Here is a 113,583-nt window from a genome sequence, read left to right as displayed (position 1 = left end):
AATATGACTGCATAAGTATCAATGGAAGCGATTGCTTTTCAATTTTAATAGCCTCCTGTGGTTAATGCAGCAGCTGTGTTCTATGGAGAATGGTGTCCGGTTACATGCAAGCAGGTTTCCTATACCCCCCCCCCCCCCCCACCCCACTTCTCAAATCAATGACAGCTTTATTTAAGCCTGCAAATTTCCCAAGCAACTTAAGCAGTTCTCCAGTTCCAGATCAAAATTCAAAATCATGCCACAACCAATTCGACCCGTGTAATGAAAATAGTGGTCCCTAATTCACCACTCACATTATATCCAATTTGTGTTATAACAGAACTACCTATAACTGCTAAAGAATGTGGGTGGGACAGTGGAGAGAAGGAAGTCTCATCTGCTATACCAATGCTCAAATTAAAATGACTAAAATTACACAACCAGTCCAATCTACAAATATTGTAACCTTGGATTGTAACAGAGTATTGGTAGGAGTGAGGGGAAGTAGAGAGAAAGCATTAGCCAACAAGACAAATAACTTGCTGTTAACTGACAAGCAAATTCAACTCCCAAGGGGCAAGAAGATGGAGGTTTTGTTGCCCATTGCTGTTAAATTGCCGCAGTACGGCCATTACAACAATTATTCTGCAGCACTGTCCGCCCAGAAAAAATTAGAAACAAGCCCAAAGTGCAAGTTGTTTTACAATAAAGCATCACACCCTTCATTTACTCAGGCATTACAACTCCACCCTTCTACAGTCCCACCCTTCCACCACATAACGTTATGTACCTTCTTAAAGGGGTCAATTATTTTCAGCACTCAGTCTCAAGGAAACAAGCTAGCTCAAGGTGACCAATTTGCATTGCCCTCCAGCCGAGAAAATCTATTTTTTTAATTTCCCCTTCAGACACCCCCACCGTCTGCACACTGGGGGTGCAGTGATTTCTACAAAAGTTATCTGCTGCTAAGTCAATTGCTACTTCCATTTGAAACTGCTGAACAAAAAAAATCTCAATTATATTAATGGATGGGGAGATGAGACACTGCAGATGCTGGAATCTTTAGTAAAAGACCAACTGCTGGGGAACTCAGTGGGTCAGGCAGTATTTGTGGAGGGAAATTGACACAGTTTCAAGTTGGAGCCCTTCGACAGTTCATGCTCTCTGATCTGCTGAATTCCTCCAGTCTGTTTTTTCACTTCCTGGTCAAAGGAAAGGCAGGTAGGCAGAGCTAGCTGCCTCACAGATTAGCCATTACATTATTGCATGGTGGAACAGGCTCAACGCAAAAAATGACCAACTCCTTCAATCATGACCTTTAGTTGCCAACCAATTTTCTGTACAGACATGAGGTCCATTAGCCTACTCAAATCTCCCTTTCATTTTTCAACTTGGAAGCCCCCTTCCTCCAATTGGCTAATGATATTACCACACAGCACAAACTATTCACCCTATTATCACTGATCTTTGAAATTTATCCATTAGTTATGAGTTATCCCTCTGCTGCTAATCCCTTACATTTCCATTTCAAGTACATAAAAAATGCAACCCCAACTCAAAAGCTTTAACTTCACTCTCACCCCAAACAAGATTTTTTTTTTAAATTTGTACCAAATTAGGAAGATCATTTAGCATCACATGTCTGTTCCATTTAATAAGATAGTGGGTAATAATTTCCCTTAGTACAACCAGCTAGCACCCACTCTTCCGCAACCCCCTAAGCCCCCATCCTTCGCAAGCAAAAATTCAATCAGCCACCGAGCCTGCACTTTGAGCATAGTTCATTGTCCACTAGCTGAATGAAAATCTCCCCCGTTCTGAATGGCAGAGACTGCAATCTGGTTCCAACCAAAAATGTGCCGTTAGTAGGATCCCAGCCACCATCTTGTCAAGTCACTGAATTTTGTACATTTCACCTCATTCTACTACACTAAAGTGACAGGTCATGTCTCAGCACATCTTCATAGAGCCAGACGTTCGTCTGGCAAACCTTTACTACACTCCCCCTATTGCAATTTATTTTCATGCTTGGGTGGGAAGACCAGACCTGTTCACAATATTACAGGCCTATACAAAAGCAGCAAGATACCTTAACACACTTGTGATGAAAGAAGTAGGCAAGCAATCTAACTATTAATTTATTGAAATATATATATTTTTAATTTCCCTGTAATTATGGCCTGAGAAAGGAATCTCAGCCAGTCCAGATTTGGGTGCGAACCATTTAATCAGCACACCACTGGCCAAAGCAACATTAGATTCTACTTAAACAACTGCATGAAATCGATTACGAGTTTTTACTCAACAGCCATATTATCCCAGCTACTGCATATTCCCAATGGAAGCTGCAGAACAAAAAAAAATGCTACGTCTTGAAGGGTCCTTAACCAAAATATTCTACCCATATCCCTCCACAGATGCTGCCCGTCACGCTCGGTTTCTCCAGCTTTTTATTTTCTGCTCAAGACCTGCAGAAGGTCTCCAGGAAAAAAATGACATTCTTTAATGCCACCTACTCTGATCTGTCCAGCCACAGAACCCTGCAGTGAACATCGGTCTGCGTCATGCAGCCCCTGTTGGCAGAAGTCCAGCACTCGAAGATGCTAATTGAACTGGATCCACCTACTGTGGTCATACAAGGCGCAAAAAGCGCGCCCAAAATGTATTCACGGGAAGAATTGAGATCTTATTGAGATTACACGGCCGGGAGGTGGTCCGCAGGGCGCTCGCTGTCTGTTGCCCGGCTCCACTCTCGGCTCCCACTGTCTACCCACACAATAGTCTCAACAAGAACCTCGCCCCAGCAGCAACCCCGCCCAATCTCCAGACCACCCGCTTCATCACCCACCCACGGCTGAAATATCTACACGCAGTGGAACATATTTCTCTACAAGATAAACCCCCTTAGAGCGATGCACCGTAAAGATGGCAGCAAGCCCTCTGCGATTGATTGTACTGCGAGCTGCGACAATGGCATCGTACCCGCCACGGGTCTATGCCCGTTCACATTTAAAGGGTCCATTCCTCACACTGCTGGCACCATGTAAGCTATTAAACCACACCATCGGACATGAGGAGGGGACTGGGACGAATAAAAAGTTGCATTGAAAGACCAGGATTCCTGTAGTCTATATCCATACGGCCCCTAATTATTCGGACACCTTGGCCACGACACCGCCCTCTTAGACACCGAGCTCGTCAATCAACACGCCCTTCGCCGCGCCCGATCCGCCACCGTGAAAGGAGAGTATCCGTCTCCCATCAGGATGCTGAAGGGGACTCGGTGTCCACCCACCCACCCCCTACATACAAGAGGACGATACCGAGCCATTCACCCGCTGTTGCGGTTGAAGGGGAGGGGGGGGGGGGGAGGGAGGGGGACTCGGTGCAGATCCTGCCGGTGCCCGGTTGCAGGGCGGGGTTGGATTACTCCCGGCCCTGGGGAAGGGAGACTCCGGACACCTGCCCCACAAATGCCTGACTGGAGGACCCAGGCGGCCAAATGGGACGGGCGGGGTCGGCCGCCTGATGTGTTTGCGAGCAAGGAGAGAACCCCTTGCACCGGGGACGGCCCCCGGGTCCCTCACAGCCTATCCTCCCCACTCGGGGCCCCGGGGGAACAGCAGCCGCCTCCCGGGGGGGGGGGAAGGGCCGTCCACTCACCGACTTCATGGCCGCCGCCATGTCATCATAGCGCTCGGCCTGCTCGGCCAACCGGGCTCGCTGCACCAGCTGATCTCGGTTTGCCATGTCAGAGGCGGTGTGCGCTAGGTGCGAGGCTCCGGGCGCTGCGGACTCGCTGCCCGCCACCACCTGCCTGGCTGCCCGCCTTCCTTCCTTCCTCCGTCTATCCGTCTATCCGTCTGTTCGCCCGCTCCCGCACTCGGCCCCGCCCCCGCCGCCGCGCGCTCTCATACCCCCGGCGCCCACCCACAAAGCCCCGCGCTGCCGCAGTCGGGCATGCGCACTGCGGCCCGCGGCCCAACCCGCCCGCTCTATATAACGGTGACGTCACCTGCTAATTTTAGAACAACTGCGGATTTTTTTCCGAGGGCGGGATCTCGCGCGCCGGAGTACGTCGACGGGCGCGCGCTCCCGCGGGTAAAGGGGCGGGAAGGTGTTTGGTTGCCATGGCAGCGCTGCGAGGCATGAGCGCCGGACGTCACCGTGGGAGGTGGAACTCAGCCGGTCAGGCAACATGTTCAAAAGGGAACTGCAGATGCTGGAATATCGAAGGTACACAAAATTGCCTGGCAGGCAACATGTCTGAAGAGAGACCCTCCTTCAGACTTTTAGAGTCAGGGGACGGGGAGAAACAGAGATATGTGGAAGGGTAAGGTGTGAAAACGATAGATCAAAGCAGGCACAAAAAAGCTGGAGTAACTCAGCGGGACAGGCAACATGAACATCTCTGGAGAGAAGGAATGGGTGACGTTTTCGGGTCGAGACCCTTCTTCAGACAGTCAGGGAAGAGGTAGACACAGAGATATGGAAGTGCGAGGTGTGAAAACGAGACATAGTAAGGGGACGAGGTTCAAGGAAAATTCAGGAAGCAAAGAGTAGGAGTGAACGGGTCCTTTTCAGAATGGCAGGCCGTGGCGAGTGGAGTGCCGCAAGGCTCGGTGTTGGGGCCGCAACTGTTACCATATATATTAATGACTTGGAAGAGGGAATTAAGAGCAATACTAGCAAGTTTGCGGATGACACAAAGCTGGGTGGCAATATGAAATGTGAAGAGGATGTTAGGAGGTTGCAGGGTGACCTGGACAGGTTGAGTGAGTGGGCAGAAGCGTGGCAGATGCAGTATCATATCGATAAATGTGAGGTTATCTACTTTGGTGGCAAAAACACGGGGGCAGGTTATTAGAAGGATGAGGGGGTTCTTATAGAAACATATAAAATTATAAAAGGACTGGACAAGCTAAATGCAGGAAAAATGTTCCCAATGTTGGGCGAGTCCAGAACCAGGGGCCACGGTCTTAGAATAAAGGGGAGGCCATTTAAGACTGAGGTGAGAAAAACTTTTTCACCCATAGAGTTGTGAATTTGTGGAATTCCCTGCCACAGAGGGCAGTGGAGGCCAAATCACTGGATGGATTCAAGAGAGAGTTACATAGAGCTCTAGGGGCTAGTGGAATCAAGGGATATGGGGAGAAGGCAGGCACTGGTTATTGATTGGGGACGATCAGCCATGATCACAATGAATGGCAGTGCTGACTCAAAGGACCGAATGGCCTCCTCCTGCACCTATTTTCTCTTATTCTATGTAGAATAGATCATTATTAGCTTGGGGAACGTGACACGAAGCAGAGATAAAATGTAATCAGGAGGTAGTCAGACTGGTCAGAGAACTGGAAAGGGGGAGGGGTGGGGAGAGAGGGGGAAAGCAAGGGCTACTTGATGTTAGAAAAGTCAACATTCATACCGCTGAGTTGTAAGCTGCCCAAGCGAAATATGAGGTGCTGTTCCTCCAATTTGCGTCGGAGAACTAGGGTGGGAGAGGGAGGGTAACTCACTGGGTGGGGGGCACCCGTTAATGCGATGAGTAAGTTGGCGGGCGGTGAGTGCGCAGGCGTGTTACTGTCGGCCGGGCGATGGGCCGCAGAAAGGACGATGCTGATTGGTGTAACCCGACCCAGCGGTTGGAATGGTGCGGCTGAGGGAGCACGATGGTGATTGGTGCAGAATGGCATGGCTGTGAGAGAGCCATGATGATTGGTTGGAATCAAAGAAGGCAGGAATGGGGTACTGATTGTGGATGATAGGCCATGATCACAGTGAATAACAGTGCTGGCTCGAAGGGCTGAATGGCCTACTCCTGTACCTATTGTCCATTGAATGGGTGACGTTTCGGGTTGAGACCCTTCTTCAGACTGAGTGTCACAGGAGAGGGAAACGAGATCACAGGGTCAAGAGTGTTTTATTGTCATATGTCCCAGATAGAACAATGACATTCTTACTTGCAGCAGCACAACAGAATATGTAAACATTGCACACTGTAAACAAATAATAAACAAGAGAAAAAAAAAGTTCAGTGTCTGTATATACACAGAGCAGCGAGAGAGGATGTTGCAGAACTTTCATTGGAGAGAGCAGAACATCTTCATAGACATACCTTGAGGGGATTTCGCAGTGGAGCAGACAAAATGTGTAGGAATGAACTGCAGATGCTGGTTTAAACCAAAGATAGACACAAAAAGCTGTAGTGGCTCAGGTCAGGCAGCACAGACAGACCCTTGGGCCCAATTTGCCCATGCTGACCAAGGTGCCCCATCCTCACTAATCCCACCTGCCTGATTTCTCATATGTGTTACAGTCGGAAATGCTTCAGTGGTCGGACACGAGTGATGGCAGTCCTGTCACCCGATGGTGGTCTGGCTGTGGGGGCTTTGTCGCCCTAGTCTGGGTGCAGAGGCCAATCCCCTGGTTACCCTGCACTGAGTGAGGAGCTGCTGGCAGCGGAGGGCCTTGTGTATATGTGCAGGATCCCGTAGCACTGACTGCCAGCAGGGTTACTGACCTGACCACCCCTTGGAGTGCACAGCGAGCTCCATTCCCACCAGGACTGCCAACAATCGCCCATTGTAAAGACTGGACGGTGGCAATTTGTCCTGTAAATGTGATGTCTTCACGAAAATATAGCTTTGAAAAATATGCCATCAGCTATACTAGTCTCCAATGAACTCAGTTCCAACTTGCTCCAATATCTAGGATTTAAGCTACACGGATGTTAGATCTTCCACACATGTGGAAGGCATGTGGTCTACCACATAATTTGCAAAACAACAATATGTAACATTCTACGTACAGCTTACAAAAAATAAGCATGATGACCAGGGGGATCCAATTTGGAAAGCAGCATTAGAGCTTCTTTGCAAATACACAGGTGATCTAATTGGGTTAATTTTCCAAATGTTGATCTTTGTTTATTATACCCTACTGTCATGGTGGCTGGCTGTAAAGCGATCATTCCATGAGCTTCATATCACTTTACCAATGTGTGGGATAAGGTTAAAATTGTCCATAATTAATTCACATAACCAAGCAGATCGATTTACGATGAGTGAGCTGCCAGAGGAGGTAGATGAGGCTGGTACTATCGCATAGTTAAGAAACATTTGGACAGGTACATGGATAGGACAGGTTTAGATGGATATGGGCCAAATGCAGGCAGGTGAATCTAGTGGAGGTGGGACATGTTGGCTGGTGCGGGAAAGTTGGGCCGAAGGGCCTGTTTCCACAATGTACGACTCTATGACTATAACCTGGCCTATCTGTGCAAGAGTCTGTGGATCCCACCATGGACCTATCAGCCCCGAAGCCCATAGAATCAGGGCAGAAACAAACCATCGTCAATCTCAAGAGACATCCCAGGAATAAAAAACGTCAGCTTGAGATAGAGAGGAAACCTGCTCATGTCATGGAAATGTATGAATCAATGCCAATGTGATGCACACAATAATTAGAGGTTTCCAGATGATCTTCCTTTGAACATATCTAAATTAAATATGATGCATCAACAGGATATTCAACCGCTTCATTGACAGTTTCATGTCTCCAGTGGGCACTGATGTCTTCATTAGTAGCAATCAAGGCCACACGAGACACTATGGTGCAATGAGAGATATTGATTAATTTATTTGGAAAAAAATAAAAAGCAATATTGTCTGTGCAGAAGCAAAAGCTGCCAGTGAATGGGATGGAGGGGCTGAAGATTAATACACAATGCTGTACGGAGTTTGGAGCAATTTGTCATTTACAGCTTGCAGTGTTTACACTGCGTGGATGCAGCTGTCTGCTGGATGGTGGTGATATTGCTTCATGCACGGAGTGTGCAGGACTATCATGGGAATATGGAGCACCTTCTGCTGCTTGGAATCATAGGTAACACAAATGTAGTGGTTGGAGGTCAGTCATCTCATCCACAGGACATCCCTGCAGGAGTTCCTCGAGATGGTGTCCTCGGCACCACCACCTTCAGCTGCATCATCAATGACCTCCCTTCGATGGTAAGGTCAGGACTAGGGAAGTCCAATTGCACAATGATCAGCACTATTCACAACTTCTCCGATAATGAAACAGTCCACATCCAAATGCAGCAAGGCCCGGACAATATCCAAGCCTGGGATGATAGGTGGCAAATGTCATTCACACCACCCATATATATCAGGTGATGATAGCATGCCTCAAGAGAAAATCCAGCTCCTGGCATTCAATACCATTTCCATCACTGAATCCCACACTATCAATATCCTGGAGGTTACCATTGCCCAGAAACTGAACTGGTGTAGCCATATCTACAATGTGGCCACAAGAGCGAATCCGAGGCTAGGGATCCTGAGCGAGTAACTCACCTCCTAGCTCCCCAAAGACTATCTACAAGGCTCAAGATAGGAATGTGGTGTAATCTCTTCACTGGTCTGGATGAATGGGTAGAGCTTCAACTACAGTCATGAAGGTCGACACCATACAGGGCAGTAGCCTACTTGACAGATACCCCATCCACATTCACTCACTCCACTGCTGACGCACAATGGTGCAGCTGTAGGGCTGCTGCCTTACAGCGCCAGAGATCCGGGTTCGAGCCTGACTACGGGTGCTGTCTGTACGGAGTTTGTACGTTCTCCCGGTGACCGCGTGGGTTTTCCCCGGGTGCTCCGGCTTCCTCCCACACGCCAAAGACGTACAGGTTTGTAAATTAATTGGCCTCGGTAAAGATTGTAAATTATCCTTGGTGTATAGGATAGTGCTAGTGTACGGGGATCGCTGGTCGGTGCAAACTCGGTGGGCCACAGGACCTATTTCCCCACTGTATAGATAAACTAAACTAAACTAAAAGTACCTTCCAAATGCATGACCTCGACCAGCCAGAAGGACAAGGCGGGAAAAGGAGGGGGTTAGCACCATATTGCCCTCGAAGCTACACACCATCCTGACTGAAATATATCGCTGTTCTTTCACAGTTGCTGGATCAAAGTCCTGGAAGTCCCGCTACAAAGGCCCTTTGAGTGAACCCATATCTCAAGGATTACAGTGGTTCACAAAGACAGCTCACCACCACCTTCTCAAGGGCAATTGAATGCTGACTCAGTCTGCAAAGCTTACATCCCTTGAATGAAAAAAAAAGTCTCATCTGTCTCATTGGCATCATCCTTCACCTCAGGCCCAACACAGAAGCAGAGTGCAAGCAAATCATCCTCAATCCTGAGGATCTACCTAAATGGAGAAGATAGTGGAGCCAGAAATTAAAAAAAACAAATATTTGTATTACTCTGCACAAAGAGCAGGAACATAACGCAGATTGGAAGCAAAGCCACAATGGAACAGATAACTACATAATGTACAGAGTGATTCTACACAGGTTTTATAACATGGTGCAGTCTACATTGTTGGGTGTCATGGTTACAGCCCAGCCAATGCAAGTGTTGGTTTCTCAGGCTCCATACTCTCTGTGAGCTAAACCCGCCACTACAGAAAGAATAGTGTGGTACAATTTGTGATTACAGGATAACAGCAGACCACCGATTTGAGCTGCAGACACTGATGCAGTAGGAAATGCAGCGGCCAATATCCGTACCACCAGGTCCAACAAACAGGATCCAGAAAACAGCAACCAGCGAGTGCTCAGTCTGACCACCAAACATGAGATGCCCACAGCCACGAAAGCGCCCAGCTTCATGAGTGGTCAATAGGGTACATCTAGCCTGCAGATGGTGGACACGTAGACCCCACACACAGACTAGAACATAGAGCAGTACAGCACAGGAATGGGCACGTTGGCCCACTATGCTTGACTGAAGAAGGCCGATTTCTTCACATTGTCTTGATCGCATTATCTCCCAGTCCTACCGCCTTTGCGGATTGCGTCCTGTCCTCCCCGATCCCTCTCTTCCACCACAATTTATTTACCCCACTGTTCTCTGGCTGGAGATTGATGCAGTTAATAGAATTTCCCATTTACAATTATTATAGTTTTCTCTGCAGTGTCATTTCACTGTGGGGCCCTGAATTAAGAATCCTCGCATTATTAAAAATGAGTGAAATCATTCCCTTTTATTTATTTTTCTTCACTCTTTGCTGAGCCTCAAGTTGACTCATCTTCAGACAGCGGTCCCTGCCAGCCTTTGCTGCACTTTGATGAATTATTTAAAATGCAGATTGATTTGTTGGTCCTTATCTGGATCCTGGGCAATCAATTTGTCCATTGGTGCGGTGCAGTCAATGCCTGCAATTGATGTTCAAGAGCTGTGACTGCACTGGTAGCCACACACGAGCAGTCACCTTTCCTGCAGAAGACTTCATACATGCAGCACAGAAACAGGACCGTTCGGTCTTGACCACCAAACTCCCATTCTATTTTATTCTCCACATATTTCCATCAACTCCCCCCACATTCTACTCCTCACCCGCACACTGGCATCATTTTGCACTGGCTGATTAACCTATTGAACCACACATCTTTAGGATGAGGATGGAAGCTGGAGCACCCAGAGGATATCCATGTGGATAGCGCCAAAGGTCAGTTGACCCTGCTCAGCACAGGCACCACCACCTGAGCAGGTCTCACCACCTCGCTCACCTTCATCTCCCAACCCTGCCCAAGCATGATCCCGTCCCCCGAGTGCCCCAGACTACCCTGAGCCTTGCGTGATACTCTTTCCTCACCCGAGCAATCCATGGTCAACCTCTGCTCTTCCACTCTCTGCCACTGTAGAGTGAGTAGCAGTCAGCATTCCCACCCAACCCCCTGCAAATGGTGTAAGACCCTTCCCATTCAACGGCCATAAGGAGTGAATATGACAATGTGCGCTATGTTGGCATGTAGACATAGAACATAGGTCAGAGTGCAGGAACTGATGCATCAGCCCTTGGTCAGCATGGATGAGTTGGACCCTGCTGTAGAACTCTATGCTCTAGACAATGAAACCGTCTGACTAAGGAAATGCATCTAGAAGGCCCAGTGCACAATCTCTGAATTAGAGACAAGAACTGAGTTGGGTGCTCCGAATGGAAACATGACTGGGGGCAGGAGAAACTAAAAACTTCTCACCAATTGCAAAGGACTGGGTAGATTCCACATGGGAATGCACGCGACATGTGGAAGGAACGGGGCAAATCAATCTAAGTTTTCCAGGTGAAGTTTGAGAACATTTCAAAACCACACTGAGGCCTTCAATAACTTTATTAACATCGGCTCAGATTAAGGTTTGGAAAACACTTATAAATACAAAATGTTAATTCAGAACATTTAAAAAATATATTTTCTGCCATCAATAACAAGCCATCATGAGGTAGGTGGGTGGACCCCTGAGGCTAGTACCTACAGTTCTGTAGCGTGTCCATCTACGGTGAATGGGATACAGCCACGTTCTGCCTCAGCTACCTCCCACCACCCACTCATTCTGCAACGAGAGAATTAAACTCCAAACGCACAAATAGGTTCACTCTTCTCTACACTCGTTCTGTGCCAAAGACACACTCCAAATACTGGTCAATGAAAATGGATCTTAAAAGTTGAGAGTTGATGTATATTAAGCAACAATGAGAAAACATACTTAAAACATCAGTTAACTTGTGTGACAACGTGTAAAACTAACCATCAGAACCCACTAAGTTCTGTCCTCTGAAACTAACTTCAGAATTAATGTGCCATTATAAATCCAAGTTCTCTGTTGCTGTACATGAGTGGTATTGTATGATACACAAAGCACCCAGATCATAGAAGGACATGGATGGATGAAGTGAATGGGCAGATCTGTGGCAGCTGTGTTTCCACACAGATTTGTATTGGTTCATTCATTTTGGAAATTCAGGAAATTATTCCAAAGGTTGAAAAGCTAAGATTCTTGGAAGTCCAAAGAGATATGGGGGTCTAAGTAGACAATACATTCATGTAGAAAAGACACAAAGTGTTGGAGAAGGGTCCTGATCTAAAACATCACCAATCCATGTTCTCCAGGGATGCTGCCTGGCCCAATGAGTTACTCCAGCACTTTGTGTCTTTTTTTTTGTAAACCAGCATCTGCAGTTGCTTGTTTCTACAGAATATTAAATTAAGTAGCCACATACAAATAAAGGATAGAAATCAAACAGGACCAGAATAACAAAGACGTTTTGTTGCAATCACACTAAACCCGTGAAGTCACTACTGGATTATCATGCAAGGTTCTGGGCATCATACCTGAAGCAAGGTTTACTGGGCTGGGAGCACAACTGTACAAACCCACCAAATACAAGGGGAGATTACTTGGATTGTGCCTGTATTCTCACTAATACAGAAGACAAATGGTATTTGGCAGAGGATTTTAACATTTTGGTGGGCTAGTTGAAGAGGTTTCAATTGCTGAGGTAGACTGGGGCATGGAATTTGAAATCGGAGCAACCTATCTAGTCAAGAAATTGATATGAGGATAAGTTGTCATCTTTCAATATGTGTCTGTACTGAACGAGTGAAATGTGAAACAGGAAAACAAAGCAATCAATCCTTGGCCAGAGTTGAGGCCCACAGCGTGCTCTGCACGAGGGCCCCATAATGAGGGTGAATGTGGGGATCGGCACGCAAGGCAGCAAGAATGCTACAGGGTGTGAATAGATATCTGTGCATCGGCTTGCCTCATAGATGGGCTCACTGTGGAGGGGCTGCTTCAGCTTCAATAGTGCCAGGGTGCACTGAAAAGGATTAACGGTGTTAGGAAGATCTGTACGCGAGCCCCAGGTGTTTATGGGTAAACCAAATGAAAAGGTAAGAGTGTTTTTTCCCCAAGGATTTAGGTGTTATGTTTGAAATGGCCCTGCCTAAAAAGGAATGGTAAAAAAAAAGTTGCAAGTTCATGGAGAAAAAGGGAGAGGAAAATGACACTGCCTTTAAAGGAATCCACTTGAGGGACAATGTGACATATAACCTCCCTCTAGACAATACTGTCCCAACTGGAGCTGGTGTGTTGGGTAACTCCACTGGCACTCAAGCCCAGTGACCAGTTTGTTGAGGCGTTGAGAATGTTTTTTTGAACGGCGACTGTAGGTAATTATTCTCACAATCAATCAAATCAAATCCTGCTGCGTTTAAATGGAAACCTTCTGCATTTACCGTCATAAGTTCTGGCTCCTCCGTTCTTTAAATGGACTCTGCTTTCCATGTAAATCGAAGATCGTTTGATCTACGACCAATCAGTTAGAGTGAACGCAGACTGATGCCCTCCTCTCCACTCGCTTGCTGACTGTGTTCTCAATGGACACAGCAGATCCCTCAAACTCACGGCTGGCTGGTCACACAGGTGGAGCAGATCCTGAAGTGTGTTGCCTCACACAGATAAAGCTCTCCTGACTCCCAAGGGAACTGAGATAAAGGACATTGCTTGCTGTGTTCTTATGACTCCCATGTTCTCTGGCAGTCTGTGGAAGCAGTGCCGTCTGGTGTTGAAAGGCTGCCGATGGGTATCTGGGAGAGCTGGATCAGGGCCTGTGCTGCTATGTCCAGTTTCGTGTCGTGCTGAACCTGGAAGACACAGAACAGGAACATCATTCTGCATGTCACTGACCCACATCAGTCCCTGTGTGGGTCCATTCCAGCTATGCAGAGCAACAGTGGGTATCAGCAGGGATCACAAACCAGCCCACCCTCAATGTCATAGAGTCGTACAGCATGGAAACAGGCCCTTCAGCCCATTGAGTTTGTGCCAACCATTAAGCTTGCATTTATTCCACTGCTTCATTGATTCCATATGATTCTGCCCTCATTCCAATCAGCTCTCCCGAGATTGTACCATTCAACTAGTGGCCAAATGACCTGTGAACTCACATGTCTTTGGGATATTGGAGAAAACTGGCATGTCTGGGGGAATCCCACAGGATCAAAGGGAGAACGAGCAAACACCGCTCGGTAAGTCTGCTTCTGTGATCTGGTCAACTTGGAAATATTGGCTGGGACAACAAACAAACTCCACCACTCTTCCAAGCACTCCCAGGTGACCCTAGTGTAGGAAGGAACTACAGATGCTGGTTTAAACCGAAGATAGACACAAAATGCTGGCATAACTCAGCGGGACAGGCAGCATTTCTGGAAAGAAGGAATGGGTGACATTTTGAGTCGAGATCCTTCTTGGGTCTGAAAGGTCACCCATTCCTTCCCGAAACGTCACCCATTCCTTCTCTCCAGAGGTGCTGCCTGTCCCACTGAGTTACTCCAGCATTTTGTGTCTATCCCAGGTAACCCTTCAGTCTCCTGAGAGCAGAGGGGCCTTTGGTTTATGTTCTGATGTTAAAGACACCTACTTCGACAGGCCCTGAGTGCTGACCAGAGAGGGCGTACCATTTGTTCTCAAGTCTTTGGAGCCGGATGTGAACAAACAGTTTCCTGATTCCGGGAGCAGCAGTTCGACCAATTCAACCACAACTCAGTACATTAATTAACAGTGGGGGACTCTCACATTAGGAGAGATAAATTAAACCAAAAATGCTTAGCTGGGGCTGAGGGATTTGGTACGGGTAATGGAACTGATAGGACAGGGGCAGAGGTTTCTTGGCATTATGTTTGTGGGAGTAGGGTGTAGAGAGCTGGAGGTGCCTCATGGGGTCAAAGAGAATGCAGGGAAAGAAGAGAGGAGTTCATACAAATGTAGAAGGGTACTTTGGGGGAGATCTTGGGGTGAGGCAAAGGGAGAGAGGACAGAGGCAGCTGGACGAACAGGTGAGGAGGGAGGAGGTAGATCTCATGATTTAAGGCAGTGTAAGGTCAAGAAACTAGGTTGGAGATTTTTTGGAATAATGGGGAGTTTTATTAATGGGGTGCAGGATCTAATAGGGTTTATAATGGGAAGAGCTTGCCTCTGTGTCCAGCTCGTGACGTGAAAAATACAGCGTCTGAAGTAGGCAACATCATGGGGTGGGGGGGGAGAGTTGAGCTTATCCACGGACCTGGCTGTGTTGGGGATGGCACCACACTTCCGTCTCAACCTTTACGTACGTCAGCCTGCGAACACATCAGAAAAACAAGACAAATAGTTACTGCTCCCTGAAATTTCACCCACTCTCTATAAAACGAGAGTAAGATGACAGTGTGCTGAACTGGCTCAGTACTTTAAACACCAGAAGTCTTGATGGAAGCAGACAAGAGAGAGTTTATGAAGAGCGTGATGGAATAAAAATGCTGAAGAGGGTGCATGATTGAATGAATGAATGATTGAATGAATGAATGAATGAATGAATGAATGAATGAATGAATGAATGAATGAATGAATGAATGAATGAATGACTGAATGAATGGCGTCAGCCAGCCTCACTGGGACAGAGCTCAGCAACGCCACCTGATGTGTCCCTTTTGTTAGATGAATATACAGGGTGAATAGGAAGGAGATGAGCTGTACAATGTGAAGAAACTTCTGCCAATTCCAGGAAGAAGGCCGACTCCTTAACGAGTGTCATTTAAACACAAAACAATTCAATCAGCACCTGAGCAGCAGAGAGATATATCTGTGTTGGCTGATATGTGTGTTGGTTGCCTTGTTCCTGGACTGCTCCCACCTGAGAGGTTAAGACCACATTGATTCACAGCTTCCAAGCCACAGTGTCTTTCCAAGCCACCAGCACAGATCCCTGCCCCGTCTCCAAAGACCTTCTTCAAGACCGAAGATTAGGTTCAGTACCACCCTGTTGTGGGAAACAAGCAAGAAAGTGATCTCACTGAATGGCAGAGCAGACTCAAGGGGCCAAGTTTCAGTGATGGATATGGTGAGTGAAGAGCGACCTAGTGACTTCATCTCTACTTCTCCACTTGTATTAAAAAATATATCTTTTGAGAATGAAATATATTAATTAAAATCAGATTTTTCACTTCAATAAAGTAACCCACAGAAAAACAAATTCAAAGATGCTCCATGCCTTCCTCTGTCCTCAACCCCATCTTACCTCCTGCAATCTTTCTTCACACCATCAACGTTGCTTTGTGGACTGCATTCTCCAAAGGTTGCTTGTGATGGCTGGTTTAAACCTGCGTAAAGTGTTACATAGGGGCAATCAGTCATCCAATGACCAGAGTTAACTACCACATCCATGGTATACACAGTAGAAAAATAAACCATTGCACAGCCCAGTAGAATAAACCCTCTGGCCCTTGTGTTTTGTTCATCGCTCATCAAATACCAGCCAGTAAAAGCTGTTTCTGCATTATTTGGTGAAAGTTGCACTGAACCATTGACAGGTTTCTATTCTCACCCTGCATTCATGTAACAGGTCTCAGCTCAGCTCAGCTCATATTTTTTTTTAGTTTAGAGATACAGCACGGAAACAGGCCCTTCGGCCCACCGACCAGCAATCCCCGCACATTAACACTATCTTACACTCACCAGGGACAATTTTTACATTTACCAAGTCAATTAACCTACAAACCTGTACGTCTTTGGAATGTGGGAGGAAACCGAAGATCTCGGAGAAAACCCACGCAGGTCACGGGGAGAAGGTACAGACTCCGTACAGACAGCACCCGCAATCGGGATCGAACCCGGGTCTCCGGCGCTGCATTCGCTGTAAGGCAGCAACTCCACTGCTACACCACCGTGACTGCCCGTGGAAAACTATTTGAGGTGCCATAATTAGCCTCGGGACCTCTGAACTCATTCATCATTGGGAGTGAGGTCACCAGCCTGAATCTGATGGCTTTTGCATTGAGAGTCCATCAGGGTGAGAGGAGGAAGGTTTAGCTCCGACGCTCTCCACAGTCTGAGCTTACTACAACATCATCCCTGGTGGGGAACTAAAGGCGAGCTCAGCTCTGAGGAGTCTAAGCAGTGACGGGCGCAGGGACATCACTTTCACTGCAAAGGCTTGGCTTTGCATCACACGTCGATTTCTGTATCCTGAGGGTAGGAGGTCAAATTCTAGGCATCACAATCTGTTCACCAGAGGTTCATAGTTACAGGTATTGGATCCATTATTTATGCTAACAAATGGATGTGAGTGTAAGCAGCATGGTTCGTAGGTTTACAGATGACACAAAAATTGGTGGTGTAGTGGATAGGGAAGAAGGTTATCTTACATTAGAAAGGGATCTCGATCATCTGGGCCAATTGGCCGAGGAATGGTAGAAGGAATTTAATTCAGATAAACGTGAGATGTTGTGTTTTGGCAAGACAAAGCAGACAGGACTCGCACAGTAAATGGCAGGGGCCTGGGGAGTGTTGTAGGACAGAGAGACCTGGGTGTGTAGGTACATAATCCCATGAAAGTAGTGACGCAGGTAGACAAGGAGGTGAGGAAGCTGTATATGGATGCTTGCCTTTGTTGGTCAGTGCATTGAGTACAGGGGTTGGGACAAATTGCAGATGTACAAGATGTAGGTCAGGCCACATTTGAAGTACCATGTACAGTTCTGGTTGCCCTACTAATGGAAGTATGTCATGAAATTGGAAAGGGTGTAGAAACACATTACGAGGATGTTTCCGGATATGGAGTTATAAGGAGAGGTTGGCTAGGCTGGGTCTTTTTTCCCTGGAGCATAGGAGGCTGAGGGGTGTCTTTATAAAGGTTTATAAAGTCATGAAGGGCACAGATAAGATGAATAGCCACAGTCTTTTCCTATGGCAGGGGAGTCTAAAACTAGTGGGAAAAACATGATCTGTGAGGCTCAGTACCTGAACAGGCAGGGTACCATGGATAGGAAAGGTTTAGAGGGATATGGCCAGGCGCGGGCAGGTAAGACTAGTGTAGATGGGGCATCGTGATAGGCCTGGGCAAGTGGGCCGAAGGGCCTGTTTCCATGTGATCTGACTGTATTGGAAGGACATTATTGCCATAGAGGGAGTGCAGAGAAGGTTCACCAGACTGATTCCTGGGATGTCAGGACTGTCTTATGAAGAAAGACTGGATAGACTTGGTTTATACTCTCTAGAATTTAGGAGATTGAGAGGGGATCTTATAGAAACTTACAAAATTCTTAAGGGGTTGGACAGGCTAGATGCAGGAAGATTGCTCCCGATGTTGGGGAAGTCCAGGACAAGGGGTCACAGCTTAAGGATAAGGGGGAAATCTTTTAAAACCGAGATGAGAAGAACTTTTTTCACACAGAGAGTGGTGAATCTCTGGAACTCCCTGCCACAGAGGGTAGTCGAGGCCAGTTCATTGGCTATATTTAAGAGGGAGTTAGATGTGGCCCTTGTGGCTAAGGGGATCAGAGGGTATGGAGAGAAGGCAGGTACGGGATACTGAGTTGGATGATCAGCCATGATCATATTGAATGGCGGTGCAGGCTCGAAGGGCCGAATGGCCTACTCCTGCACCTAATTTCTATGTTTCTATGTTTCTATGTATGACCAATGAACGAGACTAATCGATTCGGATCTTCCATCAATACCAAAGGGCTGTTCCAGTCATCGTGTTCTATGTGGACATGGAAATTACTTTGAAAGATAAAACGGGAACACAAAGATTCTCACACTCTACCTCCTCTGTAGCTCCCGGCTCCATCTCCATCTACACAGAGCGGCATTCCCTCAGTCCCTGCCTCACTCTCTTCAGGACCACCAAACCCTCCAGGTGCAAGGAATCTTCCATCGAGTAAAGGAGCTGATGGACCAAACACGCAGAACAATTGTCACCCTCACACAAGTATATCAGGAATCAACATCTATGACGGTTGAGGATGCTCAGGATAGGGGTGGGAGTACAATTAATAAAGATATTTCAAACAATGTGGATGAGGTGCAATGGTGCCAGAGATCACTAGTTACTACCAGAGGGTTCCAACCATTCTGCTCCATCAGTGTCACAGAGGGCAGACACACTGCTGATAGTGATAGTCAAGGCTCCTGCTCCTGGTCATTTAGTAGAGGGCAGTCTTGAGGGGCTGAAAGGGCCCTCTCCTGCCTTTGTTTTAGTTGGTTCTTGCCGCAGATACTTGGCTTCAGCAATGAACTGGAGCTTGGTACAAGGGTCAGTCAGTCTCATTCTCCGTTGCTGATCTATCTACTCCCTGACCATGTTGATCTGCCTGGACCCCACTTGCCTTTACACTCCCGACGGTCTCCTCCTCTAGGGCTGCATGTTTCTGTATTGGCCAAATGTCCACTGATTTGCTCCTTCATCCCCTCTGTCACTGAGTTGCTCAAATATTTAACCTCTCGACAGTTGACCTTTCCACCCAGCCACATGCATCTTAAGACCGGGGAAGGGCGACTGACCTGAAACGGACTGTTCTCCCACCGCAGATGTAGCTTCAGCTGCCGAGTACTTCCAGCACATTTTGTTCTTGTGTTTTTTATTGTCCCGATCCCTCAATCTAGCTCATGCAGTGCATGCACTTTTATCTGCACTTTGTAGCTGTAACATTAGATTCTACACTGAGGGGCGTGGAAGCTCAGTCACTGACGATGTGGAAGGAAGGGATGGATTGATGTTTATATATTAAGGGGATGGATGGACATGGGGTTAGTGCAAGGAAGTGGCGCAGCGATAAAAGATCAACCACGATTCCCTTGAATGGCAGAGAAGATGCTTCTCGTCCTGATGTTTCGAAAACATTTCAATTGTACCATCCATGATGGTGCTGCTACCATTGAATTAGGTTCTGCAGAGAGAAGAGACAAGTGGGTGCAAGGTTGGAGAGTGTGGAGCGGAGATTCACATGTTGAAGCCCTACTGCGCTCTACTGACTGAGATGACAATAGGCCAGCATCGACTGGGATGATTCACCTTCGCATCAAACAATACCTTTACCAAAGAGTCCATGAGACCAACATCTATCCTGTCCTTACCTTGATAATGGCTGGGACTACTGGGCAAGAGCCATGGCCAGCTGGAATCCCCCTTAGTGCTCCCGTCCAGCAGTATCTGGTTGGCATTGCCAATATCCGGGCACATCATGTGCAGATAGCTGCCATTAACCATTTCCTCCCTCAGGAGTTCTCTGACGTCCGACTGCCGCATGTTAGTGAGGAAGAGGTTACTGAACGGGTGGAAGGGGCTGGCATCATGTGGTGACAACTGGCCCCTGCTGCACAGACTCCAGCTTCCTTGACGGAGGAGATCTTGGTTCGGGTAGAACTGCTCGAGGGCTGCTGCGCTCTCAAACTGCCCGCTGGACCAGAGAGCTGTCTCGAAGAGTCTGTGGGGAAAGGCCGGCTGGGAGGTGACCATCAACGGCGAGGCCTGTGCAAGTTTCACGGCCAGCGACATGCAGGGGCAGAGGGGCACGTGCGGCTGGGCGAGGCTGTGGGATGCTTCCGCCGACTGGCACCAGTAACCCGAGGCTGCGTTCAGCAAGGTGGCAGGGTCGGTCTCAGGCAGGAAGAGCTGGTGGGAGGGTGGTCCTGAGGTACAACACCTGGTCATCAAACAAGACACTCGCATCAGTCACAGAAACACACAGAATATTCCCCCCCACACCCTTCCCTCCTCTCCCCCTCCAGTCTCCCACTTCACCTGAAAGCTTCACACAAAGGAGAAAAATCCAAAAACCTCTCCCCCAAGAGGCTGCGAGAAAGAGGTAGCAATTTCGGAAATGTTGAAGCTAAGACAGACACATTTTGCCGGCTCTGGTACTACGGATCACAGACTGATTACAGAAAATTCAGTTCAAGTTCCCACCATCTCTCAATCTCTCTCTCACGCTCCGTGTGCCCAGTCCCAGTCATATATTCACAGAGAGATATAGTGTGGAAAGAGGCCCTTTGGCCCATCGAATCCATGATGACCATTTACACAAATCCTACATTTTCATTTTCCCCCCATTCCCCCCGGACTCTACCACTCATCTACACTCCAGGGCTGGGGCCAATATACAGCGGGCAAGTAACCAACAACCTGCATGTTTTTGGAATGAAACCGGAGCTTCCAGAAAACATGCCGGAGAACAGGATTGAACCTGGGCCTCCAGCGCAGAGAGGCAGTGGCTCTACCAACTGTGCCACTGAGAAAGGATAGCAGGCAGCAACTGGGATAGAGTCAGACCTGTTGGAGGGAGGTATCAGTGGGGAACTGGTCAAAGTTGGGTTTTCTGCCCAACCTTTAGCAAAAAAAAAAAAACCAAGAAGACTTCTCAAACAGCCAATATCTTAACTTGAGATATTATCTAACTGGCCATTGAATACACATCTCATCCTAATCACTCCCTTCAACTGAAATGAAGATCTGGCTTGGCATTTAGCAGTAAGGTGATTCAACATGGTCTGTTCAAAGGGAAGGTGGGTCCAAAGAGGGTGACCCTCACCCAACTGGAAGGAAATAGTTGCCTCCACCACCCGCTGCTATGGATAGACACAGTTTCTCCGTCTTCCCCTCTCAATCGCTGACATTAAGCTATTCACAAAGGCCTGGGTCGCTTACTGTGGGATGTACAGTCCTGGTCTTGTGGCAGCTGTGTAGTCCATCACGCTAGTTTGTGGTTCACTTTTAATCCATTCAAAATGCTCGGCAGTATAGTTATCTGGGGAAAGAACAGAGCCTTATACATAACAGTTTACAGAAATACTCTGGTTTTATTGAACACACAGGAAAGGTTTAGAGAGATATGGGCCAAACGCGGGCAGGTGGGACCAGTGTAGATGGGGCATCTTGGTTGGCATCTATAAGATTGGCCAATGGGTCTGTTTCTGTGCTATATGATGCTAAGACACAGTTTTTGCAAGCCACCAGTCTTTACAGTGCCAAAGCAGAACAGTCCACAGCTTCCCACACAACCCAGATCTATTCCTAAATGAGCCAACAGGGCAGTGAGCGGCAGCCTAGTGCGGATAGGAATCATCCACTTCAGCTGTGCTCAGTGCCAGGTTTACATAGTTGGCACAGCCCACAGACATGGGCACAATTCAGGCTGACACTTCTGCGTGATTGAAGCCTGCCAGCATCCAGGGGCACAATCCCACACACATGCCCACTAATTCCCCTTTGATTCCTTTGGCATTTCAGTGCGCTGAGTTTACAGTGGCCAGCGAACCTACCAGGAACCCGGATCACATGGGAGAAGCCACAGTGAGAACGTGCAAACTTAACACACAAGACAGGAACCTGAGGTCAGGGTCCAACCTGGGTCTGTGGAGCTGTGAGGCAGCAGCACTACCTGCTGTACAACTCTGCTGCCCGAGATTCATGTCTCAGCCATTATCACTGCATGACAGATGATTTAACTGGCTGTGTTCTTGTGGGAGAGTGCCAAGGATAATCTGGCTTTTTTCCCAGTAACTACACTTCAACAAAAAAGTTGAGCGAGCTTGTGCAGGGAGCTTGTGCCTGGGTCCCAGCCACCCTGTCTATGGGGTACCCCATAGACAGGGTGGCTGGGACCCAGGTCCTGCCAGTCTGAAAAAGCACAGCTCAGAGAGTTACACATTACAGACCATGGTGCTTCCAAGTTTGACACCGGATGGGATTGTGTTCCCTCGTTCATCTTGGTTAGAGACTGCCGGCCAGATGGGGCAAAAGTTCAATCATCGCCAGTGACCCCTGGCGATTTCTGGCCCACGGCCACTCACGGTGAATAAGCAGCTGCCACGAAGGCAATGAGATCTTGATTCCTGGGACCAGGACCACACTAAAGTCCTGCACAAATAGCAAAAAGAATAGGGTTTCTTATAAACTGTCCAGCACGGGTGAGGCAGCTGGTAGAGCCACTGCCTCATTGTGCCAGAGACTAGGGTTCAATCACGACCTCAGATGTTGTGTGTGTAGTTTGTATATTCTCCCTGTGACAGCATGGTGCACATCCCAAACGAGGCATGGGTGGGTAGGTTAATTGGCTGCTGTAAAGTGTGTAGGTTGACTCCGGGGGAGTTGATGAGAATGTGAGTAGAATAACAAAAATGTGATTAGTTTAAGATGACTGTAAATGGGTTGTTGATTCTCAGCACGGACTCGGTGGGCCAAATTGTATGTTTCCGTGCTGTATCTCTCTCTGACTCTACCCAGCCTATCTGTGGCAGAGTCTGTGGGACCCTCATCAGTCACTTGGGGTGGGAGATTGCAACCTTCACGTGGTCCGCCCTGTTTCGATGAATGCAATCAACTTGGCGTGCACAATCAAGTAAGATCAAATAGAACAAGTTGTCCTACAACTTTAGGCTGTGCACGCCATACGCAAGAAGAAGATCAGTCACTTCAGAAGCCACAGAACTGGAGTGGAAACAAGTCATTAAGGGAGTGCCCAAACAGATAAGGAGGTGAAATGGACTTGCATACAGCATATACTAATTCAAACCTGCAGGAGCTCCGCGCCCATGCTCCCTTTAAACTCGCTGAAGCATTGAGCAGTTTGCGAATAACACCAAGGTGGATAATTCAATGAGCAGGGGGATAACAGGTAGCTGAATGGGCAGGCAAGGTAGCCAGGAACTGCACAATAATGTGAGGAACGTGGTTTTCCTGGAAGCGAGATTGGAGGGATGAGATTGGATGGAGCTGTTAAAACAATCAAAATGCAGGAAAAAAAGTCTCGAGATAGTGAGAAGTGACGGATTTAAGGTAATTGGCCAAAGAACCAGTGGTGACTCGAGGAATAATTTTTAATTCAGTGTGTGGTTAGATTCAAAGCTGTAGATATGAATTCAAGGTTCAAACTTGTTTTGAAAGCCTCGTTGAATGCGGAGAGAGGTATAGCAACCAATTAGCAATTACAAACACTGCAAAAGAGTTTCAGTAGAGACATCTGCTCCAATAACATGGAGTCCTGGTGACACTACATCTGGTACACTATGTTTTAGTCCGATCTCCCTTTGTAGGGAAATATATAGACCATAAAACCCCTCAATATCCAATAGCGTTGGGACTGGTGAATGGAAGTCTTGAAGAAAGCTCCCACCCTGAAAAGCCATCTGTTTATTTCCCTCCACAGATGCTGCCTGACCCATTGAGCTTCCCCAGCACTTTGGGGTTTTTCTGCTCCAGATTCCAGCCTTTTGCGCCACCAGATTTTCTGGAGTATAGAATATTACTCCTCAATACACCACTTTGTGAGTTTATTTTTTAAATGCAGGTGAAAGGAAGTGTCGGAACAGGAAGTCAAAGGGAGCATGGGTGCAGGATTCCGGTGAGGTTAAAGCAAGCGTGGGAATGGGAACTGGAGAGGTTAAAGGCAATGTGAGAATGGGAACTGGAGAGTTTAAAGACAGTGCAGGAAAAGGGCTCCTGGTGAGGATAAAGTGAATGTGGGGATGTGAACTGGGTGAGGTTAAAGGGAGCAGGGAAAATTGCACAAAGGTGACCCAGTCCATCACACAGACTAGACTTCCCACCATTGATTCCATCTACATTTTACACTGCCTCAGAAGAGCAGCCAACATAATCAAAGACTTGTCCCACCCCAGTCATTCCTTCTTCCTGCTCCTGTCTGACAGAAGATACAGAAGCTTGAAAGCGTGCACCACCAAACTCAGGAATAAGTTTCTTCTCCTCTGTTATCGGACTTCTGAATGGTCCTTCCATGAACTAGGATACTGTACGATTGTGGACGTTGGACTTTGTCTATGGAACTGATGCACTTAAACGATGAGAACTGGCCCCATAGCCGAAGCATCCACGTCGCGGGGCTGGAAACTGGAAGTATCCTGAGCTAATTCTGCTACCACCATCATCTACTGTGACAGGCGATGGCTCCCACTGATTGTCGCCGGAAGCTTGCGTCCTTTTCAGGACGAGCGATGACAGCGAGGCCAACATTTGTAACAAGATGGACACGAAAAGAAGATGAAGAAGATGAGAACTATATTCTGCACTCTGTTTCTTCCCCATTACTCTATTTGCTGTACTTAAGTTTGACAATTGTTTTTAGGTATAGTACATCTCATATGCTTGGATAATGTGCAAAGCAAAGCTTTACACTGTATCTCGGTAATGTGACAATACACCTAAATCTAGGTTGGGAATTGAGAAGGAACATGTGGACACAAGGAACTGCAGATGCTGTTTTATTTTTTAATACAAAGTCAGTGGGTCAGGCAGCATCTCCGGGATACATGAAGAAGGTGATGATTCAAGTCAGGGCCGTACATCTGAAGAATAGTCCCAAACTGAAATGTCAGCTCTCCATGTCTTCCAGAGATGCTGCCTAACCCATTGAGTTACTCCAGCATTCTGTGTTTTGTTTAGGAGGGATTGCTGGAATGGAGAATTCAGAGCAGACAAGGAATGTGGGGAATGGGATTCCACCAGAGTGAGAAGGTGTGGAATGGGAAACCTACCAAGGGAGAGGGAATTTTGGGAATGGCTCATCCACCAGGAGAAAGGCAGGTTGTGAATGGGGAATCCTACAGGGACAAGGGAAGGTCGGGAATGGGGAATCATCCAGGAACAAGGGAAGGTTGCGAATGGGGAATCCACCAGGGGAGAGGTCCTGATTGGAAATGCGGCATCGATGGAAGGGGATGGGTTAGAACTGGTGCACACAGTCCTAGCAGTGGCAAATCAAATGAAAACCAGGCAATGAACCAGGAGACAGAACATGGGGATCAGTGGGAAATAAACCGAGAAAAAGCCGGAAGTGGGGAATGAACCGGGAGAGAGAACATATTCATAGCGAATGTTAGAGTTGCGGAGTTACCTGAGACAGGCGGCCTGCCGCTGCCCCCGACAGTGATCTGCGGACTTCTCATTGAATGTTGGGGAGATCCCGGGCTCTGATTTAACTCTCCAACACTTTCTTGCTGGCTGGCGGCTTTCTTGAGTTTTCTCCTGTAATTTGCAAACCAGTTGCAGATCTGTTGCTTATTCAGACGGGTCTCCTCCATCAGCTTCTCCTGTAGAGAGATACGGGCCGGTCAGGGTTTCACTAAGTCTTAGGGTGGGACCTGTATGTCGCTGCCAACGTTCTGGCTCAGGGAGCGGGAACACACGACAGATTCATTCCACTCATTCTCCATACACCCAAACACCACTCGACACCAGGAGCCACTCGCCTAGAGGACAACAAGAGCAGACTCAAACAAAAAAACGCGAGAAAATAGGAAAATAGGACACAATGAACTGCAGACGCTGAAATCTTGAGCAAAGTGCAAAGTGCTGGAGTGACTCGGTGGGTCAGGAAGCATTTCTGAAGGGCATGGATGGTGACATTTTGTGTTGGGACCCTTTTTCAGACTGATTGTGGTGAGTGGAGGAAGCTGACAAAGAGGTGGGGATACGGGCCAGGGTGGGGAGGAGGTTGATTGGCAAATGGCTGAAGAAAGGCTAGAGATGAAAAGACAACACAAAGAAATACGTAAAAAATGGAGTGAAATGTAAAGTCAGAGGCAGGAATATAGGTGGAAGGGGACAGGGGAGGGGGGGGGACGAGATTGATGGGATGATGATAGAAATTAGTGTGCACCTTGAATGGAGGACATAGGAGAGATGGGATTCACCCCTGCTTCTCCCTGGTTCCACCCACGTTAACAATTAGAATAAAATCTGCTTTTGTAAGAGCCTGCAATGTGCAGACTGGTTGCCATGGTTATTATACCTCACTGATTCCTCATTAGAATGAATTCATAGGCTGCAGTGTCCTGACGTGGTCACACAGATCATAAGATCATGTGATAGAAGCAGAATTAGGCCATTCGGCCCATCAAGTTTACTACCCCATTCAATTATGGCTGATCTATCCCTCCCTCCTAACCCCATTCTCCTGCCTTCTCCCCATAACCTCTGACACCCGTACTAATCAGGGCTCTCCTTACCCGCTCTGCCATACTAGGGCTTGCACTGTTTCCTCTGGCCCAGGCTTGTAGCTGTTCTCTGGCCTCCCGAGGCAGGGTCCTGGTCTTGAATTCCTCCACACGCAGAGAGCGGGGCAGCGGGTTCCTGGAAGGTACATGAAGCACCGTTGTTAGACCTATTGGGCACCCAAAGAGGTCCTTCATCATGTACCTCACCTTCACTCTCGCAGTGATATTATGGAGGTATATAAATCACGAAGGGGACAGATAAGGTGGATGGTTGCAATCTTTTTTCCATGCTAGGGGAGTCTAAAACTAGAGGGCTTAGATTTAAGGTGAGATGAGGAAGGTTTGAACTAGACCCAAGGGGCAACTTTTTCCACACAGAGGATGGTGAGTAACTGGAACAAGCTGCCAGACAAAGTGGTTGAGGAAGGTGCAAGGCAGTCTCGAGATGTGGGTCAGGGTCTTACCAGACAGGTTAGCAGAGGGGCAATTAAATCAGGAACAGGGACTTGTTGTATGGGGAGTGGGCTCGGGAAATAGGTGGGAACTGGTATATTGCTATTGCAGGTAGAGGAACCTTTCATTGAGAAGGCAGAGAGAGGAAATCAGGAATTGTAGTGAGGGAGTCAGGGGTGAGGTCATGAGCTGCCTGATAATTGTGGGGAATTTGGAGGGGGGGGGGGGGTTAATGCAGAGGGTCGGGACCTCACTGACATCTTGAAGTAAATTACATAAAGTAACATTGAACCGTGACCCAGGGAATCCTGGTTATCCGGCATTGTCTCTCTCTCGGTGACCTTCTTTGGGACGGTGTGGTCCACCTTCGACCACAATGCTCCAGTCCTTCCACGTGCTGACACGGGGAGAGTCTGCGTGGGACCAGACTGGCAGAGCACGGCTCAATCTGCCACATGGTGTGAAATGCTGTTGTTGCCCCACTCGTGACGAATTTTGCTACGTAACATTGGGGAACATGAATGCTGCCGGTGAATTTCCAGCCATGTGTGCCTGTGGCCACCGATTGAAGCAACATCTGCTGGTGCGTCACAGCTGTGCTGTGAAGGGACATCTAGGCACATCTGCTTCAATACGCTGCTTAGTTTTTAGTTTTGGAGATTATGTGCGGAAAAAGGCCCTTCAGCCCATCGAGTCCGTGCCGACCAGCGATCCAAGTACACTAACACTATCCTACACACTTGGGACAATTTACAATTTTTCTAAGCCAATTAACCTAAAAACCTTTATGGATTTGGAGTGTGGGAAGAAACTGGTGCACCCGGAGAAAACCCATGTGGTCGCAGGGAGAACGTACAAACTCTGTACAGACAGCACTCATGGTTAGGTTCGAACCCAGGTCTCTGGCAATGTAAGGCAGCAACTCTACCGCTGCACCACTGTGCTGCCTGTGGTGAAACTTAGTAGCTCGAACAGCATCAGTAGGGAAAGTGGGAGGAGGGAATGGTCAACAAACTCACTCGAGCTATGTCGAGCATTCCTTTCCACCCTCAGATGCTGCTCGACCCACTGTGTTCCTCCAGCAGATCGTTGCTCCAGGTTCCAGCAAGTGCAGTCTCTTGTCTCGGCAGATCTGCCTGCCTGTTATTGTGCTCTGGGTGCGGCCAGGCAGGTTAAAATCTCCTTGCGTACCTCTTTCTGCAGCGGAAACGCTGCACTGCAGTCAACTTGCTCTTTCCAAGCTGTTTTTTCAGTTTCATGTATTGGACTTCATACCACAGAGGTCTGACCACATCCTTCTCTTTAATCCTGCAGGTCTAATGTGAAAAATGCATGATGTAACACACAAGATTTCTTCCATACCCCCTCACCACAGTCGCACAATGTTCTGGGAGTTATTTACAGTGTAACACCTGTATTCTGCCTCATTGCAGCGATCTCTCAATTCAATTCCTTATAGTAACTTCGGTTTTTGAAGAAGTAACCAAGAAAGTCAATGAGGGCAATGCAGGAGACGTGGTCCATGTGGATTCCAGGCTTTTGATGAGATTCCTCATGGTACTTTACACTGGAAGGTTAGATCAGATAGAATCCAGGGAGAGTTACTGCATTGGATACATAAATGGCTTGATTGTAAGAAGCAGAAGTTGATGGTAGAAGGTTGTTTTTCAGACTGGAGGCCTGTGACTAGTGATGTGCCACATGAATCAGTCCTGGGCCCATTGTTATTTCTCATCTATATCAATGATATGGATGTGAATGTGCAAGATGTGGTTAGTAAATTTGCAGATTATACTAAATTAGGTGGTATCATAGACAGTGACGAGGGCTGTCTAGAATTGCAGAGGGGTCTTGATCTGCTGAGGATGTGGGTTCAAGAATGGCGAATAGAATTTAATTCAGGTAAGGTGTAGCATTTGGGAAGTCAAACCAGGGTAGGACTCTCACAATGAAAGATGTGTTGTGGAACCGAGGGAATTAGGAGTGCAGATATTTAATTCCCTGAAAGTGGAGTCACAGGTGGACAGGCGAGGAAGGCTTTTGGCACACTAGCCTTCATCAGTAAGGACAATGAGTACAGTAGACACAAAAAGCTGGAGTAACTCAGCGGGACAGGCAGCATCTCTGGAGAGAATGGTTGACGTTTAGGGTCAAGACCTTTCTTCAGACCCGAAACGTCACCCATTCCTTCTCTCCAGAGATGCTGCCTGTCCAGATGTTTGTCTATCTTCAGTTTAAACCAGCATCTGCGGTTTCTTCTCACACAATGAGTGTAGAAGTTGGGATGTTATATTACAAGACCTTTGGGAAGCCACATTTTTAATATTGTGTCCAGTTTAGGTCACCCTGCTATAAGAAAGATATAATTAAGCTGGAAAGTGCAGAATGCTTCTGGCTGCGGCGGGGACTTTAAATCTTCGACCGCCGGCCTGCGGCCTACACCAACCTAAAGCCGCGGTCTCCGGTGAGGAAGAGCCGATCCTGGACTGACTCTGGACTCTGGTCCCGAACACGGGGGGAAATGGAGGAGGACTGACCAAATTTTGTGCCTTCCACCACAGTGATGAATGCTGTGGTGGATGTTTGTGTTAAATTTTTATTGTGTATTGTGTGTTCTTTATCATTGTACCGCTGCTGACAAATTCATTTCACTTGCACTTTATGTGCAATGTGACGAATAAAACTGACTGTACACAAAAAAGCTGGTGAAACTCAGCGGGTGCAGCAGCATCTATGGAGCGAAGGAAATAAAACTGACTGACTGATTGACTGACTGAAAAGATTTACCAGGATCTTTCCAGGACTCGATGGATGGTGTTAAAAAGAGAAGTTGAGAAAGCTTGGACTTTATTCCTTGGAGCATCAGAGGTGGAGGTGTGATCGTATAGAGGTGTTCAATATCAGGAAGGGCATAGATACGAAGAATGCACTGTCTTTTTCCCAGGACTGGAAAATGAAGAACTAAAAGGCATAGCTTTAATGTGAGAGGATAAAGTATATTAGGGACTTTTTCACATAGAGCGTCTAATGTATGTGGAACAAGCTGCCTGAGGAAATGGTTGATGTAGATACGACATTTCAAAGGTATTTAGATAGGAAAGGTTTTGAGAGATGCTGGTCAAACGTGAGCAAATAGGGATGGTGTAGATGGGCATCTTGGCTGGGATGACGGGCCTGTTTCCATGCTGCATGACTTTGACCATAACTGATGGACCCAACTATTGTCTCCGAGTTTCCTGGTGGCGGCGCGACTCGTTGCAGCGGCTCCTACAGCCTGTCTGTCTTTTTTTATTTTTTGTCTAGTTAAATGTAGTGTTTGGTGTTTTTTAAATACTGGTTTTTAAATGTGTATATGTGGGGGGCGGGGGGGGGAGGGGGAAACCGTTTAAAATCTCTTCCCTGTCCGGGAGACCCGACCTTTTCCCTGTCGGGTCTCCGTTGTCGTTGGGGCCTAGCACCGTGGAGCGGCCTCCAACCTGAACGACCCGGGGGCTCGGGAGACTGCGCTGCGGACTACTCACCATCGTGGGGCTGGCCGGCCTCGGTGCGTGGGGAGCGGTGGTGACTCGCTGCTGCGACTCGACTCCTGGGGCTCGGAGGCTCCAGCAACGCAGCCGCAGGTCCGGTGGAATGGGACATCGGGAGCTCGCGGGTCCGGGGGGAGAGACCGCTTCCCGGAGCTCCCGCAACGCGACTTCTCCAGCCCGTGTCGCGGGGTTGGAACGACCCGGAGCGGGGTCGTACATCACCCGGCACGGCTTCATGGCCGTGGGACATTACAGCGCCCGCCGGGGGCTCCAACTTTGTGACTTTTAGACCGGGAGCGGGGCCATAAATCGACCGGCACGGCCTAAAATGGCCGTGGGACTTATCATCGCCCGCCTGGGGCTTGGACATCGGGAGAGCAGGGGAGAGAAAAGACTTTTGCCTTCCATCACAGTGGGTTCACTGTGATGGATGTTTGTGTGAACTTAATTGTGTGTATGTCTGTAGGACATTGTTTTTGTTTGTATGGCTGTGGAAACAAAATTTCGTTTGAGTCTCACTGGGGCTCAAATTACAATAAATGTGTATATTATTATGAGTGCAGAGTCTAGCGGCAACTCCTAGAACAAGAATACACAATGGCAAAATAGTTAAAGTGAATATATCTGGGACTATGCAGGTGAGACTGCACAGGATACAGGGCACCAGGACATAGGCCTCTGGTGAAGTTGGCGGATAATTGGAAGGTATGTGTAGAGGTTGCACCTTCTCATGAAAGATGCCACACAGCTGTGCAGCAAGTGATTTGCCCGTCGATACTTTCTACACAAGATGTGAATGAGGGTATACTCCTGCAATTAGCCTCAGTGCCAGAGGAATTAGTCCTACCTCACACACTTCACCACAGTCAACCATCTCCATGGCACACGGCTGCAGTCTTTGAGGAAGGTCAAAACTGGGCTACAATGATTACCCTGCAGCCAGGGGACTACTGATCCCAGCAGAGACATAGAAATTACACTGGAAAACCAAAACAAAATGCACAGGCTGAGAGCTTGAAATGAAAACAGAAAGCAGATGAGGTAGTGTCTGTGGAGAGGAAAACATCAAGCACATGGAGTTGCCAGAGGTCAGTGGGAGGGGAGGGGGGGGGGGCAGTGTCTGGTGGTCAGTGCGAGGGGATGGTCCAGTGTTCAGTGGGAAACTGGGGTCTGGTGGTCAGTGGAAGAGGTGGGGGCATAGTGGTCAATAGGATGGGCACAGTGATCAGCAAGAGAGGAGTGGACAGAGGTCAGTTGAAGGGGAGGGTCAATGATATGACGGGCAGTGGGATGGGGGGCAGTGGGATGGGATGGGATGGGGGGCAGTGGGATGGGGGGCAGTGGGATGGGGGCAGTGGGATGGGATGGAGGGCAGTGGGGAGGGGCAGTCACGGGCTGGTTTACCTCCAGCAGGGCAGAGGCTCTGTCGTACTCCTGCCTCCTCAGCAGCTCCCAGACCTCCGCTCGCAGTTGCTCAGCCGTGTCTGGAGCTCCTCGCCGACTCTGACTCCCCTCCATCCTCTCGGCCTCTCTTCACACTTCAATCGGCTCCTGGAACCAGGGAACAAGAGACAGTGAAGCTCGGCCCACCTCCTCACTGGGCCAACTGACAGCCCAGTGTGTGAAACCAGGAGGGGGGGGCGAGGGAGGGGAGGAGATGGGAGGGTGAGGAGGAGGTGATGATGAGGAAGTGGTGAGGGGGATGGGGTGAAGGGTGAGGAAGGAGCAGCATGAGGGAGGGAGGGGAGATGGAGGGGAAGAGGAGGGGGAGAGGGAGTGAGGAACGGGGAAGGGAGAGTAGGAGCAAAGAGGGACAGAAAGGTGGAGGGGAGGGAGAAATGGAGTGACTGAGGACTGGGTGTGAGGGAATGTGTGAGGTTGTGAGGGAGATGAGGAGTGAGGGAGGATGGGAGCGTAACGGTTCAAATGAGTGACGGATTTTAGAATGTGAGGGGGAAAAGAATGGAAAGATTGAGGGAGGGAGGTTGTGAGGGAATGAATGTGTGAGGGAGAGTGGAGGGAATGTGTGAGGGGAGAGGAGAGAGTGGTTGGTGTTGGGGGAAGGGAAGAGGGGAGGGTGTGAGGAAGGGAAGGATGGAAAGGGTTGGTACGAGGATGTGAGGCAACAAGGAACGTGGGAGGGTGTTGCTGGCGATGGAGAGTGGAGGGAAGGTGTGAGGGGATCGTGTGGGCGTAAAGGAGGGAATGGTGGAGGGTCTGAGGGGAAGGGCTGGGTGTGAGAAGAGGGGGAGGATGGAGGGAGGGAGGGATCAGCCCTCCCTGCCCGGCCGCCGGCCTCGTGGATGGTTTCTCAACTCCGCTAGCGGGCGTAAGGCGGACTCACCGGGGGCTGCCGGGGTGACCGCGGCGGACTGGCCAGAGCGCCAACCCCTGGGGATCATCCACGGTCCGTCAGCGCGTTGACAACCCCTCACCTCCCCCCTCCCTCCTCCAAGGAGAATTGTAAACAGCGGGACTGAACAACTTTAGATCTATCCGACCTGCGGAGCGGGTGAAAAGGTGAAGCGGGACATTTAGATGCAAGGTCTATGTGTGTGTGTGTATAAATGGTGACCGCTCAAAAGGTCACTTCAGTTTCCGTGGCCCGCGGTCAGTATCAGGAAGAATCAGTCACTCTCTCCCTCCTCGCAGATGTGAATCACAGTTGGCCGCGACCTGACTTGCTTCTCCCCCCCCACGCTTGCTGCCCGACCCGCTGAGTGTTTCCCGGCATTTTCTATCCTTCTTTCATGTGCCGTGCTGGGTTTTTTCGTGTATGGGGAAACTGGGGGGCTTTGCTTTGCGTGCTATCCAGGCAAATGTTACCAGTCACTCAGTGCACAAGAGAAAATAAACAGTGTGCAGAATATGGCTGCGCCGACACAGCTACAGAGGAAATGCGGGTCGAAATAAGATGCAACGAGGTCGAGATCGGGTAATTTATACTTTCCAGCACATGTATCTGCATTTTTGAATTTCGTCCACACTCGAAGTGTGGAAACAAATTAATTCTGCCTAGACTGGCTCTCTAGAGTATGGATACCGCAAGTTTGAAACAGAGTAACACTCCCTGCGCATGATTTATTTGTAGCCACAGGTATAACAGGGATTAGATTTAGATAGAGGTGGGGTGAGAACATCTCTTCCATTACAATTCTCTGGTACCCTGCAGGGATGTGTTCTCAGTACCGCACTATACTCCATACACACACGAATGTACGGCCAATTTCGACTGATTCCCCATACGTTTGTTTGCAGACGACATCACTGTGGTTGGCCGAAGCAGGAACAACGATAAAATGGAGTACTGGAAGGCGATAGAGAACTTAGTATCATGGTGTCAAGACAGTAACCACTCCCTCAGTCTGAAGAAGGGTCTCGACCCGAAACGTCACCTATTCCTTCGCTCCATATATGCTGCCTCACCCGCTGAGTTTCTCCAGCATTTTTGTCTACCTTCGATTTTCCAGCATCTGTGTAGTTCCTTCTTAAACAAAATAAAACAAGGACTTTTTTCTCTTTTTATTTTTTAATGCAAATTATGTAGAGCTGAGAAAGAGTCAATGGTGCAGGTTTCCATTTACAACAAGGGTTCCCAACCTGGGGTATCTTTACCCCCAGGGGGTAAATTTCGCCTACCCAGGGGGTAAATTTGTTGATTCCGGATTTGTACATATTTTCCCTCATTGACTGACTGTGTTTGGTATACCGGTATCTGTTCATCATTAGTTGTTCATAAATAAGTGAAATAACATTGTTATGTGCTATTAAAGTTGCCAGGGATAAATGGGATGAAAAAGGTTGGGAACCCCTGATTTACAAGATGGGATGTTGGGGAAAATGGGCATTTTCATGGTGCCCGTATCAGTCACCAACTGTTCCACAGCTGCATAACAACTGAGGCATACAAATCACTTGTTGGCTGTGGGAATAATTAATGGAGAGGATTTAAAGGCCTTGCACAAGTACACTGGCCTAACAAATATATAGCGTCCATATATTTAGTGAAGCCAATGACTACTCTGAGATAATGCGTTTTGTACAAGTCGAAAATAGCAAGTTTTTCCCCTCACAGTTCATCATCAGTTCTGGGTCCATACCTCCAACACAAGCTGGTGGAAAACCAGCTGATCCATATTTGCCCAACTCAGCTGCTCCATTCATTTTCTATAAATTGTGTGAAATAATAAATGCCCTGAAGAAAGTTACATTTGAGTTCAGTTTTGGGACTCATTGAACAGAAAAGATTGGGATGTCTTCAGTGCACCCAGTCTCTCAATGGATTTCCAGTGGATCTCAACCACTGCCCCCTCAGACCAGCTGAAGATGCAGGCCCCTGGGTAGGGGGTAGGTATCTGAGAGAGGGAGAGCAGGAAAGAAAATTATGGAAGCCAAAGTGATGAAAAAGAAACAGGAGATAGTGGGGATTGTGCCTTGGGTGGGCGCAAATGTTCTCAATGGCAGCTGGTCGAGTCTTTCCATTCCTTTCCCCTCATCAACAGAGGGAAATATCTCAATACACAATAAACTCAGGTAAATAATCAATAGTAGTATGATGGACTTTGTAATACAGCACAGTGAAAGGCAAAGACAAGTGTGGAGACCATGTTAATTAGGCTTGCAATGTGCTGAAACCATAGAAACTAATCATTAGTTGTTGGGAAAGGAGATGCATGTTGCATGATGCATTTACCACGAGGTGTGAGGGCCAATGAAGCCAATATCCCTTTCTGTTTCTGAACTCCCCTCCAAACCCTCATTATATTGAATTCCAGGAACCTTCTCCTTCTCGGCTTAATCGGTTTCATTAGGTATTCCATGACAGGCTGTTGGACGAGATATAGATCTGCATTTAATGTCAGTATGATCAGACATATCACAACGGTCAACAAGACAGCGGAGGTGATACAGTCAAGAACTCTCAGCTGAGCTGCATGAGGTGTCGTGAGCAGAGTGATGGGGACGGGTGTCTTTGCAACTCAACCAAAGTATACAAAGGGCTTTCCATGTGTTTCCAATGGGAAACAATTATATGTGTGTATTAATGAGCACTGACTATCCTTCCAGTGGGAAAAAGAATGATGTATATACCAGTGGGCATTGACCAGTTTTCCAATGGGAACCATTTGGACTTACGCACCAATGGACATTGATTGCCCTGCCAATGGACATTGATCATCCTTCCGGTGGGCACGATTATCCTTCTGATGGGCAAAGAATGGTGCATGTACCAAGGGCAGCAATGACCATCCATCAGGCGTAGGATAGATATGTGTATCATGACTAGTGTGAGCCATGACTAGGGCAGATACGTGTCCCATGGACATGGCTTTGCCCGTCTCAGGGTGCGCTGGAATGCATTTTGTCCAGACAGCTTTCCCAGAAGTTGAGCAGCCGGTTGTCCTTATTGGAGCAAAAGTCGTTAAGGTCTTTGAGCAGACGATCGGCAAATTTCTCATCGCCGGTGGCACTGGATCGCCACGTTTTGGTCAGCATGGTGTTGTAAGCCCAGTTGTAGCCGATCCTCTCCTCGCCAAAGAGACTCTGGGTGCTGGAGCTGGTGGAGTTTCTCCTCCGCCTCTGCTGCCCACTCACGAACTTGCGCTTGGAATACGGCAGCTGGAGAAAGACGGTACCTGGAGCGAACAAAAAAACTATCAGGTCACCCTCAATGCAAGGACACACCGAGTAACTCACAACATATCTGGGGTTTTAACATTATCATTTTCACCAAAATAATGACACGCTCTTGGTCGTTTATCAATCCTTTCCCCAGTTGCAGAGTGCTGGTGGGAGAGTAGGAGATCACTGACAAGATACCAACAGACTCCTAGTGGGATAGTTGGGAATATTTGAGGAGATACCAGCAGACTCTTGGTGGGAGAGTTGGGAATTTCCATGGACAGACCAGCAGACTCCTGGTGGGACAGCTGGAAATCTCTGAAGCCAAATCAGTCAAAGCCCACTGCTCGCTCATAATGGGGTCAGAAATGTTACTCAAAGACCCTCGCTATTGGGGAATACAGAGCTGAAAACAAAGAACAGGGAACCTAGAGGACAATAAAGGAATTGATTTTTAAAATATAAAGACACTGCCAATTTCTAGGAATTCCAACTAAAGAATGGTGAGCACTAACCCAGCTCACAGAGGGGACTCTGCTCAGGGTGACTGGCCATGCCTGCCCACCCGCTGCCCGGGCACCACGGGTCTGTGACCATCGCTCTGAGCTCTGATGGATATGACTCCCCAGGGTCCCCCGAGCAGCGCTTACCTGTGACGTGAATGTACTGCGGCTTGTTCTCGGCAGGGAAGTTAAAGGCTGAGGCAGAGTACTTGTCTTGAACAAAACCAAACCTGTAGCAGCGAGAAGGAAGATGGATGAGAGTGAGCTTGTGTCCAGTCCGATCTGTCCATTAACAGATCATCACAGTGGTGGTGATGCCACATGTCCATACCATTACCCAGTGTTTTGATACAGAAATGGGTGTGCATGTCACAAGGTAATACAGCATGGAAACAAACCCTTTGGCTCCATTCACCCAGGCCAACCAAGATGCCCATCTAAGCTAATCCCATTTGCTCATATATGATACATATCTCTCTGAACCACTCCAATCCATGTACCTGTCCGCATGTCTATTAAAAGCTGTTATAGTACCCGCACTAACTACTTTCTCTGGAAGCTTGTTCCATATACCCACCACTCTGTGTGTGAAAAAGTTGCCTCAGATTCCTATTAAATCTTCCCCCTCTCATCTTAAACCCCTGGGAAGGAGTAGAGACATACCTGGCAAGAATGGCCTCCTGGAAAAGCTGCATCCGATCGCAGTACGTCTCAGGCTCAAAACCTGGGAGAACAACACAACAGAGAAATTAACCAGGGAATAGGATGAAGGGTGACAGGGATTGTTCTCATCCTGGGTAAAACAGCATCAGTCTAAAAACCTCACTGAACCCCACAGGACTGATCCCCCCCAATTTCACACCCCCAATTCTCCCCATCCCCAATCTGCTCTGTCCACCCCTTAACCTTGTTAGTTGCCCTGTTAATCTCTCTGTTCGGATTATAATCTGTTCATCCCCATTTATGCTAGAGTTATAGTCGTGTAGTACAGAAATAGGCCCTTCAGACATTAGCAGGCATTCATGGATATGGAGAGGATGTTTCCACTAGTGAGAGAGTCGAGGACTAGAGGTCATAGCCTCAGAATGAAAGGATGTTATTTTAGGAAGGAGATGAGGAGAAATTTATTTAGTCAGAATCTGTAATTCTTTGCCACAGAGGCTGTGGAGGCCAAGTCAATGGATATTTTTAAGGCAGAGATAGATAGATTCTTGATTAGTACATGTCTTAGAGTTATGGGGAGAAGGCAAGAGAATGGGGTTAGGAGGGAGAGATAGATCACCCATGATTGAATGGCGGTGTAGACTTGATGGGCTGAATGGCCTAATTCTACTCCTATTCCTTATGACCTTATTAACATTTAACTTGATTGACCAGGCAGTACATTGTGCTGCAGGTGATGCTGCTGGCTCACAACTCCAGTGAATTGGGATCAACCCTGTGCTCTGATGCTGTCTGTGTGGAGTTCGCATGCTCTCCCTGTGACAGCGTGGATTTCTTCCAGGAGCTCTGGAATGCTCACACACCCCAAAGTCAGGCTGAGGTATGAGTGTGGCAAGAGAATCAGTGCGGAATTAATGTGAGCATTACAGGAAAATAACTGGGAATGGGACTGACTGGATTGCTGAGATCCGGCATAGACTCAGTGGACTAATGACCTGTTTCAATGTCGAAAGGAAATATATTAAAATAATTTAATTTACCAGTTCAGTTTAGTGAGCTCTGCTTTCAAACCCTCATAATTGCTCCTTAATTAAGTTGCATTCTCCCTAGTGCCAAATGCACTCTTACAGCTTGTAAATCAGCCCACTTTGTTTACTGTTAGCCAGCCAATTTTCTAATACATGGGTGGGGAAGAGAATCGGAAGAGCGGAAGCCAGCCAGAAGGTGAGGGAGGGGGGTGAGGGAGAGAGGTGGGGGAGAGTGCCCGCGATGGGAAGGGGGGGGGGGGCATGGAGCCTGGAGTGGAGGGGGAGAGTTGGGTAGGTTTTGCTTATGGAGAGAAAGGACTGAGAGAAGCTTTGGAAGGTGAGAGCCCTCCATCCCAATTCCCACCACCTCCCATTTCCCTCTCCCTCTCCTTCATCCCCTCTTACATCCCGGCCTTAAAAGCAAATCATTCTTCTTTTCTACTGTTGAAGAATGTCAGTCTCCCACGGTTGTTGCCGATGCTATTGGAACAGGGCTTAGGTTGCAATTAATCATGATTAGTTTATCAAAAATCGCATGACTGAACTAATTATAACGTTAAAGAATTGTGATAATGATCTTTGGTTGTAATGTGAGAATCTTGTTTAATGTAATACAAACATGCGATGGCACTTCTTGCCGATTTGTGGTGAAAATTCTATTTTTTTTTCTCCAAAATCTTTTATATAACAGTTTTTGTTATTGTTATTTTTCAAGATTTGCTCTTGGAGTCACAGCGGAATTAGAATACGGCTCAGGCTCAATCCATCAGGGGCTGTGAGCTCCTGTAAACAAGTGGAGTTGACATTCATCCTGCATTAGCAGGGGTTCCAAAGCTTCAGGGGTGCCCGATCCCATCCACAGACTCAAGCACAATTCCCAGGGAATTATACTTGTCAGAACCCTGGTTATTTAACTAGTTCTTGTCCCTGAACTCAAGGACATCAGCACCACAACTTGGAGTAGATGCAGCACGCTCACCAAAGTGCAAGGCTGGAGAAGGAGAAAGGCTACCTGCATTGTCCAGTCAGTTATAAAGTGATGTGTAAAGTCGCCAGCTCCAATTCTCAGCAGCAACATCCTCATTCCAAGCACAAAACATTCAATAAATCACCACAACATCAAACTGGAATCAAACGCAAGAACATGAAGATTGAACATGAAAGCCAAGAAACGTGGGAAGGGCTGCGAGTTGCTATTAGCGAGTGTTACAGCCCATGGCGTGATCTTTCCAGCCTGCTATTTTTACACCAAATAAATTTCACGAAAACTGGATAATTCAACACCACTGCTGCTCCATGAATGCAAGATGGTTTTCCTTTTTGTCAAGAAGATTAAGTATCACACAAGAAAAAAAAAACATTGGCATTGAAAACAAAACTAACCACACACCAGCTTTCATAAGCATTCGGTTGATTTTCACAGCCTGCTACAAAGAAACAAACAACTGATAATGTGTTATCATTATATTTTACAGAATACTTGGCTGCCAGCCCAGGTGCGATTCCACTTGCAGAAAGTGTTTGGAAGACATAAAAACATTTCCGCTGGCTTTGACCTTTCTAAATCAGATGGCCTATTCACCTCCCTCTCATTCCCTTAATGAACAGAACAAATAAGGAATTGGTGAAAATAAACAATGGGAATTTAAAAAATTCATGAAAACACTTGTCGGAATGACCAGCAATGTAGTGCATAAAGAAGCTGAACCCATCTCCTTAAGGTACAGGACATGTCAATTCATCAAACTACTGCCATACTGCACCCACAGACTCAGCGATCACTACTTTCCAAAGCCTCTCCTAACACAACTACAGTAAACATACCAACTCCTCTGCTGGGACCTTTACCACAGGTTAAATGGAAGGAAGTATCCCACTTCTCTGTAGGCAAGTTTAACTGGTAGCTGCAGCCAGCACCTTTCCAGATCTAAGCTCCCTCCCCCCTGCAGTTCAGCGAGCTACGTACCATCAAAGAGATGCTCAGCTCCATCCTTCACCAAGCAACTGATGTTCAGGGGGATGAACAGCTGAGCTCGAAGTGGGTCCCCGTAAAGATAGCTGGGCAGAGCAAATGGGCCTTCCAGGACCGGCACCAAGAGGAAGCCGCAGGAGGTGGCCTTCCTGTGCCAGCCTTGTACCTGCACAGGAGCAAATGAATAAATCGTCAATGAACTTGCTGTTTAGTTAGGAAGGGGCTGTTTAGTACATTCTTATCGCCACCTGAAACCTTCCATCTTTCATCTGGTGAGCAGGAGCATAGTTCCTGGGTGATTTGACCATCGGTCTGATGGAGGTTCCTCACACACAGCAGCACAGTCCTCGAACGTCCCTGGCTCAGTGGGAGGACATCTCCCAACATCCGAGAGCTAAGGCACTCAACACACAAGCAACATACAGCTCCCAGTGTTTACCCTACCCACTGCTCCAGAGCTCACCTGCCGACCAGCAGCAGCAAGGCTAGTCATTAAGATGTGTGCCAAGACCTGCTCTTTGCAAGCTCCACCCTTCTCATGCTGTCTAGGAAAATAAAACATCCTGATAACTGCTGTGAGTGAACTCCCCAGAGAAACCACTTGAAACAGCTCTTCTAGGAGCATGGCGGATGACTGACTTACTGTACATATTACGACAGACACAGACTTTGTGGCCCAATAATTCTATGTTTGCTCTCAACAAAACCATCCCTTCAGCCCTAGTTCCCCATGAGTGAATTTCCTTGTGATTCAGCAACTTATTTTCCTCTCTCATCGACTCTCCTTTTTTGACAACTACCTACTAGAGGGGTAATTTGCAGTCACCAATAGCCCTGCCAGCTGCCATAGGATGTTAGGGGAAACCAGTGTATCTGGTTGTCACGGGAAAAATATACAAACACCTGAGAACAGGTTCGAACCCAGGTCCATTGAGCTGCGAGGCCACACCACCTACTGCTGCCCCACCGTCTCTGCCCTCACACATACACACACACACCTCAGCTCCCTGCCATCCAGCTCCCTCCCTGTTTTGACACAAGAAATTTCAGACACTGGAATCTTGAGCAAAACAGCAGTGGAGTTGCTGCCTTACAGCGCCAGAGACCTGGGTTCAATCCCGACCACGGGTGCTGTCAGTACATTCTCCGTGTGCATGGATTTTCTCCGCTTTCCTCCCACATTCCAAAAACGTGCAGGTTTGTAGGTTAATTGGCTTCTGCAAATTGTCCCGTGGCAGGCTAGAACTAGAGTACGGCTGGTTGGGCAGACTTGGTGGGCTGAAGGGCCTGTTTCCACTCTGTAATGTTAAACAAAACTAAACACAGAGCACTGGATAAACTCAGTGGTTCAGGCTGCATCTGGGATGGGACTGGACAGGTGATGTCTTGGATCGGGGCCCTTCTTCAGATTCTGAGTCTGAGAAAGGTCTTGAACCCAGAACGTTGGCGACCCAAACCCTCCCTAGATGCTGGCTGACTGGCTAACTTCCTCCAGCACGTTGTGTTCTGGCAGCTTTACGTTAGATTAATTTCTGTCTCTCAGGATATGGTGCTGACTGGCAGAAATTGCCATTACTCTGCAGGACACTGTTGGATGTCAGGACAAACTACTATTCTGGTTTTAAGGCACAAGTTAATTGGCTGGTGTACCGACCATTTCAAACAGCATGGCTGATGTGACTGCCATCCAGTGCAGCTTGACTTCAAATGCAGCACTTAGTGAGTAGTTCCCATGGTAATAACAGCTGCACCACTCAACGCGGTCTGAACGGTTGTTCACATCCACATCCAACGTCACAGTCTTCTGCTCTGGGACTGTGGCAGCTACAGAGGGAAGGGATTACAAGAACGCAGTCAGGAGCAAATTAAAACCGGAGAGATTTCTTATTTTTCTCTAACTCCTGCTTCATACTAAAGGGACAAGCCCCGTTTTCAGCATTCGGCTCGCTTCCTCTGATCTGATTATTGAAGGGAAATGTGACCTCTAAAATCCGCTCCACTGAATTCCCTAGTGGGTGCACGCTTCTAAAGTGGAGCCTAAACATTCCAATTTGTTAGCAAGTCTGGATGTTTAAAGACGTCTGACCTTTTGAACTCGGCTGGAGGGCAGGAGGCCCCATTGACAGAGAAGGAAGGTGGTTTTAGTTGGGCAGGAGACAGGGGGACTATTCTGCTTAAAAAAAGACACTCCAGAGCAGGATTGACTTCATTTGTACACCTCAAGCATAATCCTGTTAAAATGATCCAAATCCGCGCATGGCACACACAAGACCAAGTATCTGGGTTAGTCTGTAAATGGACATGACTCCAGCACTCCTGGCTTAGATTATTGTACAAATCAATACAGGGGTCTAGGAGTCAACTCTATGCAAACCACGAGCGCTTCAAAGAAAGGACATATATTTTAGCAGGACAAGTAATAGAAATAAACTCCAATGATTCATAAAAGGTCATCAACTAAGGGAAATATCACAAGGTACTGTTTATGGCGCTCTTTGGGTGACAATCAGGAAAAAGGGCAAAGGATGAAAACAGTTCTGAAGGTGAAGCAAGATCAGAGAAAGTCAGCAACAATAAACACTGTCGTGATCAGGAAGGTACAGATAATTGCTGTGTAAAGCATAGACCAACGAGGAGATAATGATGCTTACATGATATATAATGATGCACATGATGTCTGTGAGAACCTAGTTACACCAGCTAACATCTTTAAATGCTGTTTCATGCAGAGAGCTCTGAAATGGGGGGACTATGTATAAACACAGCTGTAATTTCTACATGGTGAAACCAAAATGTATAAAAATGGCCTTTATTAAAATCTGACAATGTGTACTTTAACCACGTGTGATTTTTTTCAATTACAAATCTCAAATTGTGGAGTACAGAGGTAATTAAATAAATGATGGGTCTTTGTCCCAAACATTGTGGAGGGCATTGTACATATAGCATCTCAAGGCACTAAAAAATAGTATCAATGCTTACTCCATAAAATCCTCCAACTCCAGTGGAAGGACAAGTGATTTAACATCAGTCATGTCCCCAGCACTGAGGTGCTAGCTACACTCAGCTGGCTCTATTGGGCAGGCCGCATCATTCACATGACCAACAGCAGGCTCCTGAAACACTTTAATCCGAGGCCTATCCCGGGAAGAGTTTACCAGGTGGAGAGAGAAGATTCAAGGATGTACTCAAAGTTTTGTTCAAGAATTACAACATGTCCATCCTGGGAATCCCTGGGTCCATGACCGTTGAAGGTGAAGGAGGGGCGTTCGAGTAGGGAGTTCAAAGAAGCCCTGAATTATCAGCTGAAGGAATGCATCACCTCACAAACTACCCACCCACCCCATCAGCTACCTCATGCCCCACCTGTGCGTGAGGCTGGAATTCCAACATTGACATTATCAGCCATCTCACAATCCAAAAAAATCAGAGTGAAAGCAAGTCATCTTCAACTCTGAGGGGCCGTACCCAAGAGATCTAGACTTTGTGTTTTGTGGTAGTCTACCATTTTGGATGAGGAAGGATGTTTGATGTTGATTCTACCCTCTCCCAGTGTCCACACTTGCTCCTTTGGCAGTGATGGTTACATGCAGAGACCTTGGCTGATGTTATCCCCACCACAAGCGATCAATCTCCCTTGGGAACGGTATGCCATACTTCCTAATACCTGATAAAACTATCATATTGACATAGTAGAGCGTTTCCAGTCTATATAACCGATTAGGCACAAGGCCCGCAATAAGCCAGTCTCAGTCCCAAGTGTTTAAAAACAGAGATTCAGAGGGGTTTTATACAAACTGTGGAATTCCAACAAATATTCTCCATGATGAGTTCAGTTCACAACTCCACAAGCTCAACCCCATCCAGGGCCAAGCAACCTGCTTACTGGTGGTCCCATTAACATTCCTTAAAATTAACATATTAACTACCTATTAACGTTCAATTCCCACTGAATTGTGTACTGTCAACCAAAGATTCCATAGCGGAGCAAGATAGACCACTCCTTCTAAATGCAATGGGCTGACATGTAGTATGCAACGGAGCGGAACGTGGGCCTTTTTTCCATCTATTTCAGTAACCCGACCCGACCCGACTCGCAGTGTAATCAACGTTGCGGGGGAACAGTTTGTGTTAATAAATTATAATTCTGAATATGAGGAGAAGATTTTTATCAAATAACTTTTATTTTTACGAGGATGTTTCCGTAACCGGCTTCCGTCTCTGCACTAGTATCTTTGCTCCGCTAAGGGATCTTTGGTGCGGAGACGGAAGCTGGTTACGGAAATGGGGCCGAAAATTACCCATGAATCTGCCCGTGACCGTACTACGTCTTTTTCGTCGAGTGATCTATCTTGTTTGCTATAGGATCTTTGCCGTCTACAAAATGCCCAAGCTTCTCCTCCCAAACCCGTCACCTCTCCCACCAAGAAGGACAAGAGCAGCAGAGCAGGGGAACACCACCACCTGCAGGTGCCCCACTATCCTGACTTGGAAATATGTGGCCAATCCCCCCCCCATCATCACTGGATCTAAAGTTGGAGATCTTTCCCATATAATACTGGGGAATCATCTTCACCAGAAGGTCTGCTGCGGTTCAAATCGCCAGCTCACCATCACCTCGTCAAAGCTAATTTGGGATGGGCATCAAAGGCGTTGCCAGTATCACCTAGATACCAAACAATAAAGTCAAAGATAAGAGTGGCTAAATATTTCTCACACTGGGCATTGAGAGAAATCTACTGGTCAGCAGATCAGACAGCATTTAAAGTGATATGATACCACCTGTAACTGGTGTGTGGTGGTGAAGGTGGTGAATGGGGAGAAGAAACCAACATAAACAAAAAGATAGTGAGTACACTTGAGTACATCCAATAAATCAAACTATGCTGATGAAAATGAATACACTAACAAAGTAACATTGCAATAACAGCCACTGAGATTATTGTTACCTCTAATTAATTCCCCTTTTCTGGAGAGCAATTCATAGTGACCAATGGCCGACCAAGTGTATGTCCTACCTTGTGGCCCTTCTTGTGGGAATCTAGGTAGTTGGCGTGCATGGAAGTTTGACTGTAAGGCATTGCAAATGAATCTCACCTTGTTTCCAGGAAGGGCGGGTTGATGACGATCAGTAAAGGGAACGTGGGATTATTTCTCCATTTGCTAACCTGGCACAATTCTTCCCAATGCCCTTCCCTGGTAAAATCAACAGCTCATTCAAGGCAGATTGTGGGATCATTCCAGATGATTTAGCACCAAATCAGGAGTCTTTATCGCCCAGGAGTTGCAACTTTCAAGTTATTCCAAATACATTGCAAAAACATGCACCCAAATTTACCACACTGAAGTCAAAAGGGGGGAGGAAGCATGCAGGATAATCTGAAGGGCAGATTACTGGGACCCAAGGATAGTAAAACGGTTATTGATCATAGGGAGTTTGAGCTTGTTCCTGAGCTCTGTCACACACACAGTTCCACATCACAGGCTTCACGTAGAGAATCAGTCATGACGTCCAAGTATGGAACCAATGAGGTCATGTGGACAGTTTAGATTTAGTAAAGGCTTAATGGACAATAGCTAGTAATCAGAAGCCAGAAATGGAACAGATACATGAGGCCAACTTAACAGCTTGGTTGCGAAGAGCGACCACGTATTTCAATAGCCATTGGCTATCTCTGCTTGAAAGCAAGAGTGTTTTGTCACAATAAGCATTTGAGCACACATGGTTAGTAAAGCTTATTGGTCAAAATAGGTTGAAGAAATTCATAAATTCTGTTTCACCAGGCAGTCCCCACTTCTGATTACAAGGCCTTGTAGATAACTCATTGTGCGGAATAGAAGGGCCAGTTGTTTATACTTAGCCAAATTTAGGTTAAATCATAGCCTTTCTTAATGACAGACAGACAACACAATTACCGGCTAGAATGGAGGTCACAAGGTCATTTTCCAGTCAAATATAATTTTGATATTCCGCCACACTATGACTTTGGTGGTTTCAGACTGGCAGATTACCCGACATTAAAAGTTAATCTTTTAATTTGAAAGATGTTACACCAAATTTTTTTTTTTTTTTTTACAGTGAATCAGATTAATTTTAAGGGAGCATGGGAAATGTTGCATGGTAATGGGCATTGCAAGTTTAATGCAAGGCATGAAATGCGGCCCCACCAGGTTTCAAAGGGAGTGTGGGAAATGGCGCCCTGGCAAGTTTAAAGGGAGTGCAGGAAAAGGGGCCCTGGGAAGTTTAAAAGGGATGTGGGAAATGGGGCCCGGACAAGTTTAAGGGGAGCGCTGGAGCGCTAGGAATTTCAGAGTTCTGAAGCCTGATATCGGAGGGGGAAGAGTCTGGTGGAGCACATTTTCAAGTTTCTGTATCTTCTATCGGACAGGAGCAGGGAGAGGAGGAATGTCTAGGGTGGGACAAGTCTTTGGTTATGTGGGTTCTTCCATGAGCTAAGTTACAATTCATTTCTACCTCGTTGCAGACAGTGGACTTTAAGGAACTGATGTGCTACAATGCTGAGAACTATATTCTACCCTCTATATCTTCCCCCTTGCACTTAATCTATTGTACTTGAGTTTGAACTAATTGTACCCATGTATGGTATATCTGATCTGGTTGGATAGCAAATAAAACAAAGCTTTTCACTGTACCTTAGTACATGTAACATTAATAAATCTAAATCTAAACTGGAAGATTGGAAAGAACTAGTGTATGGGTGATCGTTGGTTGGCGCAAGCTCGATGGGCCTGTTTCCACACTGTATCTCTAAACTAAACTAAAATTATGGCCAGGGCCTCTACAATATCCTCCCAAAATGAAGACTAGTTAAGTCGAAGTTACACTGAAGTTGAATTTAACAGGCTTGGCTCCTTTCAATGTGAAACTAGTTTGGAAGTGTTTGGGCTATTCTGTTCAAAGCACCTTCTTCATGCGTTGTGTCTCCATTGTGGCAAACAAAGCACTTGGAGGCAGAAATGTATTTGTTTTCAATGCAAGCCAGAACACAGGACTCACTTGGCACTGAAACACTGCCACGCGCCGGCTGAAGATGCCAAATTAATAACAGTCTATGTTGTTTTTTGAGACAATGCAGAGGAAAAAGTTAAAATTTGAACAGAACATATGACACTTGCAAGACTATGTCCCTCAGCTGGGCATCTTATTTATTCCTGGAATGACCTTTATGAGAAGTGGTTTTGCTTTATAAAGACAGGCTGTGGGGACTTCAGGGAGCTGTGATCAAAGAGGGGATTCCTGAAACAGACACCATAGACGGACACAAATAAATAGTGTGAGCAGCCAATGTGCAGAATGGGAGGAGACAAATACTGTCCACATGACCTCATTCCCTTGGAGACTGTTCCGCGCTGCCTGTGGTGTGCATCTACCTAGTAGGGCAGCGGCTTGACTTCGTCCTCCAAAACTGCGGCTGAAGGAACTGTGCCTACTTGCATAGGATGCTGGCCTACTGGGTAACCACGGCAACAGGAAAGCAGGGATGTCGATGTGAAGTCGTTCTTCCGTGAGGAAGGCCACCTCAAACCACTTGCGCTGGAATGCAGCCAGGTCGTCCATTGTGGAAGTGTACCAGATAGTGGAAGACTGCATAATCCCTGCAGAGAGGAGCGGGGTGGAGGGTGGGAGCGAAAGAGAGTCACTTTGAAGGCGTTCAATGCACAGACAACACTCTCAGAAGTTAATCAGCCATTCTACCAATCATGCATTACATCATTGCCACAGGTGGTCATATATTTATCTCACTTAAATATAATACAGTGGGACTTCAACGGAAAAGAAAGATTTGCATCAATGTAACATCTCTGCACTTCCCTAGAGCACCCAAAGCATGTCACACCCAGTTGTATACATCTTAATCTGAAGCCAAGTAACATGTAGGAAATGTCACAAATGTTTTTGCACAAACATTTTGACAATGTGGTAAGGAACACATGGTAAAATGGTTGCAACACCAGGCTATCTGAAAATAAATTGATTGGTAAGAAGCAGTTAGTTAAGCGGCTGCCTGGCAGATCCAGAGACCAAAGTTCAAGCCCGAGTGGTGTTTGTGGGGAGTTTGCAAATTCTCACTATGATGGTTTTCCTCAGGCGCTTTGATTTCCATCCTGACCCAAAGATGCGCTGGTCAATTTGACTACGTAAATCATCGCAAGTGTATGTCTGTGATTGGAGAGTCAAGGGGGAGTTGAAAAAGGGGGCTGGTGAAAAAGAATATGCTGCAAGGAAATATGTGGGGGTTTGGGATTGTACTGAGAGCTGGTGGGCTGAATGGCCTCTTTATGTCATGAGAAATATGAGAATGTTGAAGAAGAAAATATGGCAAAAACTCCTTGCCATTTCTGGAACACAGTGACAGGAAAAGTGGCGCAGCGGTAGAGTTGCTGCCTGACAGTGCCAGAAACTCGGTGTCAATCCTGATTACAAGTATGTGTATGAAGTTTGTACATTCTCCCTGTGACTGCATGGGTGTTCTCTGGGTGCTCTGGTTTTCTCCCACATTTTAAAGACGTGCATGTTTGTAGGTTAATTGGCTTCTGTAAATCGTCTCTAGAGTATCGGATAGAACAAGTGTACGGGGATTGCTGTTTGGCATGGACTTGGAGGGCCGAAGGGCCTGTCTCCATACTGTATCTCTAAACTAAACTAAACTTGTTACATTGACCTGAAAGCTTGTTACACTGGAGGCCAAGTTGTGGCGTTGTGGGTTGTTGTGTTCATGCCTAGGGTGGATTGAGAGATGACAGTGCGATCACTAAGCCACAGACGATGACATTCAACCAAGTTTCATCATCAAAATGTGGCAACAGCAACCAGAGTGAAGTCAGGCATCAACAACTACTAAATCTATTGGGAAAACAGGGTAATGCTATTCACTCTCACAACTAACATTTACCACTCAACCATAACCATTAAAGTATGACAGTCCTCCGGTTATGCAAGTGTTCTGTGCACAGACAATAACATGTCTACCATCAAAGCAGCGGTGACCACTCATTAACCAGAAGTTCCTTTGTTTAGAAGCATTTTGGTTAATGGTGGGGATATGTACATGCTGAAGAAGTGTCTACTGTGCCTTAAGCAAAGGTTGCATCAATATATCAGTTACAGAATGGCGTCACTGAAGTACCCCGTTACCTTTTTCCGTGTCTTTGTCCGAGAGGAGTCTGTACAGGTAGAAACCATACACAAAAGCCCGCATGGATTCCCCGAAGGCGTGAACAATCAGCTGCTCATCCAGCATTTTCTGTACAAAGATTCACACAAAGCAACGGTCAATTTTACAGCAATGCAGTAAGTTTCCTTTCGAAGCTGCAGATTGAACATGCTCCAGAGATGTGAGTGCTTCACCATCAATTTACAGAGTCCATGCCAGCCCTTGGAATCATTACAAAAATCTCGTTCACCCACATATGTTCCCATTATTCATCAATGCTCTGATTTTCCTGCCACTCCCTCTACCCTGGGGGCAGTATAAACCAGCTCATTAAAGTACTGCGTTTCTTGATGACAAAAGCTTTTCACAGTACACATGACAATAAACTAAACTATGTAGAAAGTAACCCACTGGATCACAGGGAGAAGATTCAAAATCCACACAGACAGAATCGAGGTCAGGTTTGGAGCTGGGTCACCAAGCTTGTGCTGCCCCAAGTATCTGACTTCAGTTTATTCCAATTATGAGAAAACCATAGGTGCTGGAATCTTGATCAAAACACAATGTGCTGGAGTAACTCAGCGGGTCAGGCAGCATCTGTGGAGGCAACCTCTTGATCGGGTTGAGAAAGCTGGAAAGGATTTGAGGGTGGGACAAAGTCTGGCAAGTGATAGGTGGGGGATGGTCAGGTGGGTAGACAAAGGCTAGAGATGAAAAGGACACAAATGGGAGTCAGATAAGGGAAGGGAGTGAAATGTAAAGCCAGAGGGAGAGACGTAGGTGGAATGGGGGGGGGGGAGTGGTGGAATAGCGGGAGAAATGGGTATGCACTGAGATGGGGCCATATAGAAAAGAGAGAGGGGGGTGTTACCATAAATTGGAGAATTAAATGTTCATACTGTTGGGTTGTAAGCTACCCAAGCGGAATATGAGGTGCTGTTCCTCCAGTTTGCCTGTGGGCTCACTCTGACAATGGAAGAAGCCCAGGACAGAAGGTTGGTATGGGAATGGGAAGGTGAGTTAGCAACCAGGCGATCCAGCAAGCCTTGGTGGACCGAGCGCACGTGGGAAGGTGAGGAGGTAAGCAGCGAGACGATCCAAAACACTTTAGTCAAGGTAAACCTTGGGAAAAAGGCATCTTAAAAACTAAGGTGATTTCAAAAGGAAAAATAAAATTAATGGGTTGAAGATGTAAAAGTGCCTTTGGGAAGATGTGACAATGCAAGTAGATAACATGGTTAAGAAGGTGTATGCGATGCCGGCCTTCACGTCAGGGCCTGGAATACCTGAGCAGGTTGGTTACACACCAAGTTTATTAAAAAAATGGTCAGACTCAGCTGGAGTACTGCATGCAGTTCTAGTCACCACATTATAGGATGGATGTGGTTGTACTGGAGAGGGTGGAGGGGATTCATCAGGATGTTGCCAGAGATGAAGTGTTTCAATTACGAGAAGAGATTGGAGAGTCTAGGTCTATTTTCCCTGGAGCCGAGGAGTTGAGAGAAGAAGACTGAGGTAAAAACAATTGATCGAGGGTGTGGTTACGTGATGTCTGATGTCCACGTGAAGAGTGATTGCAGACTGGGACCTTGCCTGGTTTCTCCCTTCTCAGTGTGGAGAAATGTCAGCACGGCTGCGTGTTGATGAGGGCAATTGTAGGGCCATAAGTCAGCATAGCTGGGTCGACAGAAAGCAGGGCTCGCAGTAACCCTCCAGCAGGGCAGCGGTGCTGGGAGTGGTGGGACAGAGGTGCCATGTATATGCTCACTGTACCTGCATGATGTCAATGGCCATGGCCTGTGTCTGAACCCCTTCAACATTGCTGATCAGCCAGTGGGCCACTTCTGCACTGATGAAGCAGTTAGGGTGCAACCCCCTCTGTTCGGGAAGCAGTTGAATACCAGTTCTGGGAGTAAAGAGCGAAAATAAACTAAGAATTAATTCCCACAGGTTCATAAAACATTGATAAATTTACCTCTATGGTCAGTTTGCATCAATCTCACTGACTACTGGTCCAATCCCAGGCACAATTCCAAATACCACCTTCACATGATCCCACTTCTGGTCACTTTTCACTTGCCTCAGCCTAGTTCTGAATAAATTTGCCCTTTTATGGAAAGGGCAAACAGTGGCACAGTACTTATTTCATTCCTGTTTATCCTGCATACCCTTGGTTCACAAACTTTAATGTTGCACTGTAAACAATTCCCTTCAAGAGAATTTACTCCCTGTCATCTTTGCCCTCTTTCCAAGCAATGTGAATCCCAGCTCGTGAGCACAGTGCTCGGAAAATGTCAAATCCCAGAGCATCACAAGTGACCCAAGTCTGCACTTCCCGCAACACGGTAGACAGTGAAATGGCAACTACGTACATTTCTATACAAATGAAAAAAATATTATGCTACACAATTCATTTTCCAACAGTCTGTCCAAACAGTGGAACAGTACTTATTTCATTCCTGTTTATCCTGCATACCCTTGGTTCACAAACTTTAAATGTATGTCCTGTAAGCTGCTGGTATGGAATTTAACAGACAATGTTGCTGGGTAGAAGTCCTGTCCTCACATGCACACAGGCCACAGTTGGAGATTTGGTACTCACGTGGGGTGCTTCATTGTTTCCAGTATCTCTGCCAGAGATGATGCGGAGGTCAGTGCACTTGCAATCCCAGAGGCCAGCTGGCTACAGCAATGTAATAAAACATACTTAATATTTTACATGTAGTACACAGTCATATAAACAAAGTGTAAAGTGGCTTATGATGGAAGGGCATCTGTCACCTCTCCAGCCTGATGTCTTTTGGAGAGGGGGGTCCTGGTTTATAGACAATAGGTGGAGTAGGCCATTCGGCCCTTCGAGCCAGCACTGCCATTCACTGTGATCATGGGTGATCATCCACAATCAGTACCCCGTTCCTGCCTTTAATAAGCATACTCCAAAGAAACATCCTTCCACTCCATCCACCTTATTCCCTCTTTCATACATTTTTAAAAGACCCTAACAAGATCTTTGCTCGAGTTAGCAAGTTCCATCACCCTGTAAAGTTGGGAATTTGAAATTCACCAGTACATACAATTACCCTAAATATATCACATCTCCCTGTTATTTGCCTACATATAATAATTACAATTGATTGTAAGTACCATTGATTAAAGTACCATTGATACCTATTATACACCCCCAAGTAAAATGACAACTCCCTCTTTGTTCCTAATCGCTAACCATATGGTCTCATTTGATGAACCATCTCGGATATCCTTCCTCAATACCAAAGTAATGCATTCTTTGACTAGCAGTGTAAAGCCATGTCCTCCTTTACTCCTCTCCGTCTAACCTGAAAATGATATACCCTGGATACTGAGTTGCCAGACCTGCCCGTCTTTCAACCATGTCTCAGTGATGAAACCAATGTCATAGTCCCACATAAACACTTGAGATCATTCACCTTACGAGTTAAACTCCTTGCATTAAAACAGCTGCAAATGTTGCTTTGTATTCCCCTCATGTGCATCTACTCTCCTTCTCTGCCGACTGCACTTACAAACTTGATTACAATCAAATCAAACTCAAGTACAATGGATAAAGTGCAAAGGGGAAGATACAGAGTGTAGAATATAGTTCTCAGCATTGGAGCGCAGCAGTACCATAGGCAAAGTCCAATGTCAGCAATGGGTTAGAGGTGAGTTGGACAGTACCCTAGCTTATTAAATGACTATTCAGAATCCTGATAACAGAGGGGAATAAGCTGTTCCCAAGTCTGGTGCTGCGTGCTTTCAAGCTTTCATACCTTCAGCATGATGGGATTAGGAGGAAGGAATGACCAGGGTGGGACAAGTCTTTGATTATGTTGGTTGCTTCTCCGAGGCAGCGTGAAGCATAGATTGAGTCAATGGTGTGAGTCTGGTCTGTGTGATGGACAGGGCTACATGTACAAGTCTCTGCAATTTCTTATAGTCTCAAGCCAAGTTGCAATGCAATCCGACAGTATGCTTTCTATGGTGTATCTGTAGATGTTTGTGAGAGTCATTGGAGATGCTGAATTTCCTCAGTCGCCTATCGAGGCAAAGTAGAGGTGGTTGTTGTGCCTTCTTGGTTGTCACTTCAGTTTGGTTGGTCCTTGGCAGCATTGGCGGAAAACCCGGGGTGGCCAGGGTTTCAGGACATGTCCCCTCCATGTTTTCAGAGGTGGGGGACGGTCCCCCTCACGTTACAAGCTTTAAATCTAATTCAGGGCGCACGGCTGATGCTTCCGATGCCTCGCGTGTGTGTGTGTGTGTGTGTGTGTGAGTGTGCACATGCGCGCGCGGCCGCCTAGAAATTGTGTCCCCCCTGACCCTCGGTCCTCTCCATGTTTTGAAAGCGGTTTCCGTCTCTGCTTGACAGATTATTGGTAACGTTAGCTTTAAGATCAAAACCATTCCTACCTAGGTGCCATTGATGCTCATTAATGCATCGATTCATGTACTCTACCACCCTCCTGAGATCAATAACTAGCTCCTCCGTCTTGCTGATAATAAGGGAGTGGTTGTTGTTCTGAAACCATGTTACTAACTTCTCTACTTCCTTCCTGTCCTGGTTCATGACCTGGCCCATCACAGTGGCGTCATTTGCAAACTCATAGATATGTCAGCTCTATCATCTAGCATGAGGGAAATTTAGTTCGTACTAACCTGTAGGTCTTTAGTATATGATATGAAACCAGAGGAAACACACATGGTCACGGGATGACAGGTGTCAACAGAGAATGACATTATGGGCGTCAGGTGGATTTCCAGAGAACATGGATAGGCGAAGAGTCTGAAGAAGTCTCCTGACTCGAAACGTGGCCTGTCCATGTCCTCTAGAGATGCCGCTTGACTGGCTGGGTTACTCCCCAGCTTTTCTCACGAGTCTTCATTACTCTATTTCTCAAAGGAAGACAGAAGCAGAGTCTTTGAAAAAAAAAACTGCTGGAGGAACTTAGCGGGTAAGGCACCATCTCTGGAGGAAAATGAACAGAAGATGTTTCAGGTCGGATCCCTTCTTCAGTCTCAGATTCAGAATATTTTTAAAGCAGAGTAAGGTGAACATTTGATCATCGTTGCTTTTTACATATCTTTCATTCATTTGTTCTGTGTACTGTCTATTTCGCTCGCTTCCTTTTCCCCCGACTCTCAGTCTGAAGAAGGGCCTTGACCTGAAACATCACCTATTCCTCTTCTCCAGAGATGCTGCCTGACCCACTGAGTTACTCCAGCTTTTTGTGTCCATCTTCGGTTTAAACTATCTTCTCCCGCTGTTGCAAGTTCCAGAGTTCATCAAAGCATTTCTTAGTACCTAGGTACATATGACAATAAGGTGTCATTGAAATATGATACCATGGTATCAGAACTAGGCTTTAATCAAAGGCTCAACCTTCTGGCCGCTTCAGTATCTACGCTAAAAAGAATGCAGCAAATATCTTTTCTTTCCATACAATAAATGAAAAGTTCTAATCTTTGCTGCTGTGAAATTCACTAAGTGATAATCCAGATGAGAATCAAAGCACATATTGCAAGGTTTGGAACAAAAGTTACACTTTACCAGATTAGGTAAAGCACAATTATGGTTAAAAACCCATGTATTGTCAAAATAATTTATATACGGATCCACAAGAAAAAAGGGACTTTCCTACATGATAGCAATTCTCAACTAGTTTGTAAACACAGCTTCAGAAATAAACACTGCCTTTACTTCCTAGAGATTATTGGTTTAAAGCAAACTTGAATTAATTCAGTATTCACATGATGCCTCAGGGCCAGCACAGCATAGCGGCAACATGGTAATGCAACAAGATTGAAGATTATTCCCAATAAATACTTATGTGTCAACTTGCATGAGGAGAGGAACAACTGAATATATTTGTGCAAGGGTGCACTGTGAATGACGATGTGACAATGATCAGTGATGATCTTACCTGCCCTCCACTGTGGTGGAAGCCAAAGACTGGTCCCCTGTAGTCTGAGTGATACCCATGGCAGAGTTCTGCACGTTGCCTGGTCTGTCTCCAGATGCAGCAGTGGACGCAGAAGCTGGGCTGTAATCAGAGTGGTCAGTGCCAGTTGACATCTGCTCCCCTTGGACCTGTGTGCGTATTAAAATAAACACACATATAAACACGCAGTTATGCTCCCGAGTCAGAGAGAAGGTGAAACTCAGTACTGAAACTAACCAGAGAATGAATCCAAGTCCAGCAAACCAAAATCCAAACTGTGCCAGGACAAACTAAACGTGGCCAATGACAACATTGAAATATGTTATGAGTGTTTGAAGGAATTAAAACCCTCTTTATTAAAACATTAATAAGTATACTTAAAAGGATCATGAAGAACAAGTAAAATACAAACTTTTTTTTAATAATCAGGTCACATTCTGGTAACTGCTTCACCTGCAGAGTTGACCTAATGTGCATAATTCTGGTAGTGTATCAATGTTTGCAAGTATACATTCCAGCAGATGGCTGCAACACCAGGGAGCCTGGTGTGTAGAGCTCTGCTCCCTCACCCGAGACAGGTCCAAATGTGGCCAACTGACACCCGCTCAACAGCACAACAGATGAAGTATTCAGCTCCTTCAAAATTCCGTCTGGATTTGCAACGCAAATTTTAAATAAGTCACAACAAAACTAGAATGAAGATTTTGCCCTCCAACACATGGATTCGGCAGTAAAAGGCTGTTAGAGGAAATGCAAAATGGTGAATTCAGAAGATTGTGGAACCTAAATGCCCCATTGTAACTGTGCTGTGCAGTAACAACTCTCTTCCATAAACTGCATGAAGCCCGATTTCATCCATTATTTCATGCAAAGTCTGTTGGAAAAAAAACTCAACTAGTTACTGGTGAAACTGCCAGGCTTTATCTTGATGCAAGATGCCTCTTGCACGGGGAATGCCACAAAGCCACCCTAGAATAGTAGCACATCTCTCCAGCTTCAACTTGTCGCCTTCCCAAATGACTGAGAGATAGAACATAGAACAGTACAACTCACGATGTCTGTGCCAAACATGATGCCAAGACCATATTATATCTACCTGCTTATAGTCCCTGTCCCTTCACCCCGTGCTTGGCTATATAGCAAATAGCCTCTGAAAGTCCACTAACATATCTGCCTCAACCACCAAACCTGGCAGGGCATTCCAGGCATTCACCACCCTCTGTGTAAAAAAAATGCCCTGCACATCATCTTTAAACTTTATCCCTCACACTTTAAATCTATTCTCTCTATAATTTGATTATTCCATCCTGGGAAAGAGGTTCTACTCTATCAAAGCCTCTCAAATTGTATCAGATCTCCTCACAACCTCCGGCGTTCCAGTGAAAACAATCCAAGTCTGTCCAACCTCTCCCTGCAATTAATACCCCCTCCACATTTGATCTCCCAAAGTACAACCACCTTGCAATTGTTCGGATTAAACTCCATCTGCCCTTTCTCCGCCCATTTCTGTAGTTGATCTGTATCCCACTATAAACCTTGACAGTCTTCATCGTAATCTGCGACCCTGGCAATCTTGGTTTCATCTGCAAGCATAATAATTAACCCGTCTACATTTATGTCCCAGTCATTTTTACATATCACAAACAGCTGATAGGTCCCGGCACAATTCCTGCGGAGTTCTACTGGTGACAGTCCCCCAACCTGAATATTGTCCTTCCACCAGCATCCTCTGTCTTCTATCAGTATGCCAGTTCCAAATCTATACGGCCAAGTCATTATTAACCTTGTTCATTGTAATCACCTGGATCAGCCTACCATAGGGTTCTTTATCAAATGGCTTACTAAAATAGGGACGTCAGATGGCACAATGGGCTAAGTGTTCGGCTGGCGACCGGAAGGTGGCCGGTTCGAATCCCGCTTGGAGTGCATACTGTCGTTGTGTCCTTGGGCAAGACACTTCACCCACCTTTGCCTGTGTGTGAATGTGTGTGAGTGATTGGTGGTGGTCGGAGGGGCCGTAGGCGCAGAATGGCAGCCACGCTTCCGTCAGTCTGCCCCAGGGCAGCTGTGGCTACAGAAGTAGCTTACCACCACCGAGTGTGACTGAGGAGTGAATGAATAATGCGATGTAAAGCGCCTTGAGTATTAGAAAGGCGCTATATAAATCCCATCCATTATTATTATTATTATTAAAATCCCCTACCCTACACACATCGATCACCTTTGTCACCTCCTCAAAAACTCTATCGTTAGTGAGACACGCCCTGCCTTGTAGTAAGCAATGTTGACTGGCCCTAATGAACTAATTCTCCTCCAAAAGGGAGTAAATACCATCCCAAAGGATCTTCTCCAATAACTTCCGTGCCACGAATGTGAGGCTCACGACCTATAATTCCCTGGATTCTCCCTACTTCCCTTCTTAAATAAAGGAACAACATTAGCTACTCTCCAGTCCTCCAGGACCTCGCCAGTTGCAAGCGAAGATGCAAAGATCTTCATCAAGGCTCCGGATATCTCCTCCCGTTGCCTCTTTCAATAACCTGGGATAAATCCCAACAGGTCCCGGATATTTGGGGGGGGGGTAGGGGGGGTAAGAAACCAGTGTAAGGTCAGACAGGGTTCAGGGGAAGGGAGTGTGGGAGGAAAAGTAAGGTGAGGGAGAATCATGTGGGGTGGGCGGCAGGGGAAGAGAATGGGGTTCATTTGCAGAAGTTACCTAAAATTGGAGAATTCAACGCGCAATCATATTCCAATTGGGTTGGTGGCTAGTGGAATATGAGGTGCTGCTCTCCAGTTTGCATGTGGTTCAACTTATGGAGTTGTGATCTTTATCCCCAAAACACACTTCCACTGAAACACCAATCACCTGACCAGGCTGATTTCCCATCACTGGTCAAGTATGTTTGTTCCATTCTCAAATGTCTCCCTCTTGGATAAACTTCACAAATTCTGCCTCATGGAAGCCTTTGGCACTGAGCAAATCCCAGTTAATATTGGGGAAGTTGAAGTCGCCCACTGAGACAACCCTGTTGCTTTGGCATCTTTTGGAAATCTGTCTTCATATCAGTCCCTCTATCTCCAGCTTACTATTCGGAGGCTTATTGTACAATACCATCGAGTGCTTGCACTGTTCTTATTTCTAGGATACATCCATATCGTCTCAGTGGACGAACCTCCCAGTATGTTCTCTCCGAATGCCGCTGCGACTAATCAGTCTCCCTGATGAACTCTTCCACATCTTTTGCCGCCCTCTTGATCTCGTCTGAAGCAACGAAACCCCAGAACATCGAGCTGCCAGTCGTGTCCGCCTGATGACCAGGTTTCCACAGATCCTGAAACAAAGGTCCCGTGCACCCTGGCACACTTCGGCATCATTACAGGTCAAGTGTGATTTACACACCCGAGTTCTTTTACCTTCCTCGGGCTGTCCACGTGTGTGGGAGTGATCACAACATTGGTCCCCGAGTGTGCAGTGCTCTCAATGGTAAAGGCAGTTCCTTTCCCAGAATATGCCGCTGCCTGGTGCTCCTCAAAGCTCCTGGTGAAATTCAAAGAGAAATCAGTTTCCTTTTTTCATTTCAACGTGAAGCAAAATTCGTAGCTGGGGCACACAATCCAGGGCAAGGTCAGTCCCACTCACAACTAGGATCTCTAAAGACATGGATTTCATGCTCACCTTCCAGTCATGAAATGAGTTTAATTATACAAGTCATTGTAATTGAATTACGCATTCCATTTACATGTAACACCTCACGGTGCTACTTTGGGACAAGAGATTTTTTTCCCCCCCCAAATTGCAAAGTTCTGCCAGGAATCTCCAAAGAAAGGCTCAGTTGCACATCCACCCTTCCATCCAGCTGCACCCTTGTCAGTCACAATGCAAGCAAAAATGTACATGCACAAACATTGCAAAGTCAAGCTTTTAGCTTCAATTGCATTGGCATTTTATCATAAAATGTTATCAATCTAAATGCCTGTCCCCATCATCTGTGCGGATTTACAGTAATGCCCCTCAGATCCATAGGAATTTGCACTGATGTCCCTCAAATCCACAGGGATACATATTCCTCACATTAGGCTGAAAACCTAGGAATCAATTTAGTTTTTTTTGTTTAAACAGTCACGTTGGAATTAATCTAAATAAAACTAAATGCGAAAATTAGCTATTATGGCATAGTGTATTATTTATGGTACGTAGAACATCACCCAGATTGCAATCTAAATTACAGAGAGGTTCATAAGTTATAGGAGCAGAATTAGGCCAATCAGCCCATCATATGAAGAAAGACTGGATAGACTCGGCTTGTACACGCTAGAATTTAGAAGATTGAGGGGGGATCTTATAGAAACTTACAAAATTCTTAAGGGGTTGGACAGGCTAGATGCAGGAAGATTATTCCCGATGTTGGGGAAGTCCAGAACAAGGGGTCACAGTTTAAGGATAAGAGGGAAGTCTTTTAGGACCGAGATGAGAAAATCATTTTTTACACAGAGAGTGGTGAATCTGTGGAATTCTCTGCCACAGAAGGTAGTTGAGGCCAGTTCATTGGCTGAATTTAAGAGGGAGTTAGATGTGGCCCTTGTGGCTAAAGGGATCAGAGGGTATGGAGAGAAGGCAGGTATGGGATATTGATTTGGATGATCAGCCATGATCATATTGAATGGCGGTGCAGGCTCGAATGGCAGAAATGGCCTACTCCTGCACCTATTTTCTATGTTTCTATCAAGTCTACTCCACCGTTCAATCATGGATGGTCTATCTTTCCCTTTCAATCCCATTCTCCTGCCTTCTCCCAATAACCCCCGATGAATGAAGTTTGATGATGCTCTGAACACTCAATGGAAACTGAATGGAGCCCAGGATAGGACCACCTCCTCTTCTCGCAGCTTCCCAACCCATCACAGGATTCCAAACTCTCTAGCCCTTCCTTCACTGGTAGGGCAGACATGGATGGGATATGACTGAGGGAGGAAAATTAAACTCCAAAGTCATTTGCTGACTGAAACCATTCAGTAACTAAGAACCAGTTGTTGCAGCATCTCACCTTTGGTTGGCCTCCATCTCCAGCAACGCTGACAAAACTGAAGTCCCCTTTTTCCCAAGTTGGGGACCCGCTGGTTCGGTGGGATAGCTCGATAGGGAGCCTGTCACCTGCAGGCCTTTAATAGGGGTTACCTTCTGAAATGGAGAGGAACATCTGTGTTAATTGAACATCGTGCAGAGTCTTTGTCGGGAAAGCTCCAGTTACAGCGAATAAGAGGTCGGGTAAAACTGGGTGAGAATCAGTCTCAACAAAAAAACAAAAAACACGGGTGAAAGGCATAGCCCCGGTTTGCTATTTGCTTGCTGGCAATTCTGAATCTGTGCAGACAAAACCATTAAGTGCTGGGAATTCAATAAGTTTGATTAGGATAAGAAAATCAAAGGGCTTGAGCTATCAGGAGAGTCTGGATAGATTTTGATTGTTTCCCCTGGACCGATGGAGGCTGAGGGGGTGATTATATAGTCCAATCAAAATATAAGGGGCATATACAAGGTAAATGGTCACATTTTTCAGAGAAATGATGTACAGGACTGTTTCCATGCTGTATGACTAGGACTGGGTGGAAGATTGCAACCTTCACGTGGTCTGCCTTGTATCGACGAATGCAATCAACCCGGCGTGCACAATCAAATAGAACAAGTTGTCCTACAACTTTAGGCTGTGCACACCATACGCAAGAAGAAGACGACTCTAGGACTGGTTGCTTAATGCTTTTGGTTACAGGATTTTCACACAAGAGATCTGGGGCAGTGTGGTTGTGTGAGGAGGTGGTGGGGGGCGAGATGAAGTGTGGAGAGGTGGGTGCTGTGAGGAAGAGATGTGTGGGAGGAGGCGGGAGGAGTTGAAAGCTGTGAGAAGTGATGATCTGTTAAAAGGATCATCACAGGAGGCTGTTTGGACTGAAATGAGGAATAAAAACGGGATGTTCAGATGCTGGTTTAAACCAAAGATATACAGAAAAAGCTGGAGTAACTCGGCAGGTCTCGTGACCGCATCTCTGGAGAAAAGGAATAGGTGACGCAATCAAGCCCACTGATCGATTGTCTACACTCTGCTGCTTGAGTCAGCAGCTGCCAGCTATTGGTGCTCGGGTAGGGAGTGATGGGACAGCCTCACCCGTATAATCCTGTCAGACCGATGCCTTCTCCGAATCCGATTCAAACCCTCCACGAATCGAATGAAGCCTTCTAGCAGCTGCCACTCCTCCTGGTCCGAGCGCAGCTTCTCCCCGTAAACGTCACAGTGGCTCTCGCCCTCCGTGATCCGCTTGGTGGCCGTGACGCAGGCCGGCAGCAGCAGGAACCTCGTGCGCCAGAACTTCAGCGACTCGATCAAACTGAGGAGCACAAGATCATAAGAAAGGGGAGAGGCTATGCAGCACCTCGCCACCATTCACTGGAGTAGCACATCCATCACCGTGCACGCTTCCTTCAATCCCTTGCGCCAAAGGGTTTATCACCACACCTTTGATGTCCTCTATGATGGGGCACCCACAGCGTAAGATTCACATCCCACAGAAGACATTCCCCATCTTAGTTGTAAATTGCTGATCTTTTTGCTGGACTACCTTGGACTTCTCTCCCCAATCCACTCCAAGATTGGACCTTTGCTTCCAACTATTTCCAGCCGCCTGTGAATCTTGTGAGTTTTAGCGGGATCCACCTCTCATTCGTCTAACGTCCTATCCATGTCAGGCCTTTCTTCTCAGTTTCTCCTCGGCTCAGGAAGCAGACTGGTAAATCCATTTGGCACTGCCACCAACATAAGGAGGCCAACACCAATGTTGACTTGCAGCAAAACTTCCTTACGCCTAAACACCAATTTCCTTGCAACAAAGACCAACGTACCATCTGACTTACAACTTATTTTGCCATCTCCACACACCGCAGTATGTTTCCAAGTATCAACGTACCAAAATCCCTCAGGACAGCCACATTTAATAAACTCTCACCATTTACAAAATGCTAGGTACACAAAAATGCTGGAGAAACTCAGCGGGTGCAGTAGCATCTATGGAGCGAAGGAAATAGGTAACGTTTCGGGCCGAAACCCTTCTTCAGACTGATAGGGGGTGGCGGGGAGAAGGAAGGAAAAGGGAGGAGGAGGAGCCCGAGGGCTGGGGGATGGGAGGAGACAGCTCGAGGGCTAAGGAAGGGGAGGAGACAGCAAGGGCTAGCAAAATTGGGAGAATTCAATGTTCATGCCATCTGGATGCAGGCTCCCCAAGCGGAATATGAGGTGCTGTTCCTCCAATTTCCGGTGTTGCTCACTCTGGCAATGGAGGAGACCCAGGACAGAGAGGTCGGATTGGGAATGGGAGGGGGAGTTGAAGTGCTGAGCCACCGGGAGGTCAGGTAGGTTCTTGCGGACCGAAACGATCGCCCAACCTCCGCTTAGTCTCACCGATGTAGATCAGCTGACATCTAGAGCAGCGGATGCAGTAGATGAGGTTGGAGGAGATACAGGTGAACCTCTGTCGCACCTGGAACGACTGCTTGGGTCCTTGAATGGAGTCGAGGGGGGAGGTAAAGGGACAGGTTTTGCATATCTTGCGGTTGCGACGGAAAGTGCCCGGGGAGGGGGTGGTACGGGAGGGAAGGGAAGAATTGACAAGGGAGTTGCGGAGGGAGCGGTCTTTGCGGAAGGCAGACATAGGGGGAGATGGGAAGATGTGGCGAGTGGTGGGGTCACGTTGGAGGTGGCGGAAATGACATAGGATTATTTGTTGTATTTGCCGGCTGGTGGGGTGAAAGGTGAGGACTAGGGGGACTCTGCCCTTGTTGCGAGTGCGGGGATGGGGAGAGAGAGCAGTGTTGCGGGGTATGGATGAGACCCTGGTGCGAGCCTCATCTATGGTGGAGGAGGGGAATCCCCGTTCCCTGAAGAATGAGGACATTTCAGATGCCCTGGTTACAAAATGCTCTTTGCTTTCATCGCCTTCCAGCCAAAACATATAATCTCAATTTCCTGCTTTACACTTGAACGCTACATTTAAGGCCACTATTTAACCTGTCTATATCCCTTGGCAATGAAAGTTCCCCAAATGGTGCACGGGACTTCAGATTCCCACCTTCAGGGGAAATAACAGGGTAGATGTCGAGATGTTTGCAGCAGTGGGAGAATCTCAAATGAGGATACATCTTTATGTGATTAGGGGGTGGTCATTCACAACTGAGGCGTGTGTGGGAACTGCTTCTAATTTCTTATTCAAGTTTTACTGGGAATTTCACTGGCTTTAATGTTTAGTGCCATGAGTGACATAGGCCGATGCTAGTGCTGAACTGAGTGGAAAAACATGATATCCTCGCCCTGACTGAGAGATGGGGGGGGGTGGGACCATAGCAGAGAGGGACTCCTTCCTCGGGTTGCACAGCTGGGGTGGGTGGCTTGCGGGGACACATACCTGAAATCCTCGGAGCCTGAAGAGCAGATGTACTGATCCAGATAATTCCATTTGTAATCCTCCAGCCGCTCGTGGGAGAACTCCACCCAACAGGACACAAACTCAATGCTGGAATGTGGGGGGCAGAGGCTGTAACTGTACTGGATCTGAGCCGATTCATACGGGTACCTGAAGGAGACAAGTATGGTCAGAGTCAGATCAATGTTCTTCCCAGTTGAGGCATGTCCTCATTCTCCAACCCCACCCCCTCCCAAGCTTTGCTAGAATAAGGAACAAACAGCAATAGGATTTGATGGATTATAAACACGTTGTTTTGACCTTCACATCATTTTCTAACTCTCTTCTCTCCTCAACATGGTAAAATACAAGGCAACATTAGCGAGTCGTCCGAGTTTCCTGGATGATGTAGTACTCTCGCTGCTTCGGTGGGAAACCATTCCAAATGGTCTACTACTCTTCCCTCTGTGCATTTCTATTGCGTCAAATCTCCTGTCTCCGCACTGCTCTGCAGTTCCCCAGTCAATTTTTCCTCAATACACATTCCCTAAAAAACACACACACTGAATCATCCAAATTACACCCACTAACTGTGTCCCCCATGGTTTGTAAAGATTTCCCGTGCCGTTAATGTGGTGTTGCAAAGAACCCAAATGCCACAGACAACTAGGTAACAAGAAGGCAGAGGGTCTGTTTTGGAGTTGACCAAGGGCAGAGTGAAGCAAGGGAGCCCCATCTGCACAGACAACAATCAAGAATCTTGGAGTGCAGGGAGCGTAGAAAGGCCTTCAATATCAACATTCAATTGGAAGATGGCGTCCGATCAGAAACATTCGCACGTGACACTAGTGCAGCAACTTGGATCATGCCTCCCAGGGCTGAGAGTCGTTTAATGAGTTATTATTTTAATTAAAAATATCTAAAGCACGGTACTGAAGAAGGGTCTCGACCCGAAACGTCACCTATTCCTTCGCTCCATAGATGCTGCCTCACCTGCTGAGTTTCTCCAGCATTTTTGTCTGTCGATTTTTCCAGCATCTGCAATTCTTTCTTAAATCACGGTACTAGTGAGCACACAAGACTGGCGATGGAACACAGGGGCATGATATATCATAGTTCAAACATGCTTTATTGGTTGCAGTGTGCTTTGGGATGTCCCAGGGTTGCAATGGCTCCATTTAAATGCCAGTTATTGTGCTCTTTATCTTTTTAGAAATACAACAGTTATTTCACAACAAGGGCAGCATCCAGCTTAGGCAAACACAACAACCTCACAGATCCATGCTCAGCTGAGATTCTTGCTGCTGAAGCCATCATCCTTGCCTCATTTCACTAGGTTCACACCAACCCAAGTCCTGCACCACATATTAAGAGTGGGTAATGCCGCGACCTGGGTAAAGGGTACATGTTGCCCCAGATCTACACTCATTCCCAACTTCAGGTTGTGATTTCACTTAACTTTACCGAAAGTTAGAACAGTGCTTACTGTTTGTTGATCAAACTACCCAGACACTAGGCAGGTTAACGTCTGACTGGAGCCCTTACATACCACTTACTTGGGTAAGTAGCGAGTGACAGTGATTATCTTGTCCTTCAGGCAGACCTTGTGGAAGGTGCGCCCCATGCTCAGCCAGTATGAGATCTCCTCCTCTTCCAGCTTGTTCCTGGACACCAGGCCTGCAGGTACAGCGAATAAACCAGTGATTACACATCGCCACTGAAGAGAGCCATCAGGTGAACCCGCAAAGTGCTGGTGTTAATTAACACCTTGCAGTTGGCAGTGGCATCCAAGCAGAGTCATGGACGAAAGAGATCAATCTGATCCCAGTGGTGGCTCCGGGAGATATGAGAGTTGGAGACGCCCCCCCCGGACAGGCTTGGTTTGTGGCTGGAGGGGTCAGCAGATTTCTTCACCTAGCTGGTACTTCCGTTTTCGTCATGAGCTTGTGTGAACATATCCACTATCCCAGCATGAGTAGATGATTAATAATTTGAGCTCAGGGTCCCCACTGACTTATTGAAGCCCAATTCTCCCTGGCACCTTTCACTTCCCAGACTTAAGACTTTTTTCCATGCATGAGAACCTAGAGGTTAAGGAGTACTGATGTAGAACAGGCATGGCGAGAACGATCGACTCAAATTGGGTTACAGGGTGCTAGGTTGTCCCAGACAGGGAAGCACTTGATTTTCATTCTGTGTGGCTGAAATAGACCATAGAACAGTATAGCATAGAAACAGACCCATCCGCCCTCAATGTCCTCTGCCGAACAATATGTCAAGACAAACATTTAGCTGCCTGCACATGATCCATATCCCTCCATTCTTAGCATATCCATGTGCGTATCCAAAAGCATCTTACATGCCACTAACCTACCGGCCTCCACCATTACCACCCATGGCAGTGCATTCCTTGCCCCGCATATCTCCTTTAAACTATACCCCCTAGTATTGCCCATCGTGTGAGTAACGCGAGTGACCGGCTACCCTATTTATGTATTTCATAATTTTTATATACATCTATCAGGTCTTACCTCAACCTTGGATGTTCCAGAGAAAACAATAGAAAAGTCTTTCCAAACTCTCCTTGTAGCTAATAACTAGTCTGCTCAAATCCAGGCTTCATTCTGGTAAACCTCCTCTGCACCCTTTCCTAAGCCTCCACATTGTTCCTGTAATGATGCAACCAGACTTGCATGCAATACTCCAAATCCAGCCTAACTAAGTCATATAAAGGCGCATCATGCGTTCCTGACACTCATACTCAATGCCTTGACCAATGAAGGCAAGCATACCATATGCCTTCTCTACCACTCTAAAGTGAAGTTATTCTTTGCAATATCTGGAATCAGGCGAGGAGTTAAGATCATTACAGTATGATGCCGTGAGACCAGAACATTGATGTGCGAGTGGTAAAGTAACTTGGCTACTGCCAGAAAGTGCTGCTGGTTTCAGATGCTCAAGCTCCTGGAGATGGATCAGTGCAGGGAGGAACTAAGTGGAACTAGGGTGTGAATTTACTGACAGCTTCTATAACCTGCAGCCAAAGGACAGAACACTGTCTCAGCACCCCAGTCCTGGACCAGACTGGGCCTCAGCTAGAGGCTCACCGATGGTGGGCACTTTCTGTCAACATCTTTACCTGATACACAAAATGGGGGGAGGTAGGCATTCAGCCACTCAAGTCCATTCTATCAGAGACTGTGGCTGATCCAATTCCATCTAGCTGCAGTAACCCTTCACCCCTTGAAATTCAAGAATCCGCCTGAAAAATGTTCAAAGACTCTGTTTCCACTGAACTCAAAAGACTCGTGACCTTCACAGAGAAACAAAATTCACCCCACATCTGTCTCAAATGTGCAACTCCTTATTTCAAAATGGTGGTCGCGAGTTGTAGATTCAACCACATCAAAAAGCAACACCCTGTCTGGGCCCCACCAGGATCATCTATGTTTCCCTCGAACATTTTTCTCCCACGTTCTTTTCTCAGGTGCCAAACTCTTCCTGATAGAGCCGGTGTTTCACAGCTCCATCGACCCAGGATCCACTCTGACATGTGGATTTTCCTCGGGAGCCCCTGGAAAGTCAACTGACCCCTGTAAATAATCCCTCGTGGTTAGGTGAGGGGTGGGATCTGGGAGGAATGAGAAAAGAATTTGGAAGGAATCGAGTGGGTTCAAAGGAAATGGGTGGTTAATGGGTTGGCATGGACTCTGTGGGCCGAAGGGCCTGCTTCAGGACAGTAGCTCTCTAGTCCATGAGTCTTCCTTCCCTGGCAGTGACAGGACAGGGCATGTTTATAAGCTAACTCCTACACCCCATCAATCAGCAATCCTTTGCCTGCTGGCTCAACTGATGACCATCTCCAGGCTTCTCCGCAGTGTGGTCAGTGGAGCTTCAACCCGCAGCAACTCACTTCTCCTGCCTGCCCCCAGGGAACAGTGGAGCTGTGAGAGAATCTGCCAACAGTGAACTGTTCCACAGTGGCCGGGACCGAGCGCTTGTTGCCCCACCTCGAATATACAGTCTTGTAGGTGAACCACAGGTGGCGCGGATCACCATGTCAGTGAGGATCCAGCGAGGCTACTTACCTCGTGTGTAGAGGGGGCTGCTGCTGAGGGGGGCCGGGGCAGCGGTGGTGGTCAGCTTTTTCTTGGGCTGCACGATGATCTGGTAGCCCTGCATGAGCCGCTGGCAAATAAACTCCTCAAACACTTGCTGGGCAGACATTATTGGACCATCCTCATCTCTCCTGAAGTGACCAGAACAAACAGATCAGAAAACGCTTCACCCTCTTCCCCCTCCGCAATGCACGCACCACCTGCACCGACAAGAGGGTGGGAACTCACAAAACCCTGGGCAAGGAGAAAACTAGTGGGCAATCCACCCGCAAGGAGATCCATGCTCTCCGTTTTATTTTTTTATTTTGCACTACCTGGTGTATGTATGTATGGCGTGATTCGCCCAGATAGCCCTGCATCGTGGTACACAACACAAAACTAAACTAAAACCATTACCAATCTCTCATCCTTTGCTGCTATCTCGTCTGAATGTGTCTCCTCTCTGTGAGCTCCATCACCGAGCCTGCCCACCCGCTAGTATCAAGGAAGCCCTGCTCATCAATCAATCAATCAATCAAGATTTATTCATCACATACACAATAACAATAAAGTGCAGTGAAATGAATTTGCCAGCAGCGGTACAATAAAAAAGAACACACAATACACAATATACATTTAACACAAACATCCACCACAGCACGCTTCACTGTGGCAGAAAGCATCGTCCTCCACTCTCCCCCGCGGTCGGGACAGCAATCTCCGCAGTCGCCGAAGCGGGCGGCCAGATGACAGGCCGGTCTCGTCTGGAAGGTAAGTCCCGTTGGCTTGCCATTTCTCTCCATTGTCACTGACCCACATGACTGTGTCAGATTCCTCGGGATGGTCGTGGTGGTGTTATACAGCTCTCCAACTCGGGACACCATGGCCCATCACAAAGCACTTCTGCTCCTCAATCCCTTTGGCCACCTCTTTCAACTCAGGGAGTCGGAAACCCTCATCCACAGGTTAGCACCACAAACTCGACTGCTGTGCAACCAAGCCAGGGCTGGTGGTGTGCGAACCCCTGCTTCTGTGCACCACCTCTCTCAGACCAGGTGCCGCCATTGTCACACTCCTCACAGTCACCAGGGGCGGAAGGGCAGCAAGCTACGGACAGCAGCGAGTTAATGAGAAATGACCAGGTGCAAATCTGGCGAAAGTGTTATCCTTGCTCACTGGAAGGAGCAGATGCACTGGGGGGTGATTCCACACGCCGTGGAATTGCACCATGAGGACCTTGGTTTGGACACCCCCCCCCCGGTCACTGGTCCAGCTACAGCTGGGACTGAGGTACCTCCTCCCCTTCTATCGCTATGTTGCAGCCACAGTCAAGTATATTAGAGACAGCACACACACAGTAGGTTGAAGCGCAGTGGGCTCAACATGGATATGATGGGCCAAAGGGTCTGTTTCTGTGCTGTGGGTCTCGATGACTGCTCCCTACTTCATTATAAAGCACAAGCCATTCACCCTCTGCCAGCATATCAGCAAATATCCACCGGGAACAGACAGGGCTGTGAACTGCTCTTAATATGAAGCTGCTGAAGTGTATCAAACTGCTGCAGCTGCTGCTGAACAAGCGCCTGTCACTCTCTCATGGGTGCTCTCGGGATATGAGTGATTCAACCCTCGCACTGCAAGAGTGAAAGGCAAGAAAGTGAACCCTGGCTGCCTGGAGCATTGCCTTCAGGATTTAACCCACGATGACCAGGACTTGCAGTGTGCGTGGGGATATCCCTGCTGTGGGACCTGAAACGTCACCCATTCCTTCTATCCAGAGATGCTGTATGTCCCGCTGAGTTACTCCAGTATTCTGTGTCTATCTTTGGTACATTTGACAGGCTGGAGCTGCGGTCTCTGCACAACAGCGACTGGTCTTCCCAACCCTCATTGCTTCTGATGGTGTGAGGTATAAATGGGGCCACACACTCACTGATGGCACAGGCTCCGAATTGATGCTCGATCCCAGAGACTGCAGCACATTATAAAAAAATGACAACTGTCGTGCTCAGCTCCCCTCTCAGAAGCACAGGACAAATACACCAATGTGAAGGACAGGCTGTTACTCTGAGGATCTGCAAGATTTTGGTAAACATGACCAACATACTGGGAGGATTTGATGATACCTGCATAGGCTGCCTTTGTCAAGAGACTTTGCTCAGGAGGGAGAATTTTACTGGCTGCCGGAGTTGACAGGAATGTGCAGAAGGCATCAGACTCTGTCCAAAACCGGCTGAGGTGTGGGACATCCAAAGCGCGGGTAAGATCACAATCTTGAAGATTGGGGCGTGAAGAGCTGCCCCCAGTAAACCACAGAATCAAATGTCACATCATTTGCTTCAAATGCGGTGCATTCTCAGTTCAAAGTGAAGCCTCAAAATGACTTCCAACCCCAACTCCCCCCACCCTCACTTTGCTTGTCAGAAGCTGCTACATCGCTGCCATCTGCTGGAGTGAACAGGAGCTCCTGGTGAATCATCACCTGCAGTTCAAAACACAGAAACTGTGGTCTCAGACAGTTTTCTCTGCCAAAATCCACTCCCCAGATTGTAAACACATCAGGCAGGTCAGCTCATTTGTCTTCACTCTGCTGAAAGTAAGAATTTTAGTGGTATTTTTAGCATAAAGCAGACCATTCACTGGCACGAGTTACCAAGCTAGTGGGGAATTATTACATTTGTGAAAATCATCACTTACTATATGTCATCCGTACTCCACCCAACCAGTCGTCAGTCCACACCACCTTCAGTACAAGATGCGTTATATCTGTATCACACCCCAATACTACACCCTCTTTTCACCATTTTATACTCATTTGAGTATAAGAGCAGGGAGGTTCTACTGCAGTTGTACCTGGAGTATTGCGTACAGTTTTGGTCTCCTAATCTGAGAAAATACATTCTTGCCATAGAGGGAGTACAGAGAAGGTTCACCAGACTGATTCCTGGGATGGCAGGACTTTCATATGAAGAAAGACTGGATAGACTCGGCTTGTACTCGCTAGAATTTAGAAGATTGAGGGGGGATCTTATAGAAACTTACAAAATTCTTAAGGGGTTAGACAGGCTAGATGCAGTAAGATTATTCCCGATGTTGGGGAAGTCCAGAACAAGGGGTCACAGTTTAAGGATAAGAGGGAAGTCTTTTAGGACCGAGATGAGAAAATCAATTTTTACACAGAGAGTGGTGAATCTGTGGAATTCTCTGCCACAGAAGGTAGTTGAGGACAGTTCATTGGCTGGATTTAAGAGGGAGTTAGATGTGGCCCTTGTGGCTAAAGGGATCAGGGGCTATGGAGAGAAGGCAGGTATGGGATATTGATTTGGATGATCAGCCATTGTCATATTGAAGGAATTTTTGAAGGAGTAGGAGGGGGACCCACAGCCCCATTTATATCAACGGGTCGATGGTTGAAAGGGTCAAGAACTTCAAATTCCTGGGCGTGCACATCTCTGAAGATCTTTCCTGGTCCGAGAACACTAACGCAATTATCAAAAAAGCTCATCAGCGCCTCTACTTCCTGAGAAGATTACGGAGAGTCGGATTGTCAAGGAAGACTCTCTCTAACTTCTACAGGTGCACAGTCGAGAGCATGCTGACCGGTTGCATCGTGGCTTGGTTCGGCAATTTGAGCGCCCTGGAGAGGAAAAGACTACAAAAAGTAGTAAACACTGCCCAGTCCATCATCGGCTCTGACCTTCCTTCCATCGAGGGGATTTATCGCTGCCTCAAAAAGGCTGGCAGTATCATCAAAGACCCACACCATCCTGGCCACACACTCATCTCCCTGCTACCTTCAGGTAGAAGGTACAGGAGCCTGAAGACTGCAACAACCAGGTTCAGGAATAGCTACTTCCCCTCAGCCATCAGGCTATTAAACCTGGCTCGGACAAAACTCTGATTATTAGCAACCACTTTCTGTTATTTGCACTACCAGTTTATTAATTCATGTGTGTATATATTTATATCATGGTATATGGACACATTTATCTGTTTTGTAGTAAATGCCTACTATTTTCTGTGTGCTTAAGCAAAGCAAGAATTTCATTGTCCTATACAGGGACACATGACAATAAACTCACTTGAACTTGAACTTGAACTTGAATGGTGGTGCAGGCTCGAAGGGCCGAATGGCCTACTCCTGCACCTATTTTCTATGTTTCTATCCCATTCCTCCATTTTATTGTTTAAAGCCACACACCTCTTTGGTAAAGCTGGCATTACACCAAGCTTCTACATACAGACACTTACAAATTAAATAACATTTTAACCTGATCCATTTGTGGAAGTGGAGTGGTTACTTTTAATATTGTAATATAGACCATAGAGCAAAAAAAACGGGCCCTTCAGCCCATGGAGTTTAGGCTGACCATCCATTTGACTACAAATAGGTTTTGCCAATTCTTGTGTGTGGTCAAGAATTATGATGGTATTGTTCTGATTCTGTTCTAGCTCTTTTGCTGTTAAAACCAATTTGACTTTGGGGATCTCCAGCTTGTCGGTCAAGGCGTCTCCTTCCACCCTCCTGACGTCATACACCAAATGTGTTCCCCCTTTGCTGTAAGTTCTGCATTTTAAGATCCAAACTCCAGTGAATTGACACTGGAACACAGATGCTCTTTCTGCATATTTCATATCCAATATCAGGAATTCAAATACTTCATTTTGTTTTTTTGCATTCTCAGATTAAGCAGACACACAATTGCTGTAATTCAATTTGTGATGCAGAGTGGCCAATGATAATGGCCAACAGTAATAATAATAAAAACTTTATTACAGACTCGAGGTCCAGACAAGGGGCAACATTACATAGAAATGCATTGCATATTTAAAAATATCATAAGTACATATAAAATCTTAGTATATCACTTATAAAAGCACCATAAATTATATATATTTTTTAAAAACACGATACATGAATTAAAAATTCAGATTAAACGAATGATCAATGTCCTACAACGAGACAACGATACCAGTGTCTCCACAGCTGGGATTCGTAGCGTGTAGTGCTAACCCTTATGTTTGACAAGTAACTGCTACACTACGTTAAACCTCAAGCAACAGTCCAGGCCCTTTTCTGAATTACGTACCCACTCCCCAGACACATCGTCTGTGTCGTTACACCCCGCCCGATATCTGCCAGTCTCTCCCTGCCTAACAGCAGTAACTGCAAAGCCAAATTTAAAGAAGGGGAAGAATGTATTCCATACCTGTCAACGTCAGTCTCTGGGAGGAGATCGTAACAGCCTTCAGTGTAGTCATTCTGTAAACTCTGCCGGTCTGGGAAGTAGTCTGTAGTGAGTGGCAAGCAGGCAGGTGTGGTGAGAGATTTCCAGTCAACACCCACTGTGCAACAGAAACTGGGCACTACAGGAGGAGCAGACAGCATCAGAACTTCAGCCAGTCAGAAAATCAATTGGACACCAAATTCCACGAGAGGAAGGGTGGGGAAGGGTGGAAAATAAAGCCATTGATTGAGCAGAAAGGAAGAGTGAAAAGAGAAAAATAAAAATTAGCTGTTAAAAAAATTCCTGTATCCAAATTTAACATGCATTTACATTATGCAAAATTTGACAGCAATATCACAACACAAAGGTAACACATTAGTAACTGTTAAGTAGATAAATTAAATGGGTAGTTTTCAAAACAAGGGAAGGGATCATTTGTTTATTGATCATATTTTTCATCCATTGTTAAAAATTAGCAGGATTGGGGTCACTAGGTAAAGTGAGGTTTCACTGTGAATGCTACATTCAACACATACATAATACAGGCAGGCGAAGGAGCAGATCACATACCATGCCACTAAGTCTCAGAGCAGGAACAGGGGGAACAAAAAAATAAGAGCAGAAATCAAAGTGGGAAGTAAAATAAAAACAGTACGAAATCCTGCAAATTCTAACATTATCCTCAGAGAACCTTGCTCTGTTACTCCTGCTGTACCAGGAGTCACATGGAAACTTCTCTCCATCGATATCAGCAAACAAATGTTTAAATTGTTAATCAACTAACAAATATCTGTCCCCGTTCCCCATCAGGTGATGATTGCACAGAGTGCTGCTTACGTTAGACCACAAAAGATTATGTTGGAGTTAAGACATAGTCCATGCATCTGGTCTTTGTTATTTGTTATATTTTGTTTGGTTTTAGAAATGTTCAGACCAAATGCACCTTGTTTATCCGTTCGATTTGTCTTCCCCTTTTCTCAAGCTACGTCTCTCACTGGGTTTCTGTTCCATGGTCAAGAACCGGCTGCAGAATCCAGGTCAAATCGCCACTCCCATCCAGCAAGTCTGGACAGCCCATGTCAGCAGTGTACTCCAGGAAAACAACCTTGAATTTTCCCAAACCCAGTAACTACCAGTCAGTTTACACTCAAGGCCAATATAGGTTTTATGGACCTGATGAGCCCATTCTATGCTGCAAACATTCCATGTTTGTCAAAATCTATCCACAAAACTGTTGTCCCTCAGTTCTGGACCACTTCAGTGAATCTTCTGAACCCTCGCTGAAAGTGTGGCACCCAGAATTCACTCAAGTCCTCTCACTGAGGTTATGGAGTCTGATTTTAACGGCCTGGTACTCCCACAGACTCACTGCCCAAATGGATACACTGTAGAGCAGTCAGAGTCTGCCGATCTGGCTGATCTCCTTCCCACAGCCTCATGCCCATCCCCGCAAACACCCACAACCCTTCACAAGCATGCTCCTGTGGCAGCCCTGGGACCATAAGTTATAGGGTCATACCGCACACAAACAGGCCCCTCATCCCAACTCATCCATGCCTACCTAGATGCCTACTTAGGCTAATCCCATTTGCTTCAATTTGGTCCATATCCCTGAGGAACGTTCAAACCCAAGTACCTGTCCAAATGTCTTTTAAACATTGTAACTGTGCCTGTCCCTGCCGCCTCCTCTGGCACTTTGTTCCATGTACCCATCACCCTGTGTGTGGAACCTGCCCTTTAAATTTTACCCCACTCGCCTTAATCCTGTGCCCTCTAGTTTTAAACTCCCCTACCTTGGGAAAAAGACTGTCTATCCGATCTATCATATAAACGTCCACAAGGTCACCCCTCAGTCTCTTACATTCCAGTGACAACAAGCCCCATCTGTCCAATCTTCTGCATACTCTCAATAACTACCATGCCCTTCCTCTGTGGCTGGAGCCAGAAGACCAGTGAGAGAGCTTGGCTGTATCAGAAGAAAGAAAATCAGAAATAGCAAACACACTGTGCACAATTTTTAGTGACATTAAGCATTACTTAAAGAAAATCTGTAAGATACAAGGCATAATCTGACGAGACAAGACAACCAACAATGAATGAAAATAAAACATTTACAATGCAGTTTCCTCTATAGTTTCCTCTATATTTTCTTCGAACCGAATATCTGACATTTCCCCCTGGGGCGGCACGGTGGTGCAGCTATAGAGCTGCTGCTGTACAGCGCCAGTTCCCCAGGATCGATCTAGACTATGGGCTCTGTATGTACAGAGTTTGTACGTTCTCCCCATGACCGCGTGGGTTTTCCCCGGGTGCTCCGGTTTCCTCCCACACTCCAAGGACGTACAGGTCTTTGGAGTGATTTTTCACAAATCAAAAGCTCAGAGGGGGAAAAACATAGATGAGTGTACATTGGAGCTCTGGAGATGGAAAAGGACTGTTCTGTCAACGAGCAGAAGTGGCTCCACTTAGACTTTAGTTTAGTTTAGTTTAGAGATGCAGCACGGAAACAGGCCCTTTGGCCCATCGGGTCCACGCCGACCAGCGATCCTCGTGTACTGCCACTATCCTACACAGCAGGGACAATTTACAATTATACAAAGCCAATTGACCTTTGGAGTGTGGGAGAAAACTGGAGAACCCGGAAAAAACCCCACAGATCATGGGAATAATGTACAAACTCCGTGCAGACAAGCACCCATAGTCAGGATCAAATCCAGGTCCCTAGTGCCGGAAAGCACCAACTCTACCGCTGCGCCACCGTGCCGTGTTGGACTTCTCCAGTTCAGAAGGCTGTCGACAGTCACTCTTTGAGTAGATTAGGTTGAGATAGATTCTGGATTGAAGGGAACCGGTGGATAATGGGATCAGGTGAAAATGTGGGCAAGGCAGCCATGACATTGAAGACTGGAGCAGACTTGAGACACATGGCGAAGTCCTATTTCCATTTTCTATGTTCCTTGCTTAGACCAGACACTGGGGAGGATGGGGATGGGACAGGATGAAAGCTGCTGATTTGGCCCTAAGTTGGTCGGGTGCTGGAGGAAGAAGACGATGGGACAAAATGCAATAAATGAAATCAGATGCACAAGAGCTGGAAAGAGTCTCTTGGTGGGACATTCCTACAACTACCAGTTCTTTTTGCCATTTACTTCCTCTCCTCTCCTCCCGACCCTCGACCCACACAACTCCATCATTCGACAAGTCTGTCCCTCCACACTTGGACCGTCTCCTCCATGACTCACTTGGGTCCCGGCCAGTCGAGGAGGTCTCGTAGGATGACGCCTGATTCAGAGGGGTCCCTGCAACAAGCACAGTGATCTTGCAATAAGCCATTCTCCAATCAGAGGTACAGAGTCTTCAAGCACATGCAAGGCATAAAAAGAAATGCAAGGGTATTGCAACTAGCCACTTCTCAGTGACCTAATTGTGGCCAATCTCTGTACAAGGACAAAGCGCTTTCTACAAACATTAAACTTACAAAACATTCAATCATTTGATGTCATGAAGTTTCTAAATACCACCTGAAATATTCAGCCTCCCTCAGGGGCAGAGTGGGTGGGGAGGGGGTAGTAGGGGCACGGTGGGAACAGAGGTGGGGCAGAGGGGGGAAAGCGAGAGACAGTGAGAGAAAGACAGAGCGAGAGAAAGAGAGAGTGTGCAAGAGAGAGAGAGAGCACGCAAGGGAGAAAAAAAAGAGAGAAAGCAAGAGAGCTAGGAAGAGTGAGAGAGAGTGAGAGTGAGAAAGAGAGAGAGATAAAGAGAAAGAGAAAGAAAGAAAGAGAGAGAAAGAGAGAAAGAGAGTTAAAGAGAGGGAAGAGAGAAAGAGAGAAAGAGAGGGAACGAAAGAGAGAAAAAGAAAAAGAGAAAAGGCGAAAGTTAGGAATAGTGAGAAAGTGAAAGGGAAAGAGAAAGCGACAAAGGGAGGAGAGAAAGAAAGAGAAAAAGAGAGAAAGCAAGATTAATGTGCGTTGTTCTGACCTGTGTAGTAGATGATTTATTGTAGACTGTCGGGATGGTAGTAACACAAAATTGGACACGTATTATAATGGGAGAGTGAGCCCACACCCTGTATGTTCTCACCTGCACTGTGACTGCTGGCTGGGCTGCTGGCAAAATCATCTGCTCCTGCACTTCCCAGGAAAGACAGGTTATCGGCAATCTGGCGAGCTGCACCTCGCCTGTAAGAGAAAGCAGGCACTCATCGGGATATGTAAGGAGGTTCCAGTCAGGTCACTGGAGAGTGGATGGACCAAACTGAAACAACACATGCTCACTAAAGTCCAGTCAGGGCTCTGGATTTTACACCAGGGTGTTCACACTGCACCAATGGGGGCGGTGGAAACTGGAGTTATCCAACACCCCAACACGTGCGCAGAGACGCTTGGGTGAGACAGAGTTTAGTTTAACAGCGCGGAAACGGGCCTTTCGTCCCACCGAGTCCGAGCCAACCATTGATCCTAATACACTGGCACTGTCCTACACACCACGGACAGTTCACAATTTTACCAAAGTCGATTAACCTACAAACCCGTATGTCTTTGGAATGTGGGGGGAAACTGGAGCACCTGGAGAAAACCCATACGGTCAGCAGGAGAACATGCAAACTCATAGTCAGACTCATACAGCAAGCACCCATAGTCAGGATCGAACCCGGGTCTCTGGCGCTGTAAGGCAGCAACTCTACTGCTGCGCCACTGTGAGAATGGGAGTCAGGGAGTGGAGGAAGAAGGGTGGGGCGTGGAAGTGGCGGTGGGGGGGGGGGGGGGGGGGGGGGGGGGGGGGGGAGTGAGGGAAGGAGAAGAAGAGCAAAAGAGTGACGAAGGGCAGGGCAGGGCAGAGCAGCGAGGAAGTGGGGTAGAGAGGATGTGTGGAGGAGTGAGGGAGGGGATGGACAAAGGGTGAGGGGGCAGTGGGGTTGAAAGGGCACGGAAGGCAGCTCTCTGCCTGATGAGATGTGGTTGCTCTCCAAGGGCACCAAAAAAGGTTGTTGGATGTTCATTCACAATGATGCTGCTGTGTAACACACCGGGAGCCTGCAATGTGACTGCAGCATCTGGTGCACAGGGGCACTGCTCCCTCCGCCTTCATGCCTACCTGCCCGTGGCTTCATGATAGGCCAGCTCCAGCAGCTCTGCCGAGGTGTGTGTGGCATCGCGGGCACCGCTGCCCTGAAGCTCTGCCATATGCTGCCGGGTCTGATGGTGGATCTGGATGGCTTCGCCCGAGGGCCCTACAGAGGAAACACAGGCTTGCACATCACAGCCGGCTCCGCACTACATAGGAGTGTTGAAAAGACCACACGCACACACGGAGAGGGTGGAGAAGGTTGGTCCAGCTTCATGTCAGAAGCGTGGATTGGTCCGGTATTAAGCACGCCCACCTCAGAATCTGAAGATTATATCTCCAAACAACGGAAACAGAAGATGCTGGAAAAACTCAGCAAATCAGGCAGCTTTCGTTGAAGGAGAAACAAAAAAGACCCTTCATCAATAGAGAGAACGTGCGTTAGTCCAGGTAGCAGAACAGACGGAGAGGGCCCAGCACAACCATGCTAACCAACGAGCCCCCTTTTCACCATGGGATTTCCTATCCTAACGACGATGAGAGCACATTGGACTTGCTTTTGTCTGGTATACAGCACTGATTGCTCGCCCACCGATAACTGAGCCATTCACAGACTTGTTTTGCTCGCTGATAGAGTGGAAAGACCATGCGAACTGGCACTTTTCGCTGATGATGGGTCTGGGAAGGAAAGTGGGAGCAGAAAGGGAGGAAGTGGATGAATTTGGGCAGGTCTGGTCAATGATTCATTCATGGTGAGTAAAACCTGCAGCTGTCATGTTCAACTAATAATAATAACTAACAGAAGAATGACTTTCCCCAGCCATTGATTCTTCTTGAAATACATTTTAATATGAGCTCCAAGCAGGAGTGAGTGCACCCATATCTTCAAAGTGGTACAGACCGAGAGCCAGCCCTGTACATGACTGTGAACATCGCAGTAAGTGTCCTCTGCTCACTCCCCTCTAGCCCCACAGTGCTCCAGTGTACTGCAGCAGTCTTAGCTGCTGAACTGGTTTGGTTTAGCTTAGTTTAGAGATACAGCGCGGAAACAGTCCCTTCAGCCCACCGAGAGCGCACCGACCAGCGATCCCCGCACATTGACACTATCCCACTCGCACTAGGGACAATTTACATTTATACCAATCCAATTAACCTACAAACCTGTGCTTCTTTGGAGTGCAGAAGATCTCGAAGAAAACAGGGATTTATTGACCAGTTAGCTTGACATTGGTAGCGGGGAAGATGCTGGAGTCAATTATAAACGATGAAATAGCAGCACATTTGGATAGCAGTAACAGGATCGGTCTGAATCAGCATGGATTTACGATGGGGAAATCATGCTTGACTAATCTTCTGGAATTTTTTGAGGATGCAACTAGGAAAATGAACAAGGGAGAGCCAGTGGATGTAGTGTACCTGGACTTTCAGAAAGCCTTTGATAAGTTTCCACATAGTGGGCAAAATTATAGCACATGGTATTGGGGGTAGGGTACTGACATGGATAGAAAATTGGTTGGCAGACGGGAAACAAAGAGTAAGGATTAACGGGTCCCATTCAGAAAGAGCAGTTAACCCAAGTAGCACTTGGGGCAACCAAGCCATGAGCAAAGCTACCAGCTAGCTTTCCCTTTCAGTGTCGTACTGTGTGTAATGAGGAGCCAGCCCACTCACTTACCCACGGGGAACGTGTGCATCCACCTCCTCCGGTTGGACGTCAGCTTCATGGGCATCCGCGAAGGTGCAAATGGGTTGATGAGTGCCCGCTGGGGTGTGTACCCGCCGGGCCGTATATGCAGCATGGACTCAGCGCTGCCCACATGGAAACGTCCTGGAGCACTGGAGTCCCGCTGCTGTGAGTCGATCATTCGCTCCAGGATATCTGCAACATCGAGGTTGGAAACAGCAGAAGGATTAGGTTCAGCAGGAAATTGTAACCAAAATCCCCGCTATCAGAAATGTCAGCAAATGCTGGTCTGACACCTCCTGATGGCACACAACAATACATCAGGTGGCACTTAGTTTAGTTTATTTCAGAGTACAGCGCGGAAACACCGAGTCCGCGCCAATCAGCGATCCCCGTACACTAGCACTATCCTAGTACACACACCAAGGACAATTTACAGTCTTTACAGAAGTCAATTAACCTACAAACCTGTATAGCTTTGGAGTGTGGGAGGAAACCGGATCTCCCGGAGAAAACGCACGTGGTCCCAGGGAGAATGTACAAACTGACAGCACCCGTAGTCAGGATCGAACCGGGGTCTCTGGCGCTGAAAGGCAGCAACTCTACCGCTGCGTTATCGTGCCGCCTTAGTACTATTGTGCTGGGTTTCCTAAGTCTGCAATCTCAAGGATGACCCACGTGTCAGAGCACAGCCCACGTACAGCAGTCTGCAATTCTGTAGTACAGGTCCTGATATCAGGGCCAGAAGGTATATAATAAATGGCAGAATCTGTAGTGTAGAGTCAGGACAATACACCACATCATCCTAACTAACTAATGAATCTCAGGGTGGAGAACTGCAAGCTGCCCTTTCAACAACATCCTGACATTTGCCAGGGCTAAAAGGCAGGTCTGGAATAATCTTGGGACATTCACCAGGACCACCAACAATCTGCTGAAGGAACAGGGGATTGAGCAGCATTTATAGGGGGAAGGAACTATTGATGTTTTGAATGAAAACCATTTATCCTGAATCCAGTGTTGATATGATCTTTCAAAGTCCGGATGTCGGGCTTCAAACGGAATCATCAACAGTTCCTTTCCCTCCTCAGATGCTGCCTAACCCCCTGAAATGTTCCAGTAGATGGCTTGTTGCTCTACATTCCAGCATCTGTAATCTCCACATTCACCAGGACGTTTTGCTACGTTAAAGCTGTTATACAAATGAGAACGACTGTCGTTATTGCCAGTGCTGGGAGATGTACCCAGATCAGTCTTGGGACTACACCTCGAAGAACTGCAAATGAGACGGGCACAAAGTGACCAAAGTCGTCACCATCCCTCTCAGCTGGACCTCAAGAGCGCGGCAGAAAGCCGCACTTACAATAAAATTGTAGAAATCCAAGCGCGCTCCTCACCCCTGGTGCTGGTGTAACCCAGAGAGCTGCTGACTTCGTACTGGTGGAGGTGGGGCCGTGGGATCAGGAGGATGTTTGAAATCTTTCCCAGGGAGCTGTCATCTGAGGCCTGGCTCCGGACCTCCTCCAGGGGCAGGGTCCCTCGGTGGTGGGGCGGGCTGTTCGAAACGTCAAAGGAGCTGGAACTCTTTCTGGTGTGACTCTCGCGTACAGGCCTAGGATCAGAGACATAAAATGCCAGTCATTCTACAGAAACACTGCATATGCATATTAGTTTGATCAAGAGGTGGAAGGCAAGTTACTGGAGCCATTACTGCAGTAGGTTTGAAAATCTCAATAGTTACCAACGTGCAAATTTGTCTTGGGGGGGAACGGGGTGAGGGTTGAGCAGTGATATATATAAGATTCAAGATTCAAGAGAATTTATTGTCATGTTTCCCTGATAGGACAATGAAAGTCTTGCTTTGCTTCAGCACACAGAACATAGTAGGCATGACTACAGAACAGATCAGTGTGTCCAGAAACCATTATATAAATATATACACGCATGAATAAATAAACTAATAAAGTGCAAATAACAGATAATGGGCTATTAATGTTCAGAGTTTTGTCCGAGCCAAGTATAATAGCCTGATGGCTGTGGGGAAGTAGCTATTCCTGAACCTGGTCGTTGCAGTCTTCAGGCTCCTGTACCTTCTACCTGAAGGTAGCGGGGAGATGAGTGTGTGGCCAGGATGGTGTGGGTCCTTGATGATACTGCCAGTCTTTTTGAGGCAGTGACTGCGATATAACCTAGCAAATCAATGAAAGAACTCAGGAATAGTCCTTTCATAATAGAATAATATTCTGAACACAAAGCACTTTATTCGGAGTCTTCATCTTCTTGCGTATGACGTGCACAGCCTAAAGTTGTAGGTCAACTTGTTCTATTTGACCTTTTGTTTGTGCATGTCGGGTTGATTGCATTAGTCGAAACAAGTGGACCATGTCAAGGTTGCACTCTCCCGCCCATTCCTGGAGTGCAGGTGGCAAAGCAGTGATCTTATAGAGGTGTATATAATCAGGAGGGGATCAGATAGGGTGGATGCACAGTCTTTTACCTAAAGTAGGGACATCAAGAACCAGTGGACATGGGTTTAAGCTGAGAGGAGAAAGTTCCAACAGGAACCTGAGGGGCAACTTTGTCCTCACAGAGGGCGGTGGGTGTAAGGAATGAGCAGCCAGAGGTCGTTGAGGCAGGTACCATTACAACATTTAAATGAAAACTGGATACATGGATAGGAAAGGTTAAGAGGGATATAGGCCAAATATGAGCAGGTAGGACTAGCGTAGGTGGGGCATCTTGGTTGGCTTGGGCAAGTTGGGCCAATGGGCCTGTTTCTGTGCTGTAAGACTATAACTCTAAAATAAGATTCCAGAAAGGAAACAAAGTCTTGAGCAACAGTCGTAAAATTCACCTGAAGGAGGTGGGCCTTTGAGCACAAGATGGTCCTGGTAACCGGAATACCTGGCCATCGTACCCATCGTAATCCACCTGGATCGGGAGGTTGTTCTCCGATTCCTTTGGGCTGCTGGCACCAATGGCTAAAGATGAAGCAAAGCAGAATGAACAAGGGCAGGATGATGAAGATCCATGGTTCTTTCCTTCAATGACTGTAGAACCGCACTATCATCCCTCACAGAGTCGCCACTATCCCAACAACACAGAGCTTTAATGGATGCCTAACAACACTGCCTTTGTTCTAGCTTCACATTGCTTCTAAATCCTCTTGGCCAAATTATCAACAGAGACTAAGAATTACCCAACACTTAATTCATTACAGATCATTGAAATCCATTAAAGCTCAGTATTACATTTAAGGTTGGGACTTGTTGGCTCGTCCCATTTGGGAATTCTTTGAAGGAGCACAAGATACTGCGTTAAGGTTACAAACCAAGAATTGGGAAGTGTGATCAGCTTGACACGATGAGGCCAATGGGTGCTGAGGCCAATCGGCGCCCCCTCACCACCTGCCATCTGACTCTACTGTGTGGCCATCCACACAGTCCTATTTCATCCCAGCACGGGACAACCACGGACTGGGGACACCGGGCTCTCACTCAGGGTTGGCACTTCACTCAGACCTGCCTGCAAACACCACAGACTGTGGATTAACCCATGAGTCCTGCAGTGAGCAACCCTGGAGAAACTCACACAGAATCATCATTACACTGACCTCCAATAACTCTATAAAGTATGTTCCACCAACGGTCAAGGCTAATCCACAGTTCTGATGAGAGGTTACCTGAAACGTGATCAGTTTCCCTCCCCACAGACGCTGCCTGACCCGCTGAGTGATTCTTGCCTTTTCTGCTTTCACTCAAAATAAATGCAATTGGGCCAAAAACAGTCTGTGCCCTTCACAGCTGGAGCGGGAGGGTGGATGGATGTGGGGCTGCTTCATGTGGTAGAATCTCCAGGAATATTCCCGCTGGAGTTGGGAGCCCTCGTCATAACTGGCGGAGTGCAGCTGGATTTTCCAGCTTTTACTGAATCTCTCCAGCGTTACTGATTACCAATTCATTTAAAGGCAGCAGGTACCTGATTATCAGGAGTCTGCAGCAGATATAAGGGAACCAAACCTCCAACTGATCACTCCCATTTTACAACAGGCCCAGTTTTGCCAAGTACATCACTGACAGGGTCCAACATTTCCTTCACTATGGGGCTAATCTCCATGGCAACACACAAGTGAGAGATGTTGCAAGTACTTACTGTTATCTCGATTTGTTTTGCTTTTCTCTGCTGGTGTCTGGAGAAACAGAACAGGCCTTTAGTGAAATCATTCCATGCAAGAGATTTAAATATAATAATGATCATGCAAACTGGAATTAAAACCCACATCTTGAAACATCCTCTTTAAAAGAAAAACACCAACCTTGAAACAGAAATATCAGGTAGGAGAAGTCCCACCTATCCAACCAAAGAGAGGGGAGTGGGGCTCGTAGACTGGGGGAAGGGGTAGAAATATCTCGGGGGGGGGGAGGGTAACGACTTCACGGCACACAGGTAGATCTTAAAATGTTATTTAAAAAAATATCTGATTACTCTTTTTGCAACCAAGGTAAGTAAAGGACCAAGGGCAAGCTTTTTGGTTGCAGAAAGACTAAACCATGAGAACAATAAACTCTTCACACCAGCAACACACCTGGAACCGCTTACATTGATGGCACAGCTGGAATTCCCATTAATTGAGGGAACTCACCCCTGCAGCAACACACACTTTCCTGAAGTAAGGGCCTCACAGCAGGTGGGGAACCCGGCTGAAGCTGCTCTTCAATGAGAATGGGCATGAACTGCTGCCTGGCCTGGTTCAGCTAATCCAGTTCAGGCCTGCCACTGAACTTGAATACCCAGGCCACACACAGTACATACCACTCGCGTCTTGTTTAAACCATTGTGATCATCTATTCCCTCTCAAACTCCACAGTTATAGAAAATAGAACGGTACAGCACAGGAACAAGCTCTTTAGCCCACAATGTCGATACCGAAAATGATTCCAAGACCAAATCTTACCTGCCTGCAAATAATCTATATCCCTCCATTCTTGGCTTATCAATATGCCTACCCAATAGACTCTTAAATACCACTATCATATCTGCCTCAACCACTGCCCCCGGCAGCACATTCCAGCATTCACTTCTGTGCAAAAGAAAAAGCACCGCACATGGCCTTTAAACATTGCCCCTCTCACCTTAAAGCAATGCCATCTAATATATTGATATTTTCATCCTGGGGAAAAGGTTCAGACTGTCTACCCTATCTTTGCCTCTCATAATTGTATATACTTCTATCAGGTCTCCCTGCAACCTCTGGCACCCCTGAGAAAACAATCCACGTCTGTTCAACCTCTCCCTGTAATTAATACCCCCTAATCCAGGCATCATTCTAGCCAACCTCGTCTGTACCCTTTCCAAAGCCTCCACATCCTTCCTGCAGTAGGATGACCATAACTGCACGCAATACTCCAAATGCATCTTAACCAAGTCCTCTAAAGCTGCATCATGACCTTCTGTCTCAATGCCCCATCCACATGCCTTCTTTACCACTCTACCTACTTGTGTTGCCAGTTTCAGGGAGTAATGGACTTGGAACACAAGATCCCTCTGCACATCAGTGCCGTTAAGAGTCATGCCATTAATTGTAAATTAAACAACGTGTGCCCCTGAGGAGCTCTCATTAACGTTAATACCCAATGCCTCACATTTTGTAAAAGCTTATGCATTTCATGCCTCAATCTATCCACAACTCACTTTCCTTGCTGCAAGTTTAATGCGAGGAATGAAGCCATCACAATATAACTGACTCTTGGACGTGTAGAAGCTGTAAATAAACAGAAGAAACCAAGTCAGTCCACAAAGAAACTTCCAAAAAGGCACACTTTGCTTGTATAATAAAAAACCGACAAACAAAATCCAAAATTGTTTACATTATAAATATCAAACGGCATCAAGTTTGCAGAAGGTTTTCGGCCCGAAACGTTGCCCATTTCCTTCGCTCCATAGATGCTGCTGCACCCGCTGAGTTTCTCCAGTATTTTTGTGTACCTTCACGTTTTTCACTGCAGGTTCAGTTTCCTTTTAACTGAGAACCACCTCAATGCCCACCTCCGTTGTCGACTCTCATCTCTGCCTTTCCACATGCCACTCTCCCTGTACTTCTCACAGATTTTACTGTTCCTTCACATCTCCCTTGAGCCCGCCCCTCCCTCCCCACACTCCCAGTTAAAACCCAGTAGCAATAAAAAGCCAAAAAGCACCGTACAAGTGCTTTTACCTTGGGGTAAAAGGCAGGTTCGCCAAAAAACATACAAAATCATGGAACTTTGGTGGATTAGGCAACAATAAACAAGGATCTCAGCCACCTAGAGTTTCTGAGTCTTGATCCAACGTGGAACAGATTGTTGACTACAAAACAGGAGGATGCAGGCCCATGAACCTGCTCTCTTTCCATCCCCATTTACCCATCACTTCTCACCTTTACTGGCTACGCTCCAGATCCACATAATCTTCCCATCCCAACCAACTACATTTCACCTTTATTCCAGATGTGTGCACCACCCCTATTCCAATGTAACAATCACACTTCACCAATGCTGTGGCTGAATGGTGGGAAAGTGAAAGCTGGTGACCCTCTCCCTTGATGTTGATGCCCGGCGGATTAGGTGAGCACACACTGTACCATGGGTGTGCTGGGGAGGGAAAAGCCACACACAGCCTTCAGGGAATACTGCCCACGGCAGGCAGATTTTCTGTACTTCCGCTGAATGGCTCAGAGAAAGAGACGGCAAGGAGGAGTTTTCTTGTTTCGAATCTTCATGCGCCAGAGCACAGAACATATTCGAAGTGTGGTTACCACAATAATGGGTGATTTACAGGAACTTATTCATGTACGGCAAATTCGTACCTACATCAATGAAACGTTGGTTGAGGGCTATATAATGGCCACCACATCACGGAGGACTCCTGCTTTCATTTATATTTTATCAAAAAATCTTTTTTAATACGTTTTACCCAAGGAAGCAGAAATGGTGTTGGCTCATCATCCCATCAGTAGATACACCTCGACAGTGCAGTACCCAGTACTGCACTGAGCACGGACCCGAGTCCTAGCCTCCGCTTTCCGCAGTGGAACTCAGATCCATGGCCTTCGACTGTCTACCTTCTGACAAAGGAACAGCTTACACAGACCCAAGGCACTGGCAGTGTTGGCTTTATAGCTGAGTTTGCTGCAGTCACACCAACATCCATTTGGCGGCAAGGAAAGTGAACCTGCGACGACTACCCACCTGTGGTTTATCCAGTGGGGAATGTTGTAGTCGTCACCCAGCCGAGAATCTCCAGGGACACTTCGATTGTGCAGCTGTTCAATAGAGAGAAGTTTAAATATTTCACACCAACAAAACACAGAAAATTCCAGGAGAACATTGCAGAGCTTAGTGAAGGATAACATGAACCAACCTGGGCAGGAAGGCCAGAGTTGTAACCATGAATAAACATTATAAACAAGATCTGGTGTTATGCAGGGCCACCACCCCTCCTGATCTAATCAGCATCTCAGCAGGCTGCTCGTGTACAAGGCATGCTTCTGACACCCATCAACTGCACATTTCAGGACCAAAGAAAGCAAGCCTTTCTTGATCCGGGTCCTCTGATGCACCAGCATTTATAAATCACTATATAAAGATTGAACATGACTGAACTAGACTGTAGAGGAGAGATTACTGGGCATCCATCACAGTCGCTGAGCTGAGTGTTCATGAGGACCCAATTGTATTATGATGGGTGGACTTCTTTGCAATCAGACATCTGTGAAACTGAGGAAGGTTCGAGAACTTGCAAAGTGTGAATATTGCCTCCCTGTTGCATGTGTTACTGAGCGGCTTACGGAACCTACAATGCTGGAGAAAAGATTAAAATTTCTAACACTGGACCGGATGGAAGGCAGCTCTAAAGTTCCACAATAGCAAGGCCACTGTCCACTATAAACAGTATACATTCCTCATCATTCAGATGTTCCAGGGTGGTTTTCTATTGTATCTGACACTTGGCCTTCCCATGAAACCCAAAATGCTCAGGCCTCAACTCTGATACAAGAAAGTATCACTGATGGGGATGAGTCAGAGTACAGAAGAGAGATCGAGCAACTGTCCATATGGTGCCAGCGCAATAACCTGGCCCTCAACACCAGCAAAACCAAGGAACTGATTGTGGACTTTGGAAGGAGTAGGAGGGGGACCCACAGCCCCATTTATATCAACGGGTCGATGGTTGAAAGGGTCAAGAGCTTCAAATTCCTGGGCGTGCACATCTCTGAAGATCTTTCCTGGTCCGAGAACACTAATGCAATCATCAAAAAAGCACATCAGCGCCTCTACTTCCTGAGAAGATTACGGAGAGTCGGATTGTCAAGGAAGACTCTCTCTAACTTCTACAGGTGCACAGTCGAGAGCATGCTGACCGGTTGCATCGTGGCTTGGTTCGGCAATTTGAGCGCCCTGGAAAGGAAAAGACTACAAAAAGTAGTAAACACTGCCCAGTCCATCATCGGCTCTGACCTTCCTTCCATCGAGGGGATTTATCGCAGTCGCTGCCTCAAAAAGGCTGGCAGTATCATCAAAGACCCACACCATCCTGGCCACACACTCATCTCCCTGCTACCTTCAGGTAGAAGGTACAGGAGCCTGAAGACTGCAACAACCAGGTTCAGGAATAGTTACTTCCCCTCAGCCATCAGGCTATTAAACCTGGCTCAGACAAAACTCTGATTATTACCAACCACTTTCTGTTATTTGCACTATCAGTTTATTTATTCATGTGTGTATATATTTATATCATGGTATATGGACACATTTATCTGTTTTGTAGTAAATGCCTACTATTTTCTGTGTGCTTAAGCAAAGCAAGAATTTCATTGTCCTATACAGGGACACATGACAATAAACTCACTTGAACTTGAACTTGAACCGTGCCAGTAGGAGTTCAGAAGGAATGAACCTCTGTAAGAGTTAAAGCGATAGCCGCCATTTTATACAACTAATTCCAACCATTTTGAGCTGTAACCTCCATTTTATATGGATGCTAATAGTTTAAACTATTTTAGCTGTAACCTCCATTTTATATGAATGCTAATAGTTTTAACTATTTTAGCTGTAGCCTCCATTTTGTATTGATGCTAATTTAAAGTGCTGAGTGCTGCAATAATATTATTGCAAGCACGTATGAAGTGAGCTCACTCTGTCTGCGAGAACTAAGATAAGAGCCACTCTCAGAGCTAGTGTCCTGCAGAAAGGTGGGTACAGAACAATGGAGGCTTTGTGACTTCCCTAGACTCGTCAAACCTCCCTTACATTCTCATAGCTTACTAACATATTGAAAAACTATAATCTTGTATCATTTTAACTGAGCTTCTTTGTTCTTCAACCTGTTTTTGCTGTATAAATATGACTGTATCTCCATGTATTGCTCAGAGAGGGAATAGCACCAGGTTTTTGTGTGAACCGCTCCACGCAACTGCTTTTATTCCTCACCTAGGTGACATCACGAGTAAAGACTCTTTTTTCTTTGAAACTTGTGTTTTGGGTTATTTTACTCGTTGGGCTCGGCAGACGTCTACACCTCATGGCATTGACTGTGGGTGCAACAAGGAAAAGGTACACACAGTGCAGTTGCTGCCATGGCAAATTTAGAAATCTTTGAGACAGAAAATAGAAGCTTGTGTTGCCAAACTAACTTCTGAAGGGTGGATTATCGACAAGCAGGTCCCTCTGGAAATTGGGTTTTGATAACTAACCTGAACAAAGGGCCGTTCAGCCCCTAGTTGAATATTCTCATGGAACAACATATTATGTGGTGCCACAACAAATATCTCCTGGAAATCTAATCACATTAAATTTCGTTCAGACTTCGGTCTGGATGACAATAAAAGGCTATTCTATTCTATTCTATTCTATTCTATTCACTAGTCCTCTTTATCTGTTTTCTGTAATCATCAAAGAATTTCAATGAATTAGTCAAACACAAATTCTATTTCATTAAAGGACATCAACTCTGCATGCATTATGGCTTTCTGTAGATCCTGTTGATGCTCCCTTAATAACCCCAGTATTTCCCCAATGATATGCACTTGGCTAACTGGATTATATTTTCCTGTCCACCTTCCCCTTATTTCCCAATCCCCTGCGAATATTCCAGAATCCAGAACATTTGGGAAGTTGGCAACAAATGGCTCTGAAACCCTGGGATGCAGGTGGTCAAGTCAGGGGGACATCAGCCTATGGCACTGTTTCTCTTTGTTCAAGTTCCTCCCTCACTTTAGCTCTGAACCTTGCATTATTAGGACACTTTCACTTTCTTCCACCAGGGAGACAGATGCGAAACATCTGTTCAAAGTCCCACATTTCCTGTAATTATTTCTACTCTTTCACCCTGGTCGCTTTTATAAACTAATGAAAACAGACTTTAAGACTTTCTACATTTCTTCTTTGCTTATACACTCAATTTATTTTTCCCATCTTTATTTGGCAGATTCTTTAACTTCTGACTAGTCTTTGTTCGCCATGGATCCTTCTCTTAAAATCTCTACAGTTCAATGAAATGCATCTTAATGAATTATCTCTTTAAAAAGTGCATACTGTCGTTGTGTCCTTGGGCAAGACACTTCACCCACCTTTGCCTGTGAGTGAATGTGTGTGAGTGACTGGTGGTGGTCGGAGGGGCCGTAGGCGCAGATTAGCAGCCACGCTTCCGTCAGTCTGCCCCAGGGCAGCTGTGGCTACAGAAGTAGCTCACCACCACCGAGTGTGACTGAGGAATGTATGAATAATGCGATGTAAAGCGCCTTGAGTATTCTAGAAAGGCGCTATATAAATCCCATCCATTATTATTATTAAATGTGTGTTTATGTTCTACTATATTTCTTTTTATCCCCTGACCACACTGCCTAACCATGATTAATTATCATTGGAACTGCCCTCATTTAAGGCCCAAGGCTCACACTGGCACTGAAAGTTCTCTCATGTTGTGATCATCTTTTCCATCCCGTGGAGGGGAGTGTAGAAGTTACCTAAAATTAGAATATTCAACATTCATACCGCTGGGTTGTAAGCTGTCCAAGGAAATTAGATGCTGTTCCTCCAATTTGCATGTGGCCACACTCTGGCCATGGAGGAGGCCCAGGACAGAAAGGTCAGTATGGGAATGGGAAGGGGGGGGGGGGGGTGGTGGAAATGGATAGCAACCGGGAGATCCAGTAGGCCTCAGCGGACCGAGCATAAATGTTCAGCGAAACGGTCACCGAGTCTACGCTTCGTTTTTCCAATATACAGGAACCCGCACCAGGAACACCGGATGCAATAGATGAGGTAGGAGAGGTGCAATTCCACCCCTTTCCACAGAGACTGCTCCCTCTGCACCTCCTTGGTTCACTCATCCCTTCCTACCAAAACCACCCACTGCCCCAGTACTTTCCCCTGCAACCTCAGGAGATGCAACTCCTGTTCTTATATCTCTTCCCTCGACTCCATCCACCAACCCTCAACAGTCCTTCCAGGTGAGACAGACCACCATCACTTCCTGCATAAGTCAGGTTGATGACAGTCTTGAATTTCAGGCTTTATTTTGACACGTAATCCATGAATTCTGTGGAATGATTAATATAACATCCAGAATCGCCACAGTTGACCGAGCTGTTCAGCTCACATGCAACAGTTCTCAGCTTGTTCCCACACAGGAGCCAAACACAGTCCACGACCGGCACAGACTCACCTTAAATAACGGCACAGCATGAAGGGGCTGCTCTCCCATACACACCAAGTCAACACCAATACCTGTACGGCAGAGATAACAGCTGTGAGCAAACAGGATCAGCGATCAAAAGGGTAAATACCAAATATGCTCGATTGGTTGACTAACACATCTCTCCCAAACTTCTGAGCAAATACCAAACATTCTCTATCAACTGACTAACACAATTCTCCCCAAAACAGAGAGCACAATATGTCATGTGGATGGCAGGGAGTACAGGGCGATCAACACACAGTGACGTGCAGTGGCCGAATGTGGGACTGCCCTCTGGAAGTCCGCATTCTAATCATGTGGAGGACAAAGCTTCACTCAGTTTGCAGACTGTAGTTTTCTGTGAGAAAACCAAGGAGCGACACAGTGGAAAGTTAGAGCCACACCTGGCTTAGTGGCAGAGATGAAGAGTCAGGGTGGAAGGGTATTTGAGGGATCATAAGGCTGTGCCCAGTGAGTTCCACAGTGCTCAGTACTCAGCCCCTTGCTCTCTGTAATACGCATTAATTATCCAGAAAATATAGAGACCATGATAAAAATATTTGGAGATGATAAATTAACAGTAAGAAGAAGTCTTTAGGTGGTAGGAAGATACAGAGGATCAGATCAGTTGAGCAGATGAGTGCAAATGAGATGCGATCCAGAGGGTGATATATCTGGGGAGTTGCAACAAAGCAAAGGATATACAAGTAATGGGAGGAAACTGAGTGGGATGGAGAGACAGGGATCCTTGGAGTGTTTGCCCACAGATCACTAAAAGATGAAACAGGTCATTAAAAAGCTTGCCTTTGTTGGCCAAGGCTTTGAACAAAGGAGCAGGGAGGTTATACTAGAACTGTTGCCAACATCTGTTAGACCCGAGCTTGAGTACTGTGTACTCATCACATTACCAGAGAAGTCATGGCTTTGATTGAATGGTTGCAGGGCAGATTTTACAAGGATGTTACGAAGACTGGAAAATTGAAGTTACATGGAAAGATTGGACGAGAGGGTTATTTGATCTGGAACAGTGCATGCTGAAGGGAACATCATCTGTGGTGTATAAAATCATGGGATGCTCAGAGTAAACAGGAAGGACGTGCTTCCCTTAGCAGGATCGTAGAATCATTCTAAGTGATTGATTGAAGGATTAGAGGGGAAATGAGAAATTCACTCCTGAAAGGTTGGCAGATCCAAAATTCCCAGCACATTTAAATATCCTTGAACGTGTGTTGAAGAGTCGTAGCCACAGGGACACACACCGAGTGCTGAGGGTGAGATTAGATGGAGTAGCCTCCCCCTCCCCCATAGCACATGCTGGGCTGTCTAAATCAGGGGTTCCCAACCTTTTTTAGCTCATGGCCCCTTTGGGATCTTTTAATTTTTCTGTAATTAACTTCAATATTATAATACCTTCCATAAAAATATCAGTGTCTATTAATTGCACATATATTCTCTTTTATTCGATTCCACAAACATCAAAAATATTTCAACTACATAGATTTAAATTTATTAGAACTGAAATTTAGGAGGCAACAGGCTGGTAGCTCTGGCCCCCCTTCGTTGAACCTGTGGCCCCCCTGAAATTTGCCATGGCCCCCTCGGGGCCATATGGCCCCAGGTTGGGAATCACTGGTCTAAATGGCTTCCTTTTATGCCAAATTTTTCTCTGCTTCCAAAGCAGGTGACAAAGCATCGTGGAATCAGCGTTCGCATAAGCTGCTGTGCCAAGTATACAGTAGAGCAAGTGGAATGCTCTGTATTCTGAACATAAACCAAATTGTTGCTGATTAAAATGCAAAACATAGATCAAAATATCAGATCATTTGATATTTTCCAATGTCTATTTGATCACAGGTGCCTTCTCTTTCCGTTTCCTTTTGTTGGGTCCCATTATGTAACATGCCGCTGTCAAAGGCAACGCAAACTTCCACAGGTATCAAAGCTCACCATTGTCGATCATCCGCTGTTTGGTAAGAATCATCAACAGACGGTCCACTTCGAACACAGCTACCCCTGGCGTGATAACGACAGACATTTGCCCGGTGCGGTCAAAGTTTCTGTTTATGTAATGCTTGTCAAACACTAAATGAACAGAGAGGAAGGATTTTACTAAAAAAAAAACACAAAACAGGAATCCGAAACAAATATGCATGACAGCCCGCTAAATCAATTGCTTGAATGTTGTTACTTTCCTGAAGGTGACAGTTCATTGCATTACTACAGCGGGTTATGTAGTGGCCATTTGGCTTTAGAATCAGAACATAGACAAAAGTGCTGGAGAAACTCAGCGGGTGCAGCAGCATCTATGGAGCGAAGGAAATAGGCAACGTTTCGGCCCAAAACGTTGCCTATTTCCTTCGCTCCATAGATGCTGCTGCACCTGCTGAGTTTCTCCAGCACTTTTGTCTACCTTCGATTTTCCAGCATCTGCAGTTCCTTCTTAAACACAGAATCAGAACATACCCTGGCACCATGGAAAAAACCATGTGCTTGCTGGAAAGGGTGTGAGTAATCTCATCAATATTCTGCACATCCAGAAGAGAACACAGGCCAATGGGCCAGCGGTCAAGGGCAACAGACATGCTGATCTCAGACACTGACACTTGATTCTAATTTGGAGCAAAGAAAATAGGGAAACCCCACACCTTCAAGGTCAGATTACCTTATGTAGATACCAGTAAATAGTTGCACTGTTGTAAATAAATCTTCTACACACATAAAGTTGGATAGAGGGGTGAGGGGAGACAGAGACCTTTGTTTGTCCACAGATTCTTCAGAGGAAGCAGCGGTTGAGACGCCTGCCCACTCCGTGACTCCGTCACATTGTCAGGTCCAATTAAAATATTTCCACTCCCTACGTTCAGATTCAAAGTACATTAATGGTGAGGTAATTTGCACAGGAATAAATTTGCCTATAATCCCTAAAGAAAAACAGTACATGTGTTCACAAAGATGTGGGAATCCCCATAGTAATGGCGGGTGGTAATGGTGGAGAGGGGGAGAGAGGGTGGGAGCAGAAGGGTCTGGAGTTGGTGCTAATTACAAGTGATCGCTTGCTGTTTCTCGATATATCAAGTTCACTTTAAGCGGCACCAGCTAGGAGCAAATGCTTAGTTGTTTCACAGCTTTTTCACAATAGTATTTTTCTGGATCCTATAATAGCCACAATTAACGGTACTGGGGTGATGCTGGTTAGAGAGTTGTAATTATACACCACAGAAACATGAATAATGTATTTAATGCTAAATTTAAGGCCAGTCAAATCTCTATGTTCCGTGAATTACACCTCCGCTCAAGTCCGTTCAACAGCCGAGTGGTCGAGGGCATTTGACAAAAGGACAAGTGATCCTTGCCACCATGTGTCTTCTAGTCATTCGGTGGGGGCCTGGGTTGAAATTCCACTTCTGACATTACTACTTGGGCTCAAAGTAGCGCAGAATTTAGAGCTGCTGCCTGACAGATCCTGACGCCCACTTTGGATCCTGACCTCTACTGCTCTGGCTGTGAAGTTTGCAGGTTTTCTTGTGTCTTTTTGGGCGTATTCCCCATGTGTTCCACTTTACTACCATGTGTCAAAGACTTGTTGGCTGCTGAGCTGATGCAAATTGTCGCTGATGTGCAGGTTGATGGCAGGGGACAAGAGGGGGGTTGCTGGGTGAGGAGAAGCGTGTTAAAAAAAGATGCATAAAGTGCATCAGTACAGATTGGTGCTTATTGGTCAGCATGACCCCAGTGGGCTGAAGGGCCTGTTTCTGTGGTGTATGATTACGACTCTCGAACCAGCATCACTCAAATTCACTCCCCTAGAAGACACTTGGTAGCAATCAGGGGATGGGATTACTGGCTCATTTCCTCCCCTCCAGTCCAGTGTGCTATGTAAGTGAGCATCTGAACACTGGCCACGAACTGGACAGATCAATAAATGGCTGGGCATTCCTGGTCTAACTGGGTCCTCAAATGCCTCCACTCATTGACGTACTCAGTCACTTTTAACTTGTTCGGTCCAATATAAAAAAGGCAAACATCACAAAACACACCATTAAAGGAGAGGTTGATGGCCTCCAGGTAGTTTCCTTGTGCTGCTGTAGAGTTTTGTCCACGTGGAAAACCATCTGAGGAGGAAAGAACAGCTGAAGTAGAATGACAACGGTTTTGTTGTGTTACAGTTCCTTCACCAACCGCAACAGCTGGTTAACACACTCTCTGTAAAACCTGCACAAGTGGAAGTGGCATTCAGAAATCGCATTCAGCATTAAGACGCCAATGGCACACTGGTGACTGACAGAGTAAAGGTATCCTTCCTTGCACTGGAGCTCCACCTGAAATGGGTTGAGCAGTGTTTTACTCCACTTCTTGATGGCCTCCTTCAGATTTCCAGCAAGGTTGATATCATAAAGAAAGCTGGAGCATTCCCTGACCTTGGAAATCATGTAGTGGGTAGACAAAAGTGCTGGAGAAACTCAGCGGGTGCAGCAGCATCTATGGAGCGAAGGAAATAGGCAACGTTTTGGGCCGAAACCTTCTTCAGACTGATCTAGGGTGGGGGGGGCGGTGAGAAGAAAGGAGAAAGGAAGAGGAGGAGCCCGAGGGCTGAGGGAGAGCAGAGAAGGGGAGGAGACAGCAAGGGCTACAGGAAATTGGAGAAGTCAATGTTTATGCCGCTAGGGTGCAAACTGCCCAAGCAGAATATGAGGTGCCGCTCCTCCAATTTCCGGTGGTGCTCACTCTAGCCATGGAGGAGGCCCAGGACAAAAAGGTCGGATTCGGAATTGAAGGGGGAGTTGAAGTGCTGAGCCACAGGGAGATCAGGTTGGTTAATGCGGACCGAGCGGAGGTGTTCGGCGAAACGATCGCCAAGCCTACGCTTGGTCTCACCGATGTAGATCAGCTGACATCTAGAGCAGTGGATGCAGTAGATGAGGTTGGAGGAGATACAGGTGAACCTCTGTCGTACCTGGAATGACTGATTGGGTCCTTGAATGGAGTCGAGGGGGGAGGTAAAGCGCCAAGTGTAGCATCTCTTGCGGTTGCAAGGGAAAGTGCCCGGGGAGGGGGTGGTGCGGGAGGGAAGGGAAGAATTGACCAGGGAGTTACGGAGGTAGCGGTCTTTGCAGAAAGCAGACAGGGGGGGAGATGGGAAGATGTGGCGAGTGGTGGGGTCACGTTGGAGGTGGCGAAAATGGCGGAGGATTATTTGTTGTATGTGACGGCTAGTTGGGGTGAAAGGTGAGGACTAGGGGGACTTTGCCCTTGTTACGAGTGGGGGGATGGGGAGAGAGAGCAGTGTTGCGGGGTATGGAAGATTCCCCTCTGCTCACCTATCGCCTCTACAAAACACACAATTGCAACATGGCTATCGGGCCATCTTTTTGAGCTGAGTAAGATGGTGCGACTGAACAAAAGGCTGTATTCCTCAGCTAGTCTGGCGACATATTGTTTTGGAATGCTCAATGCCTTTTGGGGGAACTAGATAATTACAGCGCAATACTGAAATCTGTTACTTTGATGAAAAGTCTCTCCTAAAACTAAAAGGCAAAGCAAGCAAGGACTTCTGAGAAATGAGCAAATTATACAGTAAATAGAATCTTTGGACCAATCACTCCAGAAATGTTCCCATTTAATTCAGCAGTTACGTCGTTTATTGTCCCAACTTTAAATTAATACCTGCTTCTTGCAGTCGCACCAGCACTGGGTACTGGATGAAGAGCTTTTTAATTGTTGTAAGTAGTGACGTCCACTCTTCCCGTCTTTCATTCTGGGCTACAACTCTTGAGAAAGTGGAACAGCAATGGTTAGGAAACAAATAAAGAAAATCAAATCCAAAAACAACACTGCTGGTTTATGAAAGGTAGACAAAAGTGCTGGAGAAACTCAGCGGGTGCAGCAGCATCTATGGAGCGGAGGAAATAGGCAACGTTTCAGGCCGAAACCCTTCTTCAGACTGAATTTATTTATACTCCAACACAATTTTCACAATTTATACTCCAACACAATTTTATGACGTCAATAAATTTGGTGATATTACATTTAATTCCCTCATGTAAATGACAAATATATATTATAGCTGGGATCCTAGCACTAATGCCAGTGGTATCCCATCAATCATACCGTGACAAACGGCTGAGGGGCAGTCCAGACAGAGACCCACATGATCCACAAAGTGGAAGGCAAGGAGAAATAAGTAAATCGTATTGAAAACTCACTTATAAAAGTCTTCGTAGAACCTTCCCTCGTGGTCCTGTTGAATATATGATCGGTGAGTCTCAGGAAATTCATCTGTAAGCAACACAACTGGTCAGGAGCAGAGTCCGGTCAAAATACAGGCGACATCTTGTGAAAGCAGAAGGATGGAATCGCAGAGGGTTTGAATCGGTGAACAGCCACACAAATACACTGCCCACTCAACAGTCCTGTCTTACAATGAGAAGAGCCAGATTCAATATTTGTCCCATTTAAGAAGCCAACAGGGCAGTGCTGATGATCAGGGGGGGGAATAGAACAGGTTTTGTGCACAAAATATCTCACATCAACAGTGGAAATTAATAAGTGGCTGAGAGTTACGGTTGGAAGCATTGGAGGGCTAGATTTGTTCTCTAACCCTTGTATGTTATCAGCCTCTGCAGGTGATGTGGACTTGGGTAAAGAAACAGAATGTTGGAATTTACTGTTGAGATAGAGATAGGTTTAATAAATAGTAAAATGCATAAAAGACATCAGAAAGAAGTCAGGTTCATAGAATCTGTAGATAGGAAGCAAAGTAATTTGATATGGATTGGTGTAATATACTTGGAGGGGGCACAAGGAAGTGGGTATACAAAGGAAAGTGAATGACAGAACGGTTACAAAAATACACATATGGAATGTGAATGACAGAGCATCAGTTGCCTAAGCAGAGGTTTAGACTGCCAGTGAAAGGCTGGTAACAAGGTTGTACACAGCAACGACAAGGTCAGAGTACCATGTGTGGGCATTCATTAAAGAAAAAAAGTGAGGGAATACATAAAGCCACAGACCGTTACCTGAAGATCCTTTCAATGACCCATAATTAAGCAAAATTGATTATAATTCTTTTTAACCTGGTTCCAGTAATTTTATAGAACTGAAAGCAATTTAACTTTGTGCTAGATGGACTTCACTGTGGCTCACAACCAAAATGACAATAAAATAGCAAAATAGTGTGACTTCCTGGGCTAAACGGTGTTCAATAGGAAGAACATACTTGGTTTGGAGAAGGACAAAAATTAAATAGACGATGTTCTAAACTTGGATACACCTCTATTAAGGACAAAGTTGTCTGGGGGAGTGGGTACATCTGTCTTCACGAAAGTGAGGGATGATGCTGATATTGTGGTTAAGGAGAAAATGTGTAAAACATGGGCGGGGATTAACACAGTTAAAGGGGGGTTATTAAGAGTCTTAGAATGTTTTTGAAAGTAAATAGACCACCAGGACCAGACAGCATATATCTCAAGAAGGGTCTCGACCCGAAACGTCACCCGTTCCTTCTCTCCAGAGATGCTGCCTGTCCCACTGAGTTACTCCAGCATTTTGTGTCTACCAGCATATATCTCAGGCTGTTAAATGTTTCAGAGTCCTTGATTATCATTCTCCAATCGCCTAGACAAATAAGGAGGACATTATTTGAGTATAGGAGCAGGGAGGTTCTACTGCAGTTGTACAGGGTCTTGGTGAGACCACACCTGGAGTATTGCGTACAGTTTTGGTCTCCAAATCTGAGGAAGGACATTATTGCCCTAGAGGGAGTGCAGAGGTTCACCAGACTGATTCCTGGGATGTCAGGACTGTCTTATGAAGAAAGACTGGATAGGCTTGGTTTATACTCTCTAGAATTTAGGAGATTGAGAGGGGATCTTATAGAAACTTATAAAATTCTTAAGGGGTTGGACAGGCTAGATGCAGGAAGATTGCTCCCGATGTTGGGGAAGTCCAGGACAAGGGGTCACAGCTTAAGGATAAGGGGGAAATCCTTTAAAACCGAGATGAGAAGAACTTTTTTCACACAGAGAGTGGTGAATCTCTGGAACTCTCTGCCACAGAGGGTAGTCGAGGCCAGTTCATTGGCTATATTTAAGAGGGAGTTAGATGTGGCCCTTGTGGCTAAGGGGATCAGAGGGTATGGAGAGAAAGCAGGTACGGGATACTGAGTTGGATGATCAGCCATGATCATATTGAATGGCGGTGCAGGCTCGAAGGGCCGAATGGCCTACTCCTGCACCTAATTTCTATGTTTCTATGTTTCTATTAGAATATATGTCCTCAAGAGGTAGCAGGATAGGTGAATAAAATCTGCTTCCCGGCTAATCAGGATTTTGATTTATTAGCAGGGAAGTTAGGCTAGAACTGTGCACAACAGCAGTGTTTCAGTACTGCATACAGTTCTTTCCATGACGTTACAGGAAAGGTGTAATTGCACTAGAGAGGGTGCAGAGGAGGTTTACAAGGCATTGCAGGAATGGAAAATTGAAACTGAGAAGATTGAATTGCTAGGGAAAAGATTGGGGGGAGAATCAGTGGAGATGCATTAAATAGCGAGGTGTCCACACAGATTAAACAGGGGGAACATATCTCTCTTAGCTGAGGGGTATCTGGTGGGGGTGGCAACACAGATACCATCAGCACATTTAAGAAATGCATGCATGAGCTGTAACCTGCTGAGATCCACACCTCGTCCTGGAAGGTGGGATTCACCTGAGAAGCTCTTTTCCAATTGCACAAACATGATGGGCCAAATGGCCTCCACCAGATATTGCATTTTCTCCAGTTCCTACTGAGGTTGTCATCAGGCCCCTCTTTGACAGATTAAAGGACAAACTCACCCGCTGACTTGGTATCATAGAAAGTTCTAGAAAACAAAACCACCGTCACTTCATGGCTGCAATTCTTCTCCTAAAATTAAAGAACAGTAAAAAAAAAACATTAAAAAATTGTGATTGAACTGTCTTGCCTGATAAGCGATGCATATTGTGATAAAAATTGCGAAAAATTGGAAGCATGGTGGCGCAGTGGTAGAGTTGCTGCCTTACAGTGCCAAAGACCCAGGTTCGATCCTGGCGGAGGGAGCTGTCTGTATGGAGTTCGTACGTTCTCCCCGTGACCTGTGTGGGTTTTCTCCACGAGCTCTGGTTCCCTCCCACACTCCAAAGACGTACAGATTTGTAAGCTAATTGGCTTGGTAAAATTGTAATTTGTCCCTGGTGTCTGTAGGATAGTGTTAGTGGGCACGGTTCGCAGACTCGGTGGGCCGAATGGCCTGTTTCCGTTCACAACTCTCTGGATGAAAAAGGTTTTCCTCATCTCAGTCCTAAATGGCCTACCCCTTATTCTTAAACTGTGATCCCTTGGTTCTGTACTCCCCCAACATCGGCAACAGTTTTCCTGCATCTACCCTGTCTAATCCTCTAAGAATTTAGGTTTCTTTAAGATACCCTCTCATCCTTCTAAATTCCAGCGAATACAAGCCAATTCGACCCATTCTTTCATCATGTCAGTCCTGCCATCCCGAGAATTAACCTGGTGAACCTACGCTGCACTCCCTCAATAGCAATAATGTCCTTCCTCAAATTAGGAGACCAAAATTGCACACAATACTCCAGGTGCAATCTCACAAGTGCCCTGTACAACTGCAGTAGGACCTCCTTGCTCAAATCCTCTCGCAATGAAGGCCAACATGCCATTAGCTTTCTTCACTGCCTGCTGTACCTGCATGTTTACTTTCAATGACTGATGTACAAGCACACCCAGGTCTCATTGCACCTCCTCTTCTCCTAATCTGACACCATTCAGATAATAATCTGCCTTCCTTTTCTTGCCACCAAAGTGAATAACCTCACATTTATCCACATTATACTGCATCTGCCATGCTTTTGCCCACTCAAGCATCTGCCATGCTTCTGACCCATCCAAGTCACCCTGCAGCCTCATAGCAACCAACCAAGAGGTTTCAGATTGTGATGGTGCATTTTAGTGTTCCTTCTGAAGTCCCAAGGTACCTCGTGGATGCCCAGTTTTCAGCTGCCATACCTGTACTGAGTCTATCCCATTTAGCACGATTGTAGTTCTACACGTCAATGGAAAGTGGCCTCGGTGCAAAGATAGGTCTTTGTCTCGAAAATGGACCATGTAATGGTCTCATGGATAGATGTATCTGGCACAGGTAACGTTGGTGAACCCACAGTCAAGATCTCCTGTGCTTCTTTGACCACTATCTGCTCCAGATGCAATCAGGCAGCCACGTCCTTCAAAGCTTAGTCATGAGTAGTGAACCAACCCTCTCTTGGTGATGGACACGGTCCCCAAGCCAGAATAGATTCAACGCCCTTGATCTTTCAGTGCTTCTTCCAAGCATTATAAGTCAATGACAGGAAACCACAAACCCCACATCCGTCAACCGTTATCCATTACTATCTTAAAATCAGCTTTCACATTTGATGCACAACCAAATCCTTGCACAATCTGTCTTTCCCTTGTTTTATTTACCTTCCATTTGGCAAAGAGATCAGCAAGGAAACCGTTTACAGCCTTCTCAAAGTACAAGTCGCCTAAATGAAGAGAAATATGGTTAAGAAAGTGAACCATTAGTTTGAACATCTGAACCTCGCTCACTGTGTTTCTCCAGTTATGATGAGAGGTGCAAGGTAACCCAAGCGAGCTTTCCTTTAAAATGAGTCAATGGCCTGACAGCATTACTGTCGAAACAGCAATACTAATCTTTGCCCATTTGATCACAACATAAATAAAAACAACACAAATACAAAATCTTCTCAGAAATATTTGTGCACTTGAAAACGCAGCATCAGGTTAAACAAACATTTAAATATCTAATTTTCCTCTGAATGAAGCAGCTGCAAACATATTGTGGCATGGCTTCTCATTTTCGGAACACACAAGGGATGACACGATAAACAGCTCAAACTAACGAAAGCACGATGGAAACTGGCTTACAGATGCTGTACTAAAAAAGGAAATACTTTTATACAAATTAAATTTTGAGAAAGGAAGACAAAATAGAACCTATATATTATAGAACGGTGGATTTCAAAAAGTTCCATTCATCTTCAATTTTCAGTTTCCCAGCTGAACGGACCTTACAGGGCTGGCTCAGCAAGATTAAAGCACAGTGCCACATCCATAACATGCTCATGCCAGTAAACTTGGATAATGAACAGAAAAGCTCATTTCACCCAACACTGCTCTTCCATTTAATAAGCTTTTGGCTATTATTTTGCTTATTACTTTGAAGCAAGTGCAGTCAGACAGCAAAAGTGACTTTAGTGTTCACTGAAGCATTATTGAGCAAAACACAAAGTGCTGGATGAACTGAGCAGGTCAGGCAGCATCTGTGAAGGAATGGACTGACGACGCTTTGGGTTGGGCTGGACTCAAAATGATGTCTGTCTATTGCCAAGGGTTGCAACCTTGTCGTGGTCGGGGAGCTTGTGTGTCTCAGTGACCCCTATAGCTATGCCAGCGGGAGATTTGTCTCCTGTTAGGGTCTCCCATGCTGGACAGGTCAAAGGGTAGAGGTGAGACGAAGAGCGATCCACTGGTCCTCCAGGTTGGGGGTTGAGCACAGGGGCTAACAACCCTGTCTCGTAAAACAAATATGTTACGGAAACAGCAACTGAAGGAATCAACACCACTGGGCGTGATGGACTTCCAGGGCTATCGACAGATGCTAGGATGAATGGCAATGGTGAAAGCCGAAAGGAAGCCACTGGCAGGAAGGTGGAAGTTCTAAATGCCAAACATAAGAAGGCGCTGGAACTGGATAGGTCCTCTATACTGAGAAGAGAACCAGACAGCATCCCAAGAATAGCTCTGCACTGGACACTGGAAGGGAAAAAGAAAAGAGGGAGAACCAAAACCACCTGGTGTCGAACTGTAGAGGAGGAAATGGACCTGACCTGGGGTAGTGTCCAGAAGCTAGCCCAGAACACACAGGAGTGGAGGACCTTCGTTGCTGCCCTACATGCCAGGAGACATAATAGGCAGTAATAAGTAGTATTCCCTCCGGAGATGCTGCCTGACCCGTTGAGTTACTCCTGCACTTTGTGTTTTGCTCTTGATTCCAGCATCTGCAGCTCCTTGTCTCTCCTGAAGCATTATTATTCAGAAGACAAGTCATGAAACAAAAATCCTAAAGTGCTTCTCTATCGATGCTGCGGGCATTTATTTACCAACTACAGTGTACATTTTCTCACCATAGATGTCGAAGTCCCACATCTCACAGCTCATTTGGATGAAAATGTAAACCATTGCAGAGGTAGATCGGAACACCACCTTTAAAATGGACACCAATAATGTTACGTCATAATTAGAACACTTTCCCAAAACTCTTTCCCCGCGCACATGCAATGATTTTACAGGGAAATGTTGGTGATACAGATGCACAGTAGAAAGCATCTTATCTGGATGCATCACCGCATGAACAAAACACAAAGTGCTGCAATAACTCAGTGGATCAGGCTGCATTTCTGGAGGATGCGGATAGGAGACTATCAGGTTGGGACCCGTTTCATATGGCGACGTTTCAAGTTGGGACCCTTCTACAGTCCCGACACAAGACGTCACCTATCTATAACCTCCATTTCCAGATATGCTGCCTGATCCACTGAGATACTCCTGCATCACCACTTGGTTTGGTGACTGCACAGCCCAAGACTGCAAGAATTTGCAGAGTTGTTGATGCAGCCCAGTCCATCACACAAACCAGACTTCCCCTACGTCACATTGGCTTGGGAAAGCAGCCAACATAATCAAGGACCACTTACATCCTAGTCGTTTCCTCTTCACCCGTCTTATCAGACAGAAAATACAAGAGCCTGAAAGCATGCACCACTAGATTCAGGAACAGCATCTTCACTGTTGTTATCGAACTACTGAAAAGAGCTCTCACAAGCCAACAATGTAGTCCCGATCTCACAATTTCTCTCAGTGTTGCGACACTGGAGGAGACACCGCACGCCAATATGTCGTCATGCCGCATCACCGCCGCACCTTTTTTAGTGACCTGATACGTCAGTCAATGATGCCGACAGTCGACAAAAAAATCGGCAAGTGGGACAGGCTCTTAATGGTCTCCAGGTTTAGATCAAGTGATCTACAACTGGTGCCCCACTGACCTTTAATCCCGTTACTTACTTGAAACATCAATCCCAGAACAATACAATTAATTCTTAACTTCCTTTTACATAACCCAGTAAGCCAGCCAATTGTATCAAATATCTCTCAGCAATGCAAGGCTGCAGCCCCCCATCAGATTAATTAGGGGTGGACAAAGATTTCCATGACTGGATCCCAGTACTCATTAATGAGGAAGTGGGAGCTTCCACAACTGAGTACAAAGCCCACTGGATAGATAACAAGGTCATAGATAAATTCTTACCCTGGTATCTTCACTTATATATCCACAGGTAACTTTTTCACCTTTAACCCAAAGTTCACTTGCTTGCGCCCTAGGGGGAAAAAAATCACCACACTGTTAGCCAGTGATAATTGCATTCTAGCATTAAATAATTTGCAACAGGAATGGAGGAAACAGTGTGGTGTCTCTGAGAGACTCCAAATAAAGGCACGCAATTTAATGTACTTTCCCAGACATATTTGGGTTTATTTGCAAATGAAGTTCCCATCAGAGCATACAGTGAAGGTGGCCTTTCAGCCCTGTGCTTGTGCCAGCTCTCCGAGAGCACAATCCAGCATGGCTCTACCTCTCCGGATCTCCCCATATCACTTCAATACTTTCCCAAGTTGCCATTCCATTTCCACTCCCCTCAATAATTGCCCAAACCTGCATCTGGGACACTAGTAATATTGTCTTTCTTTGCAAGGAGTGGAATGAGACAGGAAAGCAGGGTTATATTACGAAGCAGAACCGTGTTCAACAATCGACAGCACCATACTTCAACGCTCCAAGCAAAATTAGAACTATTGAGGCAAATTGAACAAAGTAAAAATTTTAATCTGACCTTATTCCTGCAAATTCCACTTTCTGTGTAATGTAAGCACAGGTGTTAACCTAGGGAAAAATGGATAGGTTTTTCAAAGAGCAGTCACAAATTTTATACGCAATTATCTCAACAAAGCTCTTAAGTTTATCAGAAATATCTGGACTAGGTCCCTGCTTCTGATCCACTGAGAATATCACAACACGTGGATTACCTGCACAGTGTGGCATGTAGGTGTCAGCAACAACTGCATCTCAACACAATTAGACGTTGTTACATTGGTTCCATGCATAGGGTCTCATGAATTTACCCGAGGAATACCACTTTGACTAATTTCTCCACACTGTTGTGGTCCCAAATCACCAGCACTGTCCGATGTATTGAAATCCCCAGCACATGCTGTAGCATTCAGAGTGAATAGTAACTGCACATCACAGGTTGCTTACAGGCTGCAGGATTGGTTTGTGAGGTGCAGAAACAGGACAATATCTGTTTGAAGAAAAGCCCATGGAAGTTCCTCTTCCAAATCACCCTTCCTTTTTAAAAATAGGACATCCAGTATAGTCTCCTGCATGACCACTCCATCACTACCAGCGCCAACAGCTCTGCTGAGAGGTTCACCCTCAAAACCACCTGAACACATGTAAGCAGAGCTCAGTGAACTGGAGGGCTCAGCAGAACAACCACACTGGAGCCCGGCAACAAAGCCACACCCTGGAAGCCTGTAATCTCTCCCAAAGAATGGTCGAGGCTGGGGAATCAACCGAAGATCCCAGAGCCGGATCGGCAGTTGTTCGTGAGGTGCAGGGACCAGTGCACTTATAGGGAGCTAATGTACAAATTAGCCAGGAATGAACTGAATGACAGATTGGGTTCGAGGGGCTGAATAGCCTTCTCTTGCCTCCATGAAGTTTCATGTGCTTGGAATAGGTTGACAGAGGTTTAAGAGCAAGTGTGATGGTGCCACAAGAATATGGGCTCATTATGCTCCATTCTGTTTGCAAATTGAAGATCAAATTTCCAGCCACGTACCAGGTTCTTCTTGAGCCGCCACATGTCGCTGCGCCCAATGTACTGGTCCTTGAAGGTCAGCTCCATCAAATCCAGGGTAACATCCTGTTCAATATTCAGACAGGGAAATATTAATAGACAATAGGTGCAAGAGTAGGCCATTCGGCCCTTCGAGCCAGCACCGCCATTCAATGTGATCATGGCTGATCATCCCCAATCAATACCCCGTTCCTGCCTTCACCCCATATCCCCTGACTCCGCTATCTTTAAGAGCCCTATCTAGCTCTCTCTTGAAAATATCCAGAGAACTGGCCTCCACCGCCCTCTGAGGCAGAGAATTCCACAGACTCACAACTCTCTGCAAGAAAAAGTGTTTCCTCGTCTCCGTTCTAAATGGCTTACCCCTTATTCTTAAACTGTGGCCCCTGGTTCTGGACTCCCCCAACATCGGGAACATGTTTCCTGCCTCTAGCGTGTCCACACCCTTAACAATCTTATATGTTTGCCTGTACTCATGTACGGGATGATTTGACTGGATAGCACGAAAAAATATTTTTCACTGTATCTCAGTGAACGTGACAATCTTAAACCAATACCAATGTTTGACTAAAAGAGCGAGTATTGCGACACTTGCTGGTGCAAGGAAATGCCTAACATGGTTAGGTTTCAGCTGCAAACGTTGTCAGGGTCATGAATAAACCAGAGATCTGCAGAGTCAGCAAAAGATCTTTAGTTTCGGTTTTACGGAGCTGCGACTGATTTGGAGAACAGGAACGACGAGAGGAATGGAGGGGGGGGGGGGGGGGCACCAGGGGAAATGGTTATAATCTGCCAACCCTGGTCAATGTTGGATGGGACTTGACAAATCCAGAGGCAACAGGCCCAGCCAGAACTCACTCCCCTCACCTCGATCACGCAGACAGGGCGGTGAATGGGCTCTAGGGTGGTAAAGGAGGCTTTTGGTACGTTGGCCTTCATCAGTCAGGGCACTGATTATGGCGGTTAGTACATTAACAGGATGGGCAAATCCAAAAGTAAAAACCTTATCAAGATTCAGTTAATTATAATGAATGTGGAACAATATGCAACCGAGTTAATCAACCCACAAGATGCAGATGGGATCAAAGCTCAGCAGTCCTTCCACATCTGGTTGTGAATGGTTTGGACATTGAACCTGGTGGCAGCTGCAGTAAGGTCGCTCTCCTCAGCAGGAAGGGTGGGATTCAAGGGCTGCGAGTCAACAAATACAAGCAAACGTATTAGGTATTTAACTGCTCAATGTTCATGCCACTGACTTCCAGTTGATCATGGGAACATGAGGAGGCATGTGATTGCTGCTTTTACTGACAGCAACACCTTCAAAAACAAGATGCAAGGTACAAATCGGGTTCTGCACCCAGCATTCTCGGATGATCTCCATTCACATTTGCCCTTTATTCCAAGTACAATCTCTCATTCTCAGCAATGGACTTTGGGCCATTCCCAGCATCTCCAGACAAGAGCAGAATGTAATCTGACTTACTGAGGCCTCGGCAAGAGAAGCTGAATGCAAACACTCACTCATTCAAGTGATTCAAACACTCAGCTTATTCACAAACAAAGAGAATCTGTACATTTCTCGCCAGTTCCCAGCGTATCCAGCATAAATTCTTGACTAGTGGCATAAAAGGATTGCTTAAGGATCCCTGAAACTCAATCGGAAGCTCTCTCTGGGATATGGATAGATTTGAAGCAATTAAGAGTGGCACAGTTGCACTGCAAGTAGAGCTGCTGTCCACAGCTCCACTGACGCAGATTTAATCCTGACCTCGGGTGCTTCCTGTGTGATTTGTATCTTCTCCCTGTGACCACATGTGTTTCCCCAGGGTGATCAATCTCAACTCATATCATAAACAAGTGTGGATCAGTAAATGTATTGTATCTAATGTATAGATGAGTGGTAGAATACAGGGGTAATTTGTGTAAATGTGAGAGAAAATTGCTACAAGGAATGAACGTGAATATCCTGAGAGCCAGCATTGACTTGATCAGTCAAAAGGCTTTCTTCTACATTGTAAGAAATATACAAAAAAACAAACAAACGTGACCCTTACCTTCGGATCCACAATGTTCACATAGACATCCTGGTAAGCTCGCAGTTTAAACACCTGGGCCACAGTCTGATCCACACTGATAGTTTCTGAAGGAAAGAACCAAGAAGGAAAGATTCAATTTAAATTAAATGTAATTTAATCTCCCCCAAAAAGGTAGGAGCGCAAAACAAAGCCAAAAATAATGTCACGGAGAGCAAAGAGAAGATTGGTGAACAAGCCTTTGCTGGGAAGTTTGGGGAAATATTTAAAATATCTTGGGTGTGAGAAGGAAAATAATTACTGTTTAGGAGCTAGCAATTGGAGAGCCGGCCTTCCATCCCTACAATCCTTTATTTTTGTTCTTTCCTTCTCTCCCACTTCTATCTGCACCTTAAAAGCTGATTCATTCATTGACTTTTTCCCAGTTGTGATGAAAGGGCATTAACTTGAAACATCCCATCTCTTTTTCTCTTCCCACAGATACTGTTGCCGTGCTGCATATTTCCAGCAGTTTTGTTCTTGGTTCTAACTGTAGTCAACGGCCCCCATAGCAGAAGTGTCCATGGGTGGAAACTAGAAGTATCCTGAGCTCATTCTGCTACCACCATCATCGACTGCGACAAGTGATGGCTTCCACTGATTGTGCCGGATGCTTGCGTTCTTTTCAGGATGGACGATGACGCGAGGCCGACATTTGTAACAAGATGGACACGAAAAGAAGACTGTAGCCCACCACATCGTCAAAAACTGACTTTCTTCTCTGCTCATTAGGCACAACATAAATGGAAGACGTTCTCTGTGCAATATTACAGATCATCAAGCTTCCCCCCGTCATGTTTTCTCCCCTATATAACTTCTACCTTTGCAACACAAATCCCCAAAAATGCAGCAGCTGCGCATAGTGGTTGTACAGAGATTACCCAGAAACCAGGGAGGACTTCCTCCTTTTTATAGTCCAAACTCAGATCAGACTTCATAATGTCCTTCATTACTTAGTATCATAAGATGGTCGTTAGCAATTTCGATGACACCTTACAATCGTTTTTAATACTAAATCCCACCAATCCAGCAACAATGTAAAATAATTCAAGTCGTTACCTTTCTGCAGATCTTCTTTCAAAGACTTCACCTGCAGAAGAAGAGGGCTGTAAAGAGAGATAATAAATGTATTGAGCAACAAGAAGGGAGTTGAATTTAGGGGGTCCCTCCCTAAATTGTGATATAGATAAAATTGTAGATCATTGGACTTCGGTCCTTTCAATTCCTCCTAGGATCCTTGACCTTGCACTCCTGTGGCTGTCTGTTTAATTAAGGATCACCTGTTCCTGCAGGATTCCCCATAAACCAAATCAATATCCCCCTTCCCCACCCCACTTCCACCCTCACCCCTAGATGACTTCAATAGATGCAAATCTAAAAAAAACATTGTTATTGTGGTAAAACATTCCAATAGATAGATTCAAAAAGTCTTACAAAGCTTTAAAATTAACTGTTTTATTTTCCCTTCCCTGGAAATAAATCTGCTTGTAGACAAATTAATGTAATTAAAAAGAGAAAGTGTCACATTGGTCTCATTCACAACTCAGGGGACAATTTACGGAAGTTTGCCCGGCAGTCTGAAGGTCAAATAAAAAAGGAAATGAATTTGTTCATTGCTTTTCATGAATTCAGGACATCCAAACATTTCTCAGGCACTAATGTACTTTTACAGTGCAGCTCGTGTTGTGAGACAGGAAACACTGCAGCCAACGTGCACACAGCAAACTCCACAAAACATCACGGATTTATACTCTCCTTACGGTGATATAATTGAGTGACATGTATTCGCCAGGTGATGACTTCAAGCAGAGACGGCCCAGCCACTGTCACAGAGGGAAGCTCCATTGAGAGCTTCACAATGATCATCTCATCTCCAACAAGAAAAAATCGGATCATCTATCCTTGGTATTCAATGAATTAACATTGAAGTGCAGCAGGTACATGAAAAGATCATCTTCCAAGTCTCATGCCATCCTGAGAAGGAAATATATCCCCATTCCCTCATTGTTAATAAGTATAAATTGAAGCACTCCTTTCCCAACAGTACTGTGGGACGACCTTTACCTGTGGTTCAAGAGGCCACTCTGCAACAGAAAACTGGAGAGGCCAAGAAATGCTGGTCCTGCCAGTAATACTCAGATCCCCGAAAATGAACCAATAAAACTCATTTAAATAAAAAAAATTAAATGGTACCAACCTGTACTCGTCATTGATGTACGCAATCTCCACAATATCACCCAGCTTCACCTGAGGGAAGACTTTGGGGTTCACCATCAGTTCATAGTCTAAAGGAAACAGGAAGACAACGTGAAAAAAAAAAAGCATCTTTTCAGTTCATCACACTCTTTCCATACAGTGCTTAACAATCAGCTCACTGGTAACAAATTTAAAACAAGAATCAAACTGCTGGATCAACTCCGTGCCTCAGGCAACATCTGTGGTAGCAAGAGCATAGTCAACATTTTGGGTTGAGACCCTGCATCAGGACCATCAGTTTGTTTCTTGCTCCAGATCACAGCATCTGTTGTTTTGAGTATTTCCTTTTGAATGTTTGGAGGGAAAGAGCTCTCTAATTATATTCTGTAACCAACCCTGCCCCATAACTATCACCACTTCCTATCTCTTCTCAAGTGCCTTTTGATTATAGTTCCTTGTGACATTATCTGACCCTCAAACAATGATTATATTGAATTCAGCTCCCTGAACGACAGAGAAGATGTCCCATTCGATGATCAGCTCATGGGTATGTAATGGATAGACCTCAACGATCTCCATGGTAAAACTGCCTTGTGGTATTCATCCCTTCAGAGATACACCTAAAAAATAGACATCCAACAGATGGGTGACCTTTGGTGGCCACAAAACCATTGCCCAGCAAGACACCTTGATTTCTAAAGTAAGGGAAGACAGGAAGGGAGTATGGATTGTGACAGTTTCACTGCCAGCTCATAAGGTGCAGCCCAGGATCCGATTCTTTCTGTACTCATGTTTTCCCTGGGATTAGTTATCTTGCATATTTGATATAACACTGTTTATTCTCTTGCACTCCTCTGACATACTCATATATGATAAGATTAGCCTGGTACACAAATCATGTTTTCATTGCATCTTGGTACACATGACAATAATAAACCAAAACAGTTCTAAGACACTTTATTTAAGCACATCACCAAACACTTGGCCACAGAGATAAATTTGAAGCAATACAATTGGCAGCAGTGCAGGTGGCTGGAGCAAGACTGCTGTCAGCTTTGCCCAGTGGGACTAGTGGTGTTGCCAAGGGTGACCAGAAGGATGGTGATTCTGCAGGGAACATGATGTCAATGGCAGGATTGATGGTACCATCAGGCAGCCTGGCAGGATTGATGGCAAAGCACAGATGGTGAAAAACAAAGTCAAGGTTTGGGAAGGGCAGAACAGCAGCCGCATCCCTCCCTGGCCCAAGTCAGGAAATGGCCCTGAACCCTGAACCCCTTCCCCCCCTCCCCCTACACTCTTTCTCCTTCTACTCAGCCGCAAAAGCACCATCTCCTTCACTCACCCATGTTCTCCCTTCACCACGTTCAGTCTCTCCCGTGCCATCTCCCTCCCTGTACTGTCCTTATGTGCCCAGCCCTCCCCAAGCCATTCCTACTCTTCTCCCCCCCCCTCCTCCTCCTCTTTCTCATCTCACTCGATCCGCTCTGACCGGCCGGGCAACACCAACAGCGGGGATGGGTGTCTCTTTATTCTCACCGCTGCCCCCGAAGCCCTTCTTGTGGATCCACAGTTTATACACCCTGTTGGTTCTCATGATGACCGCCTGTGGGCCGCCGCCGCCGCCGCTGCCGAGCACGGTGTTGTTGGTGTGAGCTGCCGGAAGTGCAGCAGCGGACAGGGTCTGCGGCCTCGGAGAAACGTTCCGTGGAGAAAGGTTCCGGGAGCCGACTGGAGGGGTGTTTGTGCCGTTCTTAGCAAAGATCCTATAAGAGTTTCACAGAGCCCTTTACAGCCACCAAAGTATTTTGGGGAGTATTATCAACGTTGTAATGCAGGATTTCGAATGCAGCAGCTTCCTAAGCACCAGCACCAAGGCGGTGGACGAGGGCCTGTTGAATCTTCCTCCAAGTCTCGGCCTAGCCTCATCCATCCAGGCTACCTCACCCCCTCCGGTTAAAATAACCACTTCTCTCGATCACTTTATACAACAAAGACATCCAAGGCAAAACACGGCGAGCAGAGTAAGTGAGGTAGATATTAGTGCGTTTGACCAAAAGCTCGGTCAGAGGAATAGGTCTTATGGAATGATTTAAAAGAGGAAAGAGAGGTAAATTGAATATCTAGGGTCTTGGCAACATAGGATAGAACATAGTAGGTGTCTTGGACCTCGAGTAGGCAAACTATTCTTGAAGTTAGAGCTGAATTAAATTGAAAACTACAGCTAACGACTGTGCTGTGTCATCTCTTTGACACCTCCCTATATTTGTGACCCTATGGATGAACATCATGCCACCATCTCCCATTACTAATCTCATCTTTAACACTTAAATAACGTTCAATTCCTTCCCCCCCTCACCCCCCTCACCCCCTCACCCCCCCTCACCTCATCTTTACCACAGACACGCAGCTCTATTACACTGTCATTCCCTACCAGGAAGGTCACAGAGCTCTCTGGTTCTTCCTTGAACAGAGACCCAATCAGTTCCTTCTCTCCTCACACTCTGCTTGGTGGAACTTGTCCTCACTCTCAACAATTTCTCCTTTGGCTCCTCTCACTTTCTTCAACT

At 46.3% G+C, this 113,583-nt stretch overlaps 3 protein-coding genes across 6 annotated transcripts in view; all 3 read right to left on the bottom strand.

Annotated features, from left to right (window-relative positions):
• Positions 1-3,883, bottom strand: part of ywhah (tyrosine 3-monooxygenase/tryptophan 5-monooxygenase activation protein eta) — an 8,743-nt gene extending 4,860 nt beyond the window's left edge. Inside the window, exon 1 of the mRNA XM_033043500.1 lies at positions 3,643-3,883. Within this exon, the coding sequence (XP_032899391.1) occupies positions 3,643-3,729 (87 nt within the window). The 5' untranslated portion in view covers positions 3,730-3,883. The remainder of the gene's footprint in view (positions 1-3,642) is intronic.
• An 8,330-nt stretch (positions 3,884-12,213) lies between these two features.
• On the bottom strand, positions 12,214-23,179 carry LOC116987153. Its single transcript, XM_033043030.1, has 8 exons — positions 23,159-23,179; positions 22,437-22,503; positions 21,292-21,391; positions 19,722-20,290; positions 18,412-18,534; positions 15,883-15,964; positions 14,893-14,947; positions 12,214-13,474 (listed from the first exon to the last, which is right to left on the bottom strand). Exons 1-8 carry the CDS (start codon positions 23,177-23,179, stop codon positions 13,346-13,348), a joined length of 1,146 nt encoding a protein of 381 aa, XP_032898921.1. The 3' UTR covers positions 12,214-13,345.
• A 10,908-nt stretch (positions 23,180-34,087) lies between these two features.
• Positions 34,088-112,676, bottom strand: depdc5 (DEP domain containing 5, GATOR1 subcomplex subunit). Of its 4 annotated transcripts, none has more exons than XM_033043495.1 (41): positions 112,553-112,676; positions 111,015-111,102; positions 109,877-109,923; positions 108,800-108,885; positions 106,728-106,811; positions 105,717-105,766; positions 105,134-105,203; positions 103,950-104,028; positions 102,226-102,287; positions 100,566-100,635; positions 97,932-98,004; positions 97,393-97,496; positions 95,766-95,840; positions 93,676-93,810; positions 91,717-91,778; positions 87,240-87,313; positions 85,705-85,774; positions 84,166-84,202; positions 82,868-82,994; positions 81,411-81,625; positions 80,005-80,208; positions 78,360-78,495; positions 77,346-77,443; positions 76,508-76,564; positions 73,248-73,431; positions 68,029-68,189; positions 65,497-65,617; positions 63,944-64,111; positions 61,657-61,876; positions 60,541-60,674; positions 58,910-59,033; positions 55,478-55,644; positions 52,144-52,224; positions 51,315-51,447; positions 49,523-49,631; positions 47,758-47,982; positions 42,020-42,189; positions 40,360-40,531; positions 37,366-37,426; positions 36,850-36,932; positions 34,088-36,213 (listed from the first exon to the last, which is right to left on the bottom strand). In XM_033043495.1, the coding sequence occupies exons 1-41, from the start codon at positions 112,608-112,610 to the stop codon at positions 35,918-35,920; spliced, it is 4,770 nt and encodes a 1,589-aa protein (XP_032899386.1). In that variant the 5' UTR covers positions 112,611-112,676; the 3' UTR covers positions 34,088-35,917. The 4 variants fall into 4 exon arrangements, with proteins under 4 accessions (XP_032899386.1, XP_032899388.1, XP_032899390.1 ...); XM_033043497.1 differs by having other exon boundaries at positions 73,248-73,404; positions 112,553-112,610; XM_033043499.1 differs by lacking the exons at positions 34,088-36,213; positions 36,850-36,932; positions 37,366-37,426; ... (12 more) ...; positions 68,029-68,189; positions 78,360-78,495 and having other exon boundaries at positions 73,266-73,404; positions 112,553-112,610.
• Positions 112,677-113,583: the final 907 nt, after the last annotated feature.

Source organism: Amblyraja radiata, chromosome 25 (assembly GCF_010909765.2).
Source record: "Amblyraja radiata isolate CabotCenter1 chromosome 25, sAmbRad1.1.pri, whole genome shotgun sequence".
In the NCBI taxonomy this organism is placed as follows: Eukaryota; Metazoa; Chordata; class Chondrichthyes; order Rajiformes; family Rajidae; genus Amblyraja; species Amblyraja radiata.
This window is presented reverse-complemented; position numbering and strand designations above follow the sequence as displayed.

Excerpts from the sequence above, each read along its gene's own strand:
- LOC116987153 (XM_033043030.1), bottom strand. The coding sequence starts at position 23,179 with ATGGGCGCGGAGCTCCTGCAG. Across the intron at positions 20,291-21,291 it reads CCAGGACTGTACATCCCACA|GTGTTGTACCTCAGGACCAC; the intron begins GTAAGCGACCCA and ends TTTGATGACCAG. Across the intron at positions 18,535-19,721 it reads TAGTCCCAGCCATTATCAAG|CTCCTTTACTCGATGGAAGA; the intron begins GTAAGGACAGGA and ends TTGGTCCATCAG.
- depdc5 (XM_033043495.1), bottom strand. The coding sequence starts at position 112,610 with ATGAGAACCAACAGGGTGTATAAACTGTGGATCCACAAGAAGGGCTTC. Across the intron at positions 93,811-95,765 it reads CATCAACCTCTCCTTTAATG|TGTTTGACAAGCATTACATA; the intron begins GTGTGTTTTGTG and ends CTGTTCATTTAG. Across the intron at positions 76,565-77,345 it reads AGCCAGCAGTCACAGTGCAG|GGACCCCTCTGAATCAGGCG; the intron begins GTGAGAACATAC and ends TGCTTGTTGCAG.